The 121,896-nt window shown below is 41.2% G+C and overlaps 1 protein-coding gene across 1 annotated transcript; it reads right to left on the bottom strand.

Moving 5' to 3' along the window:
• Window positions 1–270: 270 nt before the first annotated feature.
• EGFLAM (EGF like, fibronectin type III and laminin G domains) lies at window positions 271–80,505 on the bottom strand. Its single transcript, XM_057433266.1, has 23 exons — window positions 80,332–80,505; window positions 62,561–62,670; window positions 60,500–60,583; window positions 58,783–58,809; window positions 52,415–52,532; window positions 52,039–52,171; window positions 45,865–46,031; window positions 36,741–36,856; window positions 36,124–36,460; window positions 33,572–33,672; window positions 31,907–32,007; window positions 30,699–30,843; window positions 28,006–28,195; window positions 24,822–24,947; window positions 23,824–24,067; window positions 19,152–19,263; window positions 14,957–15,073; window positions 10,922–11,102; window positions 6,000–6,078; window positions 5,008–5,151; window positions 2,281–2,364; window positions 1,053–1,156; window positions 271–583 (listed from the first exon to the last, which is right to left on the bottom strand). Exons 1-23 carry the CDS (start codon window positions 80,450–80,452, stop codon window positions 429–431), a joined length of 3,096 nt encoding a protein of 1,031 aa, XP_057289249.1. The 5' UTR covers window positions 80,453–80,505; the 3' UTR covers window positions 271–428.
• Between the last annotated feature and the right edge of the window lie 41,391 nt (window positions 80,506–121,896).

The raw sequence follows: 121,896 nt of genomic DNA, 5'->3' as shown, positions 1-121,896 counted from the left end.
GTAGCATTGCAGGGTGGGAGGAATGCAGGTGTTTCAAGACTTCCTTCTTGGGTATTACAAAATATAACCTAAGGACCACAACAGTCATTGAGCTACTTGCAACATCACACATTTCTTTTTGCTGTTTGCAGCAATGCACTACCTAAACACTTACTGGGAAGAGTGCAGCAATGCACTACCTAAACACTTACTGGGAAGAGGGGACGGTTCATACACAAAATACCCGATTTGATTTGGTCAAGAAAGGACAGGAAAGAAGAGGGAAAAATGTTCTTTTTTTTTTTTTGTGGGGTTAGGGGAGGTTCCCTTTGGCTTTGTCACCTTCCCAGATGAACATGGACTGGCTGCAGAGGGCTGAGGCAGCCAGCTCATGCTCAGCCACACACACAAGAACACGGCAGGTCCTCAGCACCGGGATTCCTCTCTTGTCACTTGGTCCCACAGGTGTTGATGTTCTTCCCATTGGCAGCATCCTCCACCAGCGAGATGTGATAGTCAGTTGAAAGAGTGAGGTGGGAAATACAGCCCACCAGGCCCCGCATGTACTGTCTGTTCGTGTGCAGGGCTATTTCCTTCATGCCACCTGGGGGAAAGGCAGTGATGAGAAACTCTTCATCAGCAAGGGTGTCTGATCCTGCTTAGCAGTCTGCGCACTTAGCAACACCATTAGCCTTCCTAAAGTACCTCAGAGGTGAATCTTAACTTACAGGTTTCTTGATGTTTTTTTTTAATACAGCTTTTAAGCATTTGAAAGTACAGAGGAGATATGCAGGAGATAATAAATTTTAAAACTTTAACTCAGAGCTGAATAAGCTTGTGCTCAGGTTCCCACTGAGGTGTAGGGTTTGCACCTGCCACTTGCTGTTTGCCTATGTACCTGCTGGGCGTACCACAGCACCCCATGATGCTGGTCCTTTCTCATACCAGTTCCCCCATCCCACCTAGGCTGTGGAGGACCAAAGGCTGCCACGTGAAGCCTTCACCCTGAGATGGATGGAGATGGAATGCCCTGCGTTGCAGCTGAGTCCTGAATGTGAAGGGTGAGCACTCACCTACATAGAGATCTCCGTTGATGTTTAACTGCCTCATCTTTCCAGGGGATTTACCAGTCCTGGCACCATAATCATCCACAGTTACTTTGCCAGATTGTCCATCCCTGAAACAAAAAACCAAACCACTCTCACATATGCAGCCTATAACCAGGCAGGAGGAGCAGCAGCATTTCCTCCTTGTCAGAAGACCAGGCTGACTCAGTGTTTGGCAGGGTTCGTGGCAAAGGCTTGGGACTGGTGTTGGGGATACCCACAGACAACAGCGCGCTAAAGCAACCCAGACCCTTCAGGGTGCTTTATTTCTTTCCAGGGACTGATATGTCAGAGATCTGCAATGTGTGGGACACATCTGAGAAGGAGAAAAAAACTGGGAAAGAAGTAAATTACACTTGTGGGCAAAAGGGAAGGATGGACAGGTTCTGACATGTTAAAAAGTAATCAGCAGACATATAAAAAAAATAATCAGCAGACATACAAAAAAAAGTGATCAGCAGAAGCTTCAACGGAAGGGAAGTAATAGACAATAGACAAGCTAAGACAAAACATAGTTATAAGCAGTTTTGTTTCTTAGTAGAGCTTTTAGGATGCTTTTATTTTATATATGGTTAATAACCACAATGAAAGAAAAAAACACTTGATGAGCTCCTATTCTAACTGAATTTGGTATCAAGCTGTGCTAATGTCAGCCTGCAATTTCCAGGGACACATCTCATGACGAGAGGGATGCATGCTCTCCCTGCTGGGCATACTTGCCTCTCATGAGGTAATGAGCTATAAATATGAGTTATATATACACTGCAAGATGTCTGCACCTCCTCCAAATAGAAAAAGTAGGAATACACTGTCCATTCTCCATTGCTTATGCCAGCCCGCAAAATACTCACTGGGGAATTTCAAAACACAGACATTAAAGAAAAATAGTTTTAACCTAAATGGCATGGGTTTAATAGAATGTCTGTCACAGCCTCAGAGTAGCCCTGTGTGACTTTGGCAGCCTGCCTTGAGCTGTGCCAAGTTGGCACTGTCACCTTTAATACAATAATCTTTGTGTGTATAGTCCTGTTAGGGACTGTTAGGGAATAGCCAAGTTGCTAACAGTTCAACTCCTAAGAGATGTGAGAGTGTGGAGCTGCAGTGATTCACACCTGACCAGCATCCAAGCACGCCAGCCAGCACCTTTAATGGCAGGGTGGCTCCAAAACACTTCACATGAAGCATGGCCACTTACCGAACAGCCTTGACTCTGTGCCACCGGCCATCGCTGAAAGAGCCATTCACCATGACGGAGGCAATGCCACTGCCCAAATTGTAGCTACAATTAAAGAGAAAATGTAAATTTTACTGCCTCCCATGTGAACAGCAGCTGCTGCCAGGTTGCTCGGATGTCCTTACTCTGTGCCCCACTTGCTCAGCCCCCCAAGCTCCCCTCATGGCTCTGACCCTGGGGGAAACAGTGGAGTCCTTTGGAAGCCCAGCAGCAATACACTTATTTTGTAGAGCCAGTCATGGAGCAACAGGCAAAACTCACTCCTGTCCAAGTCAGAGAGGGTACTACTGTCCCATGGGAGCAAGAAGGGGGCCTCTGAGCAGCAGTTCCTTCCCAGACCAGGAGGTTATGAAAGTCAGTGACCTACAAACCTTTGAACTAATTCGAGAAAGTAGTGGGAGGTTACAAACCTAGTTAATGAATAAACTATTACAAGAGGGAAAAAGTGGACAACCTATAATGGATCTACAAATCATGTGAATTATAAGCAAGGTTGAGACTTGTGATGTTAGAAAAGATGAAGTCTAATAAGCAAACTCAGAGATAATCATGAAGTTGCAGCTCAGATTATTTCTTTGGGTTTGCTAGTACTAAATTTACTCAGCAGATGTAATGTCCCCATCATGTTTACTCTTAGGCATCTTAATTTCTGGGTCCCAGAAATTTGGGCCAGACTTCATGAAGGGGAAGTAGATGCTACAGCACAGTGAACTGTTGGGTGCTCAGCTGCCTAAATAAGCAGGGTCAATTAGCCTGAGCCAGCCACTGCTGGCCTTCAGCCAGTACCAAACTTAGAGAGATTAAAGCTAACATCATCACCTCTTCAGACAAGGCTAAGCCTGGAATTAAGTTCCTGGCCAGGGTTAGGTACTTGAGAACAGCATGTGAGATCATGAATAAAATGGTCCTAAACTTGACTCCTCTCCAGATGGTTACGTGAGTCTCAAGCAAGCATCTCCTATTACCCAGGATGCAGATGCCAGTCTAGATCGAGAGCTACAGAATGTTTGGGTGTTCAGGATTGTATCTAAATGTAAGACCTTTGGTAACAAAAATTAGATTAATATCCCTAATGAAAGGGGATCTCCTACAATAGTGATATAACCTTATACAGACGTAGGAAACAACAGAAAGGATTTACAGCAGCAGTTACAGTGTACAGAGAACCTACTCTGCTAGGCCATAGAAAAAGGGAAAGAAAAGGTATGTTTTGAATTTCAAACTGTACCAGAACACAGATATATGATTTTGGGCTGCAGGAAAATACTTCTGACCAATTCAAAGCACTGATACTCTCCTCACCTCACCTCTCAAAAGGTGGAAAGGTAGCATGAAGATCACTCTTTCTGAAATGAGATGATACTTTTTTTCTGCATTTGTCCTTTCAGCATCTTCTTCGGTGCTTCCTTTCAGTATGCAGTGATAGTTTATGAGAGTTTTAATTTGGGATCTTAATTTTTCACCTGCCTAAATGTGTATGGAAGGTACAGACATTTCAATAAAATACAGCTGTTTCAGTCTAAAACTTTTGTGTATCTTCATCTCTGGGGGATGGCAATAACCCTAATACGAATGCACTGTGCCTAGAAAAAAGCACAATGGAGTGGCCACTTACATATGTTGGGTGCATTCTCAAAGACATTTAAAAAAATGCACCATTTCTGCAAAATCAGTTCCTTGTTTATAAAACAATGAGGAAACTTAGAGGTTTTGCAAAGTTAACCACAGAAAATCTTTTAAAAATTAATCTAAACAGAAATGTGTGACCTGTCTGCATGGTCCATGGTACCAAAAACCAACCAGGTAAGTCACGTAAACGCTTCAAATCAGCTTAAATGATTAACAAAATCTTTGTCATACAATCAACAATGTCTCACAAAAATGCATAATAATGATGGCATTTTTACTTTGTTATTTCAATATTTGTCTTACACAACCTAAAAGGGGATCATGAGGAAAGACAGGGCTTTCAAAAGACAGGAGTCCCAAAAAAGCACCATGCAAAAAGTTACAGTCTGCCTAAGTTTCTGCAAGGGAGAAAGCGATTCTGGACAGAGAACACAAGTTTGGCCCAACATTTCTCAACACTCCCCAGTTTCATCTTTTGGACAGTAGTATTATTTGCTCCTTGTTTAAGGAACAAATAATATAGAGGTTCTGTAGATGGTGACAGTAACAAAGCCCGGTGATAGCTGGGTTTGTGTCACATGTTTGGGTATCTGGGGGTTTGAAAAAGTGGAAGCCCTGCTTCCATGTGCATTCTCTGGTGCAGGGTGAGCCTGCAGTGATCATGGACGTCAGCATGGTTTTTCATTGACCCCTGCTCTCTCGTTAAACTGTTTACCTGATCTGCTTAACTGAGATGGCAAGAGCTTCAAGAAGCATGGGGGGAGTTACTGGCAGTACTCGTATACTCATAAGGCGACTTTTAGAAAATCACTTTAAGAAATGGATGTTTTAAAAACTGGGAGGGAGAAGGGGATGGATGAAGCGAGAATGATGCAAAGCTTGTAGCACATTACCTCTTCAACTCACAACCTTCCCCAGATAACAATGAGACCCATCACTGAACAGAACCTTGAGGATATAATTGTCTCACACCATACCAAAAGATAATAGATATGTTGTGGCAATTCCTTTGAGCCCTTAGTGTATTGCGTGCAACGCAAATAAGGAGAAAAAGTTTACCTAAATATTAATGCTCCATCTTGAAGGCCCAGGGAAATGAAATCACTGTTAGGTCGCATGGGACTGTCTCCCCTCCACATCAAAAGACCATCTTTCATTGTGGTTTTAAACCTCATGAACACATTCGTTCTTGATCCTGATACCCTGTTTAATGTAGAAGAAAGGAATAATAGTAAAATATTGAAATGGGATTGTCTTCTTTCAAAAAAAAACATAAAAGATATATTTCTTCTTCAGTGGTCTTGAGGGTTACTGTCTTGCAACTTGCCTACATGCTGATGTGTGACGGATGCTCGTTCACACCCCCATTTCCAACATTTTAGAGTGGGGGAGTTGAACTTGTCCCTCCAAAGGCCCAAACACAATAGGTACTTTGTTAATCCACGCAAATAAGACACAAATAAGAGAAAACCCCTTTTCTCCCAAGCCTAGTGAGAAATTCAACACAACAAGCAAATTTTTAGAACATTCAGTAGGTTGGTGCCCTCAAAAGCCAGTTGAAAAAGGTTAAGGAGGGCAAATCAGAAAGTCCTGGTAGGTGAGACGTACCAAGCTACAGCTGAGGACATTTATGAAGCCTTCTTCAGCCAATGGCTGAAATACAGACGGAGGAATTTCTTGAAACAATTCCAGATTGGCTGGAAATTAGGCATCTTCTAAGGTACAGAGCAGCCAAAAGGAGATTTAGGCACCTAAATTTTAGTCTAAAGCAGGAGTTAATCCTTAATCTCTTTACAGATACAGGCTCTGGACGGCTGCTCTTTGCTCTCAGAAAGCTCATACCAGTCCTTTTCCATGCCAGATGTACACTGTGCATGCCATGTGATATCCGGGCCATAAACGTATGCATGGAAAGTGTGCATTTTTCCTGAAATTTAGAAATATGCAATTACAATTTAAAACACATAATTATACAATACCTTCCCACATAAGGCTCCTAGCATTATAATGGTTAACAAACAGCGTATTTATGTTAACAGTATATACATTACCTTTTCAGGATATCTGGATTATCGTATGTGAGGTAACTGCGACCAATAAATTGAGGGATTTCAATTGCTTCTGTAATGGCTGAAAAGTAAATAAAAAGCCAGAGATGAGTATCAGATAGCTGACATGGAAATGGAAGTCAAAAAAACAGAGACAAGATTGTTTTATTGGTATATTCCCATACTGGTAGGTACCTGCCGGTGACACAGAACTGAGCTGAACTTCCACGGGTTTGCAAAAAGGCACCACTAGTTTGTTCCTAAATGCTGGGGCAGTAGTTGAGGTTGTTGAAGCTGCTGACAGCTACTTGGAGCTTTCATATCATGGGCCTAATGTGTTGCTCCACCATCACTGTTAGCACAGAAAAATAAGAAGTATGGGGGAAACTGAGCATTTTATTTTATCCCTGCTTCTACATTCCTGGATTCAATGTGTTGCTCAAGCACCCTCCTGCCAAAGCTTATGCATGAACTACCCTTTGTTCTTAGTCTAAGAAACTCCTCCCTGACTACATGGAGCACCATATCCAGGAGGCAGCACAGGCAATCTGTGAGCTACCTGTTTTCTCCTTTCGTGTATGTGACTTTGCACATCATGGCTGCTGGACGCCTTCTGGGTTGCAAGTGCACACTGCCAGCTCATGTTCATTTTCTCATCGACCAGCACCCTCAAGTCCTTCTCTGCAGGGCTGCTCTGAATCTCTTCTCTGCCCAACCTGTAGCTATGCCTGACATTGCTCCAACCCAGGTGTAGGACCTTGCACTTGGCATGGTTAAACTTCATGAGGTTGGCATCAGCCCACCTCACAAGCATGTCAGGGTCCCTCTGGATGGCATTCCTTCCCTCCAGTGCATTAACCAAACTACACAGCTTGGTGTCATCGGCAAACTTGCTGAGGGTGCACTCAATCCCACTGTCCATGTCACTGACAAAGATGTTGAACAAGACCAATCCCAACACTGATCCCTGAGGGACACCACTGGTTACTATTTTCCAACTGGACACTGAGCCATTGATCACAACTCTGCATGTGGCCATCCAGCCAGTTCTTTATCCACCAAGTGGTCCACCTACCAAATTGATGTCTCTCCAATTTAGAGACAAGAGTGTTGTGCAGGACAACATCAAATGTTTTGCATAAAAGCAACTGAGACTACATTAAATGTTGCGTGACAGAGGCTGCAAGGCATTCGACATGCTTCAAATGCCAAGTGCTTCCTTGGAGGGTGATTTGCTCAGAGCTCACTGATATCCCACACATAGCATCTCTCATTTCTCAAGGGACAGCCCCTGGTAGAGCTGTGGTGTAGGTACAGCTGCTGGTGTGGCAGCATGCATTGCAACCAGTCCGGGAGTTGCTGTACTGCTGCCATGGAGAAGACTTTGGCAAAATAACTCAGATGTGTAATATAAACACTGAATATCCCTGGTACACAGCATTCAGTAGACTGTGAGCAATAGCCTGAATAGATTTTCCTTCACGTGAACATCCTATAATTTGCTCCTGAACTTTCTTGACTGACTGCTGCATTAATATAAACCAGTTTTATAAATTCCTTAAAATAGTTGTCTTCATCCTGTTTTCTTCCTGAGAACTAATCCCCTCAATCCACAGCTAATCCCATCTATATAAATTTCAAGCTTTTCAGGGCATGGTTGCTGGCTTTCTTTGTGCAATGTAGAGGCTGGCCAGGCTTTAAGAGCTCACTGTAACACAGATATGCAACAATTGGTGTAGTCTGGCAGCCAAAAAGCAGCAATATGCAATTTAGCTCTAAGTGCCAAGACAGGGAATTTTAGATAGTGACAAATGCCTGTTTTCATCCCTAGTGAAATCAGGAAAGCTGCCTAATGTGTCTAAAGAAACCACCACAGGCGGTCCACAGCCTGCAGCTTGCCAGCATCGTTGGAAGATTGCAAAAGACGTGTTACACTTGGCCAGAGATTCCTCGCCAGGTCTGACGCTTTCGGCACTGGACAGTTTCTGACCATGGTGGATGGCAGCAGAGTGAAAGGAGCCCTTCTTCCCCCATCAGACCCCACACTGGCACTAGAGACCTACTTCTTCTGCCTTCAGCAGGGAAAGGTGGCTGTGTCATGCAACTGCCCTTGTGCTGCCTCTAGCACTCTCATTTCCGCTGAGGAGCTTGATGTACATTTATCTCTGCTTGCTCTTCTCTATGCTTGTCACTTGCTGCATTGAATTTGATGCTAGAAAACACAAGTAAATTTTAGCAGTACCCTTGATGCATGCAGAATCTTTGCTGGAACAGGGCCAGTAAGAAGACCTAGGACTAAACACCTTCACTCTATTCACTGCAATTCAGCAGAGAGGCACCAAAGCTCTCATGACAAGTAGGAGTCAGCTCTGATCTGCAGGGCAGCCTGAAGTAGCGCCTACACCTACAAAGCACTCAGCCAGCAGCCTGGCTCTGCTGCTTTGCCAATATAGGCACCAGCTCTACAGCCACTACTTCGCAGATGCTCTGGATGCAGTTTCAAATTTCATCAGAATGAGATTTAAGGATGTACTATATAACAACGGAATATATTTTATCTTATTGACAGAAGCTTGCCAGACTTAATAGAAATTCAGCTCCAGCTTGGTAGAGCAGACACAGACACACAATGACAGAGCAGTTTTCACATCATTTGCAGTACTTACTGTTTAGGCAGTAACTTCCACACTCTGCAGTGAGTCAGCACAAAACAAAACAAGAACATTGTAATTTCATTTTTCTATAGCATAAAAATGTCCCTTTGTCCAATTTCGTGCCCACCTTTCTGCACTTTCCTCACTTCCCATTTGCATAAGCAACTATAACCACTTATGAAGGTGCCTCAAGTATTTAAAAATCTGCCTGCTCAAAATACACAAAGGTGCAGACAGGTAGGACCAGCACCAAACCCCTCTGCTAGTTCTAGTTTTCAAATCCCAGTGATTCAACTTGGTTTTCCCAGGGATCAATTCTAACCAGAGGAGAGCAGAAGTTTAGCAGTTTATTGTGCTACTCGATCTTACAATTAAATATAAAAATACCCTGAACACTCCCCACATCTTGGATAGAAAATGTAAGCCACAGTAATACAAGTGAATATTCTATTGAATCCTCAGCTAACAATCCACTACAATATGAATCAATACTTCATATACCTCATACCAGCATCATTTTAATTTTTTATAAATGGCATGTATAATTTTTGAGAATTAGGTGCAATCCCTCATAAACACTTCTTCTTTTTCAGGATGTGGGGTTATAGCAGCCCACCAGCCTCTCACACACCAGCCAAGTGCACTAACCAAAATAAACCCTGTTCTGAAATAACAGAAGCGGATATACACATGCATCCTGTCTTAACTGTGCTACTGAAGAGAAAGAAGTAAGAATCCTGAGAAATCTGTTCCAGATTCATCAAAGCTGTTGTGTTCTGAGGTTCAGGAGGGGTCCCCATGCTCTCTGCATATCAGCAAAAACCTGGATTTTCAGTGGCAGGTGAGGCTGCACAAGTGGATGGGGGTTGAAAGGCACCTGAACAGCAGCCACAGGGAGCGGGAACATAAGACAGGTGACTTGTGCCTTTGGACACACTTAAAAGTCAATAAAAGTTGGATTCACATAGGAAGCAACACCCAGGATCCAAAGGCACAAGGTGTTTCAGACTGCTTCTGGAAGCCTGGACACCCATTCGGGGTACAACAGGGAGCAGAGCCTGAGCAGCAGCACCAATGGCTCAGTACACTGCTCTCAGTGCGTAGCACAGGTCAGAAACAGAGGAGCTGTGACAAGCAGTGCACAGGAGCTCATCAAACAGGAAGGCAGTCACATACCCAAGCTGCATACCCGTTCGCTCTCCCTGACTCCCCTGGAGACTCCATACTGCTGCAGATACCATCTTGAATGCAGGAGCTTAGCACCCTGCACATACCTAGAAAGCCAAAATCACAATCTTTCCTCCTCCCTACAGAGAAGCCAGGATAAATGACGTTGCTTCAGCTATTAGTTAGACTATAGTAGCATAAGTGAAGGGATTTCTTGCATTGTATCTTAACAAAATGTTTTTGTTCTAAGATACTTTTTTTTTTTTTGAAGGAAAGGCCAATCCATTCATTGCAATTTAACCAAAACCACTACTTTAAACTTTGAAGTTTGTTCCTGTGAGAAATGAAGGAGTGGGTGAAGACAATAATGTCACTTGAGTTTGCTGTTGCATTATAAAACCCCTCAGGAATTTTTCAAGATCAAGCCTGACAGAAAGGAAACATCTCCATCTAGTGGAATAACCCAAAGTGCATTTTTTTTTAACCCATGGAATCTGAACACTTTCCTGAATCTGAGGTTTGAACTACTACAGTGACTCTGATGAAAGAATAATAATGTGAAATGTGCATCTGAGCAGGTTTTCCTCCTTGGTGGTCTCCATTGCCATATGAAGGTAGGGTATGTGCAGAAGGTGAAATTACCATCAGAGTAGTCAGTGTCTAAAAAAGAACTAGACCTTTCTCTATATGGGAACAGCGCTTGCTGTGAGCCCTAGGGAGGATAAAATTACAAGGTTTATCGATGCTTATGCTTCAGGATGTAATACAATCACTGGCTTGAGAACACTGGCCAGAATTCCCCCTTTGTATAGGACTGCATAATTAGGGAGGTATATGAAGTGTTCAGTATTGGCTACCATGAGCAACCGGATACCAGGCTGCTATCTATGGCTCATAGCTCCGTGCTCAGATAACAGTTACCATGTTCCTAAATAACAAAATGAATTCTTCTCTGGGTACATGGAATGTGCATGGATGCAAAGGGAGCTCTGTCCTCCAAGTTTTCTATTTCAAGGGATGTGCACAACAGCAGCTGTAGGTGCTAAATCTCTCTTATTTTTGCAATCAGCTCCGATCTCTGGATTGAAACACCGCCTTTGTTACCTTTTTGGCAGTGTTGACCATCGAAGCCCAGGGGACAGTCACATTCATAGCTGTCCTTCTTGGGGACGCAAGTGCCTCCATTTGCACATGGTGAGCTCACACAGGGGTGGGCAGCATTCACTAGGTTGATTCCGAAGGTGAAATCCTGTTTCACATCAATTGTCCGGTCATTCAAGATAATCTATTTGTTAAGAAACAAAAAAACAAAAAAACAAAAAAACAAACCAAAACAAACAAACAAACAAACAAATTATTAAGAAAATAAAAAAAGAAGGAAAACACACAATAAAAACTTCTAAATTCTGAGTATTGTACTGCTCATTAGAAGACTTCTCTATGTCACCCTCAAAACTTTGTGAAAACCCTATTTCTAGTAATGTGTGGTTTTCCAGTCACAGATGTCCAACTCATTCTGTTGTTCACCCAGGCCCACTGGAGATTAATAGCTTTTGTGTTTTGTGACAACAAAGACAAAAGGCAACCCCCATATGGGGTGAAACTGTGTGTGGTAGGACAGTAAAATCATATAAGCATGCTGAGGAAAAGCATTTCTGAGATCAGGAAACCCCCAGGAGACAAGTGTTGACAACAGAAATGCTAAGCAGAACAGCTTGGTTTTCACATTTTCTATGGCTTTCTAGTATCCTATCTTGCTTGAAAGATATGAAAGAAGCCAAAGTTAAGATGGATTAAAACATAATTACTGATTTCACAAAACCGTTTGTATATAAACTGAAGATAATTGTTAAATGTTGGGATTTTTCCAATGTGCCAGCAACATATGTTCTGCAATATAAACTGATGTTTGTATGATCTCAGCTGATATCTTGGCAGAGAGGTTACATGCGGGTATGCTTCTGATTCTGATCTTGGCTGCATCAAAATAAGAAGTTCATTTTCACAAACAAATACATTTTAAGGCTGGAAGTGAGAATGGCAATAGTTACTCCAGCTCCTGCATAACTCAGATGATGCATCTTAAAGGGTCCTACTAGGAGGAGGGGTTGAATCAAGCATATATACTCTGTTTGAAACAGCACTAAACAACTCCAACAACAGAAAAACATCCAGTCCTGCTGAAAAGATAGACCAGTGAAGACTTCACTACCTTTTCAGCTTCTTTGTAACTTCTGGCTACATTGTTCTAAAGGTTAACAACCCCCATTCCTAAAAAATATGTCTCATTTCTTGGCTTAAACTTATCTTCAGCTTCCAGCTATTGTCTCTCATTGTGTCTTTTTCTGCAACATTTCAAAGACAGGTACTCAAGGAAATCTCATTAAGAACTAGCAGACCACAATAAAGTCACTTCTTAGCCTTTTTCTTGTAGTAAACTAAAGAGATTGCTAATCTTAGATCTTTCTATACACGGTGTGTTTTCAAGTAGTTGGTGGTGTTTGTACCTCTATTTCTATGCAGTTCTTCAAAATCCTGCCACAAATAAACACAACAGTCAAATAAGAGTCTCCCACTGCACAAAGGCAGACAATACTCTTCCCCAATATTCCATTCATTCAGACCTTTGAGAAGGCAAACCCACCTTCCTAACTATATCACAGAACTAAGGGTTCACATTCAGAATTTCCCAGTACTTAAGAATGCCTCTGTAGTCTAGGGTACAACTTCTGACCTTGTAAGGGTGACCTATGTTAACTGCTCCTACAATCCCTATCTCACACTCCAAAATGCACTGTATTTAGTCAAGCCCACTTTTCCAATTACGTTTGTGTCATGGTTTAAACCCAGTCAGGTAATTCGTTTGCTCACTTCCCCCCCTTTCTTGCCCTCCCCCTGCTCCCAGAGGGACGGAGAGGAGAATCGAAAAGAATGCAACTCCCACAGGTTGAGATAAGAACAGTTTAGTAACTAAGGTATAACACAAATCACTACTGCTACCACCAATGATAATAATGATAAAGGAAATAACAAGGGAAGAGAATACAACACCTCAGCACCAGCCGACCGATAACTCGCCCCCCTCAGCCCAACCAAGCACCGACCGATACCTCCTCCAACCCTGCAGACTCCCAGCCCTTCCGGCTAACTCCCAGTTACATCCTGGCCATGACGTGCTGTGGTATGGAATACCTCTTTGGTCAGTTTGGGTCAGGTGTCCTGTCTCTGCTTCCTCCTGGCTTCCCCTCCCCCCTGGCAGAGCATGAGGCTCACAAAGTCCTTGGCCAAACCAAAACATCGCTATCAGCTCTGTTCCCGAGCTGAAAGTCAAAACACTGCACTGCACCAGCTACCAAGAAGGAGAAAAATGACTGCTACTGCTGAACCCAGGACAGTTTGTGTGACTGACCTGTTCCCATCACTATTACACAGTTCCTCAGTTTTCTTGAGCTTCATGTTCTTTGCTGGACAGCTGACAAAGATGGTGAAAAATGTTTGACCAAGTGATGAAATCATTTGCACTGAACTGCAACTACCTTTCTGTTCTTAATCAGTTGTTATAAGATGCATTACTAAAGTTTATTTGTTGAATAAATCTGATGCAATAATTCACTCATGTAAAACTCTGACAATTCAGTGACAATAATTCAGCTTTATCTGAATAATGTTAAGTATGCCTAAGGACTGTAAATGGTAGTTCAGTTTGAACTTTCTTCTGATTACTTATTAGGACTTATTATGATTTTACAGATTTATTCTCTGGACGAGAACTGCATGCAGGCACAGCTGATGCCACCAAATAACATCCCTAACTTCTGCCAACAGTGAAAAAGTAAAATTGGAAGAGAGAAAGGCAGTGAGGTGTACAGCTGTTGTGGAGTATAAGAATAGGCTAGATGGATTGGGATCCACTTCAATTTGAAAATCTTACGAAGTTCAGCAAGGCCAAGTGCAAGGTCCTGCACCTGGGTCAGGGCAATCCCAAGCACAAATACAGTTGGGCAGAGAATGGATTGAGAACAGCTCTGCGGAGAAGAACTTGGGGATGTTGATTGATGAGAAACTTAACATGAGCTGGCTTCCGTGTGTGCTCACAGACCAGAAACCAGCTGTATCCTGGGCTGCATCAAAAGGAGCATGACGTTGGTCATGCATGGTCAAAGGAGGTGATTCTTCCCCTCTGCTCTGCTCAGGTGAGACCCCACCTGCAGGACTGCATCCAGCTTTGGGGGCACCAACATAAGAAGGACATGGGCCTGCGCAAGCAAGTCCAAAGGAGAGCCACAGAGATGCCCAGAGAGCTGGAGCACCTTTGCTGTGAAGACAAGTTGAGAAAGTTGGAGTTGTTCAGCCTGGAGAAGAGAAGACTCCAGGGAGACCTTACCTCAGCTTCCGGTACCTAAAGGGACCTACAAGGAATCTGGAGAGGGGCTTTTGACAGGGACATGTAAGGATGAGACAAGGGGGAATGGCTTTAAACTGACAGAGGGGAGACTTGGATTAGACATTAGGCAGAAGTTCTTCTCTGAGAGGGTGGTGAGGCACCGGCGCAGGCTGCCCAGAGAAGTTGTGGATGCCGCATCCCTGGCAGTGTTCAAGGCCAGTCTGAAGCAATCTGGTCTACTGGAAGATGTCCCCGCCTAATGGCAGGGGGTTGGGACTGGATGATCTTTAAGGTCGCTTCCAAGCCAAATCATTCTGTGATTCCTTTTTGCTTGTTAAAGTAAAGACATTTTCTTTACTTCAGACATTTACCTGCCTCAGTGAACATACATTAAAATCTTTGAGCATTTCTTCTGCTGATTTATTTATATATGACACTACAGGGCGCTCTGAAGACTCTAATCTTGACATAGCTTTGTGCATCATTCTGAACTTGATCCCATATGACTTCTGCTCACTTACTTGTACAGTATGGAAATTAATAGGGAGACTGGCAGTGGTAACACTTACTGGCTATTAAAGTCAGAATGACTTTTCACTGAGAAATGTGTGTTTAAGCAGCTTGTGATGGACTCCTGAGGTGAAATCTTGAATTATTTTGAATATTGCTAGTGGTATAAGGACAAGTTTCCATCTAAAGTGTGCACTGGATGAGATGGAAATAAATGCCTCCAGTGTGTTTTTCTAGGCACTCACCTTCTGTATGCTCCCACTGAAGGGTCTGATGATCCCAGAGTTCTTCTTCACAGCATCGTAACTAGGGACTCCACCAATATATATTTCAGAGCTGCACTTAATCTGTGTGAAAGCCCCCTTCAAGAAACAAAAGAATAGCATTTTATTAGAATAGCTGGAACTATGCTTATATTTTCAGATTAGCCTATATGAGATGTTATAGCTTATTTAATGTTTCTTTACTTCTGTTAATTGCATTCTTTGTACAATTCTCTCAAGAAAGCCTCTATAGGATACTCTCTACTGACTATATAGGAAACTGACTACAGACTAGGAAATTGACTACTGACTACAGATAGGAAAACCCTCATGCTCACAGGCCCTTGTTCTCATGGGTGAATTCAACCACCCCGACATCTGTTGGAAGGACGGTACAGCCCGGCACAAGCAATCCAGGAGGTTCCTCAATTGTGTGGAAGACAGCTTCCTTCTGCAAGTAACAGAGGAGCCAACAAGGAGAGGTGCCATGCTTGACCTCATGCTCACCAACAGGGAAGGGCTGGTTGGAAATGTGACGCTCCAGGGCACGCATCCTTGGATGCAGTGATCATGAGATACTTGAATTTGAGATCCTCAGGACGGTGAGAAGAGCGTGCAGCAAGCTCACTACCCTAGACTTCAGGAGAGCAGACTTTGGCCTCTTCAGGAACCTGCTTAGTAAGGTTCCATGGAATATAGCCCTAGAGGGCAGGGGGGCCCAAGACTCTTGGTTGATATTCAAGGATCACCCGCTACAAGCTCAGGAGTCTTGCATCCCAACTAGAAGGAAGTGCAGCAGGAGGGCCAGGAGACCTCCATGGATGGATAAGGAGCTGCTGAGGAAAATTCAAATGAAAAAAGAGGCTTATAAAAAGTGGAAGCAAGGACAGGTGGCCTGGGAAGAATACAGGGATGCTGTTCAGGAAGCTAGGAACCAGGTTAGGAAAGCTAAGTCCCAGTTAGAATTAAACTTGGCTAGGGATATTAAGGATAACAGGAAGGGATTCTATAGGTACGTAGCAAATAAAAAACAGACTAGGGGCAACATAGGCCCCCTCAGGAAGCTCTTGGGAGAACTGGCTACCCTGGATTTGGAGAAGGCTGAGGTTCTGAATGACTTCTTTGCCTTGGTCTTCACTGGCAAAGGCTCTGACCACACCGCACAAGTCTTGGAAGGCAGACGCAGGAACTGTGAGAATGAAGAACATGCGCCCACTGTAGGAGAGGATCTGGTTTGAGACCATCTTAAAAATCTGAATGTGCACAAGTCCATGGGTCCTGATGAGATCCATCCGTGGGTCCTGAAGGAGCTGGCAAATGAAGTTGCTAAGCCACTGGCCATCATATTTGAAAAGTCATGGCAGTCAGGTGAAGTTCCTGACGACTGGAAAAAGGGAAATATAACCCCATTTTCAAGAAGGGGAAAATGGATGAGCCAGGGAACTACAGACCAGTCAGTTTCACCTCTGTGCCTGGCAAAATCTTGGAGCAGATTCGCCTGGAAGGCATGCTAAGGCACATGAAAAACAACAAGGTGCTTGGTGACAGCCAGCATGGCTTCACTAAGGGGAAATCCTGCCTGATCAATTTGGTGGCCTTCTATGATGGGGCTACAGAACTGATGGACAGGGGCAGAGCAGTTGATGTCATCTACCTGGACTTCTGTAAAGCGTTCGACACTGTTCCACACAACATCCCTGTCTCTAAATTGAAAAGACATCAATTTGATGGATGGACCACTCGGTGGATAAAGAACTGGCTGGATGGCCGCACACAAAGAGTTGTGGTCAATGGCTCAATGTCCAGCTGGAGACTAGTAATGAGTGGTGTTCCTCAGGGATCGGTGTTGGGACCAGTCTTGCTCAACATCTTTGTCACTGACATAGACAGTGGGATTGAGTGCACCCTCAGCAAGTTTGCTGATGACACCAAGCTGTGTGGTTCGGTTGATACACTGGAGGGAAGGAATGCCATCCAGAGGGACCTTGACACGCTTGTGTGGTGGGCTGATGCCAACTTTATGAAGTGCAAGGTCCTACACCTGGGTTGGAGCAATGCCAGGCACAGCTACAGGTTGGGTAGAGAAGAGATTCAGAGCAGCCCTGTGGAGAAGGACTTGGGGGTGTTGGTCGATGACAAAATGAACATGAGCCGGCTGCAGTGTGCGCTTGCAGCCTGGAAAGCCAACTGTATCCTGGGCTGCATCAAAAGGAGTGTGACCAGCAGGTCAAAGGAGGTGATCCTGCCCCTCTACTCTGCTCTTGTGAGAGCTCACCTGGAGTATTGTGTGCAGTTCTGGTGTCCTCAACATAAAAAGGACATGAAACTGTTGTTTCAAGTCCAGAGGAGGCCACGAGGATGATCAGGGGACTGGAGCACCTCCTGTATGAAGACAGGCTGAGAAAGTTGGGGCTGTTCAGCCTGGAGAAGAGAAGGCTGTGTGGAGACCTCATAGCAGCCTTCCAGTATCTGAAGGGGGCCTATAAGGATGCTGGGGAGGGATTCTTCATTAGGGACTGTAGTGACAGGACAAGGGCTAATGGATTCAAACTGAAACAGGGAAAGTTTAGATTGGATATAAAGAAGAAATTCTTTACTGTAAGGGTGGTGAGGCACTGGAATGGGCTGCCCAGGGAAGTTGCGAATGCTCCATCCCTTGCAGTGTTCCAGATCAGGTTGGACAAAGCCTCGGGTGATATGGTTTAGTGTGAGGTGTCCCTGCCCACAGCAGGGGGGTTGGAACTAGATGATCTTAAAGTTCTTTCCAACTCTAACTATTCTATGATTCTATATTTTAGCCTAATCAGAACTGAAAAAATCTCAAGTATTTCAAAATGGAAATAGTGACAGAAGAAAGAAAGGAGACAGACTCATGGTGATTTCTGACTGCACCCCAGCTCTCTTTGCAATGACTTGAGTACATTAATGTAAATCTAGAATCAAAAAGAGGTTCATAAAGTTAAAATCAGAGCAAAGTCCATGCAACAGAGACTTATTTAATGTTTCCAATATCTGAAAAGATAATCCATAGCAAATTTTGGGGTTAAAATAAAAAAAACTGAGTTTGCATTAGTTAACAGAAGCTGTTGCTAAGGATATCTGAACGGACTAGTTTGGGTCCTGGAGTGAAGCGAAAGCTATTTAACAGCAAGGGACAGGACAGTCATGCGATTCCAGCCCTTCAGAAGCTCCTGTGGTTTCTTTGTTGGCAGCTCCCAGCCAACCTCCTTCTGCAGCTGCACTACAGCATTTAGAGAAAACAAATGGGAGTTCCTCTTGACCTATCTATCTAAGTAACTCTTGTCTGCTCTGCTTGAATGTTTTGAACTCAATTTGTTTCTTGACAGACAGATAGAATTTCAATTTATTCACTTTTTTTCAAGAAAAGTCTAAGCTATAAATAATTTTTCAATCTGCAGAAAAACCTTTAGATTCTTCTGCTAACAAGATCTGGAGTCCTGTTCTCTGGCCACACTTTCCAGTAGGAAAGAATAAAAGGCATTTTCTAAGCTGTTCTAGCCTCAGGCTCTTGGGATAAAAAAGTACCTCTGTGTATGCATCTGGGTGCTTAGAGTGAATACCTTGCTCAGTACAGGAAAATTTCACCTTATTATTCACTTGATTCACTACGACCTTTCAGTGAGGAAAGAATAAAATGCAATTCAACTGTCTGAATATTCCAGCCCTTACTCTGTCATGAAAACTACTTTTGCAAGAACACAAAGAAACAGTTCTCTTTTGGCCTACCTTTCCAGCACAATATTCAGAGACAGGTAAAAAGAGGACTATGTGAACATAATTTTCAATATTATCCTTCCTGCTGCAGGTGATGCATTTCATGGTGCACACATTATTTAACACACTTAGCCACAACCAGGTAGTACCAAGAAAACAACCACAAGAATATGTATGAACATATTCTTGTATGAACACATGTATGTAACACAAAAAATGTGAATCCAGTTACATGCAATAGTAGGTAAGGTTATGATTTCAGCTGCCTTTACAAGGATCCCTATCCTCAAAGGGAAGACTATGTGTGCAAATTTCCAATTTTGGGCTTAAAATGATGCTCTAACACATATAATTTTGAGCTTATAACAGCTTGTGTAGTTTACCATGCAATCATTTTATAGTCTAACAACCATATTCATGCCAAGGCATGCCATATGCTCACCTCTGCCATCCCTTCCACTGGCTTTTGTTTGTCCACTTGTAGGATGCCATTCTTTGCTGTGCGAGACACTCTCAACTCATGCCACTGACCCAGACTGACAGGTTCTTCACTCCTGTTTTAAGGGGAAGAAAACAGTTCTGCCTTTATGTATTAAACAGTTTTGCCTTTATGCTGTTTTCAAATATTGTTGTGATGTTAAAAAGTTAAGTCTTTTGGCATGATTTTCTGAATAAAAAATAAAAAAAAATCACTGTATTTCTTTCCTTATTAGGAAATAAAATGATTCCTGAGCCCCATTAGCCAAGGAAAATAAGACCATGTTCCGACAGCAATATCAGGTGCTATACTTTTATTTGTAAATGAAACATTTCTATAATCAGCATGCATTTCATCTATCTGTGAGCTGATTTTTCTGCTCTGTCATTTACAATGCATAACAACAAATTTTTGTCTCAGCTGTACGTCCTCATTTCACAATGACATAAGCCTGGATCTAAAGCTTCCCACTTAATGGTCAGTCTAGTCCCACATTCTTCCTCCTCATTTAAAATAGAACTACTTTGTGTTGCCTTATCAATTCTATTTTTGCAGCCTGTTACAGTGACATCTATACACAGACACACAGCCTCGCTGCTGTGCATTAAGGGGAAGTAACTAAAATATGTTCCTGATGAGGAACAATAACCCCCAGTTGTGCAAAGTATTCACCAGGGTCAAAGGAAGCATTTTAAAACTGTTCTTACAATCTTCATTAGTTTATCACTAACATGAATTGCAGCCTGTATAAAGGGCAAACCCATATTCCCCTTTACAAGTTCTACAGACATGTCATTTTACTACACTGGCTAAAGCTTTCTAAATCTAAGGTTTATCTTGCAGCCTTTCCTCCAGGATCAATGAAAACTTGCTTTTGACTCACTGGTTAAGCTGCAAAAATCAGAAACCATGTTATCTAGAACACAGTTCTAGATAATGAAGACTTCTTAACTTTCAATGAAAAAAATACAAAATTGTTTGGGGTGAAATAATGCGTTGTATTTTCATGCTACTTACATAGAATCATAGAATCATAGAATCGTTAGGGTTGGAAAGGACCTTAAGATCATCTAGTTCCAACCCCCTGCTGTGGGCAGGGACACCCTACGCTAAATCATATCACCCAAGGCCTCGTCCAACCTGGCCTTGAACACTGCCAGGGATGGAGCATTCACAACCTCCCTGGGCAACCCATTCCAGTGCCTCACCACCCTAAGACATCTAGAAATTAAAAAAATATATATTTCAAAATAAAATAATTGAATTGTGATTTGAAATGGTGATTAATAGTGATTTGTATGCTGATTAAAAATATAAAATTTTGAAAATGTGAAAATAACAGATTCTTCTTTTTTATGAACAATCAATATGACCTTTCAAATCTTTTTGTTGTATCAACTTTGCTCCTCCAAGTTTTCTCAAAGCCTATTTTCTTCTATCTGAACTACACAGGCAATATTACTTTGCCACTTGGTGCAGAAAACTTCAATGAAAGTATATTATCAAACAATGCCATTCACTTGTCTTTATCTTACGTAGTAGCATTTATGGTTTAACTACTTTGGATAAATCAATAGGTAATAGAATTTAATCACCCTGAAGAAGTCAATACATACATATAAAGGAACAAGATAGGTTTGGCTACTGAATAAGTGACAATACGTACATTTTATCTTTTCTGCTGATCAGGTCATCATCATGCTAACCCTCTTACTCTGCTAGGTTTAATTATGATTAGGGATGATTAAGCCTTGCAGAGTCATCACTTCAGAGTTGCAAGCTATTTCTTGGATTCACATGCATTTCGAAACCAGCATGAGTTTGGTAGCACTTTCTGCAGGCCTTTGAACTCTTCTGGTTCTTGGGTTAAGGATTATTTTTCCTCATGTAAACCAAACCTTAAAAAATACACCAAATGATGACGATCCTGTGAATGCCTGGCCAAGGAAAATACAGGGAACAATAAATTCTCCACTGAGACATCTTGGTAAACAGCTCAGGTTCTGCATCTGCATGCGCATGGCATCCTGGCTCCTTCTTGCATCCCCTGCACACACTATGATGCTTCCATCCTGCCGTGCTGCTTCCACCCCAGGACACTTCAGACAAGAACCAAGTTTCACCACCATCAGCTTTCCTGATGCTGCTGCTGACATACATAAATGAGCTTGCCTTAAGCTTAATTATAAAGGCATTATAAGTGTGTTCTGATTATATTACAGTATTTAGCAGCCTGGTCCTATGGAAAGGTAGGATGGTCAGTGTTGTATTCCCACTCAGGACAAAGGGAAGGCATGAAGGCGGTATGATGAAGTTCAAATGGATACTGGCTAAGCAGGCACAAAAAACAGGGAACCTATTTATCTTATTTAACCACTGAGAGAGTTGATGACAGGGTGTGGGTTGCACACATTATCCAGAAAAAGGAGCTGAACAGGACATCCTGCCAACTTTCAACGAAGCCTGCTGGTCTTGTGAGACACTCTATTACCCAGCTATCTCTCAACATTCTTTCACTCCAATGCACGTGACCCAGGTGCTAGCTGCCATCCCGCTTCCGCTTCTGATTTCCAATGGAAAGCAGCAGTTTCCATTCTCAGCCATGTGCTTGTGGCTCTTACCATGTATTACAAACCTACATATTGCTTAAACTTTAGGCCAAGGTGTTTTGAAGCAGTACAATATTCTTGGGGAGGGAAAAATAATGTCTGCTTTAATGTCTTATGGTTGCTAGTAATAGGAATTAAATGGCTGTAATCAGATAAAGATTGAAGTCTGTTGTAAGAAAGGGCCATTTTGGGTTGGGGCAAAGGTCTTTGACATTAGCTATTTCTGCTGCTTTCCAGCAAGAGAAAACAACAGGGCAAGTACAGAGTGATTCTTCCCTCGATATATTCTCCCAGCTTCTGGCAACTTGTCATTTAGCAATTTCCTGAGTCTGAGGCTGCATCCGTACAATTGTGTTTGATCTCCCTCAATGGAGCTTTCTTCAGATTTGTCTTTTTTATTTTTTTTCCCAACCTATTTATAGTTCTGGCATCTGTAACTTGCTGTGACAATTAGCTTCCACAACTTATTCATGTACCATATAAAAAAAAAAAGTCTTGTTTTCTTTGTTTAATATTTTTTCGGTTTGCAGTTCCATTGGGCTCCTTCTAATACTTCCATATCGAAAAAATACAGAATTCCTTATTTATCTTCATGTCATTCACAATTCAAAAATCTTTATCATACTTCCACCAAACTCTTTCTTTTCCAGGTTGAAGGGTCCTGCTGAATTGTTGAAGTTGTTTCTTTCCCTCCCCTCGATATCAAGACTGCTCTTCTTTTTTAATTTTGCTCATTTCTCCTGAAATGAAGTGATCAGAATGGCAACAAATTTTCAGGACAGGTGATATTGTAGATTTTTGAAAAAGACATTGTTCCTTACATCATTGCTAATAATTCTCTGCATTGTACTTAAGATTTCTGTATACGTCTGCATGCAACTAGCTGTTGCTTTCATAGAACAGCCCATGATGACTTCAGGATCTTTCTCTGTCTGATAACACTAATTGTACTGTGACAGCTGTGCACTGATAGGGTTGTGCACCATTTTGCATTTGCTCCCTTGAAATTTCTTCTTTCGCTCTGTCATCTGAAAGGGTTTGTTCACTTGAGTCCTCAATCAGTGGAAAATCAGTACATTTCCCCTAATTGTAGTATAGCCAAAACCCCTGATGTCCATCCACAGAAAACATATGGTATGCAAGACTTGTATGCATTGCACACATTTTTCATAAGCTTTATATAGATTATTTCTAAATATTAGGTCAATGTGGTCAAACAGGCAGCTTCTTGGACCACATCCAAGGTACTAAGTACCTCTGTTTGGCCCACTGCCTTTTCAGAAAAGCCCAGGGAAGAGCTGCCCAGAGACAGGGCACTCTGTTACACAGAGGGAGAGCAGCCCTTTTTGAGGCATTTCATTACTCCTGTCCCAGATACTAATTTTAGGATGCAATGAATCATTCTCAGAAGATCTGTCTTTGTCTGGGAGCCTGAGTGACTTGTTTAAAAGATATATTTATCTTTTAGACTGCTTAAGTTACGTAAATTGGATATTAGCCTCAGATTCCCCCCAAAACCAGCACTATCAGGAGAGAGGGGACCTGGAGTTGTATCTACTTGTGACACCTCCAGCCTGGTACTTACTGCCTGGAACTGGAGACCAGGGAGGAGGATGCTTACGGAAGTGCCAATATTGTGCAATCATGTGGCTAGAAAGTATATGTACAAGATATTTATAGACCCCCTAATTAGCTATGGTATTATGCCATGGAGGCAAGAAGGGCATTTCTGTAATACTGTACAGAAACAAAAGTAAAATCTGTAGTTAAACCATAAATGCTACTACATAAGATGATGACATGACATGGTAACTCTGATAATAAAGTTTGGAAACACAGATTTATGTAGGAAGAAAATTCTGTCCCCTTGAATACCACTCTAGTGCTTCTTTTCTTCCTTAGAAGTAGTCTCTAGGGACTGATATGCTCCCGCACCTCAGAATAGGCTATTACTATTTCCAGTCCACTCCTCCCCTGGATCAGCACTGTAGCACTGTTGGAAAGGAAGATCAAGCAATGCTGTTTACCTGATAATAGCTGTTCCTGAGCCACAGTCGAACCTGAACTCCACGTAACCAGCCACCATGTTAATGGAGAGGAAGTCCTTGCTGTCTGTGTCATAGCTGTACAAAAGGACACCAGTCTCTAAATCTGGACGAAATGTCATCTCAAACTCCATGAAGGAAAGGTAATTCTGTGGTTCCAAGGGCCAGGGTGTACTAGCAAATGACCTTAAGGACTCGTTGAACTGAGGTATGGCCAAGGTGAGTGCTGGAAATCCAGAATACACAAGCAGGTCACTTGAGGCTCATAGGTAAGGAATTGACTCCTGCCAACCAGTGTCAGCTCCCTTTGTTAGGTAACTTAAAGCTAACATTAAGAAAAACAACCAAAAAATTTCATCTTCGAAATTAAAAATACATTTTTTTTATCCTAGCCACCACTGCTTCTATTCTTAATCCCTTCCATTTTCAGGAATGTCCTGGTATTACAAAGCTTTGTGTTCCTTTTCTTTAGTGATCCACCATAGTCTTTTTCAAAATAGCTAGCATGCACACAATGGGGGGTGGTATAAAAATTTCTGCAGCACAGAAAATAATGCTGTATGCATTTGACTCTTTGTATCTCTGTGATTTCAACGGAAAATTGATATTGGGTCGTGCACATTTCAGACTATAAAACTGACACTGGTTTTAGAAGAAAAGTGGGGATTTTTTTAGGGTTAGCGTGCAGCTGTGGAATGGCACATTATTTTAACTCCTGAAAACTAGGTTGAGATGCTCAATTACAGTTAGTTTAAATAAGCAGAGTTTTGAGAATCACTGATTACATAGAGGCTGGATGTAGCTTCAAAGTGAAAGGAGAAGGGGAGGTGTTCACTATGTGATTTTGAAAAGATGAAGTAAAAAATACTCTTTTCTGTTAAGGGAACAGCTGAAGACCTCCTTGGATGTCACTATGTGGAAAACATATTGAACACTAAATAACATGTACAAAGAAATGTAAGCAGCCCAGCATTTCTCACCTTCTTCACAATGATGACCTTTAAATCCAAGAGGGCAAAGGCAAATGTATGAATCTGCTTTGCTCACAGTACAGGTACCACTGTTGATGCAGGACGCCTCATCACAGATGCCACTGCTACACTCACCTAAACACAGAGCCAGAACATTGATTTATCAGAGAAGCTTGTCAAGGAAGATTTATTTGGCTATTGATCATTGCTACTAACCAATACGATTTGCTCTCCTGTTTAAATTCTTTCCCAGTTTGTCAGACTGTGTGCAACTTAGACAAAGTAACTTGATTTTTACCACTTTTTAGTAGCAGACCAGCAAAAAATTAGCCCCTACCAACAAACGATAATGGTAGCTTTCAATTATACCTTCAATTTTTTTTTCTGCTCTTGTTTCAATCTTTAGTTTCTCGTAAAATAGAAATCTGTCTCCATTGTTTACAAGCACTGTGACTTGAACACTTACTTGTTCATTGTAAATTCATGCCATGGAAAGCTTGGAAGGTGTTAATCACCATCATCCAATCTTATTACCTAAAATAAGTTTGTCAGCTATCTTGTCTGCACTAAAAGTGATCCATAGCATCAATGTATGAGCTTTTTAAGAAGCATTTCTACTATTCTGACACATCACCTAAAACAATAAGGACATGATTTCTGCTTGCTAGAATTACACTGAAATTGGTGTAGAACAAATAGCTTACTCATTTAACTCTGGGGTCATCTGGTACAACTCCCTGACAGCACTGACTTATCTTATACTGCACATCTACAAATCTCCTTTCAGGCCCATTTTTCATCATAGAGAGGCAAGGTCTGAGTACAGCAGTCATAACACAGGGTTCCAGGGCTAACCCAAGGAGCATAAGCAAAATATACAAGTTCTGCAGAAGGGAATAAATTTTCCTTCTATGTGGAAGGGGACAATTACCCCTTCAAATGGCCGCCCCACACACAGCCATGGGAGCAGGGGTGTTCGCAATGCTTGTTGAGCCATCTTTTCACCTTCTGGGCTGCATTGTAACAGACATGGTGACTGGGGCAGGATTGGTATTTAGTCTCTGAGATCCTTCACACACCTAAAAGCTGTAACAACACTGACAGAAATATATAGCACCAGCTCTATTTTATAGATGAGGAAACAGAGCCAAGACATGTGGGTAAATAAGGATCTAGATGTACTAGTTTAAGACACAAACAGAAAAACAAGACAATGCTCATCTTTACTGCATCTGCTGTACTGTTAGTCAATGCTGGCAGTATGTTCAAATACATCAAAGTTAGACAGTCTTTGAAAAATAGAAAAGGACAAGGAAGATAATATTAAATGGACAAGTTACAAGCTCACTGGTTTGAGGGACAGCTTAAACTGAAGCAGTCCTTGGTTTAAGGACAGTCTGCTCTCACCATGTCTCAGTTCTCACAGCCTTTGGGCCAGCAAAGGTGACTACACCGAAAAAGGCAAAACACAGGTCTGATGGCTGCATCTGGTTGGCTGCAGTGACAGATAAGGAAGAAAGGAAGGAAGGACGCTTCAGTGGAAGTCCAGCGTCCTGCTGTGCCTGCTTCAAACCACAAGTGCTGCTTTCCCGATCAGCATCTTAGCTTACAGTCTTGTGGGACTTCCGCTGTAGCCAGCAGAGATGGCACAGGGGCAGGATGGACAACTCTCCTCCCCACCCTCAGTTCTGTGATCAATGTACCACAGCACCCCTCATTTATACACTGCGCCAATAGAAAGATACAGCATACTGGCTAGCAAAAAACATCCCTAAACACTAGAAAAGTTCACTTGCAATTTATGTATTTTAAGCTTAACTTATGCAGCATATTTTTTGGAAGTCTCCCCTAGCAGATTTTCATACAAGTGTATGCAGTCACGTAAGGACACTAAGGCTCTATCACTCAGTTTCAAGTCACACATGACAGAATCCAGCATTTATTTTCATTGATGTTGATTGCTAATGCAATAGTATGTGGAGCATTCATGGATGAGAATGAAGCTAGCTGCAACCCAAAAGGCAATAGAGATTAGGGCTCAGAGAACTTCAGCAGGGCTTTCATCTATCTATCTAAATTCCATAGATTCTCACTCGATCGTGAAATTGCTCTCTGCTTCCAAAGTCTTATTCATTTCATCATCTGTTTCTTGGGCCACTCTGTTCTCCCCCTATGTTGCACATAAATTTGGTCATGGTATCTAGAGAATATGGAGCAATTGCTAGGAAGTTTCTCATTAGTCACTTCCTTTGGAATGCCAAATGCACAGCTCTGTAAGAGAAGAAAGCTGACTTTGTGGCTGTAGCATAGCATGGAAAGTTCAGTGATATGGGATTTATTTCCAGCCTTTATGACTTTGGTTTACTCTTACTCTTAAACTGTTTACACTGGGAGGTCATTAAAACAGGATTTTGTTCCCTTATCTTGCTTTTCAAGTGCCCATTACATGCATGAAATAAAGATGAATAAATAAGATACAACTAATTAACTTCCCTACTTGTCCATCTTTTAATCTGTGAAGGGAAGATAGTATTATAATACCACTTCATAAAGCTGTTAGAAGAATTTATTCCATGCTATTTTTAAAACATACTGTGACTCTGGAAATTAAAAAATAATGAAGAGTCAACAGGAAAGCCTATTTACCTCAGCAGTGAAGGGGTTTAATGGGTAAAGCCCTCTGTAATGGCCACAGCACTGCTGTGGGTCTGAAAGATCACTGTTTGCTTTGGACAAGTGCAATGATGTCTTTAGGCAAAACACATTTTGTTGGGTCCACAGTGTTTTAAATACAAACACCATGTACATAATATTGATTTCTGATGACATGATTGTGTCAATCAGAAGCATGAAGAGGCATCCTGAGAGATACTGAAAGAAATACTCATGCAGACATAATTCCATCAGCAAAAGAGTTTCCTGTTTGCCTGTGAGAACAGGTTTTACTATTTATTGTGCTGGATAACAGTGTCCACAAGGGATTTTAGTATACTAAACAGTGATATTTACTTACAAAGAGTGATAAACCCTGCTACTACAGACTCATCAAAACTAGTGTGCAAAGGCACAGAGAAATACCATGCCAAAAACAAAGATTGCACCTTCCATCTCTCAAACCTGGACTCAACTTCAACAGGTGAAAAAGCAACCCTTCTTTTATTGCTGATTGAAGACCCCATACAATTATACTTACCAACATCAGCACCGCTGAGAGCTTTCCCTAATGGCCAGGGTCTCATATCAATTATCTTTCCGTTGATGCTGAGCGACTGAACACAACCCTGGAACCCACGGTTGGTGCCTGTGGCTCTGACCAGCCAATACACACTGGGGGCACCACCAACATAGAAAGGAGTCTGGAATGTAATTTTAGTATATTGGCCCTGAAACAAAAACAGAGCATGACACGATGCAGAACACACATGAGACAGGATAATTAATTAAGCCACACTAAGTATAATCAATATTTTTTTTCTCCACAAAGAATCATGTCAGGGGGGTGTACGTTGCTCACTGTTAGTTCTTTCCATTAGTCATTCCTCCAATCAGTCTACCATTTTAAATGTTACTTTTTGCACCCACATCCATCATGATAACTGGACTATTAAAAGCAGGATAAAAACTTTAAAAATCCCTCTGAGGAGGGATTGTGATCTTGCTTTTGCTGCAATTTCATCCCTTCCTTTTGACAAAATCATTTGTCTTTTAAGCTCTAAGCGCTGCAGGACATAGACTAATGTGATACTGCCTTTTGGACAAAACCCAGCAAGTGCTTAGTGTTGAATAATAATGAAATTACCAAAAAACCAACAGTAAAACCTGTCAAGCAAAAGTCGATAAAATTACAATCAGTAGGCTTCTGCTCACTTTATGACCACTGAATTTACTCCCCATCCTGTTTTGTGTGTGTGTGTTGACCTGTTTATAGAAATGTATACACAAAAGTTTACTAGCACTGCTGCAGTGCACAGAAAGGTACAACAGCAACAATAAAAACCTAACAGAACTTTTTTGACAACTGAGTCAAATTCCATGCTACTGTGGGCAATGGAGTCATGATTCCATCTATTAATTGATCAGAATACATGTCTTTTGCCTTCTACTCAAAGGTTGTTTCAAAACCTCACTGTCCTTTAGAAGAAAACATTCAAGATTCTCACATTTACTCATGGCCAGTTTTTACCAATGTGTCCTTCTAACAGCACTGACCTAAAATCTTTCTGTATTTCTCACTCTAATCCTGCCTCCATAGCATTTATAACAAAAAATTATATAGCCTATATTTTGCCAAGCTAAATAAGCCCAGGTTATTGAGTCTACACATGTGCACTGAACAGTGCACTGCAGAAACATATCAAATGGATCTCAATTTCCTGAAAAAATAATCCAGGTGGAGCCAGTAGCTAAAGAGAATTCAGATGTCCACAGGGTTTCACAGTGGGTATATATCAGGGCAAACAGCTCTCCAGTCTTCCTTCTACTTGCCATCTCCCATCACCTGGGGGTGTTTCTGCCTGCCTTGGTCTGTCAAAGTCCCCTTTTCTTGTAGGCACTCTTTAGACTGTTCAAGTCAAAATGAACTAGGTCAGAAAACAGTACCACTCTGCTGACACTAATCCAGGTCATTCTAACTGAGAAGGGCTGAGGAGTACTTACTGGAGCAACAATACTACAGCAGCAGCAAGTTCTGGTGGAGAGCAGCACCTGGAGCAAATAACTTTTTTACTGCTGTAGCTGCAACTAGAAAAATGTGTGTCCATTGTCAAACTCTTCTTCTAAAATACTTTGTGAACCATAATCCTCCTCCTAGTCATTTGTTGCACCTTTTTTTCTTTGACTTTATCTTCTTTTCTTTGACTTCACCATTTTTTTTCTTTAACTTCACCTTTTTTTTCTTTGACTTTATCTTTCTTGGCTGTGGGTGATCATAGTCCTGCACAGCCAGATGCCTTCTTACCAAAGTGCTGTACAAAAGCTTTAGTCTCTACTGGATGTATCTCACACTTGCCCTTTGCCTGGCCTCATCACACTGGTAACACACCCCAATATGTGACAAGATATTGAAATCCTTTCTTCTGTCATTTCCAGCTGATGACAACTCAATGCATGGCATTTTGTTTTCCCTTCAGGGTAAGTAAGTGCAAACTAATAAGATGTTTGAAGCCACTTTTTCAGGGTCAGGGATAGCATGCTAATAGTGGCTATCAAAGGGAAGAGGAAAAACATCTGAAACAATTTGCAACTGTCTTTTTTTCAGTGTCTTAATTTCAGTTCCATTTTCTGGCCTGCCAACAGATGGGCAAGTCAAGACATCTTCCTCTATTATACTTTATCCTGGCAGCCTCATATGAAACTGTGTGTTTCAGCATATATCAGGACAGAATTCATACCTCCATTACTGTGCTTACGTCTGTGTCCATGGTGCACATGTAATTACACTTCTGTATACAAACCTTGTGTGGCCATATGCATATTGTACATAAATATATAAACATACGCATCTAGTTTTTTTTTAGCTGAGGAAGCAAAACAGCTCTCCGAGGCTTGAAAAAGAAAGTAGTCAGGAACAGCAGCTGTAAAACATGGCAAACTTTTAACTGCAGCTTGTATCTGAGACTAGCAAAGTGTAGCAGAAGGGTGGCAGAGCAAACATGGAGGACAACAAGAAAACTGTGATGGGATTCAGCAGCTGGATATTTATCAATGCGATTTCTAGACTAAGCATGTGGAAGAGTGATCTGTATACTGATCCTGGTTCACTAAATGCCCCCAAAACTGATATAAATACATACCTTAAAAATCTGATCAGACTTCTGCTGGCAAAGAAAAATGTCAACACAATCTTGAGAGAGCCCAAGGTCGATCTGCAGCTGCAGGGTTGCCTACCTGAGATTTTCCTGTCACTGAAGCATCGTTGTCCATCCTGAGCCAGCCATTTGTCCCATCTCTGAATAGTGTGACACTGTGCCAGTTCCCCAGCTTGATTTTGTTTTCACTTGTTATGACTGCAACTCCAGTGCCACAGTTGAATCTGGGAGTGTGAGACAGAGAGGGAAAGGTGACAATCACACATTAACCACACAACTGAAAGTTGGGTTTAGGTTCCAAACATTCTCTTCATTCCTGGGAACCTCTCTGCTTTGTGTTGCATGTTGCAGACCGCATAAAAAATAGAGACCATGTCTATATATGACCTGCTCTAACTTTCAAGTCTCATTATCTGCCTCTCTCCCATGCAGATTTTGCATTCTCTGGCTGCACTAAGTGCATTGCTAAGCTTGCCAGCAGGTGAAACCTGTTTCAAGACAGCGGGTATTACAGTCTGAGTCTCTGCTATGAGTAATATCTCTTGGGAGTTTTTCTAGCTCCCTGGTTAAAGGAAATGCTACATTAATAATGCTACTATTCTATATGAAACTCAGGACTGATTAACAAGGAGACCTCCAGGAGGTGCTATTTTATCAACTGCCATTCAGTGCAGGTGAGTAGAAACACAATTAAAGCACATCACTCGCGTTATTCCCCAATTTCAAAGGGCTCAACCTCCCAAGGAGATCTTCGATATTCTTTCACATGCTTCATATCTATGGGACTGCATGAAATTCCTTCCATTTTCATTTTAAAAACCTGAAACTCTCTTCTAAACAAGGAATGCAAGATGACGTTCCAGGCCCTTTGCTGGCATTAAATCCTTTCTTTTGCTACATTACCTGCAGATTATTTTGCTGTGAAAGAAAAACATTGACTGTGCACAGCTCAATATAGCATCAGCTTAGCAAACACAGTGGCTCATTGGCATTTCTGATAACATAGTGTCCTGGGTTCAGCACAGTGCCCCTGACTAATGCCTTGAAAAATATTTTGCCTTTACACCGAGGTCTGAGTGAAAAGAATTCAACAGGGCATGTGTCCTCTAAAGAATATGAGAGAAAAAAATATTGAAGAACTGTTAAATGAAGTAGCACCATCCATTTTGTGCAGTGTATGGGGCAAAAGTCAAAGACACGGAAGATATTCATTACATATAGCACTCACAGGATGCAGCAATGGGCCCTTCTCTTTACATGAGATTGAGGATGGAGCAGGAGCTTTACCTGAACTGGATGCTACGTCGGATGATGGCCAGTGACATAAAATCACCACGACCATGTTCATTTTCTCCACAGTATAGCAGCAAGCCATCTTCTGATTCAGCCTGCAATCATTGCATCAACATGAAAAGTCAAAGTCCAAGCCTCACAATAACAGAGAAATGCAAGCAGCACTGGGAGACTTTTCTCCAGAAAAGGCACATAATTTTTCAGATAGAGTTTTTAACTTGCAGAATCAGATTTTTTTTTAATCAACTTTGAATCCAGTATTTGAAGAAAAACATTTCCTTAATGCTTAAACCAATTTAAGAACTTCTGTTTACAGTATGATACTATCAGACCTGAAAAGAAGCCTGAAATCATTAAAGGCTGTCAGACATCTCCCATATGATACCCTTGAGCACAAAGTCTAGCAAGGGTGTCCTAGGATGCCTGTTAAGTGTAAACACATCAGACTTACTTCATGTAAATACATACACCTTGCTTCACATGTTCAGTGAGCCTGACACTTTTCAAGACAAACAACCTGTACAAGCACCATTTCTCCATATGTGCGTAGCAGGTGACACAGTGACTTTTTGCAGCCATCCTTCATTTTAAGCTGACAAATTGCCAGGCATGTTAGATCACCATGTGAGGCAATAGACTGCTGCTGCTCTAGTGATGGTCTCATACTTAGGCTGTGAGGCTGGCAAGTCTGCTTTACATGGAAGCGGGAGAGCACCCTCTCTGCAGGCAGCCCTACCAGCTCTGTCCATAATACGCAGACAGCATTAACACAAATCACTGTGGAATGTACCCCACCACTTCAGACAGGTAGTTTAAGTAGTCAGGTATCTTGCAGGTATTAATAGCTAGTGTCCCAGACTTCAGAGGTGGAAAATAATGCCTACTTAAATCCTGCAAAGTAGGAAAGGAACTCTGGATATAGGGCAGTATTTTCCTCAGTACAACAAGATCACATTTTCTTAACTCATATAATCATAGAATAGTTAGGGTTGGAAAGGACCTTAAGATCATCTAGTTCCAACCCCCCTGCCATGGGTAGGGACACCTCACACTAAACCATATCACCCAAGGCTCTGTCCAACCTGGCCTTGAACACCGCCAGAGATGGAGCATTCACAGCTTCCCTGGGCAACCCATTCCAGTGACTCACCACTTTCACAGTAAAGAACTTCCTTTTATCCAATATAAACTTCCCCTGTTTAAGTTTTAACCACTACAGCCCCTAGCAAAGGTCCCTCTCCAGCATCCTTGTCCTTTTTATGTTGAGGACACCAGAACTGCACAATGCAAAGATACTACATGCCACCTCTAAACTATAATTCACAAAAGTTCCAGGTGTACTTCAGCCTATAGTTCATTCACAGGGCTATAACCTTGCCAATGTGCATTGCTGCTAGTCTGCAATATTTACTAGTCCCAGGGATTCTCTCATGCACTGCCTACGAATAATGGATCCAAATATTTTAGCTCAGTTTACCAACTTCATTTGCATTCACTGAAGGTGAAGCAAGATCCCTAGAGATTAAAATGATGTATAGGCTCACCACAATTACCAATTCAGCTATACTAAAGCTAAGTTATTGTTCTGTTGTCGACATAATCAGAACAAGCAAATAAAAAATAAAGCTCCTATGTGAGCTTGGGATTGCTCAAACTTACCCTGAATTCAAGGGTAATTTGAAATGTCTGATAGGAGTTTTTCAGAGGTTCAAAGGTGATATATGAGTAGCCAGAAAACTGAGGATACTGGATAGTAATATCTGAAAAGCAAAGACAGAAGCATGTTCCTTAGCAGTTTTCTCCCACATAGAAATCGATATACATATTTAGCACTAGACAGCACCAGGTGAAAATGGAAAGCAGAGTTCCTCTGGACACAACCATTAGTCTGCAGCAGTCAACAATCAGTTAACCTATTGCCTTATCTTCCCACCACCTTTTACAAGTAATTCCTTCATTCCCAAGGATCTGGTGAACTTGGAAAGATGCAAGATCCTGAGGGCCAAATAGTGCTCAACAGTTCAACTGTTGTGAATGCAGTGGAAATGTCTCTAGATTTCATCCCTGTTATGGAAGAGTGAACTCATCAACTTCATATTTTCTCCTTTTAAGAATTTGTTTAGCAAAGAGAAAACAAAGTAATTTTCTATTCTGCAGGATTATAAAAACATATGTGGGAAATGCGTCCAGACTTTAAACCACATTAGTTACTGCTGCTCCATAGCTGCTGTGCTCAACATCTGCAGAATCCCTGGATGGCTTATAAGAGCCAAGCAGTTTCCAGCACTTCCCTCAAGTCAGCTCAGGGCAGAATCTAAAGGCAGTGATGGGGAGAAGAGTCCCTGCAGGTAGCTCTCCATCCCTGGCTGCAACAGTGGCGCTTCATATTGCTCTTGTCAGCTGGAGTTATCAATCCTTTCTTGTCTTATGTTAGAGTCCCACCCTGGCTTCAGCACAGAAAATCAGAGATATGTCTTACTGTTACGTTTGCAGCTCATTTTCCTAAGAAGCCCTGAGGACAGACATAGTTTCAGACCTTAATTGATTTTTTTTTTGTTTGCAGTGGATCTAAGTCTAATGAGGAAAGAAGGTTGAGGAGTCCTATTCCTCTTTGCTAATTGAATACTGAGTGTGTTTTTATTGTGGATTTGGATCTGGATACAGCTTTCTCAGCTCTCTCAGTGTTTTTGTTTGCAATTCAACCATTTTAAGCTGAAGACAATTGGTGCTATAAACCTGAATGCAACCGCAGCAGACAGCAACTAACACATTCCCTCATCACAAGCAGAACTGACTGGACCAGAGTGCCATGCAGCTGTGTAAAGAAAAGTCTGTTTTCATTCAGATTAATATACCATTTAACAATATTGGCTGCAGCAGAGAATTCAGGACACAGAAATATTGTACATGGTGCTACTGCTTACGAAGGAATAACACGCTCCCTTGTGAAAAATGGTGGGTTTGGACTGACATTAACAAATCCGTTCTACAAGTTGTATATAGTTATGTCAGTTCAAATAAATCCTTCATTATTCATACTTGATCAAGGCCAAAAATCACATCTGCAGCTCTTCCATGTGACTGAGACACAACAGATTGTTTTCAGAATGAGCCCTCTTTACTCTAGCACCAGGAGGAGATCAAACACCTTCAGTGTCTGTATCTCCAGTGCACAGTACTGTGCATCACGAATGTCTAACACAAGCCTGCAGAAGAAATGTGTCTCCAATGCTCTGCTGTGTGTCAGGCTCTTGGTAGATCAATCAGCATGGGGATGAATGGATCAGCTCTTTCTCAGCTGGTGGGACAGCACCACTACAAGCTACAGAACACTTTCTCTGCACAAGCTCTGGCATTCATCTGACCCCTTGGTCATCAAACCAGAAGAAAAGTAACTCCAGGTGGGGAAAAAAACTATCTACCCATGGCCTGGTAAGTGAGCTGCACTGGCTCACCAGATGATCAGCTCAACTTCAGACCCAGCAAAAGGGTGAGGTCAGGTCTGCAGAGGAAGAGGAAGGTGGCAAGGGAAGGAGAAGCAGAATGGTGTCTTTCAGCTCAGCAAGCTCTTACCCCAGCTCAACTGCCCTGCAGAGAGGTAAGAAGATACATTGGCAAATCCTGAGTGGTCATGATTTCTGAACTGAGGAGTTTTGCTCCTCTCTTGCTGAGGGCTGACTGACATGAGTGCTGAGGCTACCACTCCAGCACTTGTGCCCTACAGACCATGAGGAAAGCCTTCTCTGGAACTGTTTTTACAACTGGGGCTCTGTCTCACATCCCTGCTGCAGAATCAGCATCATCCAACTAACCACACTGTAAATGCAGGTGATTCAGGGCTTCAGCTGCAGGAAAAAGGCAAGGGTCAAAGGGGGGTTGAATGTCCCTGCTGAAAGCTCTAGATGCCATGGCTGGATCCTGTTAGCCCTGGGTGCCTAGCGATGTATCTGGCTCCAACACCCTCCCACTCCTAGGTTGGAGAAGGAAGATGAACCTCCCCTGTGCACACTCACACAGGTTCTGCATTCACATTTATTATAGAATAACTTCTTTCACCTTAGGATGTCTAAACTGGATGTGGAAGCTGCTGCTGTCCTCAGGACTTAAGCCCAGCCAGCTATTCCCAAAGCAGACTTTGGTTGGTTCATTGCAAAGCTGCTCCTCGCCCTGGATAAGGGGAAGCCAGCAGCATTGGGCACACAGAAACCTACCTTCTGCACATGTCTCTCCGCCTTTTCCCAAGTTGCAGTGGCAGCGTGAGCCACCCCGGTCATAATCATTGATGCAAAAGCTGTCTGCAAAACAGATGGCCTCATCGCAGGACAGATCAAAGAGGCGTGCAGCAGAATATGTGCTGCCCCTTCTTGAAGCCCGAGCTGTAGTCACCCTTGCTGTGGTTGAGGACCGTGTGGTGGTGGGAGTGGAAGTAGTGGGTTCAGAAGTGGTTGTAAGGACCCGTGACAGGAGCCTGGAGCTAGACCCTGGTGTGACCTTAGTTTCGACTAGAAATTTTCTGTTGCCTCCCTTAATGGCAGGAAGAGGTCTGAGCTGAAAGGAAATAAAGAAGCACAAATTCAGTAACAACTAAAATACTACATGGAAATTAAATTAATACCTTTCAAGATACAGAGCCAAGGCAATAAACTTATCCTCACTTAAGAAAAAGAAATATTATTATATCTGAGCACATAATATCACATGTTAAACTTCCTGACAAGACCTATCTGAGCACATAATATTATGTGCTAAACTTCCTGACAAGACCAGACACTTGAAATATCAAGACTATGAAGAAAAGACAAATAAGAAGCAAAATCTTGAAATTTACCTCTTCTATGTAAATGTCATAATCAGAGTCATCGATTTCAAATCCATCATCATCACCAGTCACTGTATCTGTGATATATCGATGCCCATAGCTTCCACTTCCTAGTTCCTCAGAGCCTAAAAAGACATGACTAGCATATTCAGTTCGCGTATTTTTTTCTCTTTACAGGAAGTCAGATCTTATCACCCTCTGATTTGCCACATGGAAAATGCAAATGTCAGCCTGAAACAGGAGATGCTGTCCTAGTGATATACGTACAACTTAAAGTGAAGACCCTCATTTAGTAATTTTCTAAGTGACTAAACAAATTAAGCAGGCAAAACTGTTTATTTCCTACTGCAAACTGACTTTTATTCATCACTCTTCCAGGACAATGGCTCAACCTTTTTGGTATGGACAGCATTTTAGTAACTGAATTGTTTTTCACAGAATCACAGATTGGTCTGGTTTGGAAGGGACCTTAAAGGTAATCTAGTTACAAGCCCCCTGCCACAGGCAGGGATACCTTCCACTACAGCAGGTTGCTCAAAGCCCCATCCAACCTGGCCTTGAACACTGCCAGGGACGGGGAAGCCACATTAATTTAATTTAAATTACCATAAATTTGAGACTAGCAGGAGGAAAGGGAAAAAGGCCTTTATGCAAAATCAAAGTTTTCAGATCTGACTTTTCCCTTTTATAAATACACAGTCCCATACCTGACCTGTGACCAAATAACTAGAACAGCAATAAAGATGCATCTAGGTAGGGCTTTCCTGACATACTCTTCTTAGGACTCAGACATGAGCATAGGACTCTTATGGTCCTGAAATTAATATCCTAATCCTAGCCTTTTTAGGCTATTTTCTAAAACAATTTTGTACCTTGAAAACAGAAACATGCACAAATATCATGCATTTTTCATGCATAATCTGTTCTGCCTCCCCCTACAGCACTTAACTGTGATGTGAAGGACACTAGGTTGGAAACAGGCCGTTTATACAGTAAGAGGGTCCTCACAGAAAATACCTGTGCTTTTCTGCACTTCACATAGCGATTTCTGCTTAAACAGTGGTTTATGCTTTTCAGCTATTAAACCAAAAATCATGAAGAAAGGTAACATAGGTAACAGCACCGATATCGTTGTGTCATTTTAGCAAGAGTAAGAATAGACAAACATTTGATAACCATTAAAACAATAGAATTTGCACATTTGCTTTTTCCATAAAATATTTTGCAATCACTTAACACCAGCATCAGCAACCCTTACTTTATAAAGCCTCTGTATAAGCGGATCATGTGTGTGTGTTTATTTTAGCAACCACAAGCTGCCTGTGTTTTCTCATAAATCAGTGTGTCCTTCATACTACAACAGAGACAGACAGTCTTGCTGGGCAGTGGCTGTCCATGGAAAGGAGATGTGACAGCCCAGAAAATGCCACTTGATGGTAGTGAGAGCTTCACTACCACCACTGAACAACCCAATGGAGCCAGTGAGTGATGAAGCTAAGGAGGCTCATCAGACTTTCACAGGGAACAGTGTGGGTACAGTGCTGCCAGGCCATTTGAGCCAGTCTAGCCAGGGGCAGCCATCTTTTACCTCAGTGGAGAATAAAGGAAAAACTCACAGACCTGCTTCAGGCAGGAAAGCACTTGTCTAAATCTTTGCGTACTTTTGCTTCTTTGCCATGACTGCAACCCAGAAATCCTGGCAGACAGTTACGAAATCAAGCATATGTGCACCACATACACGTGTGCACTGGCTTGCTAACTGGCTGCCTGCAATACGTTTTGTGGGAGTTACTTATTAATGGACTTACATGTTAGATTGACATATAGAAAAATCAGAGTCAAGTGAGTAGAGGTAATGAGGCATACACACTTGCAACTAAAGCAGCTAGACCAGAAGAGAAAGCGTATAAGCCTTTCCCTCTAACATTTATACCTAATCATCTGTAAATAATGCAATTTAACTGAATATTAAACAGAAGTATTCAGCACAGAGTTCTATCAACTGAACTAAGCAGAGAACTCGTAGCTTTACAACTGGTAATGAGATGAGGCCAACTGAAAAAAACTACATGCAGATTATTTCTGCTAGTGACTGAATGCACAGGCAGAGGATTACTACTGACAAAAAGAGCACATTTATGAACTGATCACGATCCTGCATTCATTTGAATTAATTCCACCATATGGAATAATATCAAAATATGGACAAAATCTCATATTCCTAGTATTCGCTTTATAGTCACTCAGGTTAATCACCATCACAGGATAATTTTACTCTAGGTACGAAGAGTAGAATAGAGTAGAGCAGAGCAGAGCAGAATAGAAGGATCTACAGGATCATCTAGTCCAACTACAAGGTTAGCTTTTTCCAATCATCACTGCATCAGAATCTCATTCTTTGGCAAGAGTGATTTTATATGACGTGCATTTCTATTACAGAATTGCGGTGTGCTCTACCTGAAACACAAGTATGACAAATGCGACTTGCAGTATAGCAGAAATTACATGAAGTAAGCACACCCCAGCACTAACTCAGCCAGGCTTTGCCACCAGATGCAGCAATTTTCAGCTCACTGGAATACTGTTGCTTTTAAGTCAGGTCTGTAATATTACTTATTGCCTTTATATTGTGTGTCTGAAACTATTTTAGAACTAATTCAGTACTTCTAGTGGTTGAAACTGTAGTTTACCTAAAAGTAATAGAAGCCATAAAGTCTGGAAAAAAAAAAGGAAAAAACACAATCATGTGTCAGAGAAAACAATCCAATCTGTATTAAACAAGCTGTGATGCACAAACTCCATTTTCTAATTTAGAAGTCACAAGCTAAAAAATAAATATCTGTTGTAGTCCAAATTCTGCCACATTTTTTCTCTTCTCAAGTGAACTTTCTATCAGCTTAATGGGATTTAGGTTTAATAAGGATTGCAGGAATGGAGCAACACAGAGAATGAAGTAACTTTATATTCACATGTAGGAAAATCTTAGTCTCAAACGCACATTCACATACATACATATAGAGACATGATTTTAATGCCATGTCAGTTTTACAGAAGTGCAACTCTCCTGATTTGAGTGGAGTTACCACTAAACTACATCAATAAACACCAGCATGCAATGACACCTGGTAGCTTGGGAGAGACGGGCAGTTCCTCAAGCCAAAGGTGTGCCTTTTTCATCTAGCAGACCAAAATGTTCCATGCTTTTCCAACAGATGACCTTGGGAGATGAAATGTACCCACTGTTTTAAATGAGGCAAAGATTCCCTTCACCTTAGTGAGCTTTTACAGCCTGGAGAGAGCAAAGAAGGTATGATTTATTATGACTGGTAGAAAAGACTGCTTTGAGAACCTTCTTCAAAGACCTTCAGGACATAATTTTGGCATCACCAGGAAAAGTGTAACTTCAGAAGGTCTTCTTTTATCCATAGGTCTATAGCACAGCCTCAGATCCCCGTTTTTTGCTCCCCCCCTGCCTCTACCTGAATTTCAGCCAGCACATGCTGTATTACTTTACCTGCTGATCTGTGAGCAGTCTTGGTAACACATAATGCACCCAGAATCAGTGAAGCATGGAGATGTACTCACTTCTAACTATACCTGAATTTATACAGGTGAATACACACATAGATAATATAATCTAACAGCCCATAAGCTTTTCAGTTGCCTTGCTCTTTCCTGCACTTGGTGTTGGCTCACTGGATGTAACAGGATAGTCACATGTGACATGATACAATAAAACTACAAAACAAACAGAAAGCAGAAAAGCTAACAGGACATTTTGCAGAGAAACCCACACACAAGCCCATCTATTAAGAGCACTGCATTGTTTTGGTGGAGAGCTCATAGAATCATAGAATAGTTAGGGTTGGAAAGGACCTGAAGATCATCTAGTTCCAACTCCCCTGCCATGGGCAGGGATACCTCACACTAAACCATCTCACCCAAGGCTCTGTTCAACCTGGCCTTGAACACCTCCAGGGATGGAGCATTCACAACTTCCCAGGGCAACCCATTCCAGTGCCTCAGCACCCTCACAATAAAGAACTTCTTCCTCATATCCAATCTAAACTTCCCCTGTTTAAGTTTTAACCCGTTACCCCTTGTCCTTTCACTACAGTCCCTAATGAACAGTCCCTCCCCAGCATCCCTATAGGCCCCCTTCAGATACTGGAAGGCTGCTATGAGGTCTCCACACAGCCTTCTCTTCTCCAGGCTGAACAGCCCCAACTTTCTCAGCCTATCTTCATACGGGAGGTGCTCCAGTCCCCTGATCATCCTCATGGCCCTCCCCTAGACTTGTTCCAACAGTTCCATGTCCTTTTTATGCTGAGGACACCAGAACCGCACACAATACTCCAAGTGAGGTCTCATGAGAGCAGAGTAGAGGGGCAGGATCACCTCCTTCGATCTGCTGGTCACGCTCCTTTTGATGCAGCCTAGGATACGTCTAACAATGGGTGGTAAATCAGGGACAATTGAGTAAAGTGGTGCTCTGCAAATACTGAAACAATGACTACAGAGATTATATGCAAGCTATATTTCATTAAATCACTATTGCAGCACAGAAGGAGATGAAGCCTGTTTAAGACCCTCTACCAGGTCCTATAATCCTGTTTTATAATTAATTGGAAAACCTGTGGGGAGTCATGCACTTTAGACAGATCCTGTCCAAATAATCAGGGATTAAGTTCTACAAAAAAAATCTTTCTCAAAACAAACAGAAAGCCATGAGCACACTGACCAGGAGACACAGGAGAGCACAGACTCACATGCAACACAGGCAGACTGAATGGAAGTGTTAGCAGACTGACCACCTTCATGCAGAACCCTCACAGGTCTGAATCCAAAACACATTTTAATCTGAGTTTTATTCTTGTCAGTGACTCACAGTGAGGCGCTGCACATCACTTGGCCTGTCTCTTGTTTTCTGTCCCTGTCCATATAAATACAAACACTGCTTTTGTAAAGACTTTGGAGACCTGTGGAAACAGTTCTTAGGAAAACCTTCTCTATTTGCTATCTCCAGGACACATCACCATCATTTATATCAAGGTTTGGGCCTGAGGGACTTTCATTTTCCTGTGCCTGAGCCTCAGCTAATGCATTCAAGTGCCATGCAGGATGCCTTGCTTGGTATTAGCCTGGTGGTGACAGCAAGGACCAGAGAAAGGGGTGTACCCCTTCTTTCAATTTACTGTGGAAACAAGCAGGACGGTATTTTTAACAGAAGACGCTTCCTCTGTTGGTTTGGCAAAGCTGAAGTCTGGTGACCTTCCAGGCACAGTGCAAACCCCATCTGTTTCCCCAGGAGAAGAAGGTTATTTAAGCAATGCAGGTGATGACACTTTGTTTGATTCTTTGGGACAATTTATTTTGTTGTTACTAAAATGGACACGTGCAGTCTTTTGTTTTCAAGTAAATTGTCCATGAAACATTGAAAGCTTAATGAAGCAAACACCCAACAACCACATAAGTGAAACACCCACAACCTGCATCTGTAACTAAGAAAAGCAGTCAAAAATATTTATTACATCATTTCCCTCTAGAGAAAAAAAAAAAAAAGCCAAATCACAAATAAATGAGAACCCATGGGGAAACCTGCCCTCTCCTTCCTCCCTGAAAATGGAGCAATAAACCAAGCCTGCCTTTTTTACTAGGTAAGGGGTAACTGCTTATAATCAAGGCCATGTGTTCTAACTGTAACAATGCTGGGAGGTCTGTCGCATTAGGTGATACTGTCAGCAACCCTTCAGAGGACCATTTCAGTGAACAAAGACAATGGTTTCCTTTGCGGGGTTGAAAATGAAATCAGGAGTAAGGCAAAGCCAGCCACATTTTAAAACCAAAATGCGAGAGCTACATGTGAGAATGAGATAAACTCCAGCAGAAAACACCCCCAAGTATCCTGGATTCAGTATCTGCAGGACTCATCTCTGTCTCAGACTGCAGAGAAAGAGCTGAGCAATGCAATATGGAACCTGAAGGTCCAATGCCTTTGAGGTAATGCTGGGAATTTGCTCTTCAGTGAAAATAAATTTCAAAATGACCATAAAAATCCAGAATATACAAGCATAAAGTGGTAGAATTTTAGAATTCAAAACCGTTAGGGACCTTGGTGCCACACAGCCTCAGTGCAATGCAAAGGACCCAGATATCATGTGAACTTCTGCCAGCTTCCTAAGATATTTCAGGTATTTCTGAGGAATACACAGTCAGAAAATAGCATCAAATATCTGTGGCATGTTGTACTCCATGGAGGAGGAACTGTAGTAATACTGAAGATACTAATTCCTATAATGTGCACCCTGAAGAGCAAAGATGTTTCAGTTTCAGAGATGCTGTCTGACACCCTTCCAGCAGCAACAGGTGAATAAGAGGTATCTGCAGGCACTTTAGGAGAGTCACCCATCTCGTGCCATTTGAGATGCATTATGGTACCTGAGACATCTCCAGAGGGGTGTCAGGTGCCTGGCAGATGCCTGGAAGGCACATGCTCTCCTGAGGCGACAGCTGAAAAGCACAGGACCTAGAGGACATCAAGTCCACCCAATGTCTATATCTGAGAAACCAAATGAATGATTAACTAGGCCAAAGAAGGTAACTATTGGATTTTTGGTTACTTGAAGGGGGAAGATGCAGATACATCATGTGAACTAGAAAGGAGTTTACTTTGTTGCCCTTGAGCTTAACATAGATGTTTTTGTTCGGCGAAACCTGTCAACAGTTTGAATCACTCTTCACGGGTTTGTTTTTTTTTTTTTTTTTTTTTTAGTGTATTGGGGAAAAATAAATATTTAGGCTATGCATGGCAGCTTTTCTAGTAATGCACAACATACTTGAGTATCTGGTTAACATTTAAAACAGTTTCCTACACAGACATGACAGCTAAAGTCATGTGAGGGCTGCTACACTCAGTTACACTGCTGCTTCGAGATAGCCATAGAACTTATTTTTAAAGGCATTCTCTTGTCTTTGAACACCACTCCTTGTTCTACAAAAAGCTGGTTGTTGCGAAGACAAGTATCCACAAGATAACACAGGCTTTCATTTACAGCGGCTATATATAGCTTCTAAGCCTATTTCCAAAATCCATCCTGGATTTAAGAGCAGACTGGCGAAGGAACCACATTCGTATTTGCTCAAAAGCCCGTTGTTTGCCAAAGTAGCCCTAAGTACAAGAGACCTGATGCACGGCCGGAGCACATCACAGACATGACATGGCGCCAGGCTTTAGGAGCTTTGGCCACGCATAAGGGTCTCCCCCAGGCACTGCCAGCCCTTGGGTGAAGGGAGACCAACCTCTCAGCAGCACCCATGTGCCTGCCATGGACTGGCACACAGTTTTTGAGCCTCCTCAGAAAGCAGTGCAATATGCATAATACATTCACTTTCAGATTTGATCCAGGCACAGAGAATCAAGCTCATGCCCCCTGTGAACCTCTCCAGAAATCAGTGTTTGCATACAGCAGGCACAAATTTAATTCCAAGCTTTATGGACAGAAACCCATGTTTTAGAGCCATCTCAACAGGTCTTTTCAGAACAGCCAGTTTCCCAATGCTTTTCTTAGAGTACTGCAGTAATAAGCACAGCAAGAACACTACTCCACCCTTATAACAAAGCTAAACACTTGATCTTTTCTGACCAAAGAATGCAGCCACTCACATCCAAAGATAAACAGGATACTGAGGAGCACAGAAGTGTGCCTGAGGCAGCAGGAGCTGACCCTTGAGGATCCAAGGGCCAAGGAACTCCAGCGTATTGCTGTTCCTTTGTGTTCTCCCAAACATTTACTTCAGAAGTTAAACTTAGTTCAGCAGCCTTGACAAACTTCATGCAAACTGCTCAAGTGATTGAGGTGATGACAGAGGAGAAAAAAGAATGGAAACTGATGTATAAAAGTCAATGAAAACAAGTGATTCTAACATAGAGAAACAATCTAGAAATAAATCCTTAGTGAGTTACATTGATCATTATGCCACTAAAGAAGTGGTGCACATTTCTGCTGCAAGCAATTCTTCTTGCAGAGCTCACAGTATTACCTGAATATCAACTGCTCATTTTCTACCAGTTAATTAAACATTATTTGCAACTGAGCATACAAGTGAGAAGAAATAAAGTCAGTTTTATTCTTCTTTTTTGTAGTTCATTAATCTGCCAAAATGATATCCAGGTATTTTCTTGCATGGTATTCTGTCCCCTAGAAATGCTTTCAAAACTGGAACTAAAAAGTACTGAGACCTTTTTACCTCAATGAAAAGCTTGGCAAATTTTGAATATGGTTAGTCCCCATAGCCTGACAGCCTTGGCTTTGCTTCTTGCATTGACTCTCTTTGTGACACTTTGTGCAAGATATATAATTTGTATGATTCTCAATGGGGCTTGGCTGGTATTCTCACATACCACTAAGACTTTGAGGGTGATGAGGAGCAACAGCACCTCAAAGTCAGCCCACAGACATGCTAGAGCATTATACCCCAAGGAAGGCCATTAGCAGACGTGCTCAAGGCCTACACCTTATTGCAGCGTTCATATTTTACATTGCTACACAAATGTAAATGTAATAGTTAACAGTCTGTGATTACTCAAGTATGCTTGAATGCATTTTCACTTAATATTTTTGCTATGGAGCTTCTGACCAAAAAAGAATGCTTTCTTCTTTATATCATTTTCATGACCGTGCTTAATAGTTTAAGAGCCTTACTCCTCAGTAAACAGTATAGATTTATCTTGAACTTTCAGAGTTGTATAAATTATAAATGTAATATGTAAGGTTCAGTTTCAAAGAACTGGAAAAAAAAGATTAACAGTAGACTTGCCTATCTCATTTTTCCCCACGATACTCACTTATCAGTTCTGCACGAAGCCAGCACAAAAAGTCAGTAAGTAGAGATTCAAAAATGTCTGGCAATGACCTACAGAGCAGAGCAACACCTCAAGGGTGCTTCTGCCTGGTGCTTTTTGGCTTGCCTTTCACAGGATGCTTCAAGCTCCGCGGACAGGACTAAGAGGTATCAGACTCGAGGTGCCTGTGCTTGGAAAACAGTTCTTTCCATCAGCAGTCTGACACACTTCATTTACAGCTAATACTTTATTTTTACATGGTTTGAATTACAAAAAGGTGGTTCTACTCACTGAATGTTCGGATGATGTCACTCGGTGCACTGGCAGGGCTGGATCCATAGGAGTTTGCCGCTCGGACAGCAAACTGATACTTGGTGTTTGGGAGAAGTCCTTTGAGAACCATGGACTCCATCTGGATCTGCTCTCTTATTACCGTCCAATTGCTGTCAAGATCTGGCCTTCAGGGTCAAACAAAGCCAAGATCATAAATAATTAAAGCTATATAAATTAATTGCCTTTAAACTTTCCTGGGAAATTAAAAGAAAATTAATGCTAAATCATTACTGAAATCCCTCACTCTTAAAGGGCCAGACAGCAATTATTACTAAGCTGCAAAGCCTGAGATATCAAAACTATACGCAACACAACCCCAATATTCAGATTTCACTTATGAAGCCAAGGAGGTTTTTTAGAGGACAGCTTGAAAAATCAAGTTCTGTTTTCATGGATTTGGGATTCACAGTTTTCAAATGGAGTTATGTTACCTGCAGCTCCCAGTCCCCTATTTGGCTGCATAAACACAGTACTTTGCAATAGAGAAAAATACTGATTTATTTCTAAGAGTTTGTGCTTTAATGCCAATAAGTCCCTTTAAACATATACAAGCATTAGCAGGTTGAGAATCTAATGTTGGATCTCTTAGGCAATCAGGCTAATCCAGCCACATTAGAAAATCTGGATCAAAAGTCTTGTCTCCTTATAAAAATAAGAAATAAACAAAAAAAAGAAAAACCCCACAAAACAAATCAGAACTATGCCTAAAACCTGGCCTATGTATGTGGATTTTGCAACAAAATTCCTATGTCTGCCTTTGGACAATACCTGTTTTACTCCTGATTCGTACTGGAAGCCAGCTGCAAATTAATGTTTGCTCTACGTACCATTTTAATCAATGTGAAATCAGTGCAACCATTCATATGGCAGTTTAGTCTCAGATGTTGAAGCAGAGGGACACTGGAAAGCAGAATACTTTGAGAGAGTATTCTGTTGCTTTCACACCCTTTCTACTCTCTCTAAAAGTGGTCTTTTCATATCAAAGAGAGAACTGAATGAGAAAAGGAAAACAAAACCAAACAAAATAAGAATACAAACATTAAATCTCAGCCACCCAAAATATTCATATTGAAGCCTATTAAAGGAAAATAGGGACAGAAATTACTTTCAGAGAATATTATTCCAGTGCCCTTTTCTAATATGTCCTTGTGATATTTATTACACGAAATAATCTCCAAGTGTTCCCTGAATCTACCAGTGTTTACATAGGACTAGCTGCAAATGTCTCCAACAGTCTTCCAATGAAAATTATAGCACCAGGCAGGCATTTTGTATTTGTTTATTTCCAGCTGGAAGGAAATGCTGAAGTTAACATATGTTTCCTTTTACTAGTCAATACAAGATCTATTGATCACTGAGATTTCATTGCTTTGTGCCAGCATGGCAAATGCAGCGGTAAAGCAGCAGTTCCCAGCCACCCAACTCTTGTGCACAGTGGCACACAGGATGCAAATATTTCATTGTCTCTCTAAAAATAAAAATAAAATTAGACAAAAGCATTAGACGTAATGACGGTTAAGCAGACCATCTTAAGTCACCCTTCACCACCATTTCCTGGTAGACAGAAGGGCATTTATTTTGGCTACTCTTTCATTGTTTGCCTTCTCTGAGCTTTTGATGCTTGCGCCAAAATGAAAAGGTATAGTGTTTTCCAAATGAAATCTGTTAACATTGCTTCCTTCCACATGCTCGCTTAGTAGTGTTTTCAATTTTCCTGTGCACATTTTTTTTTGGCTGTAATTCCAGTCCAAGGAATTTCTGCTAGCTCAAGAGCTGCCTCACAGTCTCTTTACAACAGACTCTGCTGACGTCTGAGCCCAAATGGAAATGACCAAGGGACCCAAAGGAGGTAGTGCACCCTACTAAAATGCATGGGCTAGTCTTTGCCTTCACTGACTACCTCTCTCAAGAATTCTCCTTCTGCAGAAGTGAATAATAAAGGAAATGCCTGCAAATGTGTAAGAATCTGCAGCTGAAGGAGAGGGAAAGAGGAAGATTTATCACTTGACCTTTGCTACTTCTCCAGAACGTTCCCTGTGTGAACAAATCGGTACAAGATGGAAAAATGGCAAACAGATGGGGAGAAGCAGACAACAAACTCAGCTGATGATTGCCTCCAGGGCCAGCCAGCTCCTGTGTTTTCTAAGAAGGGATAATATTGTTGAAAACTGTCTCCAATGACACTTTTTTGCATCAAATTTCAGTTTGTGTCAACCATTACACCAGAAGGGCTTATTTTGATGCCACTTTTTCCACCTTCTGCAGCACTGCATTCCCTAGCATGGGTCCCTCTGTCCCTGGACAAGACTTCTCAGGGCTGTTCTGGGTGTTGCATTTGTGTACAGGGAAACCAGGCAACTTCCCTGGGCCTGTTCTACTTTTGAAGTTACAGCTGCACATCCCTAACACAGAAAAGCCATGCAGGAAGAATGTGTCCAGTGACAAAATCAGAGTTTTTTTAAGATAATGAACATATTGGTAAAGTCAATGGAACTGGATGGATACAAACCGAGGACAGAATCCTGCCCCTAATGTACCCAAAACATTTGGATTATTGCTTTACATTGTAATCTGGGGACTGATTCATTTAAGAAAGTGAATCTTTCTGATGCAGGGAACAATTTTATTTTCACTTGAACTTCCTGTTATAATCACCTGGAAATGATTTAACAGAGTGAAGCACCTGCTAGCAATCCAATTTTTATAAGGTTTTTGATTGTTGTTTTGTGCCATGTTTGTACTCAAGTAGAAAATTCATCTCTTCAATTTAAAGAAAAAGCAATTCCTACAAATAATAAATGTGGTGACAAGTACAGTACATTCTTACTCACTGTGGAAAATACAAATTGCAGAAAATAACACACTGTAGGATATTATTTCTACTAATTGTTTAGTTTTATTGTGATACTTCCTACAAAATATGCCAGGTCAATTCTGAGGAAAGGAAAAAGACAATTTGCTAACCTCATTCTTTTCTTAAATATTCTTCTGATGCTGTCTAACATTGTTAAGTACTTCCTCACTAATTTCTACATCTTCCACTCCTCCTTCTTCGTTAACTACCTCTTCAAGGATTTAACCCTCACAAGCAGTAGGTGAAATGTTGAGACAGGTGCACCTGTTTCATATACGAATCAGGAAAGAATTATTAATGGTGTTTTTTCTGAGGATTAGAATGTGCCTCCCTGATCAGATCTGTTGTTTTGGGTTCCTTGTGTATGTTAAGATTAATGTTGAAAATTATTGACTACATCTTTGAACCAAGAAGATGAAAAGAAAGTGACTTAATCCTTTTTAGAGGATTTTAGGTGCTGAAACACTTGCGGTTCATTAGAGGCTTTCTGCCTATAAAAATCTGGATGTTAGTCTCCAAGTTTAGATAACTGGGCAGTCATTAACTGATTAAAAACTTGAGTATTTGGAGTATTCAGATGAAAATACCCAAGACATTTCTGAGTATCATTTTTTTATAGTATCTTTAGGAAAAACACCCCAACTAGTATGTTTAAGTCTGGTGTCTCACTTTGGAGGCTTTCATAACAATATCATTTGTCATAAAATATTTCTCAGCACAAACCAACAGACTATTTACACTGAACGTTCAATCTTCCACAGACACCATTAACTGTTTTGGGTTTAACATGTTCTTTTACATATTCCCTATGAACTGTGCAGTGAAGAGTGAGACCTACATTCGCCCTCCAGATTTTAAGCATTCAGACAAGTCAGGATTGTGGTCTCCGTAGCATCCTTTCAGTCAACAGCAGAGCACAGCCTGAGTTAGCCCAGCTCATTCTACATATGAAACCGCCTGCAGCCCAAGTGCCTCCCTATAGCGAACTATAGCCCTGCCTATAGTGAACCAAAAGGTCTTAAGGAAAACCCATGCAAGTGCCTAAATAAAAGCCCAAATTTAGACCCTTAGCAGAAATGGACTGCAGGTTACCTCTGGTTCTGATTAGATCCTGGTATGTGCAAATAATTGTTGTATTGGATTGCCACGAGGTTTTAATCCCCAATGTGGCAGTTGGGCAAATGAAGAGTTTTTCCCTCCTCTTGGTCTCCTAGCATGGCTTTGCTAGGGTTAAAGTCATAAAGTTAGCTCTAAGAGGATGGAAATGATTTAAGCAGTGTCAGCTTTTAGACATTTGTGCTGCAAAAATTACAGATTTGCATAAGAATGTTATTAATTTTGCAAAAGCACATTTGCAATAAATTGCATTTATTTGACATAAGAGGACAATTCAAAATTTACTTGCACCATTTAGTTTTGGTTTTACATTGGTTAAATTAACAGTTTTAACTCATGTTAATACATTTTATAGTAATTAAAACTATACGCAGAAAAAGACAATGAAGCTTAAAGTTAAATCTTTACCTCTAACTACCATTAGGACTTACGGCTCATTGAAATTTCTCCAAATATATAATCAAGCTTCCAAGTCTAAGAGAGCATAATCCCAAAATTAACAAATACACTTCCAGCTTAGCTTAAAACCTCAAACTAAACAGTGTAATCAAAACACTGTGCTGTTAGCAAATTCTTTCCCAAAGTCTAAAACCAACAAAACACTGACATTTCAATTACTTGCATCTTTCCACTTAAACAGTGAAGGCAGCTTTCCACTCCCTGGCTGAACAAAAGCATTGAAGGGTGAACTTCCAATGCATCAGATGGACAGATGGTGCCCACTTCTTCTTCCATTAGCAGGCCCCTGATGCTATGAAAATGTGTACAAAAACCTGCAGGCTTCATTTCCCAGCAAAAGCAGAGAGGCAACAGAAGGGAATGAGACCCCGGCAAAATCCCTTTCCCATCCACCAAGAAAATGAAACAGAAGAGACAGGAAGAAAATAAAAAGGCTCACATAATGTCTGTGTTAAAAAAATAGATATTGGAGAAATTTCATGGTAATAATACAACAGAGTTTACATGATGGCCGTAATGCATATTCAGCCCTCATGTTCTGTCTCCCAGTGCAATGCACACTGGATGGCTTCCCACTTAACATGGGGCATTTCAATTCAAACACAAACAGTTCACTTTCAGCCTGGCAATTCTTTTAATTACATTAATATTTTCTAGGTTGTAATCATAATTTGAGCACTGAAAACTAATAGTTGTCTGTTTTAACAATGATTCTTTTTAAAAACTGAATGTCTTTTTCTCAAGAACTTTTTTTTGACCTTTACAGCTCAGAGTAGTTTAAGATGAAATTCTCCCTTTTCACCCAGAAACCTCAAGTAAAACCTGTCATCATGTTCACTCAAAGGATTAAACTACCAGAGGTTGAATTCTGCATTTACTGTAAGGGTAAAAATAGGGGCAAGAAAATGAAATTAAATAGTTTTGTATGCAGATATTAGCTTAAACAAGCATATGAACTGTCAGGTATGAACAGTTGTTTGTGCATGTAGATAAAACCACTTCCTTCTAACCATTTACATGCACCTTAGAAAAGCAACATGATTGTCTACTTTTCACAGTTCAGTTCTATTACTAAAAATTTTAGAGAGTTCAATATAAAGGAAAAAAAAAAAAAAACAACAAAAAACCCAAACCCCAAGCACCAACACCCCACTTCCTCAAAAAAAATCTAAACAGAAAGGCCAATATTTCATGTAAACTGGATTAACGGTATGGTAACAAAGCAAGTCTGAGTCCTGCAAGCTCAAGACCCAAAAGACTTGTGTCAGGTAAAAACACCCAACGTACTGAATTCACAGGCTTGAGATTAATTTCCTACAGCAGCCCAGGGTGCTCCTGCTCAGGAGAACTGCTCTGGCACACATATTTTTCTCAGCATGGTTCAACAGTGTTTGATGACAGGACAAACCCAAAACTTCACTTGCCCAGGCCATTATTAGGGGGAATAGATCAAATTAGACGTTATTTACTTCAATCAGAATGTACAACTTACTGGGATTTTATAAAAAAAAAATAAAGTTCTTATTTTATCTTTAAATTTTCACAGTAATTTAACACTTAGGAAAACTAAGTGTACTAGATAAAGCAAGTAAATAAAGCATGAGAAGAATATATATGTGGTTTAATAGTGAAATTTTGGTAAAGAAAAAATAAAATTCTGTATTGCACAAACACTGAAATTCAGACTTATCAGGCAAACTTGCCTGATAAACTCCACCATGTAGTACTGGATGGGAGAACTTCCTTCACTTCCAGGCTTCCAGGATAATGCAACTTCTGAATCAGAAACTACCACGATCTGGGGCTGATGGGGTGGCGCAGGGGGCATGCACTTATCTAAGACAGAAGAAATGCAAAGGAACGGCATTAGAGAAGCAGATGGACTAATACACAAAAACCCAAACCCCACAGACTTGGGAATCAAATTCATAGACTGCTCCCCCCACCTGCTGCCCCTCTAAAACACCACACTTGCAGAAAAATATTACAGTACACAACAGAGATTTAGGTGCAGTGGCCTGCTGTGTTACAGACATGCCCTGCCAGTTTTGCAACAGAAAGCCATGTGCACAGCATTACCTTGGGATAAGGTTGTCACATCTCTCGGCATGCTGGGTCGTCCTTTTCCCGCCCAGCCATATGCTCCAACACTAACACGGTGCAGAGTGCCTGGCTTTAGATCACCGATAACAACTTCCTACCAGATTCGAAAGAAAACAAGACAAAAACATTGTGAAAGCTCTTCCATGTAACTGGGGATGGAGCTGTGAACTGGAATTCAGGGATCTTACGTGGTATTTTCCATGCAACCTCCTAGGAGGATTGTCCCAAGCCCAGCTCAGAAGCAACAAACACAAACAGCACCATGTGTTTCCTCTCAAGCTGCAGCTTTGCCCCTGGGGAATACACAGGGATGACCTGGACCCATTTCTCAGCATAACTCATAATTTGCCTTCACTATACAGCATTTTGACTGGTGAAGTCAAAGTCAGATGCTATTCCCTCCCTTGAGCCAATTTCTGGCATTCAGTATCAGTCTGGTGCATTTTCTTATTTGTTTGTTGTTTTTTCTTTTAAATCCAGAGACTGTAGAAGCTCCTGAGAACGAAGCAAGTTGATGCAGTGTGAACTGATGATCCCTAATTTCTCATGGAGCAGAGACCAGTCCCATCACTTCTCGCAATTTTCCTAGCCCAGCTATCGGCTTGACCTGAAGCAAACATTTCCCTTATTTGTCCTTCTGCCATAAACTCAGAAAAAATAACCCACAGACAACTACTGTAAGGGAGTTGGAGTAACCTCCATCTGAAGAGCTTCTGCTGCTGAATACTCTTTAAAGAACCTACTCAAATCACCCCAAAATTAAAAAATGCCACCAAAAGCTTAAATTTTATCACTGGCTGGTACACACAACATGAATCAACTTAAGGCAGTTAGATCTGGACTTTAATGGAGCATATGTAGATGTGTATAGAAATTCAGCATTCCTTACCTGCAATCTATCTGTAGAGAGATGCAAATCCGAGATTTACAAATTCTGACAGCATATGCAAGCAAACAGAAATACCAGGCTCTACACAGCCTGTTTTGGTGTGGAAAAAGCACTTTCAAAAAACTGTTTTACAGAAAATTTTTCTTTTGTTTTTCATTCTCTGATACTGATAATGTTGTTCACAGTGCATGTGAAAATGCAGAAATCTCCTTTCTCTTCACGCTGTAACAGACTTTAAATCTGCATTACCAGATGCAGTAAAATAGTAAATAATCCCAACATTTTATTAACTCCTAGATTTCCTTATGGTGGTTTTTTGGACAAACTTCCCTTCTCTGCTCTTTGGAGAACTTATGGTATTACCACAACATTTTTTAGCAACACCCTGTCATCTGCCATTTACCTGAAGTTTTGGCACTCAGTCACTAATTTCCTATGAACATAGGCCACCTGATCATTATCCTGTTTTTCCGTCATTCACCCCTGATTATAGAATCATAGGATTATGGAATAGAGTTGGAAAGGACCTGAAGATAATCTAGGTCCAACCCCCCCCTGCCATGAGCAAGGACACCTCAGACTAAACCGTATCACCCAAGGCTCTGTCCAGCCTGGCCTTGAACACCTCCAGGGATGGAGCATTCACAACTTCCCTGTGCAGCCCATTCTAGTGCCTCACCACCCTAACAGGAAAAAACTTCTTCCTTATATCCAATAAAAACTTCCCCTTTTAAGTTTTAATTCGATACCCCTTGTCCTGTCACTACAGTCCCTAGTGAAGAGTCCCTCTTCAGCATCCTTAGAGCCCCCCTTCAGATACTGGAAGGCTGCTCTGAGGTCTCCATGCAGCCTTCTCTTCTCCAGGCTGAACAGCCCCAACTTTCTCAGACTATCTATCTTCATACGGGAGGTGCTCCAGTCCCCTGATCATCCTCATAGCCCTCCTCTGGACTTGAAACAACAGTTCCATGTCCTTTTTATGTTGAGGACACCAGAACTGCACACAATACTCCAGGTGAGGTCTCACAAGAGCAGAGTAGAGGGGCAGGACCACCTCCTTCAACCTGCTGGTCACACTCCTTTTGATGCAGCCCACGATACAGTTGGCTTTCTGGGGTGTGAGTGCACACTCAAGCTTTTGCATGTTCAATTTCTCATTAACAAACACCCCCAAGTCCTTCTCCACAGGGCTGCTCTGAATCTCTTCTCTGCCCAACCTGTAGCTTTGCCTGGGATTGCTCCGACCCAGGTGTAGGACCTTGCACTTGGCATCAGCCCACCTCACAAACATGTCAAGGTCCCTCTGGATGGCATTCCTTCCCTCCAGCGTATCAGCTGAACCACACAGCTTGGTGTCATCAGCAAACTTGCTGGCAGCGCACTCAATCACACTGTCCATGACAGCGACAAAGATGTTAAACAAGACCGGTCCCAACACTGATCCCTGAGGGACACCACTCGTTACTGGTCTCCAGCTGGACATTGAGCCATTGACCACAGCTCTTCACGTGCGGCCATCCAGCCAGTTCTTTATCCACCGAGTGGTCCATCCATCAAATTGATGTCTCTCCAATTTAGAGACAAGGATGTCGTGTGGGACAGTGTCAAATGCTTTACACAAGTCCAGGTAGATGACATCAATTGCTCTACCCCTGTCCATCAGTTCTGTAGCCCCACCATAGAAGGCCACCAAATTGATCAGGCAGGATTTCCCCTTAGTGAAGCCATGCTGGCTGTCACCAAGCACCTTGTTGTTTTTCATGTGCCTTAGCATGCCTTCCAGGCAAATCTGCTCCAAGATTTTGCCAGGCACAGAGGTGAGACTGACTGGTCTGTAGTTCCCTGGATCATCCATTTTCCCCTTCTTGAAAATGGGGTTATATTTCCCTTTTTCCAGTCATCGCGAACTTCACCTGACTGCCATGACTTTTCAAATATGATGGCCAGTGGCTTCGCAACTTCATTTGCCAGCTCCTTCAGGACCCACAGATGGATCTCATCAGGTCCCATGGACTTGTGCACATTCAGATTTTTAAGATGGTCTCAAACCAGATCTTCTCCTACAGTGGGTGCAAGGTCTTCATTCTCACAGTCCCTGCATCTGCCTTCCAAAGTTTGTGTGGTGTGGTCAGAGCCTTTGCCAGTGAAGACCAAGGCAAAGAAGTCCTCAAGAACCTCAGCCTTCTCCAAATCCAGGGTAGCCAGTTCTCCTGATTGCTTCCTGAGGGGGCCTGCGTTGTCCTTAGTCTGTCTTTTATTCACTACATACATATAGAATCCCTTCCTGTTATCTTTAATACATCCCTAGCTAAGCTTAATTCTAACTGGGACTTAGCTTTCCTAACCTGGTCCCTAGCTTCCCTGGCTTCTGTGCTTGAATGATTTGGATTCATTTGAGAGAGATAATAACAGTGCTGGAAAAGTGCCCAGAGAGAGGCAGCAAGGAGACTCACACAGAAAGATTTATCGGTGTTTATTGGTCTTTCAGCCTCATATAGCTGAAGTGACTGAGATCTTTCCAAACGTGATCTGAAAAGAGAGTTGCTGAAAACCCATCACCTCCTCAGAATGACCATACTGATGACCCTGCTGCTGCCATTCCACCTGCCATACTTATGCCATACATACAGTCGTGCCATTCCGCCTATGCCATACATAGTCCACCTGTATTTAAACTGTGTGCATTTGTTCCTGCCAACATCCCTCCTTACTGCATTCATTCTTATGAGAAAAAAAAAGCTAAAAAAGTCTTTCATTATCTGTCTTACTGCTTTCACAGTGCTCAGTAACTTGGCCTCTGCAGAGAGTGGGATACTGCGGTACTTACCTCCTATTATTACCTCTGGACTTAAGTCTTACAAAAAACTAAACAGAACAAATGTCATTGACTGCAAGGCCAATTAAGATCAAATACTTAGGAATTTAAGTTCAATATGGATAACCTCAAAACCTCAGCAAAGTGCTCTCTTGCCTTATATGCATGGCTGTCTCTTTCTTCTGGCAATGTCCTCCCCACAAACATAGCTGTTGGGCATACAGAGATTATTTTTTTAAATCAAGTACCTTCTAATCTAGGATCAACACATTAGTGAATACGTAAAGATTCAGGACACCATCAAGCTACCCTAACCTGTGGCAATTTCAATGAATACCCATCTCACACCAGAACACTTTCAAATGAGATTCTAAAAAAGAAACACATTTCCACGTACTCCACCTCCCGAGAACCTGGGAGTACCTATTTCATCTCTATTTTTCTTTTTTGCTTGTATTTAGGAGAAAGGTCCTAAACTCAAGTTTTCGTCACTGCAGAAGAGACACAGTGCCCACACAAATAAGGGATTTAGGGAGTATGTGGAAGAGTTAGATGCCCATCATTTTTGTAGTCTTTCTCTCCACTCAGATTGCCTCTAGATTTTGAAGTGTGATACCTCAATTTGGACATTACATTGCCAATGAGGCTTTACTAAGCACCAATCTCACTTTCTTGTTTTACACAACATACTTCCTAAACCCTTTCATCATAATCTCGCATTCTTGAGTGGAGGGAAGCAATGTGATGCCTTTTCTCGAGTATAGCAGTCAGGTGAATGTAGAAACTGTATATCCCTCCCTGCCTTGCCACACAGTTTGCCCTCCCTCCAGTGTGTTGAAGCTGCTTGTGAGGCTGAGCAGTAAGCTTCCTCACAGAAACCAGGATCACAAATAATTTTCCAAAGAAAACCTGTTTTCTGATTTTTTTAATAAAAAAATCCCAAAATCTCAGACCCTGGATTACAGAACAACTACAGAAAACGATCTTAGTTTAATGATACTTGATTTCCTCACAATTCATTCCCTGTACTACAGGTCTCAGCTGGACATTCCTCATTTTGTACTGGTGTGTGTTGTGATTTGATAAGGAGCAATACTGTTCTCCATAGTTCTGTGCCTGACCTAAGACCTCTCACCTTCAAGTCAACTATTTTTTCTTGTTTGCTCTTGTTTTTTTTCTTTCATTTTTTTAAATTATTTTATAGTTGTGCTCAGCTTCTCAAATATTATGTCCAGTAGAATGACTGCCTTATTAAATTACACTGCATCTGTTCTTCTCCTGGATGTTCTCACTTTCATGGTCTCTATTTTAAGGTGATATAATACAGCTATAACATATTATCCATTTTGCTAATGCACAGGCCCAGGCGGGCACACACAGAAACAGTTGAGCTCTTGCTATGACAGACTTCCACAGTCCAGAGAAGCCTCTGAGAAAGTACAGGGATCATGCCCAGCACTGTAAGAGGAGACGTAGTGATGGAAACATGAATTATGCAGACTTAACCACAAAACAATTGCAGATTTCTGTTGAGTTTGGTATGAATATAACAGAAAGCATTTCAGTGAGAACACCACTTCCTGAGGATTAATGACAGCTGGGACCTGATTAATCCCAGTCAGTCATACTTCTCCACAAGTAGCCTTCGGAAGTGTTATTTTTATCAAGCAGAAGAATAGGGCCCAGCGTGTAACCTCAACTCTGAAATGCCATAATCCAGACTCAGCTCAACTGGGATTGAACCAGATAATCCTGGTTCAAGCCATCAGCCTCCTACAGTCCAAGCAAACTTCCCGTAATTCAGACCATGAAAGCTGTGCAAGATCCACCAACTTCATGGGATTCCTCTACTTCTAGAATAGCTTTCAGAAAATACAAGTTTACAGGATGCAGTTGATGTTAGGGATTTTTGTTTCTGCCCTTACCCTACACATACCTGAGTACCTCCTGCTTGCTTCCGCCATCATAATAAACCCAACCCATTGACTGTTCATAGGAAGCAGACTGGACTGAGCACAGGACTGGAAATAATTAATCTGAATAACTCACCATCTGCAAAGCCATTAAGAGGGCTGGTATTTCTTTCAAACTTGTTTTATACTAGTTGTTAGTCTCCCACTCCTTCCTTCTGGGCTTTGCATGGCTGGCTCCTTGCTGTGCTCCTCCTCCTTGCTTTTAGTTGGACTGGCTCTGGTTTTCCCCTGTCTCCTGGCTCAGGATTTTCCCTCTCTGCCTCCTCTCCCACTGACTCTTGTACTTCCCTGTCACTCTCTGTCTAGTACCCAACTGTCCCTGTTCCCTGAAGTCCTCACTGCCTGGATATAGATCACATTTTACACAAATTTCCTCCAGCAAGCCAACATATCCATAAATACTTCAGATATCTGGGAGAAAAGTTTATCCATTGCTAAAAAGAGAGCTGCTGTACCTACACGTGTTCACCTCCTTCGTCTCTGGATTTTGCGCTTTAGCTACTATATTTCCCACTTTTTGACTTGAAAAGTTCCTGTATGAGTGCTAAGTAGAACCAACATCTGCCGTTAACTTTTGTGTGTGATTATGGGGAAAGAGCAGGTCAAGAATGTTCAATTTAATTTTAAATCACAGCTGTGACCAAGGTTCACATGAAGCAATACTTACAAAAATTGCTTGTCCTTCAAGCTGACCCTGTGAAAAAGCAAAATAGGGCTTGTTAATGAAGTAGCATATCAAAAAGTGTTGGCAAAACCACATAAATAACAGGTCAGGGGATTAAAACAAAGCCAATGCTGCAGCATGTAGTAGTCTATGTGGCTGTTATTCATCTGCATGAGTACTGGGATATAGACTCCATTCTCCAAGTGAGTAAGAATTACTGCTGTCAGGATAAAGATAAAAAAACAATGTGCTTTTTGATCTTTGCTGGCACTACTAGTAAGAATGGGATTTTTGGGGGAAAAAAATAATGAGTGAGGAATACAGAGATAAAGATCAGAAGAGGGAAAATAGTGCATAAAGAAAGAAATAATATATCATGACAACAATTTTTTTTAATTCGCCGTGATCCCAGAAACCTGAAGGGGTCAGAACTGACAACCAGAGTGATAGAAAATTGCAGGAAATCTGAGCATCCCCCTCACCCACACTTCTCACAGTGAAGGTTTCTCAGCACTGCCCAGCAGGGATCAGGAAATATCAGTGAACTCATTTCACTGGACTTCATGTGGGGAGACTGCAGAAAGCAGGGTGAAGAAATAAAGAGAATGAAGATGAGCAGAAGAAAAAGGAGAGAAAAAAAAACTGAATTGAGAAGGATCACCAAATAAAGATTGGAAAGCCTGCAATGCGCCTTTGTGCACACATAAGCCTTTGATTCCTGTGCTGCTAACATAGCTGTCTTGTGGACAGACTGCCCTTTGCAGAGAACACTATGAAAGTGCTCCCATCACAGCAACACTCCTTTGCTCTCTGCCCAAGCAGGGGCTGGAAAACCTCTGTTCCTGCCTTGCTGAACTCAAAGAGCAGCTTCTCTGCACTAAGTAAACACCAGCATGTTCTGAGAATACACTTTTAAAGCAGATAGTCTTAGAACCATCCAGAAGCACAGAGGAATTGCTCTCATCTCAGCACTAATTGCCCAGCTCTGCAGCAGAAGACATGAAGTGTTCATTCACAAATGGAAAAGGAAGGGGAAATTGATGAGAAAAAGGGAAGGGTGAAAGAGAAGGGGACAGTGAAATAAAGCAAAGTAAGAATGCAAAGGAGAGATAAAAGGAAAAAAAGGAACAAAGGAAAGAGGAAAAATGAGAAGCAAGGAGCAAAAGTAGTGTTTTCAAGAACAAAAAACTCAGAAGTTGAGGGAATCTTCTAGGAGATGGACTTGCAAAAGTGCAACTAAAGCAGCACTATTAAACTGTTTTTCACGAGGCCACAGTCCCATACAGAGACAAAAAAATTGCACTGAAAATGCTGTGTCTCCTTTACTTCGCACACTTACTTCTGTCACAGTGCAGTACACATACACTGATACTGTAACTCTGTGCAGTCATGCAGTTCCACTTCCATGTGTAGAAGTGCACAGAAAATGCATATTCTAAATTAAAAGATCTATTTTTGTAGATGCCAGAGGTCAGTACTAGGAATACGTAAGCAAGTTCCAATAGTTTTACATGATAAATTAGACTACAAGGAGCAAAAGTGTATCACGGTGACTGGATTAGAGAAAAATATTGTGATTTCCTTTTGCTTGATACCCAGAGCAGACCAGGGGCTTGGATCCTCAGCATAATTCACAAACCAGCAACACACAGACAGTTGCAAGTTCCCACTTGCAAGCTCCGCTCCAGTGCTCTTACTGTTGATGAAAAGGAATACTCACCATGCTAAGCATATCCAAACTCAGGGGAACATCGTGTGAGAGCTGTTTAACTGCTTTGTCATCTTCAACTTCTGTGTAAAAGACCTTGGAAAGAAGATACAGTCAATCCAGTTAAAGCAATAACTCAATACTTCAGAATTACCTAAAAACAACTGCATTGTTATCATGTTGCGCACAGCATTTGAGCCTACCTTTTCAAATGTATAAAAAGCTAATGCCCTTTAACATTCCATTCATATTTGACAGAATTTGTTAGTATGACCAAAGAACACCATCTTAAGGTGTGTATTCTAAACTGACATGAAACACAACCTAGCTTTTAGGGCAGCCTGGAACTGACAACTTTAATTGTGCATCAGATTGGACAGATTGGTCACATTGGACAGCTGAAGACTTGTGGGACTGATCCGCACAAGTTAAGCATTTTACTTCATGGAAGGAAGATACTGACATTACATGATTATGTTGTTATAAAAACTGCTGTTATCATAAATGTCTCTGCATGTCTGTTGTTGTGTACTGGAGCCTAATAAACCAGTGAAAGTCTGCTATTCTATACACAGAGACCCTGCTATGACTGGGGGTCAAAAGCTAACACAAGGTGAAGATAGTTTGTGTACAACACTGTCAGTACTGTTTGTCACTGATTTTATTATCATGCCACACAGAAGCTCAAGGCTTTTAAATAAACTGGAGCTTGGATGCTTCATCTACAACATTAAACGCTATTTATGATTCATGGCTATAAAGTATTGCAATTGTTTGAAAACATCACGATCTGTAGAAAAGCTACGGCATCTCTGTTTTGACACAAAGGAATGGACCCAACTACACGCAGAGCCTGACTGAGACAAATTCTGGCTACAGCAAATTTTTCTCAGTGTCCTAGACTACAAGCACTTCTGTAATGATAAAAACAACCCTGCAGCTGGACTGCGTTAGTGTCATTTACAAGGCCATTGGATAAAGTGGTATGTGTTCCAGAAATACCTGTGGCAGGGAATTTTCTCATTCTTCTAGCATACATTAATAATAAAGGTAGTCAGGAGTTTTCTGCATCCCACCCTTTAATGTAAAACTGAATTCTGATTTTTTTTTTCTGCAAATTTCAACTCCTTACAGAGAAAATGCTAACAAAACCAACTGCTATTTGTTTACTGTTGTAGGGGAAAACAATGAATTCTAGTTGATGTCCCACATCTTTGATGCTTATTCTCCACTAACAAACTTCCACTGTGGGGCTAAGTTTTATTGCTATGGAACACTTGTTGAAGCAATATCTACTAAAAATGAATTAATTCAGATTAACACTCACTGTTTTTCTGCTTGCACACTGAAACACAGTACCCAGTTTAGGCTAGCCGCTCTGCTGTGCCTAATAGGCAGAAGGCAAAGTGGCAGAGGCCTGGAGGGGGTCAGAGTCTCCCCTGTAAAACTGATCAGTGAACCAGGAAAATCACTCAACTTCTTTGAGGGGAAATTCACCACTGAAGTAGAGGTGAATAAAAGTCCCTTTTGATATTTAGGGCTGTGGCTGGCCTTTCATGGATGCTATGCAGTACATTATCTATTGGGGAAGAGAAACCATGAAACTCTCCTTCCCCTCTACCTGCTGCCAGTCTAGGAAGGTGTTAAAGGTGTTGTTTGGAAAAGCTATTCCTGTTAAAGCAATTCTCAGCCTGGAAGTACAAGCCAAGGGATCTGAATGTCCCTGAAATCACCACACATCTCCCTTTGCTTGCACAGCATAGTATCGACCTGCTCTGCTCTATTTACTGCCTTGGCTGCAGAGTGCACTAAGATCCTTGCATGAAAATCATGACAGAAAAGCAATCTACATCCACTGCAAGCCCTTAACACCCAACCCAAATTCCCATCATGGCTTGTTTTTAAAACATGAACCACTTGTTTCTTAAAATTACAGCTCAATCCATTCAAGCCCAATATCCTGTGACTACTTTCTGGCCAATAGTGCTATTTGTTACAAGAATAGGCTTTCTGCTTGCTTGAGGCCATGTAGGGTTCTGCAATCCTCTACTAGCAGCATAGAAGACCACTTACCGTATATCCCGTAATGGTGCTCGCATGCTGCTTTGGCATCCTCCATTGCACGCTGAACGCTGTGCAGTTCAATGAATCCAGTAGTATATCAAGAGGAGGCCCCAGCCTATCTGCTGAGACAAAATTACAGTGTATGAGATGCCTTAGGATGTAAAACTGCTCCCGTAGCCACCTGGCAGGTATGCCTTTGAAGAAGAATAGACCCCTGCTGCCCTCATTCCAAACTGTCAACTGTAGCCCACTACTCGGATTTGACTTGGATGTGCCTTTTCCCTCTCCACCTCTGCCTTCCAAGGCACTGGTAGGATACCTGGAGAGATGGGCCAAAGGGGGAGAACCCTTCTCTCTGTGGCAAGCAGATGTTAATCAGCTCAGGACACCACACAGACACCTTCAGTCTCTCCTCATCCTCTCCCCCAGGCTTCATGTATGACACCAGCATCTTTGCATAAAGAAAACCAAACCAAACTCAAAACATGCCTCCTCTTCAGCCCCTTTCTACTTTGGCACAGGCCAAGTGACCCCCCTCATGGCCCACTGATCACCACCAGCCTCTGCAACCTCAATTCCTTCACAACAGATATGGATGGAAAGGGCAACGATTTAAGGAAGAAGCAAGATCATCCTGATGTGAAGGACCCTTCAGTCCCCACCTCCCTCTCTTCAGATGCAGGTTACAGCAATGGGATCTCATCATCATGAGATGCCACAATCAATCCCTTCTCTCAGCAGCTACAGTGGGAGGAGGGTGTTTTCAATATGGCTGTACTTGTCCCACAGCACCTATCCACCTCCTTCTCTTCACGTGGTGCAGGTTGGTGTTTCAGTATAATGGCTAACACAATACTGGAAAAAAAAGAAGGCTGGAGAGAAGGAAACCCTGAGCTCCACATCTCTGGTAACACGTCAGAAACTGCATTCTAACTGCAGTTGGAGAAAGGGCAGGCAGAGGAGCAATTCTGCTCTGTAACGTCAGCAAGATTTTTAACATAACTTCTCCAAACCACCATCATCAATGCTGTTGAAATCAAACACACCTAACAAATGAATGTAATAGAGAACTGATTCAGACACTGAAAAGATGCTGTAAACATTCCAGGACCCAAAGACAGGGACATCCACACATCTATAGTGCTTGCACAGTCTGTGACACAGGTTCAGTATCCTAGGATAGTCTCCCAAGAAGGGTCTGGAGTATAGCACAGCTCACAGACCATGTCCATAAGTTAGTAAGGACATGTTTCAGTAAAGAAAGGGGTTCAGCCACACGTATGAGAACCAGACTATGCCATACTACTTGCTCTCTCGACCTTCACTCATTTGCTTTATTAGCACAGACTTAGTCACATGGATCAAAGACCATGCATGATCAAAGATCATGTTTTGGCAGGAGACTTGCCAGGCTGGTCAAGGCAGCTTTAATCTAGATTTGTTGGAGGAAGGGGGCACTGATCTATTCCAAGACTACCAGTCTGTTGCCAGCGCTTGTAATGAATCCTCAGGGTGATGCACAGCTACTTCAGCTGCTCCAGTCAATGAGTAGGCTTAATTCAGAGCTTGGCTCAGATGCTTCTATACAAACTCCTATGGTATGGGGAATAAACAAGAGACCCCACTTGGAGTATTGTGTGCAGTTCTGGTGTCCTCAACATAAGAAGGGCATGGAACTGTTGGTTCAAGTCCAGAGGAGGGCCATGAGGATGATAAGGGGACTGGAGCACCTCCCGTATGAAGGCAGGTTGAGAAAGTTGGGGCTGTTCAGCCTGGAGAAGAGAAGCTGCGTGGAGACCTCATCATCAGGGACTGTAGCAATAGGACAAGGGGTAACGGGTTAAAACTTAAGCAGGGGAGGTTCAGGTTACATATAAGAAGGGAGTTCTTTACTGTGAGAGTGGTGAGGCACTGGAACAGGTTGCCCAAAGAAGTGGTAAATGCTTCATTCCTGGAAGTGTTCAAGGCCAGGCTGGACAGAGCTTTGGGTGACATGATCTAGGGTGACGCATTCCTGCCCATGACAGGGGGTTGGAAGCAGATGATCTTAAGGACCTTTCCAACCCTAACTATTCTATGATTCTGTGATTCTGATTCTATCCTTGCTTGGCCCTGATGCTCTGAGTACAGCAGAGTACTACCTCTCATGCTTACCTTCTGCCCTGCGCTCAGCAGTAGCTGAAACATCATACAACATCATGTACCACCTGCTACTGAAAGGAGAGGAAGGAAGAGTACCCAGGGCTGGAGTATCACTGTCTAGTTAAGGAGCATTTCACATTCAGAAAACACCTTTCCAATCTTCACAACACCCAGTGAGCCGGATTAGTATTAGATCTGCATCAGTAGTAAAAGAAAAGAATACTGCCTAACCATTCACTCTTAGCATGTTTGTGTTATCCTCATTACTTTTTAGGGAGGCTCTATGAGACAAGATTGCTGCGAGGCACAGTTGCAGAAGTAAAAAATTTCAACAAGCAATAACAAATATTCATATAAGGCAGGCTTCAAATTCGTATTCTGAATGCACCAAAGGCCAATAAAATCATTTACAGAAAGTATTTGGTGAATAATTTGGAACAGCAAATAAATTTGAAAATAAAAATGCAATCCATTTGCAGACTATCTGTAAACAGAGACGCAACATCTGTTTAATAAGGAGCCACGCCATGAATTATTCACCCAGCCTTGCTAAACACCACTATCTCCAGTTTGCAGATGATGAAAAAGGTACAGAGAGCCAAATACTGACCTCAGTTACAGTGGCGTATATAAATTGTCACTGGAGGAGTAAATGCAAACTTAAGTCAGGGAAAATAAAAGAGCTGGAGAGATCCATATTTCTATATTGTTTAATTTTCTGTAGAAGTAAGGAAATTCCCCGAACAGAACAAAGGCAGTGGTAGGAGGTGTGCCTGGGGACGAGGCGTAAGCACCAACAGCACCTAGCACTGTCTTTGCAAGCAGCAAGCAGGAAGTAAAAAATGCCCAGTTTTGGACTGAACTTTCCTTTCACAACCATGACAAAGTGACTGTGTGATCTGACAGAAAGCAATGTTTATGCCACTGAGATGCAGGAGATGTCATGGCTTTAAAACAGTCATGTTGCAACACAGTATCAAAGCCGTTTGCCAGTTGATCTCAACTGTTCCAATACATATCGCTGATTATGAACAAATTATTTTGGGATAAATGTGCACTTGAGTTATTTTGCAAGATTTTACAGAACATCATGTATTAGGCACTTTAAAAATGTATATTAAAACTGGTCTAAACATTTACATCTTTAAATCAAAGGTCATGTTTAGAATATAAAGACTAAAAATAGTTTTCAAGGGTAAAACTCTGTGGATATTTGTAGTTCCTCCTACAAGTCAGGTCAGAAATATAGCTCTTTTACAAAATTCAGCATAAAATTTCTGTTTATGTGATGCACAGTATAAAACCACAATGGAGCCTGCTCCCCTCTGCAGCCTGCCAGATGGCAACCCACAAACTACTATACCTACTACTTGTACATACTATGAAGATCTGCCTCAGTGGTGATCCCACCTGCAAATGTCTTCTGCAGTGAAGGAGAGCTCTGCATGGAGATTAGCTCTGATCAAAAAGAACAAGGAACCAGCCTATATAAAAATAAAATTGAACACACTTTGAAGAAAGTCACTCTTCTTTCTGTCCCTAATGGGCCAGAAAGCCTGATATTGTCCAAAATGCTTTGATGAAACTGGTAATGGAAGCACGCAAAGAAGCCATTAATCAAGGAGGAGCACTTTCAACACATATTATGACTATACATTGTAAAAGTATCTGAAATACAGGAAGTTAATGAGGATTTGACTGTAGATAAACAATGTTGAGCTGACAATGTTGTATTTACCTTTCTGCTTATAGCTGTTTTGTTTCTTGTTTATAGATCTGTTTGGTTTTATACTTCTAAAAATATGCAAAAGCTGCTAAACCAGTGAAGAAGTCACTAAACAAGCTCTCCAGATGAGCTGAAGAACATGAGCCCTCTCCCTAAGATGGAGTTAATTTTATCATTTGAAATAATTAACATCATTTGAATTTTTGCTTCACAAAAGCCACTCAAATTAAAAATTGTTAAAAAAAACCTTATCCTATTGATAAAAGTGTCATTTCCATTGCAGCTCCACTGCTACATAAAACAGCCTCTGCCCATGAAGTAAATACCCATCAGCTACATTTAGGGTGGCCATAGGCAAAGTGCCTCCTTGGGAACAGTCCCCGGTCTCAGCCACCCAATTGTGTATCAGCACCTCAGGATGCTCCTTGAACTGAATCTGCCAACAGTGATGTCACTTCCATGCCTACCCTTGTGATTTTAAGAAGAGTTAGCGCGGGTACCCAATGAGAACACCATCCACTGCTTCCAGCCTTACCATGCTGGCCTCATGTAGCTAAGGAGCAACCGCTTCAGGTTGATGCTTTCCTACAGCTATTTCAAGAGAATAGCTCATGCACATACAGACAAGTTCCTCCATCCTTCCAGTCATAAAGTGACCCCAAAATCTTACTACAGTGATGAACAGTTATGAGAAAAACTCAGCTTCAAAACAAATACATTTCTTATGTTCACAAGCTTCACATCTGAAGTGCTTTGGAGGAGTTGGATAAAGTTCATCACGGTAATATTATTTAGAGAAAATTTCAAAATTTATTGAAATATTAGATTAAAATAATACTGACTGAAAATGGTATTTTTTAAAATATTCATTAATTATCTGAAAATATTTGGGTTGGAAAATTTTCTTTTGGAATTTTAATTATATTTTGCATGTCACTTTCTCTTTCCTATTTAGACATTAATGTTGTTTCAAGGCATGCAGGTAGTCACAGGTACTTACAGGTCCTGAAATAATACAAAAATAATTGTCTAATACAATTCACATGCAGTAATACGGCAATTTATTTAAGGGAAAATGGCTGGTTCATTTCATCTTTACTAGTTTATGGTTTGGAAAATTAAAAAAAAAATATTCAACATATTCTGTGTTACTATTAATGGTAGAGTATAGGCCAACAAAATGAGATAACCATTTCATTATTCTACTTTTAAACCTCTATGGGTAACAGCTAAGAGGTACTGACTGAAGGATTCCTTACTTTCCAGGTCTATGTGTCTCCTATTTCTATTCAGTGAAACAAGAGAAATTTGTTGACAAAATGCCAGCTGCCTACAATAAATCTGGAGAGTGACTTTTTACAGGGGCATGTATGGATAGGACAAGGGGTAATGGCTTTAAACTGACAGAGGGGAGATTTAGATGAGACATTAGGAAGAAATTCTTTACTCCTGGTGGTGAGGCACTGGCACAGGTTACCCAAAGAAGCTGTGAATGCTCCATCCCTGGCAGCATTCCAGGCCAGGCTGGATTGGCTTTGATCCATCTGGTCTAGTGGAAGGTGTCCCTGTTCATGGCAAAGAGTTGGAAATGGATGAGCTTTAAGGCTCCTTCCAACCCAAACACTGCCTATGAGTCTATAGAATGATAAAATCACAGAATCATAGAATGACTCTATGAATATATATAGCAATAAAAACCCATATAAAAAAAATTCTAATTAATTCTAAATTGAAGTTTTTAGAACCAAACTTTTTCCATAAAGAGAAATACCTTTTGATTTGTTTCAAACGTTATTTATTTCAGTCCATTAAATTATAAGAAAAGAAGTTGTATTGAAATAGCATTTTATCATTCAAAAACCTGTTTTCAAGAAAGAAAACCACTCCTAGAAGCGGAACAAAATAAATTGTGGCACATTCACTCTCTCACTGAAATATTGGTGAAATTCTAATTTCTAAAACAATAAATAGCAATAGGGTTTTCTCTTGTTTCCCTTCTTTTTACAGACTGACCAAGGTTACGCAAACACTACAGTGGAATGAAGACAGCATGATGTTCTGGAAAAGGTCAGGAAACTCTAAATGAAAAAAATGTACCATCTTTTAATCTCTTTGAAGTGTTTTCCACCTCTCATTGCCCAGCAGCAGTACGCAAGAAAGCAAGAACCTCCCAACCACACAAACTGCAAAGGATGATGACTTGAAACTGGAAAATCTGAGCCATTTTCTCCTGTTCCTGCATCCTGAGTAGCAACAGCATGGAAAACATAAAAGAACATAAAAGAACAGTTGCTGCTCTGAAGGAATCAACTACCACTTCTAGTGCACTAGATTCTGATAAGAAATCAACTGGATCACCTGCATGCTACCACAGTGAACACTGGCGCAGAGCTGCAGGTAGTATAGCCCTATTGAGGCACCACAGTTTTGACCCAGACCATGGTGTACAAACTTTTGGAGGGACTAACCTGAGCTCAGTTTAGTGATTTAAAAATACTGTAATAAACACAATGGAAAAAAGCCCTCAACATTGTAATAATAGCAGGCTAGGAGCCACATGATATTTTCTTGATGCAGTATATAGCATCTGTTATCTGCCCAGGTACATCTGAGGTGACAGTTATCGGGGTATTTATAGCCCAAGGAAGAGGAATGAAGGAGGCAAAGCTCAGAACTTAAGCTACAGTGCAGTACAGCGAATCCCATTAAAAACAAGCAGGCACAATGTCAGTGGTGACTTTATTGTGGCTTTTCCTGTGTTGCCATGGCCCTCCAGATCGTAGAAAAGAAGGGCAGAGGTGGGATGCCCTGTTCCCCTCCCTGTGTTCCTCTCCAGAGCAAGGCTCTGCTTCCAGGAAAGCTCCGATGCTGCAGGGAGAATAAAGACAGCAGGGGAGCTCTGCACAGCACATAGTGGCTTACAGGTGTGGGAAGGAGAAGCAAAAGTTGATTTTTTAAATTATTTTTTTTAAGAGCTAGATAATGAAAAAAACCCTTCTATCTGTTCATGGTTATACACTGGAACCTCTTTTGGGGAATTCCTGGCACTGAAGATTATTAAAAGCAAGGAACACCATTATCTCTGAGCAAAGGTCTAGTTTACACCTGTCCTGCCTTTGTCAAGAGGGACAGCCAGGGCAATCTCTCAATCACTCTTACAGGCTTGTGTTTTTAGTAATTACTGAGCAGAAGCCAGTCTGACTAATGCAAGCGCACACTTACATGTGCTATATCTGCATCTGAGGTAAGGTGGTGAGATACTTCTTGTAATGGAAGCACTTTCCACTTCCAGCACAAATACAGTACAGGGGCCCATAAAAAGCCCACTAAGACATTCCACTTGCATCATCTCAGGTGTTTTCCTGGAAGCCTAATTCAAAATCTAGTGCTCTCACACATAAAACCAGGTTTGTGCTTTTGCTGTCGAAGCCCCAGAGCTGGGTGTTGGCGGTCCTCATTCCTGATGCCTCTGCAGAAGAAAATGGTAGCCATGTCTCTGTTCCTGGAGATGAGGCAACACTGGGGATCACCTCTCCCTTCTCCAGCCTGCAGGCTGCTTGGATACAAAGCTCAACATCTTCCCTGTCCTGGGATTTCCTGGCTGGGCAGGGATCTGCCTTGTCCCTGAGGCTGTGTCCAGCAGCCACTGGGCTGCTGCTAGCCCTGCATGTTGCCCTGCCTGTTGCCAGAGCCCTGCGTGCCCTGCTGCTGCCTGCATCCTCATCAGCTACTTACCAGTTTTCAAATAATAGTCTCTGAGGTGTAACTTAGGTGTGGTGTTAGAAAGTAGCTGAAATCAAGCTGTGGCACAATACCTTAATAATCGGTAGGATGGGCTAGATAAGAACCAGCATGCCAATAGCATCCCCTGGCATTCCTCTGATCCCATCTGCCTCTATGACTTTCTATACTGGGAGTACATTGGGAACAGCAACCAATTAAAAAGCCACTCAGCTGACGGGCACCAGTAGGTTTGCATATGTTGCCCAGGTGAGACAGACCCAGTGAGCCGCAGGGGAAACGACACCCAAGGAACACTGTGTCATCCAGGTTGCAGCTTCATCCTACCACTGAGCAAACAGAACAGCCCACAGCCAGTGGCAAGGGCAAGGTCTCGCATCTCTTGCTCTGCCACATCCCCACTCTATGGCTCTTCCTCCAGGCACTTCCCTCCACCTTCCCACCCCAGGGCTTCTCCTTCCCCTTTTGCACCGATTTAGATGTCATCTAAGAGAATTCAACCCGCTTTCACCAGAAAAAAAAAAAAATAAAAAAAAAATAGAGGCTGTTCTCTTTTCTCTTGTGGCCCATGCATCTGAGGTGCTATGAAGGACAAATATCAGAGGAGCTCCAGAAAACATGGTACTCCAAACACAAGCAGGGAAACATTAACAAAGTTGCCCCCTAAGTCTTAGGCATTGTTGATGAAAATAAACTCTACAAAGCAGGCTATTACTCTTCTGAAATGAAATGACAAAAATAAGGGTAAAAGTCAGCCTGCTACATTTTCTGAGCATTTGTAACATAAGTATAATACATAAAAGAACCACATATGAGAGACTTTGTGTTTATTATAAAAAAACAGCTTCATTACATACATAAAAGATACATATAAATAAAAAGGCCAGACAAACTGTAGAAATGTCAAATAAATATCTTGAAAATTTATTTTTCCATCAATCAATATCAGTTAAAGGTGTATTTTTCACGTGTTCACTTGCCAAAACTTACTATCTTCAATGGGAACCATGGTAAAATTGTTCATGCTACTTGAAAAATGTTCTTGATGTGTCTTAATCTCTTTGCTTTATCTACTACAAATTTCTCTCTCACTGACACACAATACAAAACAGCTCTTGAAGAAATAGCTTATTTGTTATAAGAAATGAAATTCAAGGCAAGCTTCTGGAAAAGGGGTCAGATAGAAAAAAACAGCAATTACGGACACATACACACAAAGAGTAAAGTATAAAGAGAACAAAGATAACCATGTGACAAACAACAAATGCGGAGGGTATGGATAAGACATATAATATCTTGGGTTCCCACAATCCCTACAAGTCCTGAGGAATTGTTTTGAAGCTCATTCTTGGTGGACACAAACAATCTGGTCATGCCCTAGAGAGTACCACAAAAACAAAGGCGTGGGTTGGTTATCCCTGAGGTTTTGGCACAGGCCTCATACATCTACACCAAATGGCAGCAACCTTTCACTGAACACCTTTGTACGGATCACTGCTAAAGCAACACATGCTTATCCGTAGAAAGCAGAGCAGTTGATCCAGCTGGTGTTTTCAGTCCATGACAGAATGGAGGACAGCTCAAAAGCAGCCAAACACAGGATCTCAAATAGACATTTTCAAGACATACTTACAATAGACTGCAAAAACACAGAGAACGTGAGGCTGGAAGGCACCTCTGGAGATCATCTAGTCCAAAATCCTGCTCAGAGGAGGCCCAACCATAGCAAATCACTCAGGACTTTGCATAATGAGTTTTTAATATCTCCAAGGATGGAGACTCCACAACTCCTCTGAGCAAATGCTCAGTCAGCCTCACAATAAAGAAGTTTTTTCTAATGTATAAATGGAATTTCCTGGTTTTAGTTTGTGTCCACTGCCTCCAGTCTTGCCACAGGGCACCACCGAGAAGAACCCAGCTCAACCTTCATTACTTAACCCATCAGATGTTTACAAACAACAAGAAGATACTCCCAAGCCTTTTAGCCTCCAGGCTGAATGGCTCCTTTCAGTCCCTCCCCATATCAGCATGCTCCAGTCCTTTAATCACCTTTGTGGCTCACCGCTGGACTCACTCCAATGTGTCCCTGTCTTCTTTTGTACTGGGTAGCCCAGAACTGGAAGAACTACTGCAGATTTCCCTCACCAGTGCTCAGCAGTGAGGAAGAGCCATGTCCCTTGACCTGTTGGCAACACTTCTAAACACAGGGCAGGGTGCTGCTGAACTGTCTGTGGCAAGGGCACAAGGGCTGCTACAGCCCAGAAACCCTAACCTGACTGGAGATATCAGTTCAATTGCAACTGTAATTTTATTAAAGGCTGCTGAAGGCCAGGTCAGGGAAGAAATCTGGCGTCATCTCAGCAGGAAATTCTTATCCAACTCAGTTCATCCCTAACAAACAATAATTTCACTACCTTCTGCAGTCAGCAAGTCTCTCCATTCACCAGCAGTATCACTAAAAACTACAAAGGAAATTCTTTGTCTCTACTAAGTGGCTGGAGTACACATGCTTTTTAAACCTGAATCCCTGCACTAATTTTGTGAGGGACATGGCTGTGTATGCAAACAGTCAGCAACAAGCAGCGGGATGTGAAAGCTGGGAGAATGACTGTGAGGGACAAAACCTTTATTGCTCAAGAGACAATAAGACATGGAATATGTGTCAGCATGAAGACCAGATCCATAGCGAAACAAACACAAATGGCCTAGACACAGTTGTGATGTCCACAAAGCTAACATCTAATACTCTCTAGTCCTCTCAAAGCATTCCCTGCTTCACTGGTACATCAGCTTCTGTAGCCTGCAGAGTTGAGGCCCTGGCCCTTTGGCTTCAACCCTTGCCAGTGCTGTGTCACTGTGCAAGCTGTGCCCTTCTCTTGGCATCAGCTGGTTCAAATGGCTTGTTCTTTTCCCCTTTCTGTCCATTTTAGGTGCTGCCCAGTTCCCTGTCCAGAAGTGACTGGAAGAACCCCTTATACTAGCAGTTCTCTTCCTCCATCCTCTCTTATGATCACTTTGCCCTACGGCTTCACAGAGGTTTGAATGGCTTGAACATTCTCATCTTTTAGCACATATATAGAAAGAGTTGGAATTCTTGACTGCATCATACCATAGCGCTGCCATTATGACAGCTCAATTAAGATGAGAACAGTAGCAACCTGCACTTAACAGGTCCATGTATGAACTGGAACATCATGAAATGGGAGTGGGAACTAACATTTGTCTCTGTGCATGGCTGGACTACCAGCTGCAATGTCACCATCTCTGTAAATAGTTGTCTTCCTAAAAAGACTGCTTATTTTTAGAAACATGTTGCCTTCTCCTGTGATTATCTAGAAAGCAGAATATGAAATAGAGCTCACATTCTGGTCCAAGCAATAAATTCTGGCTTCTGCTATCTCTAATTAAACGACAAAAGTTTTGGTCCAAGGCACTTACTTTCCAAGATTCGCAGTTTGACAAGTTTTGTTCATGTGTTTTTTCCTAAAATGATCTTCCAGTTGAAATTTCTTATGCATGAAAGAAATACACTTGGGTGAAACTCTCTATAATCTTTGCCCTTAGGATTTTTTTTAGAATTTTTTTGAGCTCAGCAACACAAAGCCAGTCTTGGTTTTAAACTTTGTACCTGCAATAATGCCTCTGACACATTAGAAGAATTGGAATGATTTCTGTATTTGAAAGCAGCCTGCTGAACATTCACAAGATGCTCATTTCCCTCATTTTAGAAAGACAGTTCAAATTGAAAGTTCCAAATATACACAGGTGTTGACATTTGACTGTACCATCATTTTCACAGGTGCCAGCAATTTTAAATGACTTTAAAAACCAAAAGAAGTGTTAAGAATAATCTGGCCTGGGACTCTTCCAGCCTCAGAGATCTCTCTGTGTGAGTTACACCAGTGTGATTATCCTCTGAGGACACAGAGAAACTCAGAACCGCTTGGTGTCTGCTTCTTATGAGAACTGCTGTTAATGTGACTGCTATCTGCAGTTATTTAAAAAGTGTTTATTAACTATAAGGCTAACATATATAAGTGGAAAAGCACCCTATCACCATTTGGTGGCATACCCAGAAAGCCAGGTGCAGAATATGTTAGCACCAGCACATGGTTTACCTCTTCTACTTCCAAAAATTATCCAGAATAGCTTTTGGCAATGCTCAAATAAAAGATATTTTCAAGAAAACAAAGCCAGTGAATTTTGACTGTCCAAGTACATGGCAGCAAGTCACTAACTTGGTTACTTTCACAGCCCATAGATGTCCTTTCCTCAGCTCAATACTGTGTGAATTCTCCTTTCATTGGAGGCCAGTATCTCAAAGAGTGTCTTCATGAGTTATTCTTACTCCTGCTCTCAGCAGAAGTACTGGTATGAACTCTATGTATTTCACGCTACAGACCATTCACTTGCAGAGTTTATGGATCATCACACACTGTATCATTATCTAGATTTGAGTTAGTTACCTGCTTGTGATGGAGCTTTCCCCCTAAGCCTGCAATTTTCAGTGGCTTATGCCCTTCTGAAGCAGTTACTTTCAAAGATGAATTTGGCTGTGCTTGCTCTCACCTTAGTAACTCTGCAAAGTCTAAAAAAAATAATGTTCATCCTTTGCTGTGGTCTGGATGTTCTCGTTATATATATTACAAATAACTAATTTAGTTTTCACGTGTAAGCATTTTTATTAAAGTAAAAAATAAATCAAATCTTGCCTGCTCTTACCCAAAAGTATTTCTTTTTCATTGGAATTAATTATGACGAACAGGCTTTGTGTTTTGTTTGGTTTGTGTTTGTTGGGTTTTTTTCCAGACAGATGATTCATTTGCATAGAAAACTATGAGGAAATTTTATTCAAGATCACATAGCTAATACAGACCCCATGCGTGCCTGTGGTTTGGAATCTTATGTCACATGATCACAAACCACCATTGCACATTCCCTGATAAATATTGCACCAAATGGTATACTCTTTTGTACGTGAACTAATAAAATTTGCAAAGGCTTTTTCATGGTAATTTCTCAGATTACAGGCATCTTTGATATATTTTAATAACCTTTCAATATGAGAAAACCTTTCTATAACCATTTTAGCGTTTCACTTCATTGTATCAGAAAACCTGTGAAAAGGTCCTATCAGTCCTGCTTTGAGTCTCAATCATGAAGCAACAATATCAGTCATCCTTTATTTATTATTATGTTCAGTAGGACCACATTAAAGGGATATAAGCAGAATCAGGCATAAGGTTGAGACCCAATACAAGTGTGATCTGAAGAATGATAAGCTCCCAAGTATGCTTTCAGCTGACTGATGAGTTTGTGGGGCACTGAGGAGATGCCATCCACTGAAATTTAATGTTTTATGACAGCAGAGTACTCTTCTGCTCCTTAGGATGCCTTTTGGGTGACAGACACTACAAATCCCTACCAATAAGCCTAAGAAGGTGAATCTGATCTTTGGATGTGCTCACTCCTAACAAACTGTACACAGTACACAGTGCTGTGCGGCGTCTAGTCCAGTGTCACTGTGTATCTATCAGAGAAGATACAAGGCGTGATCTAAGATACAGAGGCATTCACTCACCTATTATTACTAAAGTAATGCCTAGTGGTCTTGGCTAAAATAGGGGTACACTTGTTCTGAGCACCCTAAAGAAGTCCTGTTACTGTCTAACATGTCTTAATTGGAAAAGGATAAAAGCACAAAACCATTGTAACCCCACTTTGAAAACTGAAAATCTGGCCTGGGAAGGACTGGTAAACCCTCAAAGCAAATCTGTGACAGCCTCAGAACAAAAAGATTTCCAAAGGCTCACTCTAGTGCCTTAACTCCAAAACAACCTTTCTTCTCCAAAGCATCACTGGGAGCCCCTGTATCTGGTATAGATATATTTCCACCAATTTTTAAAAATGCCTTGGCTAATTTTACGTTTCTGAACACTGGTGGAAGACTCTCTATAGTTTTAGAGGTCACATTGGCAAATGGTGCTCAAGTAAAACATTCACCAAAAGTTTGTTCTTACAGAAGAAGACAGCAATTTCAGGATAGAAAGCAACACATTTTGCTGAAAGTAAGACTAACTAAAGTCAGAAAACACGCTACAAAATGAGTGATTAACAGTGCCATGCTAAGTAACATGCTCAAGTGAAATAATTCAGTGCATTCTCATTGCTGCCCAGAGGGTTTTAGGGGAATGCTCATTCCTGAATAAGGTGGTGATGGGATTGATGACAGCTAGCAGGATTTACCAAAGTACAGATCCCAGAGGTAGTAGAGCAGGTCCAATCAAAATGAAAATGTCACACAGTGTTGTGACACAACTTACACCCAAATGCAATAAACAGCAAATACATATATAACCTGTGCTTGATTGATTTTACTGTCATTGGATGCACAGAACAGTGTAGTCTGATAGTCCCAGCTTTGGCATATGTCTGAAACAATAAAAGAATGATATTACTCTTCCCCCATATAAATTATTCACATCTTTTTTATTAGTTTTAGCTCACAGATGTGCACTGTCTCTGCCAGCTCTGCTGCCCTTGCATTAGGAATCATTCAGATTCAGACTCCTTCCTTTCCTCAGAAACCTCACATTCAGCAGCAGATCAACCTCACCCCTGCAATCTTTCCATGTGGGGTTTATTATGACAGTAAATTACAACTCATTCTACTGTTGCTCCAAAAAAAATAGTAATTTTTAAAAACTCAAGAAAGCACCTTCTTTCCCAAAGACTACTATATTTTCCATATCTGTAGACCTGATTTTCAAGGTATTTTGGTACCTAAATAGGACTACACTTTCAAAAGCGTTCCATATCCAGCAGCTCTTACTACATAGCCAGATTTTCTAAAGAATTTAAGTATCACAGTGCCAAGTTCTTTGGAAAAAAAAAGTCATTTACTGTAGTGCTGACCAGGGATATGGGCCCTTTCAAAAATCTGGCCCTGATATTCAGTGCTACACTCTTGTAAAGTCTTCAGACTCTAACCAGTCTAATTCCTTCAGCATTTACACACAAAGCCAGTGATGTCTACTGTTATGGACATCTGGGAAATAAATATAATACAACCCAATTCTTTATTTATATTAGTTGGCAAGCATAATAATAATAATAATAAAGGTTTCCTAGGCATCAGGTACGAATATTTTATTTTCTCTGTGCAGACCAACTCAACAGTTTTAATATTCTACACGGCACTGGAACTTGACACTGTTACAAAGAAAGTAACAATGCAATATCGTGCAACAAGTTCATGCCATGAACATACATGGGAAATTAAGTGGTCAGATCTTTGCCCTGTAATTCTCTAAAATCACAATACCATTAAAATTCAATTATTATTATGTTTATATTAGTAGTAGTATTACACACTGGGGGCTTGGTTTAGACTTTCCAGCCTTCAATCAAGTGACTGAAACTTGAAGAAGAAGCAGTGAAAACCTGCATCTTTGCAGAAGGCTAAAGCAAGAAAATAATGTGAAAGCAGCAGAATGAGTGCCAGCTTCTGAGAGTACAAGATTTAGAGAATCCCAGCCTAATCTGTTCCCAACTACGCTATTCACCACACGGTGTCTAAGGATTTGTTTTAAGCCCTTCCCAAAATGTCTGTCATTCCATTTCCTTGTTGCCAGCAAATGTATCATGTAACTGTAAATAAAAGTTCAAATGAGTTTAGCAGTTATCAGGATGTTTCAAATTTGAGCACGACAGCTTCTTCCCCTGAAGTTTAATTTAAGAAGCTGCATTTGTGGCCATTTAACCCTGTATATTATTTTTTACTTTGCAAACAGCTTTCTTGCTCTACTTATTTCTTGGGATTGCAAAATTGATCTTTGTAAGATGAGCCCTGAACAAAAAAAACCTTGGAAAAATAAAGATGCATTTGACTATCTTTTTTCTTTTGACCAACAGGACCTCCCAGTTGGATTCTGGTATTGAAAGATGAACTCTTTTTATCACTTATCACTTCTTTCTTGATATAACCCTTGTTTTCACCTTAGTTACAATTCCTGTACAAGTCTCAATTCTATAGCTATTAAAAGGGCAAAGTGAAAAGGGGGGGGGGGGGATCTTAAAGAACTTTTAATTATTTCTTCTTCACCCATTGCTTTTGGATGTGTGAGTAAATAATAGTTTCTTTTCACTTTTAACTGCCCAGCATCTGATACTCTGCAGAACAAGGTAGATTACCTTGTCTGTATGAGCTACCTGGAACTATACCTGTTCTCAGTGTTTTGACAGCAACATTTTACAGTACAGACCCAGTCACGAGATTCTCAGAAGCCCACATACCAAGAGCCCTTGGCACAATGCAGATGGATTTCAAATCATAGATGGCTGCACACAAACTGTCTGGGAAACTTTCTTCTTCAAAGCCTGGTGCAAGTGAGTTTTCAAATGTTTGCACAGATTCTGAAAAACTTGTTCCCATGTAAATCTTATACAGCAAAAGAAGTAGAAAAAGAACAATTGAATAAGTCAGTGAACCTGAAATAATGTCAGTTATGAAAAAAAAAAATCAACCATGTAGCTAATAAACGGTAAACACAATATTAGCGTATTAATTCATCTCCTCCACAATACTACAAAAAAAAAAAACTTGTTTCCAAGCTTTAAACTGTTTTAATTTAATGCATGGGAATACATTTCATCTAGATCTGACATTCTGCTCTGATTAGGAGAAACAAGTACCAGTATGTAGAGGAATATTTACAAATATCTACACATTTCCATCCCAAACTTCACATATATAGTATCTTAACATAAACTACAGATTGTCTCATTCACAACTACAGTCTACCTAATTTCCTCAAGTACTTAATGGTAGCTATTATGACAACCAAGGATCATAGAACTAGATCCTTAAGAGACAAGGTCAGACCAGTAAAATTAGCCATCTGTCCAGTAAGGGCTTTAAGCTCAGGCTGTATTTAAGCATTAAGTTTCCAACTGTACAGGCATTTATTGTTTTTGGGTTGTTTTTTTCTCATAAGAGCAAAAGAATGCACAATACTGATTCTAAAAAGCAGCAATACAAATCTTGTATCACTGTGAAATATTTACAAAACGGATCTGAAGCTGCAAACACTTTATGAGCTGAAGCAGAATTTACTAACTTGTTATATGTTTTCCATTGATCTGATCACAGTGAACTTAGAGGTAAAGACTCCAGGATAGTCCCAGTGTCTGTGACAGTCTTGGGCATCACTATTTCCTTTTAGAACCATAACTTTTCAAGTATGCAGAATGACAAACTTCGCCACATACTGCGCCCCATCTCATTGTTTATATTTTACCTTAGTGCTTCACACACTGCAGGTTGCAGAGGCTGTAAAAGCTGCTCAGTTTAACTTTCAACCGCTAAGGACCACATACTACCACCTTGATCAAGGTGCAAAACCCTGTGACAGCCGTGGGAACTCTCCCACGGATCACAGGTAGCACTCAGCCAGAGTCCAAGCCAGAACTTGGACCACCCCACATCACGCCTGGTACACAATAAGTACATTTTTTTTCTTATTAAATTATTGCTTCCCTAGCCATTTTTCTTTCACATTTACTACTCTTTATGTATTGCGTTACTGGCTACCACACACATAATGTCACAGCAAAAGCACAGCACTGACGACAAGAAACCTCTGACCGGCACAGAGGTTCACAGAGGCTCACGCAGCACCTGAAGCATGGGCTTCAGGGGAAAAAAAAAAAAAAAAAAAAGGTAAAAATTTTGCCAATCCCTTCCGCAGTAGCGGCAGTCGGGTCCTGGTCTGTAACTTGGGTGAACCCACCGGCATGGGTGTTAAAATGCCGGAGAAAACGGATCGTTCGCTGGTTCTGCAACTTCACCGCTTTCAGTGGCACATCCCCTGCCGCTGCCTGGGCATCCTCCCTCACCCCCGGGTGTGGGGGGGACAAAGCAGGGGCTGCAGGGAAGGGCAGCGGGACGCGCTCGCCCCGCCGGCCGGACCCGCTGCGGGCTGGCTGCGCCAGAGCTCACGGGCGAGTTCATCTCACACACGATCGGACCCGCCGCTGCCCGCCGCGGAGCCTCGGCGGCGGGCCCTGAAGCCCGCGGCGACGCTAGTTTTAAAGGGACGCGAAACTTCGCTGGGTGCAAGCGCGGTGCAGGAAGAGGGCATGTCCCACCCTGCACCGCCAGCCGCCCTACCTTGCCGGCGGGGGATGCTCCTCCGCGGCACCGCCGCTGACCCGAGGCACGAAGCCAGGAGCAGCAGGGAGGCGAGGCAGCGGCAGCGGTAGCGGTGACGGCAGCGGCCCGGCACCTCCATGTGCGCCGCGTTGTCCCGCCGGCGCCCGAGCTGGGAGCTGAGGCCGGCGCGGAGCGGAGTGGAGCGGCGGGGCTTGCACCCGCAACGGGCAGGGTCGGAGAGGGAAGGAAGAGAAAAGGGAGGGAAGAGAAGGGGGGAGGAGGCTGGGTCCGGCCCTTTGATGGGATTACCGCCTCCGCGGCTCTGGGCACAGCGAGGCACCTCCCCCCGGGGCGCCGCAGCCCCAGCCCTGCCGCTGACAGGGTGCCAGAGCGTCCCCTGTCCGGTGACCCCGGTACCGGCGGTGTTCCCTCGGCGGGCCGGCCTTGCCCGCGGGGTGCACAGCCGGGATCCCCCCAGCACCGCGGGGCGGGGTGTCACCCCTTCCTCAGCAGTGACACCTTGTCCGTTCCTGCCCGCTCCCCGCCCAGGGGCTGGCCTCGGCTCCCTTCCGTCCTGCGGGACCCCAGCCGGCTGATCCTCTCCCGGGACATGGGCATTGACACTGGGATTCACAGTTTCTTCCTTTTTTTTACCCCTGGCTTCCTGAAGGGGACGGGGCTGAAGTGAAGACAAGTACTGGGGCAAAGGAGAAGCTAGAGAGAGGATTTTGTGAGGAAGTTGTTGCTGAGTTAAGAGGATAAATTAAATCTAATCCCCCCATATGGAGGCTGAGACCTATCCAGCCACTCAGACTAATATAGAAACGCCTGTGGAGATTAGAGGTGATGGGGAGGGCTAGGATAGGAAGACGGGGAAGCGGCAGAGCTTGAGGATCTCATGAAAAAAACAGGAAAAGATGAGCAACAAGGAGCCCAAAGCATCCCTTCAGTGCAGTATAGCATTGGTGGGAAGGCCAAATCTCTCTGATTCAGTATCTTATCTTAGTAGTTTAACAGACAGAGGAGGGTTCAAGAAACTTCATATTAGGCAGATGTGGGATTATCTGCCCTCTGCTTTAGGTCTCATTCTAATCTTGGTTAGTTTGAGATAAATTTAAATCCTGAAATACCAGAGTTGTTATGTCTTGAGTGTTTGTGTGGGCTTTGTTTTGGAAATGAGCCTCATTTGTTTGTTTGGTTGTTCACTGTGATAACGTTGAGTGGGTTTGATGTCCATATAAATTATGTCTGTTTATGCAGCCCCTTTTTGAATCTTATTAACTTTATAACTCTGATACTCTGTTCAATGAGTTCCAGGCTGTAATTTTATGACGTTTGGGGAGAAAAAAAAAAAAGACAGAAGGAAATCAGAAGAAAAGCTGTTTCTCTGTGGGAACAATGCTGAGACAGGAAAATAAGGAAAGCTGTACCGTTTGGAGGTACAAGAGGAGACAAGGAAATGGTGATAAATTCCTTTTGGACATATCAGAGGGAGTTGGAGGCCATATCCTGTATAGGGTCTGCAAGTACCTCAGGAAGAAACTGGAGGGGGAAATCAAATTCTTAACAGGAGACAGTGGAGAAGACAGCCCTTGTGTCCCTCAGGGACACAGCAAGGAGACAGAAACCTGGTCTCCTCAGAAAGGGCAGCATGTGAGTTTTAGAGTGATCCCCACGAGGAGAGCATGCTGGAGGCTGCAGGAGCTAGAGATGAGGAGTAGTTCTGTTAGCGTACTTAGGATGCCAGTGGTGTCTCTGCCACACCCTTATCAGCCTGCATTTTCAGAACTGGAGGAATGGTAGTGTGTGTGGGAGAAGTGCAGGACCCATTGCAGGAATTCCTGGTGGGGTCAAGGACTGCAGTGCAGTATGAAACTGCAATTCACAAGGCATAAAATGAACTCTGGACTCCACATTTGCCCACAGGACACACAGACTGCTCACTCATCTGTAAAAGATGGCAGAAAGATGATTGCCAGCGACTGAGAAAAGCTCCAGACAATTCAGTTGTTATGTGTACATTGTACTGTCACGCACCTTGTTCACCAGTGGTTGTACACACCTGTTGATAAGGACTGAGACACAATCTTTTGGAAGTCCGTAAGTCTAGTGGCGGTGGAGGCAGTTTTCCATCCTTATCTGCTGAACCCACTCCACTGGGGAAGATGCTAAGCAATGAATTTGGGTACACTAGACCTGTGCTTAGGTCAAATATTCCATCCTTTCTCCCATACTGTAGCTGTGGGAGGGAATCGGGCTCCAGTCCACAAGGTTTCTTACTCTGGGAAGCGAAGGGATATAACACAGAGCACAGATTTTTTCCCTCATATCTCTTCTCTAAAAGGCAACATATGTGCATGCAGGAATAGGAATGCAAGGAGTGATGTCATGGGCATGCAAGAGAAACACTCTCTCATACTTCTGTGTATGCAGACCCCTCTGAAAGCTCTACACCCAGAAGGTTTGACTCAATTCAGCTTGCAACTGCATTACACTGGTATGTCACATGTGATTTGCAAGTGCTGACATCAAGAGCCATCCTTTTTCTTTGAAAAGATAAAAATAGATATGAACGTAAATGTTCAAACATGGCCATAGCCTCCCTTTCGGGATTTGGAAGTCCAGTGTAACAGGGTGAATTGCACAGCCAGCACATCAAGTCTCATGATGAAACAAAGTGGGTTTAGCAGATCTCTAGACCATTACGTATTCGTAGTAAAAGATAGATTCCTACAATTATTCTTAGCACCCGATCTTCAAATAAATTACCAAGGAAGCAGTTTGCTGTGGCAGGAGCTGAAACAGGATGTTTACCCCAAACCTAGTTTGTAAAAGTGAGGAAGTCTTTCTCTGTGGGCAGTTAAGAAAGCAGACAGTGAGCCTGCAGAGCGTAGGTGTCTGGTTAGTGGGGTTATCAGGCTTTTCCATTGCGATTCATGGGGGAAAAAGAGCCATGTCTTTGCCTTGTGGCTTGTCTTCACTTGAAAGATATTTGGGATAAAAGGAGAGTGTAAATTTATAGCATTTTCCAGAGTAGCTCCTTATGTGGATACATTTAGTGCAGAATAAAATTAAAAGAAAACCAGTGAAGAGTCTTCACTGACAAGTATAAAAAATGGAGGTCTATGGTGCACAACCTCATAGTTTTTTTTTTGATGTCTGTGAGAGGCTTGGTTTAGGAAATTAGGAATCTCTACATTTTCATAATTATGAAGAATGGCTTTTTCTCTCTTTAACTAAAGCCTCAAAAATTTTGTTGTACTTTTTTTCCTTAATACTCTGTAACTTTTTAAAAGATGAATTCTGAATATGTGGCATTGTGTCAATTCATCCATAATCCACTACAGATTTTTGTCAGGAATTTTTCCTAGGTTCTTGTTGAAAGAAGTGCATAAACTGTTGACCTATTAAAGTCCTCTTATTAAGCCAAGATCATTCTACTTATTTTACCATCCTGATATTAACTCCAACATGTGACATTGACTATGAGACACACCAATCTATAGTTTTGATACATAAAATTATACAGAAGTAAGGTTCTTCATATTGACTTTAGTAACTTCACAAATATATGGAAAATAAAAGGACCCTTACTTACCAGTTCTCAAATACAAACCCCACAAATGTAAATGCACTTAAAATCAGCAAACTTTAATAGATCACATTTAGTTTTATAGCAATAAAAAGCACATCAGAGTAATTTGTACCCTATTATAGTTTAGTTAGAAAACAGTAATGTTTCATGAATGTATATATTTGTTGCTTCAACTTCTAATTATAATAAATAGTTGTCTAACTGGCAAAACCCCTCAAAACTAGCAAAATAATTAATTACCTTGCAATATAATGACTGTTTACATTTATTACCTCATTCATCACTTAGAAAATGTCATAGATGTTCATGGAGTCTATATTACAGAATGCCATCTAAAGTCATAACCCTTGCATACGCATTCCCTCTAGCTTAACTAAGTAGAGTGTCTTGGGTAGACCTGTTTCTGATTGCACAGAGGATGGTAATTGAAAGTATTTAAGAGCATTTTAGTGCATAGGGCGCCATAGAAGTCTATGACACGTATTTGGAGCAACTTTAGCTATCTGAATAGCTCTACAGACAGGATACATGTGAACAGGTCAGAAAGGAAGTTCAGGCTGCCCAGCAAACTAAAGGAGCAAGGGTCATGGAAATTCTAGTTTTCCTTCAGAGTTTGTAGGGTTTCTTCTTTATGATATTATTAGGAAACACATGAAGATTAATATAAATTTAAGCTACCTTAAAGTGGTGAAGAGATGAGTGTGTCCTATTAGGTTCTTAACTTTTGACACCATCTATTTACTTCAGATCTGAGCCTGAACTGAGCCTTCCAGGCTCTTGCCCTCTCCCTGTTTTCCATCAGACAGTTTATGGATTTTAGATTTAAGTCATCTGGGACCAAAAGAACAAAACGAACTCTGCCTGCCATTTACTCAAATTTTAATACAGAAACAACTATACAGCAGAGACATACTACACATTCACAAATATTAAATGCTGAAAATACAAACTCAAACAAACCAGCATCAGTTTTCTGTCTTGGCACCTCAATAAATATTTGCCATGTATTTATTCACCAGACTGACACCTTAAGCACATTACACTTTCCAAGTACTTAAGAGTCTTTCTCTCCTCCATTGTCTCTCATAGGGGTTGGCTGTGGTGTAGACAAAATGTCAATATACCTGAGCAGCACATACGTCTGCAAGTGCTACGGATGCTACAAAGAAGAGCCTTTACTGACCACATCTGCATCAGTTGAGAGTCTTTACAGTCTTTTTTCCATATGCTGTCAGATCTGTCACTCAGCCTCCCTACTTCTGTTTTAAGGCTATTTCTATTTATTGCAGTTACTTGTACTGTATCAGGACTTACAAACTCCAGTCAAGACTAGTTTTATACACTGTGACAAAAGATAGCATAGAAATACTTGTTGTGCCCAAAGTTTTCAAGCATGCAACAAGTAAATTCTGAGAACAAAAGGGATGAATGGGAGGATGATGAGCAATCAAATAAATAATAGTTGTACCCCTGCAGTACCCTGGACAGTATAAACTGTTACTTTCCTCATTATTTTCTCTCTTTTGCCCTCACTAATTTTCACTTTTTAATGCCACATTAGTATTCATCATGTTTTAAAGTTCTCTTTCCTAACATGTTATACATTCTTATTAGTCACAGGATGACACCAAGCATCAATGGTACATTTATAATTAAGAATCAGTATGCATTACACTGTTAAAACAATAGGATTATACTGGATAAACATTTAAGGTTCCTTTCTTCCACTTGTGGGCCAACTTCATTACCTTGTTTAAAATTTAAAATAAATGTGATTAGCAATGAGCACAATCATTTGTGCCAGCACTCCAAAATGGATGTGGTAGTCTATATGTACAAATCCTAAAGTTTTATCCTGCTTCTTTTTTTGTGAATAATACTGTTTCTTACTTTAATAGCAAACAATTTTACAGCACTTAGGTCATGGATAGGATGTCAGTATGCCACAAATGCCTAAATTAAGCTCCAAAGATCACTCAACCTGAGTAAATTTGACCTCCACACATAATGGCAGGCAGAGTGCAAGGAACCACCTGGAAATAGAGCTAGCAATACGAGTGGTAGCTTGTAAAAGCCAAACCATACACTCATAGCTTATGAGAAAGCCATTGAGTTATTCCTTCTGTCAGAGTTGGTTTTGGATTTAGAGATTCCAATTTTAATAACCTTTGTTTTCTTCTCCTTTTATCTTCTTTGGCTGTGCTTTGGTAAGGTAGAGAAAGCACTTATTTGAGTTCTGAGAACATTTTGTATTGTCCCCTTTCAGCTCACAAAGAAATAACAAAACACAAAGACACAAATTCCCACAAAATGCTCATCTGGCATCTAAGTATATTGTTATTCATCTCTCCTACCTCTCACCATCTTATCTCTGACAGGTCAATACTTTCCAGTTTTACTCCTGATTTAATGGACCATGTTCTTCTCTTCTTGTTGACAAATCAATTCATGACAGACCTCGGACCTATAGTAAATGTAGTGAAAAGTAGCAAAGGAAGACATGAGCACTTTTACAAACCTAACTGTTGCTTTGGACACTTACAAAACTAGCTTGTACCAAATATTACATATTCAGGGTTCGCAGATGTGGGAGGTGCTGGGGAAATTATACATTGCCCAATATAGATATCTTTTCTCCTTACTTTTCAGTTTATGATAATATAAAGAAAAATGAAGATCCACAGTGCTTTAAGGAGTTCAGCGCATTATCTTCATATTCATTTTCCCATTTCAGGCTTTCTCCTGCTCTCAAAAAGTATGACTTTAAAGACTGACTTTCATTGTTTTCTTATTTAATGTAATATGCATGATCTTCCCATCCTCTCATCTGTTCACTTCACAGACTGGTACATGGCTCCTGCTTATGATATAGTCTCCTGGGGTATTTTCTCCACTTTCCTGATCAGGATTTCAGAATGAGGAAAGAGATGGATCACAAAGAACCATCCAGATTTTACAGTAAACTCCTTGCATCTTTGGACTTAAATAGTTTATTTACATTGAATAAGGGGAAGAGGGGATGAATTCTGCAGAAATAACATGTGAAAGGTACTGCAGGTCATGGCTTTTTAAAATTTATTGTTAATTCCCATTCTGTTGGAAGGAGTACCCATACTTTAGAGGCACATGCACGATTGTCTGTTTCTGCTCTGTGTACAGAGGGAATGTGATTCCCATTAATCTCTGCTAGGGAAATGTGAAGTCTGAAGGCTAGAATACTGTTCCAGTTTTATCACTTCACCCTTATATTGATGGCACTCATGTGAAGCAAATGACAGGGAGAAGGACGAATGTATGTAGCTTAATTTCGTTTATTTACTAATACCTATTCATTGTCTCCCAGTGAACTACCTGATTCTCCATGAATCTCACCACCCTCCTTACTTGCAGGAAAGAGCAGTAAAGGAAAGATTTGCAGAAGGAATGATGTTTCTGGCAAGGCCACTGAAGTAGAAGTGGACTACCATAAGGTCTGCTAGTTCACTCAGTTAGTCTCTTCTGCTCCTTCCACAAGGAAATCTAAGCACTGGAGGGAACAGAAAGTTAAGCAGTTGAATTTTAATTTGTAAGTCAGTGGATTGAGGACAAAATTGCAGTATTAGCACCACATACCTTGGAGTCACCCAGTCATGTTCTTGAAGTCCTAGTTTTGAACAGATGACCCCAGATACAAGACTCTCCATTGCATAAGTTCACCTCTAGGATTTGACATTAAGAAACTCACTTGTAGGTATTACATGGTCTCCCAATTCCAATTAAATTAAGAAATAAAATGTCACTAATTTTGTGCACTGATTCACCGAAGGTGTTCCTTCTCTGTTTCTTTCCAAAGATCACTGAAAACTTCACTTGCCACAGATTGATTCACTGTGTCAGAAACACAGAGAGAATACTGTGACTTTAATTCCAGCTGTCTTGGAGCTTGATAAGCATCTAAGAATTTTTTGAAAGATCATAAAACTTTACAAAGGTCTTTAAAAGCACTTTTTCATGTTTGCCCTAACAAAGTAATGAGACTTCTTTAAAAACAGCAGGTAGCAAGATCCAGCCAATAGACCACTAAGATACTGGCAGCAGCAAGGTAGAATTACACAGTGAAGAAACTATGAAATCTTTAACTTTACATCATTGGCCAAGAAAACACAAGAAAGTTGTGTTATTTATTTCATAGGCCAAACTTGAAATAACCTTACCTCTTTCTTGTCATCAGAAAAGCCTCCTGCTTGCATAAATATGAAAATAGTGGCTTGCATAAATAAGAAACTAGTTGCATTTATTGTAAAACCATGATTCTTACTATTTGGGTTGAAAGATGGTTTACACAATATAGCAATTTCCCTTTGATTCACCTGAACAGGGTAAAACTGAGGATCCACCAAATTTTTGAGGAACAGGTTCATCTGTAGGTTTTAAGCATGATTGTTTAGAGGCAATTGTTGGCAGATGAACTGCCCAGGCTGTTATATATAAGAGCTGGGAGACTCTGTTTCCCTGAGAGCACCAAACGAAGACCAAATGAACTTTTGAGTAGTCGTAGAGCAGAAGATTTTATGGATTATGAAAAGTTATCATCCAGCTTCACATTTATTCATAATGATTACATAGTGGATTCATATTCCAGGTTTTAAATGTTTTGTCAGGTTGCAAAACACTACAAGGAAAATGGTGCTGGTCTGTAATGCAGTTTCAGAAGATAAGAGTACCATTCTGGTTATGTAATCACAACTCTGAAGGCGGCCAATGGTTTCTGTGCAGGGCAGCTATATGCACACATCATGTGTGATATCCCTGATAGTGTATTTAAAGCTACCTCAAGTATTGGACAGCTGTGCTGCCTTCTGGCCTATTCATGCATCTCAATTCCTTTGACTTCGATATTCAAGGCCACATGATTTCCAGCACAGTTGTCTAATGCCTAGAATCAGTTTGAAGCCTGTATTTACACTAATGTTCCCATCATGCTACAGGGTTGGTGAGGTGCAGGACAGTGTACTACCCCATCCATCTTGAGCTCATTTTCCCAAAATTAACACCCCAGTTTCAACGTTGACCATCTTGTCCTTCACCCTCCACTGCCCACTGCCACACATGGCATCCCAAGTGCAGGGGTGAAGTCACTGTAAGGGGGACTCCACATTATGTATGAAATTCCTGAAGAATTCCTGGAGAACACCATGCAGTCTCCTCCCAGTATCAGCCTGCTGCCCATGCCCATCCTGCACAGCAGAGCATGATGCTACCAAACATAGCTGAAGACCTTCTCACATACTGAGAATATGAAGAGGGACACAATGAGCCAGTTGTCCCTTGCCATGGACCTACTGATTTATTTTCTGCCAGAGAAAGTGAAAAGAAAGATATGTTCACCTTGTAATCCGAATGTGAGTTCTTCCCTTACCTGTCTTAGCATTTGTTATTATTGATTTTACATGAAAAAGACACATTATTTGTAACTTGGAACACACATTCACGCAACCTTATTAATGCAGTTGAATTACTGGGCTTAATCTAAAGCTGGCAAAAACAACAGAAAGTCTTTTAGTGACTCTACTGTACTTTGCATATATCAGGTGAATGTTGAGGGGTTTAGGCATAATTTATAGCAGTTCTCTGCCTGGGGCTACATGAAGCTTGCAAACACTGTTCGTATTGCAGTTGGACTCTAGGCAGAAAGGGCAGCTACTGTAGTTAGGAAACTTTCTATATTCTGATCTATGCACATATGTAGAACTTTCTGTTCAGCCACTTGAACAGTATGAAGGTCTCTGAGCTATGCTGCTCTCAATACTGCAACTAGAAAAACCGTGTATTCTTAATGACTCCAGAAACTTCATGTGGCCACTGGAAGAAGAACCAAGCAAGTTTATTTTCTATCAGAAAAGTTAAGAAGCAACAAATTATGCTTCAGTTTAGCAGGTCAAAAGAGAGAGGAAGCTCTTGAGCCAGCCCCATAGAAATTGCTCTCCTTTGTTCTTCAGGTGCACATACTAGATTAATAGGACTTCCTATATAGTTTTAATATCTGTACAGGTATGCAACAAGGATGCTAAAGTTAAGACTGAACTAAGTCAGCTGTAATATTGAAAATAAAGAGCTAAAGGGAAAAATAAAAGAATAAGCGTGGGTTTTTTTTTGGTTTTGGTCTTTTTTTTTAAAGATTTCTCATTATAAGATTTGAGAACATCAAATTTTTGAGGGACTTCCTTGCAAATGCCACAGCTTTTTACAGATGCTTTGGATTACAGTTCTTTGTGCTATCATAATTTCATTAGTACTGCTGTGGCTTTGGCCAGGTTTTCCTTTCAGAAGCACCAGGTTGGACAGAGCCTTGGGTGGCATAATTTAGTGGGAGGTGTCCCTGACCATGGCAGAGGGGTTGGAACTAGATGATCTTAAGGTCCTTTCCAACCCTAACTATTCTATGATTCTATGCTTCTATATCTGCATGCCCATTGTGTAGTATCTGTTCTGCTTGAATAAAAAGCATGTATGCTAAATAGGACGTAGACATTTCATCAGCATCATCAGACCTGCTGCTGCATTAGGGCTGATGATACCCAGAAAACTAGAAAACATGCTAAAGTTCTTAAATTCTGTCCAGACAGAATTTCCAGACAGAACAAGAAAATCTAAATGCTTATTCTATCTATACCAAATATTAGCCTACTTACTGTTTATGTTCTAATAATCTATGAGTTCTATCAAAAATTAGATAAATTGCCTTCTTTGGAGAAGGAATACTGACCTTTAAATAGCTTGAAAAATAAAAATACAACAGCTTATACTCCACATCAGTGGAGCTATTCTGGATTTATACTGCCATTTTTCAGTTCAGGATCAAGACAGAGAAGTGATAAAGGGCATACAAATAATTAAAGATTAAGTGGAATGAACTGGGCTATTTTTTCAGTGTTCTAGTCAGTAAGCAACAGTATTATATTTTATTTTTATTTTTCTTTGCAAAAGGACACATCCACTTGAAAAAGTTAAATCTCATACCTCCTGAGTGCAGGAAATCCAACTATGTTACTAAGAAGAGCAATTTTTATTATGTAACTCTGAACTCAGGCTTCATCTGGACCTGCCATAGCAACATATGCTATCAATGTCTTTATTTTGCAGCCACCTTTCCTGATGTAGCCATTGCTGCTGCTGAACAGGCAAATGACCAGTAAGGATATAAATGTATGTCTTCTTTACATCAACCATATTATCTTCTGTAATACAGTATGTCAGATCCTCTGCAGGTTGAAGTCAGGACAGCTCCCTGGAGATTGCATCAGCTTCAGAAAAGCAGACTCTTTTACAGTAAGACTGAGGGTCTGTCCCCAGCTCATTACCCTGCAGCAGCATGGGGAGTAGAAATGAACAGCCTGTTCATGAAATAATATTCCAGTGTTGATGTTGCTTGTGTTTTCCAAACCCTCCCTTTTTTTTTTTTCTCTCACCTCATCCAGGTAAAAGCCAGTGATGATCGAGTCTTCCTATTAATTAAAAGTATTCTGATACGATATTTAACATTACCAACTCTTTGACTTTTTACACAAAGAAGATGCGTGTATGTTTGTTCTCTCTTTGTCTACCTTCAGAAAAAAAGAATGTTCAAAAGAAAGAAGTACAGAACAAACTTAAGCCTACAAAAGTTTGTCAGATCTTTGCAGGGTTTCAGATACACTTTGTCAACAGAAATAATGGAAGCTCATGTCTGTTGTATCTTATCTGTGAGACACCATGCTGCTTCTTGGATTAAGCCAATTTAAAATGTACCGAACCCTGTTTTGTCTGTGTCATATTTAGGTCTCTTTCTTCAAGAACACTGTTCTGTAGTTTCTTGGGAATAACTTTTATTTATTTCTATTCCTGTACCAATTCCAGAAGCAAGACAAGCTGTTTTCTGTTAAGAGAGCCAGTTGGATTCTCCAATACTGTATTCTTTACATGCAATAAAATTTCAGTTATTCCAGGCTCCCTCTTTTAACCTCCCTGTCCAATAAACTGCATATATTTCCATGTTCCATAGCCTGTCAGTTCATCAAGACCTTGATTAACCAAATATTTTGCATCATGCCCATATGGCACGTAATTAAGAGCCTAAATCTTCGTTTTGAGACATACTTAATATCAATATTTGCTGCTGAAAACCAATACTGTGACCTTTCCTCTCACTGTTAAACTGATACAGACTTGGTGCAGAATTCAGTTCTTAAATAACTACAGTTTTCTCTGTCCAGCACAGCCAAAAAGCCACAGCAGGAAGAGGGTGTCTGCAGTGCCCAGCCTCTGATCTCCCCAGGATGCTCTCCAGGCTCTTAGGCTGTGTCTTACAGCTGCATTGCAGCACCACTTGCTGCCAGAGCCCTGAACCCACACCAGAAAATGCACAGCTTGCAGGCAGACACATCCACACCATAGTGATGTGTTCTGCAGTGGGCCCCCTAACTTCGAAGCAGTTGTGGTGGCACAGACATCTGAACTGCGTTGGCAGATCTGTCACCTTCAAGTGCAAAAGACTGGTGTGACTATGACTGTGATGATCCTTCCAGACATGCTTATACTGCTGGTTATAATCACATGCTATAACCACATCTCTAGCTATTTGCAAACCCATTGTTCATGAACTCTAGAAAAACAAAAAGGAAAATTGTTTTGGGGGTAAAAAAAGTGTCAAATTGTCTTCATATGAACAAGAAGGATTTCAAACAAAAAACGGTCTCAGAAATGCAACTATGCATTTCTGCAACATTGGCCTCTGGGACTCTGTTTCTCTTTAAACGCTTATGAATACACAGCCGTGATATAAGCACTTAAACTCCCTGCCCATGTTGTACACAAAATGTACAGACCATCTTGTACATACACAAGATAGTTTGTATGTCATGCAGAGCACTTAGAAACAAAATGTAAGCAGACCTTTTCAATTAGCTATAGCAGGAGCCTCAAAAATCAAATCCTGAAGTGCAGGCCTGTGAAAGCTGTAGGGGGTCATTGGGGCTTATTTATTTATTTGCTAGTCTGACACACTGTCTGAAAACTAAATTGACACTTCTCCAACTTAGTGGGTGAAGGAAATTAAGACTTCCATTCCCCTCATACCCCAGGAAGGGAAGTGCTGTCTTACTTACATAAGGAAATGGGCAGCGGTAGAGTGGAAAAAAATGAGTTCCTCCCATTCCTGTGGAAGACAGCCACTGTCAGTGGCTGATGGCAAACATGGGCGTGGAATTATGTAAGCTAGAGATATGAGCTTCTCTAGAACAAGGGAGGGGACAGGATCTTTCTTGGGCCCATCTTCTTTGTCTACCTGATCAGGCGGCCTTGTAGCAGACCCTGATTATAATGTCCCCTGTCCCTGCCCTGTCTTTAATCCTGACCCATAAGTTCTTGGTCAGCTCCCCAACTATCCCAGGCAAAGCTCTATGAATTCTAGCTGGTCACTGACGTAGAGGGTGACACCCCCTCCTTATCTCCCATGCCTGTCCTTCCTGAAGAGCATGTATCCTGCCATTGAGCCACAGAAGACATCCCGCCACATCTCCATGATACCAGTAAGATTGTAGCCCTGCAGGCACGCAAGCGTCTCTTTTTTTTTTATTCCCCATGCTATGTGTATTTGCATAAAAGCATTTAAGTTGAGTCCCGAAGAAACTAATTTACTGGCTGAAGTGGCTTAAATTCCTTTGTGCTGCTCTTCAGGTGCTCTCCTCCTGGCCTTCGATCCCTCTCCAGTCTCTGGGCATCTCTTGCTGGCACTGGCATCAAACTGGTAGGAGTGGACTGGCTTGAGGTTCCTCTACAGCACATGTGTGGCCAATGCATAATCAAAGTAATTGCATACCCAGCATGAATCACTAGGAGGAAAGAACAGAAAAAAAAATATTAGTGAGGGCTGCATGCAAGAAAGTGGTATTTTTCATTCACAATGTAATAATATGGCTTTATCACCCAGACGATCAGCAAATGCTTAGTGAGAGACAAGTGTAAATGAGTTCAGCGCAGCCTTACCTGGGCTCAGAAAAACTGTATAAATACAGAGGATAAAAGAAAAAGGAAAAGAAACTAACAAAGAAGATAAAATTTGCTTTGTTTGGAAGGCAAAGATGAAAGTACATGGGAAGAGTCCTGAAATGGGTTTAGCATAACTGTACTCAGGAAGATTTGAGAGGCACATTTAATAAGACGATGCACTTCAACAGACGGGAAGCAAGTGCCAGAGAGCAGGATCAGTGAAGAGCAAATTCCAGGGTGGAAAAATAGAGTTGAACCTTTAAGCACTTAGGGTAGGTAAGGTCAGAGAACATGGAACAAAACTAAGGAGAGTTCTAAAGATAGGAAGACAACGACGAAGGTAAATGAACCAGCAAAGAGCTGCAGTTCTCTTGAAAAGCTATAGGACCATTTGTGCTTTGTTAAAACTTCAGCTCCTAGAGTTACACGAGCATGTGAATAATTAAGGATTTAATTTTTGCACAAAAATTGTTGAAAAAAAGTGTTCAGCACAAATCCTAAGGAATCCAACTGCAAAAGGCAAGCAGAGGGTAGCAGACTGATTCTTCTGGGGTACTTCTCATATGATTTTAAAGCCAATAGTATTATTTCTGAACATTCATAGTCCCTCTGCCTCCCCAGTCCCATGTTGAGGGCAGCAGTTCAGGGGAGTGAAGATAACAATCTCCAGTCCTGTTTATACCCCTCATAGCTCAGCTATTTGTTTTTCACTGTATTCCAAGATAAGAGTCTTATTTTCTAGTTGGCTACCAGCATCAACCAGGTACTAATAAAAATCAAAATAAGGTTCAGACTTGTGATTTCATAGTGCAAAGCTTGCAACCTAGTACCTGAAGGTAAGATGTGCATGATCCCAGGGGAAATCTGCATTCTCTTGTGCACCAGGGAGTCAGTACTGGCTTCTTGGCTATAGCAAACAGTGAAGCATGGCAGTGTGCAACATATGGAGATAGGCTGTGTTTTCCTATCAGCATGTTCAGGTTTAGGGGGCTTAGGAGCAGAGCATAAGCAAGTGCACCTGTTGTTTGTGCTGTGGACTAGGGCTGGTGTGGATCCCAGCACAGCACTGTGGGAAGGACACGGGAGCAGTTTGGAAAGCCAAGTTCCTGGATGCCAGGCTACCTGCATCTCTTTGCTGGGGCAAGACTAGGAAGAGGTGAGACACAGGACAATGCAGTTTGGGAAGGGCTGAGTTAGCCTGTCACTTGTTTCTTTATATATTTATTTCTAAGCAGTCAGCCCTTGTGCAGTCCTTACTACATGGGTAATCCCAGTATCAGCTGTCAGCACTGAGGCCGGGACAGTAAGCTTAAGCATAGCGCAGCTTGGGCTTCCAGTCATTACCAAAATTGTCTTGCTGCTTTTATTCACGTCAGGCATAACTTTAGTATATCCAGCTGAAACAAGTGGCTCCTCTGGATGAAAACTATCATGTGAGGTTTAAATTTCTAATCTTTAGTTATGAAATTGGAGCAGGATGAGACAAAACTACCATATCAGTCATCAGAGCTGAGCTTCTAGAGTTGGCAAGATTAGTATCAGCTCTGAATCTCCCCAAAGAGGCTGAGTTTGTCTGAAGCATGAGTTTTTTTGACTAATGAAACTTGCAGAATATCAGACTCAGTGCAGGGAAGTGGTGGCTTGAAGAAAGAGCTGAAACATGTTGGATATCAGTGCTCTGAGGCAGATGAGTGACACAGCTACAACTGCAGCAGCCTGGAGCATGCCATAGAGCAGAAAAAGCTCTTAGCACTTTTTTGAGAATGGCAGGCTAGAGTGAATGTTCCCAGGTATCTCCCATGGACCTGGATGGAAGTCCTCTGCATTGTCTCAGTAAACATTACAGTGAACTGAGCAAAACCATTTTGATTCTTGTTTCCACTGCGGCAGAAATCAAGATATCTTTATGCTTAACACTGCACAGATGTATAGGCTGCTTCAGTTCCTGCTCTAAAAAGCTTTGCAAAATGCAGAAAATGTACGATATAAAATAATACTGTGCAGATGGAGAGATACAGTGGAGTTCATTCTCCTTTGTAGCTACTCAGTTGTCTTTCAAAGACTTGCCTCAACTTCATTTTTGAATTCCCAACTCAAGTAGATTAATTAGTGTAGGAGGAAAACAATCTCCAGTTTAAAGAGTCTTGTCCAGCCCTGGGAAAATATCCTTTTTGAGAAAATACATCCATTTTCCAAAACAACATTCTGAAAATAATCAAAGTACTTCAATTCAAAATGTCAATGCTTGGTTTTGAATTGCTGTTTTAACTCAGACTGTCATTTAATGATTACTGTGCAGGAAAATATCAATTTAAAGTAGAGTGTTTCAGACCAGAGTAGCATATCTGGAAGAGGGTTGGAACAACTAGAGGGAAATGCGTACACTTCAAAGGATAGTTTTTTCAGCAACACTCTAAGCTTTGATGGTGTTGTTGTGAACCCTGGAAAACTTTCAAGACTCAGAATCATGTTACTTATTTGTCTTAATTTTCCTTAATACAACAAGAAAATTCAGAGAGAGAAAATTTAAATATTTTATTATTTTTTTCTAGAAATCTGCTAAAAAGTGAACTGTAAGGATATTTCACTGTTCAAGAACCGTACTTCTTGTTTCTGTAACATGCAGTAATTATATTTCATGTTAAAATTTGTGTCCTTGCTATTTCTTTTTTCCCTTTTAACATTTCTATTACGCAGTATTAAGTTAATAATAATTTGTCCGACCTGATAGACAAACACAGATTTAGATTACAGCCAGTGGGAAATTTACTATCAGGATTGATAAGGAGTAGGGGCAGCCTCAGGTTCACTGCCTTTATCTTTTTACCTTACCAGCGGTGTTCAGAAGAGTGCTTGAATACCACCTAATTCACATATTTATGACACTGGATATGCAGATCCCACCATTCTCTTAAATTCAGGCCATCAGACTGTGAATTGATCAGTGAAAAGCAACTAACATTGTGACTGTATTTAAATCACTAGGGAAACTTGTGTCTTTTCTTCCCAGGAATTAATCAGAAGAGCAAGCCTAGGAATACAATCTATTTTCACATTTTATTAGTGCATTTATATTATTTATATTGTTCTCTGTTTTACCTCCCCCTACCCAGAAATGAACTCTTTTCCATTTTGCTCTGACATACTCATGTTACATGAATCTTGTTTGTCTCATACCATTGATTGTCATTTCTTTGTTATTGCACTGTATTTTATATACACTCAATTGCCACATACAGTAAGTGAGACAGAGACAAAAGAGTGAATCTTATCCCTATAGAAACTTTTTCATTGAGTGCAAAGGGGCACAAAGCTGTGGGTGGTGTAATAGTATAAATAATTTAAAAAGCAAAGAAAAATAGATGTGGAATGCAATTGCTGAACATATACTTTCTGTCACAGATGGTTAATATTTTTCTTCAAGGGAATGAAGTTAGTTTTATTCTACCTCCAAGCTGTTAAAAATACATACACACACACAGAGATAACAGCGTATGATAGCAATAAAGGATGAAAGTACTCTCCTGCATTAGCTGTGCTAGCTCCAGCTGACTCAACTTATCTTTGGTCAGCATCATTGTAAGTGTATCATTGCTACATTCTGTCAATTTCTAGTCATTAGAATACACTAAGCTAACAGGTAATGTTACTAGTGGAAAATGCATGAGAAAAGCAGCTTCAGTACTTGGGAAAACATCTGTTCTCTCTCCTCTCCCTGCTGCTCTCCTAAAGATACCTGAGATACATGTTCTCTTAAAGATACAGGCATGAGCCTGGGGCTGCATCCCTGTACTGCAACGGAAAAGTCCTGCCCTCCTGTACTCAGATGCTGGAAGGCTGAAATTGTTGCTGTGTGCTGTTTATGCACTGTAATGGTAAGCAACAAATTAAAAATTGCATGTAAAGCCCGGTTTATGGAAATGGAGGTTTCAGAGACTGGGAGCCCTGGTGGGGTTTTGTACACACAAGATGTGTTTCTTTCCTTTTCTGCTCAGAGGTACCCAGCTATTCCAGCTGAGCAAAGACACTGTACCAGGACTTCCAAGAGGGGCCCCTTGCTACCCTCTGTCCCTGTCTGCAGACTTGTCCACAGATAAACTTTCTTCAGACAAGCCCAAGCAAATTTCTCTGTGGACACTTGTATTTCAGTCTTAGATAGCCTTGTTCCACACAAGCAGTTAAAGCAGTCCTCATTTACTGGGACAGCAGAAACAGCTGGTTTAAGCAAAGAAGTCGTAAGCACACATTTCCCTGCACTGGTTCAAGATGATTACACTGTGAAGAAGGCTTGTCTGCCCAGGAGTGTCACTGCTCAGTGAAGGAATTGCAGTATCTTCTCATTCATGTCTCATGTTAATTCCCCTTTAGGTGTTCATCTCATTTACTCCCTCAGCAGGAGATAGAACACACTGAAGGGTTATCACCACAATACGGCCTTGCAGGGCAGAGAAACCCCACGGCATCCAGCTGGATGTGCTGCCATCATCATCAGAAGACATCTTACAACTACTTTGCACATCACCTCCCACCTTGGGTCAGCTTTGGGAGAAAGAGGAGGAGCTTGCAATGTACTGGACTTATTCTCATGTAGAAAGAGAAAAATCAAATTGTAAGAGGAACTTGGGAGCATTTGTTATGAAGGATGGTGCCTCTGAGGTCTCCAGTCACAGACTTCAGCCGACTTAGATAAAAAACAAGGAGACTCCCTTTCTCACACATCTGCTTTCTCACAGAGTTTGTGTAGCCCTGGTGTAGAGGCAAAAGATATTTCTGTAGTATATGTGTGAAAACCTGTTGCTAAGTATGAACATTGTGTTACAGTCCTGCACATCCCTTGGATCAATAGCCTTTCTGAGAAAGGCACTTCTGAGCAGCAGTATAACCTTGCATTACCCTAGAGCTGATTTATCAAATATCTCTGCACAGACATTACTTTATTATTTCTCTTACAGCACAGGGCCTCCCTACTGCAAAAGGATCAAAAGCTGAGCTATATCCAATTTACCATGTGGTAAATAGGAAGGACAGATATTCTTTCTGTGTCAGAACACTTCCTGTAATGCATTTTGAGGGGGACTGTTCTTGCTGAACAGGTCTTTGCATGATGAGCTTAGCTGTTACGAAATTCGGAATCTGTATCTAAGAACTATGTTCTGTTCTCAGTCTGACTTTCCATGCCCTGCTCCCCTTTTCGCTGTCGCCTATAGTTGGTGAAGTGCATAGTGTTGCTCTGTTAAACAGCTCCTGTACAGTCTGACTTTGTATCCTCCATATCCATAGGCATTGCCTGATGAGAGGGGGCATTGTGCTGCCAAGAACTGCTGGCTGGAAAAATACTTCTGATCATGTATAGCACTATTGTTGTTCAATATCACTGCTTGATCCTCAAAGCTGTATCCTAACTTCTGCTACAACATTCAAGGGAGACATGCTTGTCATCAAGGGAACCTGGCAATAAATCCTCAATGGTTTAAGAGCTGGTAAATGGCAGTCACATACAAAATGCAAAGTTCACCTCCTCCAAAGAAGATGTACAGAAAGATTTAAAGAATTCAAATTTTTAATTTCCTTTTCTTAAACATCTTGCCAAGTACTGACAAGGCACTTACCTAGTGCAGTTCAATACCGATTAAGCCTGTAGGAGTCTTCTGTGGGAGATAAGGAAAAGACAGCAGCTGACCACAGCAATGGGCTGGGGAAGGCATTGAAAGGCCAGAAAAGCAGCAGAACACAAAGACAAAGAAGCCACGAGGCAAAATCTATGCTTTTAATTTATTTCGGGCTGATGGTGAGACATTTAAAATTATTAATTTGGTGAACAAGAATCTTTGGGAGAGTGGTTGAATTTAGCAAGAAATTATCACAGATGATCTGTACCAGTAATACCAGAATCCACTGAAATTTGTTGCACCCAAATTAACTGTCAATGAATCTGATGATCATTTGTCCTTCAAGAGTATCTGGTTCAACCCATGTTACAAACATTGCAATCCCACACTGAGAACCCAGTGTACCAAAGTAATGAGATTAACCCAACAGTGCAGCTTCCTTTGAAAACAAGTAAGTTTCTTGCAAGTAATAAGTAAATAAGTAAGTTTCTTCAGCAAGAATGAAAGCTTATAAACCTGACTGAAGGTAACTGATAAAGAGAGCTGGAAACCATCTTAATGAAGCATGTGAGCTACCCTTGTATTTCAGTGATAACAGTTTCTTCAACCCACTGGGTGAAGCAGGAAAAATCATCCTGGGGTGTTGTAGGACAAAAAGAGTTCAGAATGGCCCCCAAGTTAGAAGCTCACAGGACTGTGAGAGGTCTCCTGTATCATTCTTCCTGTCAGGCAACCATGCAACAAAACTTCAGTGTGATGACACTGACCTTACTTGGGTACCAGGGGAAGCTGGCTACAGGAATCCAGATTTGCCTTGGCAGCATCAAATATCAAAGACATGAAGTCAGTCCTTTGACAGAAAGGGAATTGTTATACAGCTTATACTGTTTAGAGTCATCTTTCTAGTTGCTCTTAAATGGCTATAGAAGAAAATCACTCAGATCAGCTTCAACACTAAGCTGCTGGTGAAAGTCTTTGACTACTTTCACAGAGCTGTTTTATGTGCAGTGTCTACCTGCAATGAAACTAGAATATGGTGGGCACACCCTCATGTTCCATTACAGTACTCACAATCCTCAGCTCTTAGACTGCCACCAGTGGAGCTGAAAGTTTTTTACTAGGAATGGGTTACACCCACATAGCTGATGAGAAAACTGACCTATACAGAAGTGACTTTCTGAAGGCTATTCAGCCATGCAGGATCAGAGCTACTTAGTGGAGCCCGCATCTCTAGGGTCTTCTAGGCCTGGGTGGTGCCACTCTCCCATCGTGCCACAGGAGCAGTTCTAGACATTACAAAGGCCACCTCTGACTCTTTTTTACATTGCAGTGACCACCCTATCCTTACCATAGATGAACTCAAGGCAAAACAGGAGACAGAAAGTGTGAGTATAAGTATTTTGCTTAATACAAGTACAGTATTTGGCGGTATTATCTCAGTGGAAGGGTTCTACTGCCTGAAAAGCTGCTACGACAGTGCTTCAGTTCATTATCCTGATCCTACACCTGTTCCTTTTTCTGTCTTGTTACTCCTTTAAAACTGACTATTTTGATAATAACCCCTCAAATCTGCTTTTCAGCAAAGTCACATCAAGCTCCATTGTCAGGGCTAATTAAGTTGGATGGTCTGGCTATATGAAACCATTTCCTTGGAGGCCTAAATACAATCGAATTTCACTCACCTCCACTGGAAACATAAAAGCCATCATACCTTGTCCCTAGTGGGATCTCTGGGTAAAAACTGAACGTGAAAACAAAAAGAAGGCCCTTATTCAGGGGGTTCACAGTTCCTCACTTTTCCTGTTTTTTTTCAATGCAGCAATACAAATATCTTATTTACTATCTGGTAGATTATAGATGTGTGACTACCAGCTACGCAGTGCAATGAAAATGAAATCTTCACCTGATGGGCTTAGATGAAACTTGCAGGAAGCAACATAAATAAAATGCATTATTAATTTCTTCTGTGCTTATTCTCTGTTAAGGATATGAGAGTTTGTTGTTGAAGTGGCTTATGATTTCAGAGTGCAATAAAAATGAAATCAATGGCCAATATGTCCAACATTTTGAAACAATTCTTCATGCTATAAAATTTTATTTCCTGTGTTGCCTTTCATACCATATATTCCAACAGGTTATATATTTGAAAAAATACAATTGCAAAGATAATAAATAGAAAAGGGAGAGTGAAATTATAGGGATACTAACAATAAGAAAAACGTAACTACTACACTATAAAGCAAATGTTTCTCTTACTTAGCTTTGTGAAAGGATATTAGTGTATAATGATGAACTTGGTGGGACCCTATTGGAAGTGGTAAAAACCCCATAGTACTCCATTTTCAAGGGCCATGATCAGCAATAGTTTATCAACAGCTGCACTGGAGGATACACTAATGTTTAAAGGGCATCAAATCAGGCCCATAAAAGCTAATGGAAGTCTTATGCTTCATGGTGTATTGAATCAGGCTTGAGTGTACTTATTAAACCAATAATATACATCTACTTTTTTTTTTCCTCTAGATCTCTACATCAAAAGAAAAAAAAACCCAAACATAAACACCTTTTTCAACAATGACAACAAATCACCACAGGAAGACAAAAGCTCTTTTAACTCTGCAAACTTGATGCTTTTTTTAGCACTTCTTACTCACATGTAATTTCATGAGATACTTGGAAAAAAATGTGGTTTTAGATCACAAAATAAACTCAATGTGGGAAAAAAAGGAAATTATTAGATTTCTTTGAAATTCAAAATGTGGTAACTGAGGTGGTTGACTAATTGGCATACTACTTCCACTAGGCCATGGTTTGGGGTTTTTTTCTCTGGTATAGATGTTCAAGTCCTCCACATGCAATGAGAAAAGAACAGTCTGCTATGCTGGAAAACAACAAAAAAAAATACCTGCACAGAGAAATACCAGAGCCGGATGCAGAATAAAAACAAATGGCAAACTTGCTATCCTTAAACTAACATATTTCAGCTTCAAAATCTACTTTACAAAGGCTAGGGATAGACCCTGTTTTCTATCTAACAGAACAGGTATGTTTACAGATACTTAAAAGAAAATTGCATAATTTAGCCTCATCTATTTTTAAACATGTTATGCTAGTTTCATAGATAATCAATAATGGTTTTCAAACATATATGACTGCACTAGATTTAAATAGGTTTTTTATATAAAAAAGAGGTGTTATCTTACAGGACTAGACTAAACACTCTAAGAGAATGAGGGCTGAGCAAATTATTTCTGTGATTATATGCTTATGGTTAAAATGAGGGAAATAAAAAAGTTATTTAAAATAAAAGGCTAGCAAAAAAGAAAAGAAAAGGTTGCAAACAGCATCAGAGCAAATTTGATCTGAAAATCAGAACATTAGTGATTATCAAAGGAGTAAATGAATGAGCAAGTCCTCCAACAAGACTAACCATTGGGCAAGAATAAAGTTGTTTCCAGACACAGCTGTACTGGGTCTAGGTGTGTCCCAGAGGAGGCTCGACCTACTGCCCAGTAAAGCCCCTTCCCACACTTGTCCTGCCTTCCTAAAATATTACTGAACTAACCAGCCCACTTGGGTCTATTCAAAACCTTCCCAGCTTCCCAAGAGAATCTTCTTTACATTTGTGTCTCAACCATCTTTCACAAGCCATCTTTTTTTTTTCCCTTCAGTTTCCTGAATTTCCTTCTCCTGTCCCAGATTTTGCTGCTTTCTAACTTGAAGGTCAGTATCTAAATGACTTCCTCAACTGCTTTCTTATCACTAAACAGCAAATATCCCCTCAGGATGCACTGTGCATAGCCAAAGTCAATAGTGCCTCTTTCACCCCAGGCTTGCTAGAAAGTTTCCCCTGAGACATGGTGTAAGTAGAAATATGAAGTCAAAGAACTCCATATTTTGGCAGTGGCTGCTAAGAACGTGCTGCAAATATGAAAGACCTTTCATTCTCCAGAAGGAAGCCAACTGTGTGATAGGCTTGGAGAAGAAAAAAAAAAAAAAAAAGGAACGCTGAAAATCTTGTTACCAGCAAATAAGCTTTTTGAGTCTATCTTAACACTGTAAGAGCCATTAAAGTTCTTGGGCAATTACTATGGATTATCTGGATTTACCTGTTTATCTGGGTTTGCTCAGCCACCAACCCCCCTACACAAGAGACAGTGATTTCAACACAATATTAAATAGAGACGACAACCCTCAGACTTTGATTTTACTGAAGGCTCTGCCATGCAGGGCAGTGAAAACACAGAGGTTTCCCCACCCACTAAACATGCTACTCTAAATAATTTCTATGTTCTTTTCTCAAGCTTTAACTGAGCAGATATTTGAAGGGACAGCCATTCCAAAGGATGTAATAGTCAAGACTGTTGAACATAAGCTTCTTCCTAGTAATCTAAATCTGGTTTCCACAGTCTCTTTTCTTTATAAAATTGTATCATGTAAATACCATGACGGGTCCTGAAGTGTATGATCATGTAAAGCAAATACAATAACCATGCTCCTAGGCCTTGGTATAGGTTCTGGCAGTCTTTAGGCTAACATGGAAAGGCACCATCAGGTCTAGTGTCTAAATAAAGCTGAACAAATTCCGTGTGGGGAAAACCACACGTTTTTAACAAGAAGAATAATTATTATCAGAATAGCGCACCTAGGAACATAGTGCAGTATTTTACTGAACATTGGGTATCATTCTAGAAACTATTCTGGGTGAACAAACACTGCACTTCACAACTCTAGAGCACTTTCTGAATATATGCATTAGTAACTGTATTACCTGTATCTTCTGATCTGTATTGTAAAGGATGTCAGATAAAATGTTCTTATGGTTCTTTGAATTTATTTAAAAAAAAAAACAAACTTATAAAGTCATTTCTTGAGCAGCTTATTGCAAAAGTAACAAAATTAATCTTTTCACTAAATTAATTTTATCAATATTTAGAGCAGCGGCTCCCAAACTAAGCTGCCTAGATACCACAGAAAGATAATTCCAGGACACTGTGCTAGCTGGACAGTCACTAATTGCAACTGCTTTTAGCTCATGCATCCAGCACTGTCATCTCTGCTAAAGCAGAACAGCAGCTCTTGGCTATTGGTAGAATAACAAAAAATACTGATAATCAGGCAACTAAATTTCCACATCCTCAGTGGAAGATTTAATAAGCAAGTTTTCTACCTCAAGCAGAGTAACTTGTATGTATGTGGGAATCTCTGTATTAGATCTTATATATGTTTATAGAGGGAAGAGTAGGAAGTTTGAAAGCAAATATCGTCATTATGAAGACAATTCCCCAAAAGAAAGAGGAAAACCCCCAAACACCATTAATAACAAGATATGTCTGGCTTTGAAAAGAACCCTTGTGTTGTGAGCTGTGCAGAACTGTGTTACAGCCTGAGAAGCACCAGGTGCTAAGGCTGGTTTGTTCATTCATGTCCCTTGTGGTCCAGATAAATGTTTACAACCTGCTTGACTTGGACCCTTGAAGAAAGTCCAGCTTGTAACAACCCCCACTGAAATATAAATTAATAAATGTGGTTTGGAACATTAGGCTTAATATGTAGTATTATCTCAAGCATTAGCATAAGCTCTATAAAGCATCTTTATTTAGAAACTCCCTTTATTTTGAAGAAAATTATCTTTTGTAGCTGAAAGTACCAGTCGAGCAGAACGACTGCAATCACTGCCTTTGTGAGACCTCTAGTGGGAGAAAAGGCTATTGTCATGGATATTCAGTTAGACCCACACTAGTACAAGCAGATCGATAATCCTGCAAACACAAAATTAAGCAGAATTGTTGTGAGAAATGCAAAGATATTTGCACCCGAGTGTCTGGGAGAAAAGTAACCTGTTACGCAGAGTGTGTTTCCCACAGTACAAACTCTTTCTGCTCTTCCATTGCAGTCTGGCACCCGAGGTGCTATGAAAGGGGCATTCCCTCTGCTTAGCTGTGATCTCCCACTGCTAACCGTGGTGAGGGTAAAGAAGACTGACACCAGCATGCACTGACATCTTCAGCACGTTAGCATGTTACCAGAGTCTTGTACAGACCATACTTTGCGCTCACTTTTTCCTCTTTGTTCCTATTGCTACTTCTCGTAGTTAGAAGGATGTAAGGTATAGTGGGTCACACTACAGATTGACCCAGTTCAACTTTCTGCTTCCAAACAAGCTGCTGAAGAGTTACAGGCCTTCCCAGAGTACCTTCCCAGCCTCCAGCGCTTTCTGGCTTAATGACATTTCCTCTTCCAGAAGGAAAATGCTGCGTCAAACAGCATTTTCTTCACACCATGGATTTTCTATAGTAGCATAATGGTATTTCCATATTTCTTACTTTTATTTCCTAGTAACACTTATTTTTCTGTGCTTAACTGATACTACAAAGTGAACTGACATTTTCACAGAAGTACATTATGAATCTCTCTCTTGGGAGATAGTAACTAGTGCTGAATCCCTCACTGTGCCTCCAAGTACATCATTTCATGATTGGCAGCACTGGATTTCACTAGGTATTGTACCCTCCAGCTTACAAAAGCGTGAGATCTTTCTGCAAGGCAAGTAGTCCTTCTTAGCTGTTTCTTGGGTTTACTGCCCTGAGCAAATTATTACCACATACAAAATCTGTCATTCCCTTCTCACTCCCTTTTTCTACATCAGTTATAAATATGTAAAATAATACAGGTCCTAGGACAGTTCCCCAGAGCACTGGAAAAACTTACTTTCATTCCTACCCTATATTTCTACCTGTAACCAGTAGAATTCATAAAGGATCTTTAATCTCATTCTGGAAAAGATTAGGGATTTTTCTGACACTTTGAGAAATCTTGTGAAAAGTCTTCCGGAGATAAACACATGCTGACATAACCAACGTGTTCCTAAGGTGCTGCTTTCTTCTTTAAAGTCATACCTGCCCTTCTTCCCTATGGCATGGAAATCCATGTCTGTAATAGAATTATTTTTTTCACCCAGCTTCTACTGACTTTTCTAGTAAAGTGTATTAAGACTCACTAGACTCTTGTTGCTCCGCTACTGTGCTGTCCTGCTAACATGCTTCTCTAATGCATGCATCCCATGACATCTTGTTAATTACCCACCTCTCTTCAAACATAGCTTTTTTAGGGATGGTTCAAACTTTACTTCTCGAGTTCCCTAAGGTGGTATATGTTTTGGGATGCCAGCCTATCTTCACAAAACAGTTAATAACTGGGGACAGATCCCTTAATTTTGTTAAGTCAAGGAAATGCAACCAAGTAATTTGTTTCTTTCTTATTTGAAAAATATGCTCCTTGCCCTTAAAAATACATTTCATGAAACAGATTTTACCTCATTTTTAGTTATCAATGCACTACTGAGCTTCGCTAATAAACACTCGTGTTAAGACTGAGCATGAGCACAGCCTGAAAGACCAGCATTGTATCATGCTTTGAAGGTTAACAACATCTGGCTTCAATGGACTGCCATAGAAATTCTAGGACAATTAACAGAGGCTGCCCTGCCTCCAGTTGTGAAAAATACTCATTTACAGACAGCGAGCAGAAGAGAAGGAGAATAAAGCATGTTACATCTGCCTGCCTGCCACCAGTCACACACATAAAAAAATGGCCAAAGATGTATTCAAGTAGTTAACAGAACACTGCTTGTAATAAGAAGAGACATAAGAGGGTTTTTTACTGCTAGAAGTTAGCCACGCTACTGCTAGCAAAGGGGAATTCAGAACATGCCCTCATACATCAAATCTCTGCTATGTTGTTTATGAGCAGCAATTTGAGATCAGGATTGGATTTGTAGAGGTATGTGAATTGTAAACAGTTTGCAGAAATGGCAACCAAGATTCCAGCATGCTTACTGTAGGCCTGGAGAGGTTTGTGAAGCTTTTGTTCTTTAAACTTAATTACCAGGTACAGTTAAATCCTAGGCCAGATTTTTATCTTACATCATGCAAGGAAGGTTGAATTTGATCTTTTGAAGGCATGTCAGTCAGTTGCTGGGAATATCATATAAATGGTCAGCATCAGATACGCTCACTTATTTCAACACTGCTAAAGGAATCTCTCTAATATTTTACATTCAACCCTGGAATGAATTCAAATAGCTATGGCAAGGTCCTTGCCTAGAGCCCTTGCCTAGAAGTTCAAAGGACACTTCTTACTAATAAAGCTTTAGCAAGAGCAGAAAATAAGAGCTGCCTCATAATGCTTTGGAAGAGACTGAAATGATTTTATGCTCTGCTATGGTATCAAAACTTGTAAGCTCACAAGTTATATGATCACTTCAATCACAGCAAGTGCAGGAGTCCAGATGTGTAGTTCATTGAAAGAGCACTAAGCTTCTTGCCTTTCGGTATAAGTTGCAAGTGAGAGGTTCCACCTATGAGAAAAGGCTGAAAACCCCATGCAAACATATTATTGGACAAAGTGGGCCATGAACAAAAATTCAGATCAAGGTCAATGTTTTCAGTGTTCGGCATCCCTGGTTCTGGCTCAACACAAACTTGTGGCAATTCCTACAAAGTACGAGCTCCCTGAGGAATTCAAATTGGCTGTCAGAATTCGGGTTGCACTGAGTACAGCTTTGACCAGAGGCACTCCCAGCACTTCCCATTTGCAGAAATCTACACAAGTGAGCTATGGCAAGAATATTCAGCCAATAACTAGGGATTTGTATGTTTAAAATAGTGCCAGCTGAAATAGTAGGCTAGCATCACGTAAGCACTTATGCACTTTAAACTGTCACGTCAGGCATTTGGCCACTAATGCGGCCAACATTTTTAAAATCCACTTATATAACGTGGGAAAAGTACTGGACTGCACAAAGAAATGGAAAACGAGTTTGACAACTGAAAATTGTTACGCCAAAGAAGCCAAAAGAAACTAGTAAGCAGGTCTGATTTATAACGCTGAGAGACCTAAACAGTCGCGAGGCCCGCAGCACCCACCCAGGAGAGCAGCAGCGGGTCGAGCCTGGGATTCCCGCTGGGAGCTTGGCCGGGCTTCCCGCCGGTGCCGCATTTGCGGGATCTGCGGTGCTCCGCAGCCAACCCGAGGCCAGGAGGTGCAGTGCTGCGTGATGGCCACCAGGGGGTGTCCCCGTCCCGCCGGCCGTCGGTCTGTCCCGGCCCCGCCACGCTCGTCCCGTCTCTCCCGACATTTTCCCACACCTCATCTTCCAAACCTCCCTGTCCTGAGCACTTCAGATCATCGGGGAGCTTCCGTCTGTGCTGAAGGCGCTCCTTCGAAAGACAGGAGACTCCGTGAGATGGGAGAAGCCTTGTAAACTAGTCAGTCTGGCTATAAATAAACTGTATCCATTAAAAATGTTATTAATCCATTGTTAACTACAATAATGATTTCATTATATAACTTATGATTTGGAGTTATAGAATAAATATACAATATATGATTCACATAATAGAGAATTTTGAAATATAGATTTATGTAATTACATAATAATTACACTAATCGTTTAATCATTACTTGGATTATTAAATATTACAGATACTAGAATTCAAGTATATATATAATATTTAATGCCATGTTATAAAATTATATATAATTACATTTAATATTATATAAATTACTACATATTAATTGTATAATTATAAACATATTCATGTGCTAATTCTTGAATATACAGTATTTCAAGCATTATTGAACATTAATTATAGATGTTTTAATAGTTATGTTTTATTTCACTGAAATACAACAGTGGAAAGAGCAGCCAGTCCAAGGGCATACCCTGAATGAGGGGGAAGGGTGAACAAGCACAAGAGCAGCTTAGCCTCCAGTCCCATTTTCTCCACTCTGACTAGATATAAAGGCAAAGCTAGGAGAAAACCTGAGCAGTAATATCTTTACAGAAGTCTTGCAGATATTTTAGGATGCCTGTTTTCAGCTCCTTGTACAGGTTTTATCATAAGTTCTCATATTCCTTACATTTGTTACAAGAAATATTTCCTAAGAATCTGAGGAATTGTTGCTGACTGTTAGATGGGTGCACTTTCCAGATATTTTATATGAGGCTGAATAATTTCAAGATGGTTTGGGGTTTGACTTCATATGGTCAAGATTCTCATATTACAGACACAGGCTTTATTTTCATTATAACTGGTTTGAAATGTATGGAATTGTTCCAAATTAAAACAAGTTTGTTCATAAAGAAAATCAGGTCTTTAAATCAGAAAAAAAAAAAAAAAGGAGCTAAAAGTTGCCAGTAGGATTTTATGTATTATTTTCTGTTTTCCTGCTTACGGGGCAGTCTGTCTGGGTCATCATTTATTGCCTATATGTCCCAGTTTTCTTGCAATTCTCAAGAAAAAACACTGAAGATCAGACCTGAGTGATGCAAAGGTGGCTTTGGAAGTTTTTAAGGGTTTTGCCCCTCAAATGAACTTAAAAGTTAGTTATCAGAGGTGTTAACTGCCCTATTTACTTCAATAGGTTGAGTTTGAAATTTGCTGTCAGCGCTTGACTTTGTGAACTAATTTCAGTGCTGCTGCACTGCCTGAAGTCCCAGAAGCACTACCTACCAGAATGTCTCCAGCTTTACCTTTCCATCTTTAATGTTCTAGTTCCTGCCTTCTAACATAAAGATACCTGGGCTTACAACTACAATCAGATTAGTCTGGTGAAACATTGTGGAGAACCTGCCTTAGACATAGTCTTTCCATCATAAATAGAGCTGAGCAAAGTATGAAGGATTATGCTGAATTTGAAAGCCTGCATGTAATCTCACAGTAGTTTGTCATACAATTAGGTGCTTCCTAGAGCTGTTTCTAATTTAAGAGCTCTGGCCTTCTTACCTTTCTGCAGAGACTGAAGTTGCAATAAAGACTGAAAGGGGTAAAAGCACAGTCCTAAATATATCAGTCATGCCAATAATGCTGTACGTAATGCCTTCAGTTACTACTGGCTTTCACAAATATTTGTGGTACCCATGCAGTTGAAGTCTCTTTGAACAGGGAACAGAAGAAACAACAGATACAGTCTTTGCATGCATTGTCTTTCTCAGCCACACTGCCCACTCCAGTCAGTCTCAATTTTTTCAAATGCCAATTAACAGGTGTGAGAAATGTTACTTCTTACACAGAGACTGATGTCTGCATAACAGCGATACTATCTTGGCAATCCAGACCGCAGCACAAATATCATGGTGTTTGAGCCCTTGGGGCCTGTGGAGTTTACAGCTATGCTGTCAAGATCTCTTCGTTGGGATAGTCCTTGAAGTCCTGCCAAAATGTAGGGGACTCTGGTGCTTTTATGTGCTCCCAAACACTGCTCTGGCTCCAGGAGTCAACACTCTCGTCAGGCTGAGTGATGGTGTGAATCTCAACTCGCGAGCTGAGATTCCAGCGGGGAGTGTGACAATGCATACTTGCATGATGATGCCAGAGAAGCAGGTGACACTGGCAGATAGCTGTAAGGAATAGTAACTGGGTGGCTTCTTGTTACATATCCTCAGAACTTCACAGGATGGAATTCGAGAGAGAGGAACAGTTATAAAATGAGGTTACAAAATCCGGATGTCCTGATCAATTTGAGACAGTTGTAAGGTACCTAACACGGCATGCACAGGCAAGAACAGCAATCAGCACTGGGTCAGGATCTGTTTGCATCATATTTTGACTAATCCAAGGATTAATCACATTGCAAATCAATGAGCTGTTACGCATTTCCATGCTCTCCAGAGACTGCCTAGAGAGAAAAAAAGGGGTTGGCATGAAAAATTGGTGACGCAAAGAGGTGCAGAACAAGTATGTTTTCCTTGTCATAATAAAATACACAGGAACAAAGTATTTCAGCACAGCTTGGAAAGAAAAAGAAGAGTTAAAAGAGCAAAGTTTATCTCGGCCACATCCCAGAAAAGCAGAAGAGTTGCATCAGTTCTGAATTTGGCCCTCTGCATATTGGAGGAATAGAGAGGAAGGGCAGCAGTTTGGAGTCTGAAATACTTCACTTCTGGTAGTTCTCAGGAATCCCTAAAGCCTTCAAAACTGACACAACTTTTACAATGCATGGCATCACTGACAGGTTTCTGTGCATTACCTGCATTTCTGCTGATGTTCTCCTGCTTTTCACCTGGGCCACAACTGGGCCACGACTTAAAGGCTGGTCCAAACGGAGCATTTAAATGTCAGTGTTCATTCTGCTGACAGCTGGGATTGATTTTGTAGTTATCCTCAATCTCTACTACCTACCACAAATACATGAACTAAAATATTTCAACTTAACCATGGGAGCTCTGCTGAATGTCAAATGATTCTGACACTGCCTTGTTTTTTTAGACTACTTACCCAAGGGTAGCATTTAACCCTGTGAGGATCTCTTCGGATGCCTGTGTTGGCGCCAGAAAGCAGCTGTACAGACCTTAAACAATGAGGGAGGCTTGTAGACCACTTACTGCTTCTGAAAAGCTTTTCTTTTGTGGTTCACCACTAATACAAGGCACAGTATCCAGATGAAGCAAAAATCAACAGCAGAAACCATATCTGAGAGGCGTCATTAATGGACATATTGTTCCTTTCCCTGTCGTGACCTTCAGGAGCAAATGCATTTAGATAAGTGTTTGTTTGAAACAGTTTTTGCAGTAAACAAGGCTGTTAAATGTCACCATTTCTTTTAAGACTCTATGAAATAGATCCATGTTCAGTGTCAGTTCTGCAATTTACTCAGTATTCTTAACCTCTTATAGAGAAAGACTGTTACAATGAAACACTTCTGACAGGATTGTCCAGGCTCTAATGTTCAATATGGAAGGTGTGAGCATCCTTCTGTTAACTCAAAGTAGCAAAAAATCACATAAATCATAGGTTCAGAGCCAAAATTATGTTCTCCATGATAAGATTCATTTCGATCTCAATTCTGCAATGCATTGGCTATTTACTAAAAACTTACAGTTAAAAGACAGAGTTGATACTATTCAGTACCCTGACAGATTCTTGGTCCCTTGAAGAATTGAGCTTCTGCAAAAAACACTTGTGTGCTGATGTCTTTATAAAAATTGAATAAAGCTAAGCTGAATTTAGCTGTCAAAGTGGTTCCTCCATAATGCATCACAGAAAATTAGTCATTTACTACTCAAGGACAGTGGAACAGACACCTTTAAATACCATTTGAAACTTCAAAAGGAAGTGCCTTATTATCACATACTATCATACACAAGATGGAGAGAAACATAGAGGAAAAGCAGGTTGTATTGCATACTGTACTTGAAGCGTTTCAGTTGATGTTCATAGTAAGCATGTATAAGCTGCCCGCTAATCATCAGCTTTTCCCAGTGACCATCATTTATTGGATTCAAATTGTTACATTGTTCAATTGCACATTTATTGGATTCAAATTGAAAGAGTGTCCCCAGCACTCCGAGAGATAGAAGGATGAGTTTACAAATTGACAGATTTAGCTAAACCAGTTTCTTCTGTGAAGTGTTGTGAACAGAATATTTGACCTAACAATAATCCCTGGCCATGTGGTCCTGGAGTCACAATGGTGATACAAGCACCTATAAGCTGCAGTGCTAGCAGGGAGCACTGTCTGTTCCTGCTCTCACTTGCTCTTGGGCTGCGCAACACAGCTCCAGAGTTTGGGCATATCCCGGCGACCAGCTTTACTTTTACATCTGCAGTCAATAGAAGATTGCACTGTGCTTAAACACATGGAACATAACTCCTTTCTGCTGGAAAGATGTATTTAATTTATTCCCTTCCATCTTTAAAGAACTTTATATGGAAAATATTGTCAGGTTTGATTTTCTGAAAGATTTTTGCAGAATAATCTGTCCTGGCCCTGAAATTTCTTTCGTTTCCTCTTCAGAGTATATTAGCATTTTAAAAGCATTTCCTTAGGTTTCTTCATCACTATCAGTTTATACTCTGCTGTGTTGTGCTATGTGAAGCATACTGAACAGAAGTACTTTTAGAGAGAAGGCAAAACCAACAGCTCATTTCCTAGCACACTATCACTCATGTTGGAACAGTTTACAGACTAAGGTGGCTTTCGCTACCAATGTGCTCTAATCCCATGCCTGTGTGGATCACAGTCTTGGGCAGACAACTGCTCCTGACCCTTTTCACTGTGTGGTGTGGTGACTCCATCCCAAAGGCAGTGGGTAAGTGATACTGCCACCCACAACCACCTGTCCTGCCCATGTGGCAGCCTGCTGCTGAGGTGGTCTGTAGAGACACTACAGCCACCTCCAAACACAGGACAATGTGCCCTCTGGAACAGGGGCAAGTCTGTCTGTTGTTGCAGAGCCAGACATACCAGCCTGGGTGTCAGTTTAGGCATCAATCCATAATGCAACCCAGACCTTTAAAATGCAGATGAACAAATTCTCTTCAGCTATGCCTGCAAGGCTGAAAGAGCCATGGCTAATATCCATTCAAGGTCCTACTTAGGTCTTGCAAGTCCTGATTTTCTTCTTAAGCTGTCCCAGGACTTCAGAGGTTGCTTTACAAAACATTGTTTGGTTTTGCTATGCTCTTGCCTGCCAAGGCAGAGTAAAGCTGTGCCACAGTCACATAGCTCCCTGCCTAAAGATCATTCAGATATTCCTTAGGGCAAGAGAACTGGAAAAACTATTTCCTTTAAGACATAAAAGTAGCGTGACAACCTCACCACATCATTCCAGGTGTTCCCAAATGCAGGGTAAAGTTGTTCTCAACTTTACAGCATGCCCCAGAAATGCGTTATTACTCAGCTTTGTGCCTGTTACCTTTGGATGCACTGCTGAACCTAAGTGGAAAATCCACATTATTAAGATGGTATTGCTATAGAAGAAGTTTGCAGGTTTCTCTTTAGTTAGGAGTTATCTTTCAGAAAAGTAAATACTGTAACATAGTGATTAAATTTTTTGCTCAGCTTCATTCAGTCTAGATTATTCCTTGCACTGCTCTTTTGGAGAAGAAAGGAATATGGAAGTATATGGGTTTCCAAAATAATCAGGTTTTACCTTCAGATACTGGTTCCTGGGCTGTGGTTCCACCATTCCCACACACAAACAAGCAGGTTTTCTAGTGCTGGCCATAGGTGAGATGTGGACAGGGAGAGGAAAGCTGAAGGTGAACAAGAAAGCGCAGAGGAGGATTTGTGGACAGCAGAAGTTAACCTCTGATGATTACTGAAACTGCTGTACTCACTGGAGGGAAGCGAGGTATTTTGGGGTGTGTTTTATCGAGCAACTGTTCCTAAAGTTTCAAATGCTTTGCCTTGCCAAAATCTCTTTTTATCCAGCTGTGGCTGAACCTCTGTGAGACAGTATTAACCAGGGAGGATCGCATTACTGCAGTTACTGCGGCTGACGTTACTTCCTCTGTGCAGGTGTGCAAGGTGCTCCTTTGAACCTGTTCAACCCAGCCTGCTCTAAGCCTCAACTTCCTGGGACAATGCCTTCCTAAAGACCTGCAGAAATCCCCAAATTTGACCTTTCCTAAGAGTGAGTGAGGACTAGGAGAATTTTTTTAGACTAGGAATTTCATTCTGAAAACAGCCAAGTTTGGGATCTTTGGGACATACCAGCTTTTATTGGACACCGCAGAGGAATAGTCAACTGATGAATGGGTAAGAGTATGCTTTAGGGATACACTTTAAGGTATTTTGGGGCAGCAGCAGGGAATGGTTACTTTCTTCTTACCAATTAAAAAATGAGCCGTAGCTCAACCCAGCAATTGTAAACACAAGGAAATGCCTTCACTTTCAAAGCCAGATGATGCTTGGCACTTTCAGAGTAGAATTGTCATCCTTACCATCTGCTCACTGAGCACATTTCCATGGACAGCTAATGCAGAGCAGGAATACAACATAAATCACACACTACCTCAATATGCAGTATCATCCCTGAATAGACCAGTCCTCTGCTGTAATAGATTCCTTGCTGCAGTCAGCCTCAGCAGTTACCCTACATTAGAAAAGGTGATCAGGTCAGGAAAACAAACTGAATGATTGCAATGCTGGCAAGAGCAGCTTTGTCCTCAGCTACAGACACGTCTAGAGTGTATGCTTAGGATGCAAGTTTAATCCTTATTAAATATATATATATATATGCTCACACACAGCAATGGTACAATGGACTGGATTATTTGAGAGAAAAAACAGGTGCCATATGCACAGTATAAAACAAACAAGTAAACAAACAAAACTCCATTCATTTCAGTGACCAGATGAGGCTCTGACTCTGTGCATCCAAGAATAAATATTAATCAAGTCTTTTGTTTATCTAGTTCTTAATTACTGCTATGTATGATCTACTGTATGTAGTCTTACTGCGGTAGGACATTTAAATCTCATTTCTTAGAACATGAAAAGAACCTTCCTAATCCAGTTTTTCTCCTAATTCAATTCAGAACTTTGCATTCAAGTTCACATGTTCTAGCTTTGAGCTTTAGAAAATGAAGAAATTTTTTGAACTTTGGAAATTTCTTGCATCATTAGTTTTAGCAGATGCGCAATACAGTAATCATCATGAGTGCTGTAACACTCATGTAGCTGAGTGTTTTATTAAAAAATAGAAAGATACAGATGGGCTAATCCCTGCAAAGTGCACATGCATCACCACAGATGACTTTTTATTCTTAGGCCATGGTGCCCAGCAGAACAAATGTGTGGGCATTAATGATTTCCCCTGCAGTGTGCTCCACTAGGTCATCATCCCAGCACAGTATTTATTCTGGCTGAATAAAATGCTCTAGGCAAGTAACATTAAAGAATATAAAAGCTTGGTAGTTGGGTCTTTTTTCCATTCCAAAATTCACCCAAAGGTTCATTGTTATCTGTACATATGCTTGTACAGGATAGACCCCGACTGGTGAAGTTAATGCATGGACACTGAATGAATGCTTAGATCCCTTATAGAACTGCTGCTGTGATTTTTCAGACATGCCTCCTGATTCTTTGTAAGATATACAGCAGGTATCAGTTGTACTTAAGGATATAAGGTCTGTGAAAAGTGGAAACATGAGTTAAACAGAGGTGTTGACTTTTTGTCTGACATCATGGATGATACAAGCAGCCAGATCACTAAGTGAATAAACACAGCTTTTTATTTTCCCTGCAGCTATGTGAGCTCTGGCTATTCCTGACACACCTGCAAAGCCTCTGTGGAGCTTAAAATAAGTGTCTCACAGAGAAAGTTTGACTTAAACACACTTTCGCATATGGGATCTGATTTTGGAAGAGGTGGGCCAACAGTGCTGTTAGAGAGACATGGGAAAGAACTGTACTCTTGAATATGTACCAGTTAACATCAAATCTCTTGTTCATCCATTAAACTGCATGTGTGCACTCCACGTGCACAGCAGGGCTGCTATTAAAGCAGACAAACCCCATATATAGCTTCCTTTGCTCTATATTTTTGAGAATATTTGGATTAAAAGTGAGAATCTCTGTTTTACCCCGGTGACTATTCCACAAATAAAATCATCACCACTTACATGAAGACAGGTTATAAAGCAGCAGTTTCATTGGTCATTAAAAGCCTCTGAAAATACTGATACTATAACCTATGGATAAGATGCTGCTTCTGCCGTGAGCCGTCATCCTGCACAATGCATGACTATTTCTAGCCGTTTCTGATCCAAGCAAGGGCAGTGGGTTGACTGTAGCTGGGGAACAGTTTTTTCCTCTCCTTCACTAGAGGTTAGTTTGGAGGAGTAAACGGAGCCAAAATCAGCTGAGCTGCTCAGGTTGGACTGCCTGTTACTGAGTATGCCAGAGAACACACTAGACAGGCCTTCTTTTCTAAGCAATGATTATCACCCCAATATATACAAAAAGGTTTGGTGCCAGACAAATTTTCCATCTTCCCCAGTCATAAAGGGAAAAAAAAATCCTTTGGATTTGCTTATTACAAGGAGACCAATTGTGTCTGCTTGGAGTAAAAGGCAGAAGAACCTTCACACATGTATATTCAGTTCCAGTTCTTTTGCCATCCAGAGAAAAGCAAGCTGTTTAATGAGGTTGCAGTTAACTAAACTTTGTTTACCCAGTAAATCCTGTGGGAAGCAGTTTGAGAGTCAGGAGGATTTAGGCTCATACAGGCTCAGGTGCAAATACTGCTGATTCTAACTTGCTAACTCTCCTTTTGTCATATGTCAGCCAGGAATTTCAAATGTGCAGTTTCTCCATTTTCAGATTCATATCCTGGAGAGTAGACTATGGGTATTGTCAGGAGCTGGAGTGATGGGGAGAGGGCCAAGCCTAGAATTGTGTTTAGTTGCAAATCGTGGGCAGACCATGATTTGGTCCCCTGGTCACCCTTAAAACTCTAACCACTGTTTGCAGTAAGTTTCAGGTCCCCAAGAGCTTCACCTAGTGCCAGTGAAGCCATTGGGAGCTCTGGTGTCACTACAAACCGAGTGACCAAGTGTCCTACATTAGGAGTACTTAGTGTGGCTTTACTTCATAGAAAAAAAAAAAAGAAAAATAAAAAATACTGTCTCTTGCCTTCTTTTTAAATGCGCCTGGCAGTGACCTATCTCCATGGGAGGCAGACAACACGGCCTGCAAGACCAAAATGGTTGTGACTGAAGCTGAACAAGGAAAGGGAGGTTTAAGCCAACTGAAATATTCATTCCCCAGCACTTCTAGCTCTCTTCCAACATGTCTGTTACTAAGAACTTGGTATTTTCATAACAGCTGTATAATGGGCAGTGGGTGTTTCTGTGGCGACGTATTGAGAGCTCAAAGATTAATGTGTCATTTTACTATTTCCATTCTTATATGCTGATAAATTCTTGGCAATCTTACCATCCCATTAGCAATATTAAATACTGTAAACCTGGGGTTTAGGGACATATAAACCATTTTAAAATTGAATGTGACCAATAAAATGTTCTCTGGGCAGTTTTCCAATGCAAGCACTCTGCAAGTTCACTACCAAAATATGGCACAGAAAAAAAGAGCTACTAGATATTTGTTTCATAATCGAGCGTAAGAGATGTGAGCTTCTGGGGTAGTCCCTTATGAGCAAGCTCAGAGATGAGCATGCAGATATTTCTGGTTTCAGATATATTACAATATGTATCAGTAACATTTGGAGAAGCTTCATTTAGATTTTTTCATTAATGTTGGATTGAATCTTTATACCACTCTGCTCTGATGAACTCCACTCATCCATAAAAGATGGCATTGTTTTCTACAAAGAAAACTCAGAGTAAAGTCCAATGAGCCCTGAAAAAAGCTGAATAGGGTCTGAGTGGGGGTGTCTCTTTGATACAGAAGCCCTATTTTTACAGGCACAAGGCTGAGATGACTCAGTCACCAGCCTGATAAAGTGAATCCCTGTTCCACTACACTTTCTTCAAGGTCATCCAATGAGTCAATGAGCAAACTCGGCTGAGAACAGAGGAGTTGCATCCTACAAGAGCAATAGTTCTGCTATATTTACCCAGGCTCTTGTGATTCCTAAAGCTTTTTTATGGGGAACATCAACAGACAGCCTGAAACAGACATTATTCGAGAACTCATACAAAATAAGGTTTGTAGCAAGTCAGCATCAGTAGACAGGGAGGAGAGAGGTGCGAGTGCTGCAGGGGGCTTTGGGAAGGGTACAGAAATTTATCGAAGACTCATGATGAACTTTAACGTTTAAACATTTTCTGAAGTGAGAAAGAAAATAAAAGAATTCTATCCCCAAATAAATGGGACTAGAATGTGACCCCAGGAAAGGTCATTAAAGCACAGAGGCACTTTTCCGCTCTGTTTGGTTTAGGCACTAGAATGCAATCAGGACACTTGGCAGCTCTGAGCTTCTATAAGCACCTTAGTAGCGTTACATTTAGATATATATATCCTGCTGCCTTATGTCTCAACCATAACAGGATCTTTTCTCTGTCCTGAATAAACAAAGGCTTATCTTTTCCCACATCATTTCTGTTTCAATAGAAATACACAAGTTTTGACTTCATTAAGCTGCTTTCCTCTACATATGGACTGAGGCACTAAATTCTGAGCTGCTCCTGGACACAATCTGAACCTGAACTCAAGATTACACAAGCAGAAGCAGATTTACTCAGACCCACTTTGTAGGGGGACTTCCAAGGAAACTTCTAAGACAAGAGTAGGTGTTTTGAAACAGCCAAGAGAGAATCTTGCAGAGCACTGACCAGTAAGTGTAAGGTCCGGTGGTGAGAGTGAATGTGTTTGGCATGGAAGTGAACTGGAGATGGTTTAGCAACTCCGCTGTGCTTAAGTTTAAGCAGCCAATAGTTACCTTCTCCTCCCACTTACTTTCCCCTTATAGTCATGCAGGGTCTTTAATGCAGTTTGTTGCCCTTAACACAATTTAAGAAACACCACTGATGAGAATCAGAAAACAATATGCAACAAGAAGCCTTCCACACAGACTCTAACACCACATAAAGAAAACATACAAGTTTGTAGATTGTCACAGGGACATAGTTAATCAGTAAGTTTGGCTGATTCTTAAACTCCACAAGATTCTAGGTGACTAGACATCCTCATTTCCAAATGTCCCTTTTAATAAAGTCTCCTGTGGAAAAGGTCATGGGGTGAGAGGCAAAGCTAGTTACTCTTCTCCTCCACATATCGTTTCCCTAGGACACTCTACCACCCTCTGAAGATAACCATTAGGTGCCATCTATTCAGACAACAGTGTAACCTGACTTGGCATCTGCTGTTGCCAATAACTGTTTTCCTCTCCTGTGTCCGTAAGTCATTGTTAAATGAGGATGTGGATAAGGTGGCTTCCTGTTTCTGTCCTTCTTGACCCGTGAATGTGAATTTCTTTGATGATTCAGTCCTTTTCCATACATAAGTGTCCTCAGAACTGGCCTGTCCCAGTATCCTCCTGCCTTCTTTCAGAGGAGGACTGTGGAGGCCGCGTTAGTGCTGGCTTTACAAAGGAAGAGACTGTGGGAGGTGGATGATCTGAAGGCATACAGAAGGAGGGCATAAAAGGAGGCTTCTTACCTTCTTCTTCCCTCCTGAGGGCAAGAGTGCCCATGGGCTAGGTGAGCTGAGTCACAAGCCAGGCTCAGCCTGCTCTGGAAAGCCATCTCATCTCAGAAATATATTCAATTAAAAACTGTGCAACACACACTCAACTCCCCACAAGATGGCTGGGACTCAGGAAATCCCAAAGCTGGGTTTAAAAACCTGTTCTCACAGCTTAAAAGTAATGGTATTAAACCTAGGGACAGTGTCAAACAGAGACTGATTAGCAGAGGTTTGCGGATGATTTTGGAATGTAATTGCCTCCTATCAGTAGAGGTTAATTTCAGTTAAATAGATCATAGTTATATCTTTTGAATCTAGGTAAGCTGATCTAAGATAAAGCTGCCAGTTCAGTGATTTAAAATTAGAGCAATGCTTTCCCTCCTTCAGGCCCCCCAGCATCATTCTTGCTACCACATGCTTACCCCTCTGCAATCTGATGCTGTACCCAACGAGAATTGCTATGCTCAAGTGGGAGGCAGTAAGAACACAAGCAGCACTGCTACAAAAGTCAAATAGAATTTGTTTTATTACATAAAGGATGAACAAACATGAGGGTCAGTTCCTGTGGCACTGTGACAGCCCTGTGCACGTCTCCTATGTACCGCCATTTCTTTGTAGGACTGGGATATGTCCTGTCTTGACAAAAAGGAGAACTTCCCAAAAAGAGTGAAATGCAATAGTTGTGACTGATTTCTTACCATCTGGAAGATAGAAATGGGCAGACAGGTGCCAAAGGGTTGATAGAAGATAAGAACCCTTTCATTAAAACCAGATAGCTAAAGAAACAGAGGAGAAATCCCACACTCAGCTGCCTATCACTATTATTAATAACTCAGCTGGTTGAAAGCAAATCTTGCCAAGACTTGTAGCAGTCTGATTCTCAAGGAAGGACAGCTCTGGTGTCCTTCTTCAAAGCTCACATCCTCTGTTCTTCAAGGTTTGATCACCCTTGTTTGGGGATGCCAACTCTGTCCATCCACTGGCCAGCAATGTCATGGCCAGTAATCTGGGCCTGTGTGTCCATCCCTTAAAACCCCAAAACTGAGTTTCAGGCAGGAGAGAACAAGATATTATGGCTCTTGCACAGAATTTCTGTGTTTCCTCACTGGGACAAAAAGCCTGTTCTTTTAAACATCAAAGCTCAGCTCTGTGTGTGTGACACAGTAGAGCAGAGTTGTATCCAAATGCTTCCCAGGTATGTTAGACCAATGTAACAGATTCCACTGGCTTTTGGCCCCTTTACACTCCATTCTGTTTTGTTATACGACAGGTCTTAAACTCTCCATAAATGCTAAAACACATTTTAATCTGGTGCAAACAGCTCCAGTGTACCAAAGGTAAAAAGGCAGCGAAAGACCATGTCACACACAGAGCTAGGATTGGAATCAACAGTCATTCACATACCACTCATATGGAGTCAATCCCTAGGTTAAT

The sequence above is a fragment of the Pezoporus wallicus genome, unplaced genomic scaffold, assembly GCF_028554395.1.
Source record: "Pezoporus wallicus isolate ANWC-B61680 ecotype Strahan unplaced genomic scaffold, APGP_CSIRO_Pwel_v1 contig_5601, whole genome shotgun sequence".
NCBI classification, from domain to species: Eukaryota; Metazoa; Chordata; class Aves; order Psittaciformes; family Psittacidae; genus Pezoporus; species Pezoporus wallicus.
Note: the sequence above shows the minus strand (reverse complement) of the source record. Positions and strands in the feature narration are given on the sequence as shown.

What these genes read in the sequence shown, in the direction of transcription:
- EGFLAM (XM_057433266.1), bottom strand. Translation starts at nt 80,452, where the DNA reads ATGGAGGTGCCGGGCCGCTGCCGTCACCGCTACCGCTGCCGCTGCCTC. An exon ending in TGGTCAACACTGCCAAAAAG is followed by an intron (nt 6,079 to 10,921) that starts GTAACAAAGGCG and finishes TTTACTTTTCAG; the next exon opens with CCATTACAGAAGCAATTGAA. An exon ending in CACAGAGTCAAGGCTGTTCG is followed by an intron (nt 1,157 to 2,280) that starts GTAAGTGGCCAT and finishes TTTTTGTTTCAG; the next exon opens with GGATGGACAATCTGGCAAAG.